Source organism: Bicyclus anynana, chromosome 15 (genome assembly GCF_947172395.1).
Source record: "Bicyclus anynana chromosome 15, ilBicAnyn1.1, whole genome shotgun sequence".
NCBI classification, from domain to species: domain Eukaryota; kingdom Metazoa; phylum Arthropoda; class Insecta; order Lepidoptera; family Nymphalidae; genus Bicyclus; species Bicyclus anynana.
In genome coordinates, this window is record NC_069097.1 from 10,868,323 (window position 1) to 11,008,048 (window position 139,726).

The window sequence follows — 139,726 nt, forward strand, 5'->3', positions numbered from 1 at the left end:
TGCCCGTTTATTCGGAACGGGCGTTCAATTCGAGTGACAATATAATCATCGATATTATTTATTATTTGACTTGGTTCGATATCGTAATAAAAAGACAAGGTGTAAAAAGGCCGCGGCCAAGTGGGTGTGCGCGTCAACACGTGTCGGCGTGGGAGCTGGACTCCAGCAGCAGGGCTCAAGAAGATCATCGAAAGGTAGGTGGTTTGTTAGAATTACCCTTCGTATCGGTGATAGAAGCCTGCCCATTAGAATAGAGGAAACCTTCGAATAAACTCCTTCCACCAGCACCCTACATTCGTTACGTAAAATACAGTCCACTAAAATCACTCCCCGGGGGAATCTCCCCCACAAACAACAAAGCACCAGGTGATGACGGAATCACAGCAGAACTCCTGAAAGCGGGTGGAAAACCGATACTTAAGGTCCTTCAGCGGTTGTTCAATTCCGTCATTCACGAGGGTACAACACCTAAGGCGTGGCACAGGAGCGTGGTGGTTCTGTTCTTCAAAAAAGGTGACAATACCTTGCTGAAGAACTACAGACCCATCTCGTTGTTGAGTCATGTCTACAAGTTGTTCTCAAGAGTCATTACGAATCGTCTCGCTCGTAGGTTTGACGACTTCCAGCCTCCCGAACAAGCCGGTTTCCGAGCAGGCTTTAGTACCATGGACCACATTCATACGCTGCGGCAGGTTATACAGAAGACCGAAGAGTATAACCAGCCACTTTGCTTAGCGTTTGTGGACTATGAGAAAGCCTTCGATTCGGTGGAAACTTGGGCTGTGCTGAGGTCTTTGCAGAGATGCCGGATCGACTACAGGTACATTCAAGCGTTGAAGTGTTTGTATGAAAGCGCCACCATGTCAGTCCGTATACAGGATCAGACTACGAGGCCAATCCAACTGCAGCGAGGAGTGCGGCAGGGAGATGTGATCTCCCCAAAGCTATTTACCGCTGCATTGGAAGATGTCTTTAAGCTTCTGGACTGGAACGGATTTGGCATCAACATCAATGGTGAGTACATCACTCAACTACGTTTTGCCGATGATGTAGTCATTATGGCAGAGACTCTGGAGGACCTTAGTACCATGCTCAACGACCTCAGCAGGGTTTCTCAACGTGTGGGCCTAAAAATGAACATGAGCAAGACGAAGATCATGACTAATACTCATGTACCGCTCCACCCAGTTATTGTTGAGGACTCTGCGCTCGAAATTGTAGACGAATATATATACCTAGGACACACAGTCCAGTTAGGTAGGTCCAATTTTGAGAAAGAGGTGAATCGCCGAATCCAGCTCGGCTGGGCAGCGTTCGGGAAACTCCGCGACATCTTTTCGTCCGAAATTCCTCAGTGCTTGAAGACGAAAGTCTTCGATCAGTGCGTGTTGCCAGTGATGACATACGGATCCGAGACTTGGTCGCTGACTATGGGCCTTATTAGAAGGCTCAAAGTCACTCAGCGGGCGATGGAGCGAGCTATGCTTGGAGTTTCTCTGCGTGATCGAATCAGGAATGAGGAGATCCGCAGACGAACCAAAGTCACTGACATAGCTCAGCGAGTCGCGAAGCTGAAGTGGCAATGGGCGGGCCACATAGTTCGAAGAGCCGATGGACGTTGGGGCCCCAAGGTGCTGGAATGGCGACCCCGCACCGGAAAGCGCAGTGTTGGGCGACCCCCCACTAGGTGGACCGAGGATATCAAGCGGGTTGCAGGGAGCCGCTGGATGCTGGCGGCTCGAGATCGTTGTGCTTGGAGGTCCATGCAAGAGGCCTATGTCCAGCAGTGGACGTCTATCGGCTGATAAGGTAAGGTAAGAATGGCTCTACAAAGACATGTCTCTATGATTGGTTAGTTGTGTATTACAGAGTTGGCCTTCCGAGAAGGGTGTTTTGGTCTGAATGTATCAGTCCGGGCACCCCGAGATCGTGAGTTTAAAAAATCTCACGTCTGGTCGACGTCAGATATGGGGGACCCCGCCTTCGCCGGCAAATTAAAAAAACAGCGGTTTAAACAATGTCAAGTGTTCCAGACAACGCCATTGAAAGTTGCAAAATATGGTGTCGGTACCAATAAATAATCCTATTTGTCGTTTTTAGTTCCGAAATAAAGTGAAAATATTATAATTAATATTATAATTATAATTAGAAAACGGAAGTCATCCCTCCTAGCAAGACTGCGGGCGAGCCCCAATAGGATCTTGAACATGTTAGCAAGCAAAACTGACTCGCCGATCCTGCAGAAATTTATTTTTGTTTTGGTGCGGTGAGATAGTTTATTATTAATTTTTATTTTCTTAAATGTAATTTGTGTACCTACTAACATAATTTTTAAGATTGTAACTAACCAATTGGGCCTTTGTAGCCATAAATAAAGAAATTATTATTGTTATTATATTATTATTATTTTAGAATGTCCCGGAACGCAAAGCGAGTCCTCGGTATGCGCCGGCTGTCCAAACCAGAATATTTGTGCTTCAGATATGCCAATGAGTTCAAGACAAAAGTTATAACAAAATTTGAAATAAGCTCATTTATTTCACTATCCTAACGTTCGTTATTCGTTATTCAATGATAAACTAATGCTTATCAAAGGCTGTGTAACTTGTGTTGGTGTTGCTTGGGAAGCATTGTCGTTGTATTGTATGTAATGTAACTGATGGGCAAATATGGGACGTGGAAGCTGTACGAGTATAAACAATTGGATAAAATTCGAATAAATTAACTGCGCTGAATAAGTTACTAGAAATTTATATTTCTATTTCTAAACAGATTTACTACTGACTTTACCGAGTTTTCTCTACAACTTTTACCTTTTGAAAGCTTTCCATTCTTGCTTTGGCATGGATTCGATTCTATTCAAATGCAAATGGAAGAGTTACATTTTACATTTCTGCGAATATACGCGGAAACTATTTATAATATTTATGTGGGTCGGTCTGTACCTGAATACGACTGAACCGGAAAAATGTGAAAAAGAGTGAAAATTTTGAATTTATAAATATTATATTGTGTAGAGACTACGACATTGTTCAACTTGTTTTGACGGCCTCCGTGGCGCAGTGGTATGCGGTGTGGACTTACAAGACATAAGTCCTATGTTCCCCGGCTAGGCCGATTGAAGTTTTTTTAATTGATCAGGCTGATGGGAGGTTTCGGCCGTGGCTAGTTACCACCCTACCGGGAAAGACGTACCGCCACGCGATATAGCGTTCCGGGACGATGTCGTGTAGAAACCGAAAGTGGTGTGAATTTTCATCCTAATCCTAACAAGTTAGCCCGTTTCCATCTTAGACTGCATCATCACTTTTACACTATTAGGTGAGATTGTAGTCAAGGACTAAAAAAAAAATTTCTAAAGTGAAAAACTCAGACCAATTATAGAAGGACCTGTATCGCACTCATAGTCACGAACAAAATAGTCTGTCATTTTCTGAGGAAAATGAGCTTAGATTTTGTATATATCTTATACTAAACTAAAAGATTTTGCCCGTTTTTTACACCATTCAATTACACAAAAAGGTAATTACGGAGCTCTTTAACCGACGATCAATTTTTATGGCTATTACAACTATTTAACATCGATACTATAGAGACAGTTTTTATAATCGCATTAGATCGTTGATCATATACTTTGACAGAAAAGTAACGTCTAGCGAGGCAGGTCCTATACAATAAATGGTCTGAGGTGAAAAAAGACTCGTTAGCTTTAGTGTTTTAAATGTTCTGTGGTACGACTACGACTTCTCTGGTGCAGTTGGTAGTGCTGTGGGTCTGGGTTCAATTACAAGTTCGGTAAGTTTATGATTTAAGATTTTATAAATTAGCTCCAAGTCTGGTCTGGTGGTAAGCATCAGCCCTGGTTAGTTACGACCTTACCAGCAGAAAAGTACCACCAAGTGATTTACCATTTCGTTTCGATGCCGTATCAAAACCGTCTAGAAGTGTGGGTAGAATAAAGTTAAACCTCTTCCAAATTAGCCCGCTTCTATCTTTGCATCGTAACTTAACATGAGATTGCTGTCAAAGGCTAACTTGTAATTGAATAAAAAAAGATACTTCTTTCTTGATCCATATATTATGAATTCTAATATAGATGTACTGGGTTTGACTCCTAGGTCGGGCTGTGAAAAAATCAAATGGAAAGTTGGAGGTGCCTACGATAGCATATTAAGCCATCGGTCCTGTTCATTGTCATTAACATAATTGATAGTGGTCGTTACACAATTTGAGAGCAAAAATGTGGAATGACCTTCTAGCTTCCGTTTTTTATCAACATCATCATATCAGCCGATAGATTTCCATAGGACATAGGCCTCTTAAAGGTACTTCCAAACATCACGAGCCGCCTGCATCTAACGAATCCCTGCGACTCGCTTGATATCGTCAGTCCATCTGGTAGGGGAGTGACCAACATTCCAGCACCTTACGACCCCAGACCCTTATGTCCCCAATTGCCATCCATCTGTTTTTACCGATCTTCAATATGGGTACCTTCAAGTGAGGAGTGTATAGGCACCTTCTAGGCAATCGCGTTCTACCCATAGGCTTTATTATCGCTTAACTTCTGGCGTGATTGCAGCTAAATTCTAAAAAGCCCTTCTAGTTCTTTGTTATTTCAAGATAGGGATGCAAATGTATGTGGTCAATACATTTACAGTAACGATTAAGAAAATAAAAATACATAATAAAACAATGCCTTTATTCTTTATATTGATAACAAATACTTCTACCAAGTATTTCTACAGTTCATATTCTACGTACATCGAAATTAGAGACTTTTCATTTTTATTTCCAATAAGAGAACAATACATATACTTTTATGTACATTAAAATACGTAATGTATGCTTATAGCTAATGATTTTTATGTACAATCAAAACGTCTTAAGAATACAGTATTACGTGAAATATTTTTGTTTCTTAAATAAACACTTAATTTCAAACTTCGAATTATAATGAAAGGAAAAATGAAGCCTTATTTTACAGCAATTGTGAATTTTAGAAGCAATTACAACAAAAAATCTACAGAAGGCAATGACTAGATAATCTATAAGTATCTATGACCAACATAGCCAGAACATAATATCACAATATACCACTTTGAAACAAAGTTGGGCTACTTTTGTATCCAGTACCTAATCACACTGCAGTCTGAGTAAAATACATTTAATTCATCAGTATAAAATTGATTCATGCTTCATTTCATTTTACCAATGGCGATGCTATGGATGGTTAACTGCGCTGTATTCAGAAGTCATATACGATACAGCAAGACGCAGTGACAAAACTGAAAGGCATAAACAAAGTAACCAAGCTCTGTCCAATTATCAAATACATAATAGGGGATATTTTTTTTACAATGACGTAATGTTTTCCTTTATTTAACAGTAGTATGGTTTAATGTTAACAATTGATGCACGTGGACAGACAGTCTATAATATTGTCAATATTTTGGACTTTAGGATTCTTCTTCTTTGTCGCTGCGCTCTTGACAGAGCGGTCGTGGTCTTTAGGACGTGTTGGAGGCAGATGTTATACGCCTCACGAGCATTCGCTACTTCTCCCTTTGTGTAGTGAGTCGCGTGCATTCATGCAAGGGACCGCCTACAGCAGATTTAATCTGGTCGGTCCATTTAGGATAAGATTGACTAAAATCAACGACGTAAATAGTATAGACTTCGCATGGCATGTACGTTTCATAAAAATGGCACACGAAAGTTCTTCCCAATGCTGATTTGCGAGGAACAGTTCAACAGTTGCTTTTTGACATTCAGAAAGATAGGTTGTGTCACAGCCAACGATGCCGTACAAAATAATATCGTTTTCTAAAATCACACCACGTTGTAAGTTGTACCTGAGTTTAATTTCCGTAAAGGACAACTTTACCTTATATTTTTTAACCATTATGTTTTAAATATAATTATTGATTGTATGTTGGACACGTTAAGACTATATTATCAACTCCCATGGGGCACTGAAGAAGTATGGTTTATCAATTTTTATGGTTTCTATTAATGCTATAGTAATAATAGTAATATTATACACGACGAAGTTTGAAATTGGGCTCAAAGTTTATTCAAGAAACACAATGTCCTTACTCTAAGTTAAACTTTGTTTTAAACAACATCTTAAATACTAGTTAAGTTAAAATTAAATAGTCCTTAAACAATAGGCCTCTTGGATACCTACTTGCGTTTTAACTACATACCTATGGTAATTTATTTTATTTATTTTAATAAATGAATATTTAATTAATATCTAATTAATATTATATACACATAAAACATTTTTAACTTTTAATCGATTTTTTGTTATAATACATCACACCAAGCAAAGCAAATAATTAAATATCTAATTTATTTAATTTTTATTAAAAGTTATTTACACATTTTTAGTCTTTCTTTCATTTAAGAAATCTTTAATATAGTTTAATATCTCGTTGAATATAACGAAATAAGCAAAATAATGAACAATTAAATTACTCCAAGACAATGAATTAACAAAGGTAATTAAAACAATTTTTTAATTACTAACAGTAAACATTCGATGATTCACTTTGTGCTAAGCAATATTTTAATTGGTAGCAGCAAATCTTTTTCAATTTAAAATTTTCATGTTATTATTGGAATTAGTAAAAATATAAATGTACCTACTTTAATTATGTTTATAGATACTTTAATAATCGTAATGCAGGAAACAGACAGAAGTGTCGTCATAGCAGAATCATGGTTGATCTTATAGCATTAATTAAATTATGTAAAGGAAGTGTTAAAAAACTGAACTGAGTGTAGTTAAAATTTCTGGCGTCAATGACGTCTGAAAACCACAATGATCATGGGTCCATCTTTCAAAGAAAAATCTCCTGATTGAAACTATCTTTGGCACGTTTGAGCACTCTACAAAAACGTGGCGCATATGCGAAAATGCGTTATAAGGTCGTAACTCATTAGAGCCAACCGGGACCAGACTCACACCGCCTCGCCTCGAGTGGTTAGTATTCTTCGTATGGATTTATATGGGTATGCGCTCACTACATCGACTCCGTACCATCACCAGATCGCCTCGCTCGCGAGATGTCCACGCGCGGACTGTGAGTGGACCACTCGATGATAGCTCGCTGTTGGCAGCTACTACTCGCGGTTAACTACTCGGAAATTCGTTGACCACGCGAGGTTCACTGGTGACAACCCGGCGTCCACCCGTGGTCCACCTGTCGACTACAAGTGGACGCCTAGCGACGAGGTGGTGCGGATCGAGTCCCGGGTGTTCATGAATGCCACAACTTTTCTTTATATCTATTATCCACAGAACAGCAAGACGTCGCGAACGGTGGCATGCATATATTGTTGCCGTCCAGGCACGAAACGTACGAAACGATTTGCGTCCACATTTCAAATAGGCACAGCAAATATTTGGAATGCCCTTCCGGCGTTTGTTTCCTGACACTTATACTTTAAACACCTTCAAAGCAAGAATGAATAGGCATCTTCTTAAGCGCGCTCCAACTTTGCTTTCCATTAGGCTTAATTGTAGTCAAGCGCAAGCCTATATTGCATAAAAAAAATATACAGTTTATACTTTGGTTGGTCATTTTGATCAGAGTTCATTCAAAATTACATGAGTTATTGTATAGTAATTTGTTAAGTTTTAGAAGTTGTGTTATAGTCAAGCGTTCAAAGCGATCGCTGCTATTTTTGCATCACTGTGACGCATTCCGTCAGTTTACAGCTTACAGTCACAAAGGGTTTAATCAAAAACATCTGCTCGAGTAATTTTCGTAATTAAGCTGTGAAAGTAGAACGTTGGTACTCGTTATGAGTGTAAATTTTGCGCTTTATATACCAATTTGTGGTGCTCTGTTTGTTATTGTCTCGGAACGTGATGGTAATGTCTGGAACAAAAGAGTTAAGATTAATCTTAAACACGTACGTGAATATACATATTTATATTTGGGAAAATATTTCATTTTTAGTAGGTTTTTTATGAGAGAGCTTAGAACATCATTTTATGACGGCTGAAAGTTTGGCAGCCAAATTCAAATTAATTTACTGTGGTAATGTACAGATATTAAATTACAGCAATATCATCATTAGCAACCCATTTTCTGCTCACTGTTGAGCACAAGTCTCCTCTCAGAATGAGTCAAGCCAATAGTCCTCCACGCTGGTCTAATGCAAAATCAGATTCATTTATTGCCAGTAGGTACGTGGTAATGTACATATATTAAATTACAGCATCATCATCATTAGTAACCTATTTTCGGCTCACTGTTGAGCAGGAGACTCCTCTCAGAATAAGAGGGGTTAGGCCAATAGTCCACGGTGGCCCTATGTGGATTGGCAGACTTCACACACGTAGAGAATTAAGAAAATTCTCTGCTATATAGGTTTCCTCGCGATGTTTTTCATTCACCGTTTGAGAAACGTGATATTTATTTTATTTAAATGCACATAACTATTAAGTTGAAGGTGCATGCCCCGGATCTGATTCGAATTTGCTGAAAAAATAATCTTTACTAAAAAGTAAAACAGAACCAAAAGTAAAAATCACTAAGATGGCGAACTAAGTAAGAATGGTAATTTGGAAAACGTTAATGATGTTTTTTTCTATGGAATTAACAAAATAAGACCCAATTGAATGCAAATTAGGCACGTAACAACCTAATAACTTATTGTTTAGCCGATAATCGTATGCCAATAAATGTAAATCTGCTAGCACCCAATTTAGTTAGCAAGTCCTCAAGGTATATTGCTATCAACAACATCGAGTCAAAATGGCTTAGGGGAGTTCCCTAACTTGTAGGTATTTGTGTAAGCTTGAATATTAATGGCATTAAGTTCGACATCATAGCAATTATGTTAGTTTTAACAGGGCGCGAAGAGTTTGAAGAGCTTACTTGCATTAGATAAATTTGAAAAAATAAAAATACTGTACTAGTTAAATAAGTTTTAAAATAAAAGACATGTAAATATTTTGCAATATTAATAACTATACCTCAATATTATTAAGAGGTAAGTTTGTGGTATTTTAGTGGTAATCCCTGGATCTATATACTTACTTAACCGATTTTTTTACTCCGAAAATATTCATTTTAGAACACATGTTCCTTGGACATTTTTAATTAATTTTCCCTAAAGAATATAACCCTAGAGTTATTTGGAAATACTCCCGAGAACCCTGTATAGTCTATGACACTCACAAATAACGTGGCTTTCTAATGGTGGAAAAAATTTCAGTATCATTCTCACATTTTTCGAAACCTAAAGTTGCCAGGAAAAAATAACTATATAGCGATAAGGCATATTGTAATACATAATATACATTTTGTATACTGCCTTCTTCCTTGTATTATATTGTTTGTTTTATGTTGTGGTCTACAAATCCTACTAATATTATAAACGCGAAAGTTTGTATGGATGTTTGTTACTCTTTAACACCGCTACTACTGAAGCGATTTGGCTGAAATTTGGAATGAAAATAGATGTTACTCTGGATTAACACTTTTTATCGCGAAAAAATCCATGGTTTCCCGAGATTTGAGAAAACTGATGATTTTGATAATATGAATGTTTGTTACTCTTTCACGCCTCGACTACTGAACCGAATTAGCTGAAATTTGGTATTGATATATATTATAGCGTAGATTAACACATAGGCTACTTTTTATCCCGGAAAAATCCATGGTTCCCGAGGGATATGTGAAAAATTAAATTCCAAGTGAACGAAGTCGCGGGCGTCCGCTAGTGCAGAATTTAAATAAATATCGGTTTAGTAGATTTAGAGATTCCTACAACCCTAAAAACTTTACCTCTTTTTAATATTATTAAGTATATATATGCTAGATAGTTAACCAAAGAGGAGAGGACCTCAAACATTCATAGTTAAGCCTGTAGTATTCAGTTCAGCCAAGTTTCCAATTACGCTTCCAACAGATCAGTTTGTCTTTCTAAATTAAAGTTCATTTACATAGAGCTTAAAGTTTCAGTAAATCGAGAACAATATCTACATTACGAGTATATTATGTACCTATTTTCTATACGACGATTATTATACACTACATAAAGAACATATAAAAGAGCCGTGATAGCCCAGTGGATATGATCTCTGCCTCCGATTTCGGAGGGTGTGGGTTCGAATCCGGTCCGGGGCATGCACCTCCAACTTTTCAGTTGTGTGCATTTTAAGAAATTGAATATCACGTGTCTCAATCGGTGAAGGAAAACATCGTGAGGAAACCTGCATACCAGAGAATTTCTTAATTCTCTGCGTGTGTGAAGTCTGCCAATCCGCGTTGGGCCAGCGTGGTGGACTATTGGCCTAACCCCTCTCATTCTGAGAGGAGACTTGAGCTCAGCAGTGAGCCGTATATGGGTTGATAACGACGAAAGAACATATCAAGCGTATAATACTTATTAGCTGGTATTGTATTGTATAATAGATGACGCCGCGCGGTTTTACCCGCGTATTTTCCGTTCCCGTAAGGATACGGAGATAATATATAGCCTATAGCCTTCGTCGATATATGGGCTATCTAACCCTGAAAGAATTTTTTAAATCAGACCAGTAGTTCGTGAGATTAGCGCGTTCAACCAAAGAAACAAACTCTTTAGCTTATAATATTAGTATAGATTTTAGTACTTAATATAGATTCACGTCTCATCCGACGCCTCGAATTTTACATACATCGTTAGTCAGAAGTAACAGACGAAGTATCATTTTTTTAATTGTTTACAAGTCCAATAGTTCCTGAGATTAGCGCGTTAAACCAAACAAACAAACTCTTTAGCTTTATAATATTAGTATAGTATAATTCACGTCTTATCCGACGCCTCAAATTTTACATACATCGTTAGTCAGAAGTACCAGACGAAGTATAATTTTTTTTTATTCTTTACAAGTTAGCCCTTGACTAAAATCTCAGAAGCTCCAAAAGTACCTACTGTGTAAAGGTATTCTCATAGAGGTCATATTTTTTAGACTGTCTACTGACACAAACTGATTGAGAAAGATCTTTAATATTAAAGTGAACGAACTCGGACGAACGAACGGAATTATGGTACCTCAATCAATAATCATAGTCAAAGTCCATCAAGATTAGGCTTTCGTTATAAATTAGTGAGGTGTACAGGCGCATTGGCGTATGAAACTGAAGGAAAAACCTACTCATAACATATGTTTGTAAATAGTTGATGCAACGGGTGTGTCATCGAGACCCGCTTACCAAACGGGTCTCGATGTCACACGCTGTATCACTCTAAATAATTCACTAATGCGTTTCTGCTGTGCTAACGTTCCTGTTGAACACACGAATGCGACTGTTCTGTAACTCCCATCCCAATCCATTTTCCTGAAATAGAATAACTATGGCCGTGATGGCCCAGTGGATTATGACCTCTGCCTCTGATTCCGGAGGGTCTAGGTGCGAATCCGGTCCGGGGCATGCACCTCCAACTTTTCAGTTGTGTTCTGTGTTCTCTAACGGCGAAAGAAAAAAAAATCGAAACCTACATACCAGTGAATTTTCTTAATTCTCTGCGTGTGTGAAGTCTGCCGTATTGGGCTATCGTGATGGGCTATTAGCCTAACCCTTCTCATTCTGAGAGGAGACTCGAGTTCAGCAGTGAGCCGAATATGGATTGATAATGATGTACGAAAGGAAAACTTACAAGACCCATTCTAATACATGCATTTCAGGTAATAAGCACAACCTAACCAGGAACTTTGAAACTTATCGACTTTAACGCCTCAAAATCTATTCACGAGTAGTTCAGAATTCCGGGTATTCAATAGAATTTGTGCTAGCTTTAGTACCGAGACAAGAGCTTATTAAGCGCTTAAATATATTCCAACTCAAATAGCAGTTCAATAAACTTTACGTAAACTTGTATATTTCAAATTTAAATAGAAGTTATTAACCGACTTCAAAAAGGAGGAGTTAGCTCTATACAGTTTGATTTTATTTACATTATCGTTGTTGTAAAATAAGTAAATGCTACTAATATTATAAACGCGAAAGTTTGTATGGATGTTTGTTACTCTTTAACGCCGCTACTACTGAAGCGATTTGGCTGAAATTTGGAATGGAAATAGATTTTACTCTGGATTAACACATAGGCTACTTTTTAACCTGTAAAAGTCCGTGGTTTCCCGAGATTTGCGAAAACTGATGATTTTGATAATATGAATGTTTGTTACTATTTCACGCCTCGACTACTGAACCGAATTAGCTGAAATTTGGTATTGAGATCTATTATAACCTGGATTAACACATAGGCTGCTTTTATCCCGGAAAAATCCACGGTTCCCGAGGGATTTAATGAAAAACTAAATTCCACGCGGACGAAGTCGCGGGCGTCTGCTACTGTTATAATATAACATTAAGTTATTTAACTTACAAATAATCAATGAGCACTCACTGATGGTTTTGTGAAATATAGCGTATGTTAAATGTTAAATATAAGAATAATATCGGTGTAGTGCCTCAGTCTTTATTTTAAAAGATTATTATCAAACGTATTTTTATAGTTTTTATGGTTTCGAATTCATGGAATTAGTCTAATATGACGGGTGGTTTAGTTTATATTTTTGTAAAGTACTATAAATAAGGTAACTTTTAGCTATCTATATCTTGGTTTAAGGTACTTTTATTAAACTGAGACAAGTGTTTTCAATATAGGTCGGTGTTGGTTTTGAATGAGCTTTTTTAAATAGCTATACTTACTTCTATACTGAAGGCTTAATTTCTTTGATATCGCTGATCTGTGATTCTTCGTCTATTAATTGTAAGTTCATATTTTCACCCTTTGTGTGATACGTCGCTGATATCGTTTTCTCTTCGAGCAAAATATTTTCAATTTCAACCCCACTGTCTTTCTTGTCATTCATTTCTAGCATTCGTTGTTTTATTGAGGGCCCTCTATTAAAGGAAGATGCTAACAAAGTTTCTTGTATAGTGTCATTGCCATTGCATATTTTATCAGCCTTATGTGTTGGCATTCGTCCTGAATGATAACTGTTCCTCACTCCTCCGGAGGTTTCGAAAAATGGTAGCACTTGTTTGAATTCTTTCCTAAAATTCTCATTCAGCCATGCGTACAGAAATGGATTGTAACAAGTCGATGCCATCGCCATAGAATGGGCGAGGAAAAAGGAAACGTAATAATAATTCCACTCAGTCATTTGTGCGTAGAAGTCGTTAAATATATTTATTAGATTCAAAGGCAGCCACGATATACCAAATATGGCTACCATTGATATAAGCATTCTATTAGTTCTTTTTTTCCTGTCCCTATCTGCTTCTTCTTTTCTAGTGTTTTTAGCACCTGGCTTCGACCGAGCGCGGTCGTTCAATCTTATACTAACACATGTATAACAAATTGCTATTACTAAAAATGGTATAAGAAATTGTAAAACAGTAGTGAAGACTCCAAATATTTTCCTCGACTTGTCTGACGGCCAACTCTCCTCGCAATAAGTTCTATTATTAGTTATCTGGATCCCCATGAATAAGCCATAGGGACAGGTCACTACTAAGGAAAACACCCATATGAAAATTACTATAAACACACATGTGTTGAGTTTCATTCTAGGATGAAAAGGGTATATGATGACGAAGAATCTGTCTATAGCTATTGATGTCAGCGTGAGGGTTGATATGTAAACACTCGTTCCTTGCGCATAGGGCATGAGGTGACAAAGGAGTCTCCCGAACACCCATCTTCCAAGAAATGTGTACATTGGTGTTAATGGTACAGCGAAGACGCATAGCAGTATATCCGATAAAGCCAAGTTTGTTATAAAAAGGTTTGTGACAGTTTGCATCGCCCGATTCCGGAAGACCACATAGCAGACCAATACGTTGCCAAACACTCCAAGGACGAAAATTATTGAGTAGAGAATACAGAAAGCCACTTGTACGATCTTCACGTCGATGATGTCAGTTGTCCTGTTTAATTTGGGTTCTTCTAGTAATTCTACAGTTTCTCCAGTCAATGTTTTGGTAAAGATCAAAACTCCTCCTACAAAGGATGAGCCGTTTAGATTCATAGTAGGAACATGTTTGCCAGTGCTCAAGAAGTCATCGTAAAAATCATCGTAGGACACCATCTTAGCTGTGCGTCTGGTGTTTCAAGTTTCGTTTCAAAATCACTCGCCAGTCCATCTGTAACAAAGAGAAACCTTTAGAGATTGGGATATCTTTAGACATAGGATATCAAGGTAGGAATGGGTACAATTTGGAATTCTATTACGGAAACAAAGTGTTATTGCTGACGCTACATCCACAGAATTCATAATGGAGGTAATCACGTAAATTGAATGGTACGCAAGAACTGTAGGCTCTCCATTAATATGCGACACCATTAATTTACTTTTTACGAGTCCAAATGTTTTCGTGTTGCCATTAAAAAGGGTGGTCACTGTTCAAGTTAGAAGCTTTAAGCTAATTCAATATATTTTTGTAATAATCAATGATGTCAATGTAATATTTATTTGAATTTTATTTAAATTCATTAAATCTATTTAGATTTCTTTAAATGTATTTAAATTAATATTTCTCTAAATTTATCTCATATTAAGAAAAATCGTTTGAAGTCATTAATTTAATTTAATAAAAGTCAAAATTTTTCATTCATTTTTACTTTTTTGTTTAAATTTGCAAATTTCTGAGTCAAAAAATATTTTTTTATTATAAAACATGGCTCAAACTCACGTGATACAATGTCAGAGAATGCCCGAATAGTTTCGAACCCATACGGGGCTCCTAGTCATAAGCTGGTTCTAAAAATATCGTTGCAGTAACAGCACTACAATATTTTTCAATTTATCCATAATATAATAATTATTAAAGTGCTAATTTAATCTACGAAACCCTACACTCCGCGTGACCGCACACACTTGGTCGGTTTTTTTTAATTATTTAACGCTATCTCTTAACAAAAGTCTATAAAATCACCTGCTAGTGAAAATGTACCGTTTTATGTCGATAATAAATTGCTTGAACCAATAAAATGCTTGTCAGACTTACAACCTTCCCCAATAGACTTATAGCCGGGCGTTTTTATTTCATCCTAGTATTTATAAATGATTACAAATGTTATTGAGATAATTACGAATTCAAATGAAAGAGATATTGTAAAGTAGGTGTTTAGTAAAAATTTTAAAATAAATGTTTAAACTGACTCAAATCATTTATTTATTTTCTTAACATAAACGTACCCACGAAACTAATACGCGAACATTATAATAACACTAGCTGATGCCGTGCGGTTTCACTCGCGTGGTTCCCGTTCCCGCAGGGATACGGAGATAATATTATTAAATTATATAGCCTTCCTCGATAAATGTGCTATCTAAAACTGAAAGAATTTTTCAAATCGGACCAGTAGTTTCTGAGATTAGCGCGTTCAACCAAACAAACAAACTTTCAGCTTTTTAATATTAGTATAGATTATAATATATGGTCTACCTACCGTACTTAGCCGGTGATGTATTACCTAATTTGAGTATGTATTCATTGATATACATCAATGTAATTTACTTTAAGTGGTAACTTGAAAGTTTTTTTTAAAGATAAATTAATGAATACGTACAATTCCAAATGTACACATTTTCTTGATTTACGAGCATACTTGTCAGAGAACGATTTTTCAAGTCAGTCGGGATTTCTTTTTTACCTGCCTCGCTTGGTTTTGAAACTTTTTACTTGAAGATTTTTCGTCCGAGATTTTTACAGGCATGTATTCATGCCCTAGTAATACCTAAAAAATAATTCGTCTATTATTTATTAGTTGTTACATTTTTTGTTCCGTTTCTTTGATAAGGTTTCACGCTGGCTGTCTTTAGTTTTAGAACTAAATTTGCGTGGATACAACTACCTAGCCAGCTATTTCTGAAGAAACGATTTCTTTTGTTTGAACTATAAAGCCCTGTTACTACACTTTGAAGAATCGAACAAAAGTAAATTAGTCGAAGAGTATTTTATTTTTTTATTTTATAGATTTATTTGTAATCAACAGCGTAACAGTAGGTACATAATTATTAGATTACATAAGCTTAAAACTAAGGCCACAAAGATTACAGAATATACATATTATACAAAGCTACAATACAATTTCGGGTACCTATATTAACATTAAAAGATAAAAGTGTTCTAAAAAATCTTAAAAAAAATTTGTAAGTGTGTGTGTAAGTTTGCGTGTTTGTGTGTGTGTGTGTGTGTGTGTGTGTGTAAGTGTAAATTATAAAGTTCTGTGTGACTTAATCACTTCTTTTTTAAGTTGTGTTTTAGATAGGTAAAATAAATCTAAATTGTAATAAACTTTATTATATGTTCGGGCCAGACGTAATACTATAGAATTTTGCGCATATATAGTATTACATTTGGGAACACTCAGTAACGCTGTGTGTCGACGTAGTGGTCTAAAAGATGAAGCGTTGATAGAAAAATTTGACAACAAGGAAGGGCAATCCAGTCTGCCTGTTAAAATTGCTTGAAGCAGTAACATATCACTCAAGTTTCTTCTCCTTTCTAGTGTGTCAATTTTGTAATGCCTGCAAGCATCCTCATAACTATTAAATATTTTAAATTCCTTGAATGCCAAATATTTAAGGAATTGTTTTTGGATGGACTCAAGCCGTTGTGTGTGTATGACATAGTAGGGCGACCAGATGTTGCTAGCGTATTCAAGGGTACTTCGGACATACGCGAAGTATAGTGTTTTTATGGCTTCAATATTATTAAAGTTGCGTGTTACTCGCTTTATGAAACCGAGTTGTTTGTACGCTTTGTCAAACAACTCGGTTTCATAAGTATACCTCAACCTTTTTGTATTTCCATTCATCATTTTTAAACAATAGAAATTTAAATCAGAATTCTGTTACCAGCTACGAGTATGTACTTTAAGATAAATCTCGTCGGGAAGCACTACCACCATATTTACTCCTTTCTCCAAGCTATGTTCCACTCTGAATGGTGTGGTGCCGATGGAATAGACACCACTAAGACTTTTACCTTAGGTTTTTTAGAAACGGAATGATGACTAGGTTGGATTGGACTATATTGATTTATATAAGACATTCGGGTAATTAAGATCGTTATAGTCAATATTAAGTAATTAATACAAAAAAGATTGTCTGGATGTTTGTAAAATCAATACGATTATGAAATTCCAAAATCAATTTAAAAACTTTTATCGTAGTTCGATGAAAAATCGTACATTTTTAGCTTTCTTACATAACATTCAATGTGACAATTTTCATTTTAATTAATTTAATATACATACATACATTTCATTTATATACATTAGAATACCCTTAATATACTTATATACAAACTACCATCACCCCTAATTTATGTAGTTAAAACCTACTGAGATTGGCCGTAATTTCTTATTTTTATTTGACATAAAGACTGCTTACTTAAAGAAACACGTTACGTTATATAAAACACAAACAAGCTTTTTTAAAAATGTTTGTATGTCTGGCTTTCTGTTTGATACGGCCGAAACGATTTTAACGAGACTTCCATTGAAAGATAGAGCAATATACTGTACAATAAGACTGATTTTTATCCCGACAAATACATGGTTCCTGCGGGATTAGTGAACAACTAAATTTCACGTGAACGAAGTCGTGGGCGTCTGCTCTTCAACACAAGTATACCTCGTGCGCATTAACTTGACACCTAGATACCAAACACAGTACGAACATCATTAGAGCCAGGTGTCAAGGTAATCCGCACGAGATGTAGTATGAATGCTGAATGTCGTACATAGATATTTACGATATTCAGCCTATTTCAGTTTAATTATGTCCCGACGTTATGATGTCACTCGCGTTGTCATGGCAACCGCACGTCAGTTACAACCATGCGTGACAATGACAAATTATAACTGCCATGCAAATTTGCCTTTTCTGACAATGTAATAAGATTCACGTTTACAATAATAACTATTTGATTTTCCATGATTTTCATATTATTTTCTAGATTCAGGTAAAGAAAAATTAGGTTTGCTAAGCTGGGATTAACGGATTTGTATCTTTTTCGTTTGACATATTTGATCTTTCTATATAATTTATTGTACTACCCTGATCGAGTTTGACTTTTTGTTAGTTCGTTACGACTTAACTCAAAAACTACTCGACCGATTTTAAAAATTCTTTCATTGATAAAAAGTTACATCTTTACCGTAACTTATGCTAATTTTTGTTCCCTTACTCCTACAGCTACGCTTTCAAAATATTCATCATCATCATCATTATCAACCCATATTCGGCTCACTGCTGAGCTCGAGTCTATTCTGAGAATGAGAGGGGTTAGGCCAATAGTCCAATACGGATTGGCAGACTTCACACACGCAGAGAATTAAGAAAAATCTCTGGTATGCATGTTTGCCTTCACCGTTTGAGACACGTGTTATTTAAATTCTTAAAGTGCACACAACTGAAAAGTTGGAGGTGCATGCCCCAGACCGGATTCGAACCCACACCCTCCGGAATCGGAGGCAGAGCTCATATCCACTGGGCTATCATGATTCAAAACATTAGGAGATAAGTAAGGTTAAAATGTTGTGAGAGTAAAGTTAAAATCAAAGTTACGAGAGCTCTACCGTAGGTATTACAAAATATGTTTTCGCATTTAATAGATGCATTATTATCATATGCTAGCTTTGGAAATATTACTCTTAGATAGTCGTGAAAAAAATTCATCATAAAATATTTAAGTTCTGATGCTACTAGCCGACAAGAAGAGATACGGATAAACAGTAACAACAATACAAGATCTCGCTTCTCTGTTGATAATTTCAATTTATATACTGGACAAATGGAAATAGTTCCACAAAGGAGTCGTGGGACTATGCCAGTAACGCTTCAGCACAAATGCGTTATACACGCTCCACACTCGCGGCGCGGACGCCGTGAGAGGTGTTTTTTTTCTTTTCTGATTGTGCAAGTGCCGTAGGCTCCTTATGGGACTTCAGCGGCGTCACTGGAGGGTTTCGGCGAGCGCAGAAGCACCGCCTGATGGGGCCCGAAGGCAGAAGCAGAGTAGATGGGTGGAACGACTCTCTAAGGGCGTCTCCTCTGAGACTCGGACCTCGGCTTAGAGGGCTGTTCGAGAAGGGTGTTTTGGCCTGAGTGTATTAGTCCGGGCGCCTTCGAGAATGTGAGTTAAAAAACCCACGTCTGGGTGACGTCACATATCGGGGTCGTGAGATGTGACTGTCGAGGCGTTCGCGGGTTTCGCGGAGTTATTAGTGTCGCCGCACAAGGCAGGTATGTCTTAATCACAATGCGCCGCAACCTAAAGCTAAAAGTGACGGCACTGGCCGTGTCCATGTACCTACATTGGTGGTAATTTACGTTAACTTCGATCGATAGCTTCGTTGGAATACACCCGGAATGATAAGATACGGGATAGGAAGGAACTCACGTGATCTTCGACCCGTTCTTTTGTCCAGGATGCGTCCACCATAAGACTTAAACAGCGGGTGCGTGGCAACACAAAACAAGCAAAATTGATTCACAGTCTATTATTTATAAGAAGCACTCAACTTGTTAGTTTTTAATGATTTATCCACAAAACACACGCGTACACGGCTTTTTGTGATGGCGGTAAAATATTTCTCAGCGTGCGCACGACCAGCTCTCAACGAATTAGCGGGGCGACTCCAACCATTGTCGATCGCAGCAGGCGAACGTGCGTAACGTGAGATGGAAGATAGGGGAAAGGATAAAATGAAGCAGGACAGCTATCGTAGCTACACTTTAATTTCTACCATTCCCCCGCCTGTGAGCTACTAAGCTCGCAATAAAAAAATAAAGAAAATAGCGAAAGTACATAATACAAATAAACAAATTATACGTATAAGTACTTAGAGACACATATTTATGAGTTATAAATATTAATAGCGATAAATAATATAGTTAATAATAAAATAATTCTGATAAATTAATAGATATTTAATACAATAAGACACTTACTTAAAATAACGTAAGACTAGTCTATTGCGCAGGCAAAGGACAAAGCTTCACCATAGGCCGAATGAAGAGTCCAGTTTTAGTCTTTACTTCAGCGACTCTAGTAATCCCATCCTTGCCAGGGAATATGCGTGTTATAATGCCCAATGGCCATTGCAAGGGCGGAGCGTTATCTACGTTAATAAGGACCACAGTCCCTGCCTTAACCGAAAGAGACGTAGTATTCCATTTTTCGCGTGTTTGGAGGGTGTGTAAGTACTCAACCCTGAAGCGTTTCCAAAATGATTGAATTAGCGAATCTAAAAGCATAAATCTACTAAGTAACCGTTCCTTTTCACCACTAAGATCGGGCGCAGGTAAATACTCTAAAGGCACTCTATATAAAAAGTGAGCTGGCGTTAGTGCAGAAGGCTCAGAAGGGTCCGTACTCGCAAGGTAAAGCGGCCTACTATTTAATATCGCTTCAATTTGTGTAACTACTGTAAGCATCTCTTCATACGTCAAAATCTGCTTACCTATCACTTTAAAAAGAAGGGATTTTGCACTTTTTATGTTGCTTTCCCATATGCCCCCAAAATGGCTCCCAGTGGGAGGATTTAGTTTCCAGATTATGCGGCGTTTAGCGAGTTCAGTACTAAAATCCTTATAATACTCATCACTTTTTAATAGCGAAAATAATTCATCAAAATATCCTTTCGATGAAACGAAATTAGTCCCATTATCACTATATATAAATTTACAATTTGCACCAGATCTAGAGATAAATCTCTTAAATAAATTTAAAAATGAAGCGGAACTAAGATCAGGTGCAAGTTCAAAGTGAACTGCTTTGGTAACCAGGCATATAAAGATACAAAGATAAGCTTTTTGCTTATGTATACCTCGGCCTCTACATAGAGTAATGTAGAGCGGACCTGTGAAGTCCACGCCTGTATAGGTATAAGCGTTAGCCTGCTCTATGCGACATGGCGGCAAATTAGCCATAAACGGGAATATTTGCTTAGGATTTAATCTATAGCATTTGATACATTTATGTATGCGTTGTTTTATGGCGCGCCTCGCGGATAAAATCCAATATTTTTGTCTAGTTATAGAAAGTAAAATCTGAGGACCTGCATGTAAATTTTCACGGTGGTAGTAATCAATTAACAAATCGATTATATGACCTTTTCTAGGTAATAAAATCGGATGTTTATGACAATAATCTAAAGAGGAATAAGTTAAGCGACCACCTACGTGAAGAATATTATCGCGAATAAACGGATTTAATTTTTGAATAGCACGCGAACACGAAATTCCTTTTTTTAGTTTTTGAATATCCTCATAGAAATTTGTATTTTGAACAACTTCAATGACTTTTGTTTCTGCGACATTTAAATCTTCCGCGGTAATATGAATTCCTTTAGGTAATTTCTTGAGAAATTTCAATAAAAAGACAACCGATCTCAGATACTTATGCCAAGAAGAAAACTTAGTACTTAACGTCAGTAAAGGATGTTCATCTACACTTCGCATGACAAGAGATATAGATTTCTGTTCTGGAAGCGCAGAGGCGTTAGGTGAGAATTTCTGAACGGGCCATTGATTAATAGGCGATGAAGCCCATGTTGGCCCATTGAACCAGAGTTCATGGGTTAATAATTGCGAAGGCAATAGTCCACGAGATATACAATCTGCAGGATTCTCTATACCAGAAATATGATAGAGATCATCGGTACACAATAGTTCCTGAAACTGCGATATTCTATTAGCAATGTAAGTTTGAAATCTGTGAGGTGAGGACTTTAACCAACACAGAGCGACAGTAGAGTCTGAAAATACAAAAATATTGTCTACAGGTTGTCGCGATATTAAAGTATCATATACGTTGCGAACTAATTTTGCAAGTAATACAAGAGCGTTTAACTCTAGTCTAGCCAGCGTAACTAAACTAGAGGGAGAAGACACACGTGATTTAGAGCAAACTAATGAAATGATAGGTTTATTATCTCCATTTGTCACGTGTGTATAAATTACACAACCATACGCCTTTTCACTGGCGTCGGCGAATGCGAGTAAAGATAAATTAGAGTTATTTTCTACACCAAGGTGTCGCGGAATTTTAAGCTTTGATAAAAGAGGCAGCTCATCTATAAATTGTAACCAAGCCTCTATAATATGAGAAGGGAGCGTTTCATCCCATGACAACTTTAAAATCCATAATTCCTTAATTATCAATTTGGCGTATAAAATCACAGGCCCAACGAGTCCTAAGACATCGTAGAGTTGAGCAGTTGCGGAGAGAATAGAGCGTTTCGTCCATTTGAGCGAGGGGGGAGATACAAAAAAACTTAAACTATCATGAACGGGAAACCAATGTAATCCTAAAATCTTAAAGGTGTGTTCGTCGTCAAACGATATTCCTTCAGACTGTCGGTGCGTTTGAGGTATGTTACGTAATAATTCAGGAGAGTTACTAGTCCATTTAATTAAATCGAACCCTCCGGACTTAAACATTTGGATCAACTGCTCAGCCTTCTCTACTGCTTCTGAAGGATCAGAGGCAGAGGAAGCGAGGTCGTCCATATAAACATCTCTTTCGATTATCGCTGCGGCCGCGGGCCATCTATCCTTCTCTCTTTTAGCCAATTCGCGTAACGTGCGAAGCGCTAAAAAAGGAGACGAACGCAATCCGAAAGTAACGCGATTAAACTCGTAGATTTCTAGTGGTTCATTATTAGAAAATCTAAATAAAATTCGCTGAAATTTACGATGAGCGGGGAGAACTTCAATACATAAATACATTTGTTTCACATCTGCGAAAAAAGCGATTTTAAAGAGGCGAACGTTTATTAAAATATTAAATATTTCAGCTTGCAAGTTGCAGCCTGTATGAAGTAAATCATTTAAAGATATATTAACATCAGTTTTCATAGAAGCGTCTAGAACAATTCTAAGTTTGGTAGTCGCTTTGTCGTCCCGTATAACAGGCCTATGAGGCAAGTAAAAACCAGGCATAATGCTTTCTTGAGGAGAAATCTTAGAAAGAATACCCTTATCTAAATAATCTTGAATAACTTCGTTATATTTTATTCTTAAATCAGGTGAGTTATTAAACTTCTTCTCAAGGTTGAGAAACCTTCTCTTAGCGGGTATATAAGAGTTACCCAAGCGAACCGGGTCTTCCTTAAAGGGAAGAGATACAATAAAACTGCCATCAGTTTTACGAGTAGTCGTTGTGACATATATTTTTTCACATTCCTGCTCTTCGGGACTCAAAAATTTCTGATGAGGAGCTTCTTCTACCTTCCAGAACCTCTCTAAGAGATTATCTAGAGGTTCACGACTGAAAGCGCAAAAGGCAGAAGTAGATATAAGCCCAGAAGCGATCGGCGCGTCGCCCATGATGACGTAACCGAGCGAGGTTTCTATAGCAGACGGTGAGCTATTCTCAGCGGTAATTTTATTAAAAAGCAAAATATCGCAATATAATTTAACACCAATTAATAAATCAACACAACCTGGTTCTGAAAAACTGTCATCGGCTAATGGAATGTTTTTTATCAAGCTTTCTAGTGCGGACAAGTTTACTTTAGCATCAGGCAATTGAGAAGTAATACCTTCTACCACCAGAGGGCGTATATCGTATACTTTGGTGTCATCGAAGCGTGAGGTGAATTTCAAATTAGAAATCCCAAGTATTTTTTGAGAAGTCCCACCTATGCCCTGTACTTCTGTAAAGCGATTTTGTGAATATACAGGAAGCGATAATTTTTTACAAGAAGCTATAGTAATATAATCACTCTGCGAGCCAGGGTCTACTAGACATCGCAGAAAGTGAGTGCGGCCATAGTTATCAATAACTTTTATTTTAGCGGTACCTAACAATGTAGTTGCGTTGCGTTCATGAAAATCACGAGAAATTGTACATAGCGATGTGTGTCCATTAGCGGACGAGTCATTATTCGACTCATTTTTAGCTTTTTGTGTAGCTACATCAGCGGGTATATTAGCGTAAGAATTAAAATTATTATGAGAGTTAGCGGTTTTATTAGCGGGTAGCGATATAGAATGAGAGTGCGTTGCGTTTTGTGCCGTGTTTATATTAACCAGATCACTATAATTAAATTTATTTGCGTGAGAAAAACATAACAGAGACGAATGTCTCTGGTTACAATGAGCGCAATTGTGAGTCGATAAGCAAGAGGCGGTTTTATGAAGAGTGCTTAAGCAGTTAGTACAATAAGAATTATTTTTTACTACTTGAAATCGTTTTTGCGGCGTTAATTTCATGAAATTCGGACATTTATATAAGTGATTATGCTTTTCATTTTTACATAAAATACATTTAGAGTCTTTAGAGTTTTGAATAGACTCCGTATTCACAAAAGATTTAGTAAATTTTGCGATAGGCGATTTTTTATTATGAGGTTTAGTTGAAACGTGCGAATCAGATGGTTTACTATTACATCCTCTAGAAAGAACCTTACTTTGTTCTTTGACAAATTCTACTAATTGTCCGTAAGAAGGAATTTTTTCTTTGCGATAAGTTATTTCAAAAAGTTTCACCGTTTCGGAATCAAGCTTCAGAAGTGCGAGATGCAATAGGAAAAAATCTGTTAAATTATCCAATTTTAATTGTTTAAGAGCGTCGACGGAGGAGTTGAAAGAATTTAAAAATAGTTCGAGACCAGAAGCGGTATTATTATTTAATGATTTAAAATTCAAAAGTTGATTTACATATGTACCAGCCAATGAACGAGGATCGTCATACTTGTCTATCAAATTTTTCCATATAATAGAATAATTTTCACCCGATACTGGCAACCCTGCGCACACGGATGCCGCAGAACCTTTCAATTTTCCAACTAAATAACACACTTTTTCACTGTCAGAAAGCGTTGGGTTATTATGTATTAAATTCTTGAATTGTTCATAGAATAGCTGCCAGTGAGACGAATCTCCCGAAAAGTCGGGTAATTCAATAGCAGGGAGACTGGATTTCATTGTGGGAAATTTAGAAAGACAAGGTTTTGTAGAATCATTTTTACTATGATAATAGGGTTCCAAAGATTTTTTAATAAAACAAAACATTTCCTCAAATGCGTTCCAACTTTGATAACTGATAACAGCGTTTGGATTTACTTTCATTTGCGCCATAGTATACTGATCCAAATTTAATTCAAACTCCTTACGCAAAACGTCTATATTGGCTGCCTGTACCAATAACGAAGGTAGTTTGCTACTGTCATCGCTAACTAGTAAGGTCAAGTCGTAAATACCTTGTAAGCGGCTAAACATCATTTCTTTCTTCGCTTCTAACAGCTTGAGATGGCATTCATCTGCGCTGTAGCTTGCGGGCAAGACTTCTTTTTTACTCATGATGAAATATTAATTTGTAAATTAATTAAATAAAAGAAAGTAAATACTTCTTCTTTAAATAAGTGTTAAAAAATATTAACAAATAGCGTTATACTAAGATGTCAACAAAAAGTTACTTGAAATCTATTATAAGTATCAAAAGATTTATGCTATAAAATGGAATACTTCGTTTCTCGTAACGAATGAATGAATGAATTCGGAATATGTACCGTTATGTACCTACCTACTAGTTATGACGCGGCGTAATAGTTTAGCGTAATTAGCGTATCGATTTTATTTATATAGCGGAACTAACCGAAGAAAACATCTTATTCTTCGATTATAATAAATATATATATGTGCGGAATAGTATATTATAACAATAATATAAAAATATAATACGAAATAAGAAATAGCGAACTTAGTACGTCACAACGGAGGTAGGTTAGACAACGAAATTATAGTACAAATCCGCTCGAATAGGACCAAAAAATGTTATGGTGGTAATTTACGTTAACTTCGATCGATAGCTTCGTTGGAATACACCCGGAATGATAAGATACGGGATAGGAAGGAACTCACGTGATCTTCGACCCGTTCTTTTGTCCAGGATGCGTCCACCATAAGACTTAAACAGCGGGTGCGTGGCAACACAAAACAAGCAAAATTGATTCACAGTCTATTATTTATAAGAAGCACTCAACTTGTTAGTTTTTAATGATTTATCCACAAAACACACGCGTACACGGCTTTTTGTGATGGCGGTAAAATATTTCTCAGCGTGCGCACGACCAGCTCTCAACGAATTAGCGGGGCGACTCCAACCATTGTCGATCGCAGCAGGCGAACGTGCGTAACGTGAGATGGAAGATAGGGGAAAGGATAAAATGAAGCAGGACAGCTATCGTAGCTACACTTTAATTTCTACCATACATTTTACATGAAAACTACAAATAAGAGGTCGGTAGCAGCGTTTTACAACTGTGACGTGGTTCCCGAGGACACTTTATTATCTTCTAAATATTTCAGATTATCTAATTTCATTATGTAGACCGTTCTGAGTTATTAGTCTCCGCACACGGTAAGCACGCTACAATCACAAATGCCACAACCTAAATTTAGGCCGTAAAATGTGTGAAATGTACAAAGAGGTCGGTGGCAGCGTTAACTATATACAATAACAATAACTTTGGCGTGGCTCCCGTGAACATTTAATTATCTTCAAAATCTTTTAATAAATCGTCCAATTTGAACATAATGCCTATTTTCGTTGGAAAGTGCAAACCAAACGGTGAAACTTTGCCAGTTTAGTAGACACGCCGCATTTGCGCCGTGAATTTACTGCTTGAATTCGTGCCGCGAGTGTAGAGCGCGCTTAACTTTTGCCACATAATTATTTATGCAGTACAATTTTCTCAACACTGTTAAATCTGGAGTGCTAGCCGTTATAATAGTAGAAGAAAGAAGTAGAAGAAGAAGTGGAATGCCCTTCCGGCGTCTGTGTTTCCTGACACGTATAATTTGTGCACCTTCAAGGCAAGAGTGAATAGGCATCTTCTAGGCAAGCGCGCTTCATCTTAGACCTCATTATTGCTTTCCATCAGGCTTGATTGTGGCCACGCGTAAGCCTATACTACATAAAAAAAAAAGAAAAATAGCGCCTAATTAGCTAGTGCTAGCTAACACCTCACGCACCTCCCTTTTCACTCGAGTAGCGAGATCCACAGCTGATCTCCGAGACGTCATAAAAATTACATCCGAATATAACTAATTTTTAATCTATTGATTGATAGCCCAGTGGCTACGGCTACGCTTTCAAAATGGTGATAAATAAAATTAGCTCAGTTAGTTAGCTCAGTGGATATGACCTCTGCCTCCGATTCTGGAGGGCGTAGGTTCTAATTCGGTCCGAGGCATGCGCCTCAAACTTTTCATGTGCATTTTAAGAAATAAATATCACGTGTCTCAAGAGATGAAGGAAAACCATCGTGAGGAAACCTGCATACCTGAGAATTTTCGTGTGTAAAGTCTGCCAATTGGCCCAGCGTGGTGGGCCAGCGTGGATGCCTAGCCCCTCTCATTTTGAGAGGAGACTCGTGCTTAGCAGTGAGCCGATTATGGATTGTTAATCATAATAGCTAATTTCACATGCTCCTAACGTACTTCCTAAGTCATAATCCAAACTTCACAGTTGCCTGAGGGACTTACTATCAATGCTAGGAACTGATAAACTGTCAGCTCTCAAAATGAGGAAGGTCAGTTCTCGTTCTTAAATTGATAAGGAAACTTATATTGAGAGGTATAAATGTCACGCTCTTGAAAAAAAAGGGCTTACTTAAAAGGTCAAAGATTCAATTTATGATTGAGAAGAACATTTTCATAATGAGACGATCAGACGGCATTAGAAATTATTTTTTGACATAAAATTAAGCGCTGAGTTTTTATTGATATAGAAGATGGTCCAAAATTGTATGGAGCCCAGGATCAGTCATTGTACCCTGGCGGAAATAAAAGAAAATATTTTTTTATACTATTTTGTGATTCTTCATTGATTTTTTGATTCATTCTCTTCCAAGAAATGCAACACTAATATGGGTAATAATGGCGTATTGATAACGATTTCAATGCAGTAGTCGATTTGACGTTTGCTGCCAAATGTCATGTCATAGTTGCTATTCGGGCGCCATCTTGATTTAACTCAAAAACTTGGGTTTTAATTTTATTTATTTCTTTTCATGTAGTTAGATTTATTCTCTTATTTAGATTAATTCACTTATTAAATTCTTATATTTTTTAAATTCTAATGATACGGGGTACAAGAGTGGACCTGAAATGGACCATCTCCTTTAATTTTGCCCTCTCTGTTGTAACCGTGAGGACCCATGTGTGATTTTCTTACTCAATGTAACAGTTCGTCAATAAAAAGTACCGTTTTTTTTATATTTGCCATAATATATTTTAAATATAACCAGTATTCCCGTTTCCCTCTAACTAGTCGAGAAATACTGTATTAGGAGTGGGAAAGACAATAAGCCAACGGGGCGGGTATCGAACCACCACCCCTCGGTGATGAGTCCAACCGATTTATCTTTAGCTATTGAGGCTCTCAATAAAACAGAGTAGAAAATAATATCTATTAGGCAGATATATTCATAAATTTAATTAATGCCTAGGTGGCGAGCACTGTTTTAGTTTAAAGTTGTTTATTTATTAAGCTAAAATTAGAACCTAGATAAAATAAATGCAATTATTATAAAAATTGTATGTAAAGCATTACTAAACTAGGTATCTATCAATCTATCGCCAAACAATTTAGAAAATTGTCATAGTGCATAGGCTCTCAACCTTGTTTTGCCTACTGTCCTTTGAGAGTATATTTCTTTACACAAAACCCCTAATTTCATATGCTTATTTAAAAATTATAAATGTTCATAGCATCTAACCTACTAACATTATAACGCGACAGTGTGTATGGATGTTTATAATTCTTTGACGCATTTGATTTGGCTGAAATTTGGAATGATAGAAATCATACAAGTACATAATAAAATGTTTTGGAAATCTTCTTTTGATAATTATATTATTTTAGTATTCCCTACTTTTTTTTTCGCTGGTAAATGCATTTACTCATCCCTGCCAAAGGTGTCACGGAAAGCACCCTCTGGAGGATATGTGGGACTCGCCGGGCTGAGGACCAGAATAACCACTAAAAGCCAGCGCAGCCCACTGCGTCTTAAATGAAGCAACATCAGATCGAATAAGACATTCCACACTGTCGCTTCAACGTTATACTTATGATCTAAAGAAAAGCAACTGAGAGAAGAAAACCAACCAAATCATAAGAAAAATATCGTAACCAAGAAAGAAGAGAAAATGTACTTCATAGGTTAACTAGGTAGACGAATCTCCTTGCCACCCGTAATATACCTACTTCCTGTGTCACCTTAATTCCTTTAATTTTCTGTGTTCTTGGCTTGCTCCTGAAAATTTCGGACCACAAGAGGGCAATATCATACACGTTGAGAACCTATGTCCTAGTGTATCTAATTTGAAGCTTCGATGTACCTACTACAATAATAATCCATGCATTAGCGTGCCAGCAATTTAGACTTGGCCAAAGATAGTGAAGCACTTTGATGTAATATTGGTGCTCAAATATTATTATCGTCAATTTTATCTAATCGGGACACCCATAAAACTTATCGTAGTTACTTAAAGTATTACATGACATGAGTGACACGAATTATTTCTAGTCCAAAATATTTTTCAGCACGCTATGATATCATTTACCGTCATCGTTTTTATAACAAAAACTATAGGAAAACTATTTATCTTAACATTAATGATGTTCTAAATATGTCGTTTTTAGAATTTTATCAGGTTAGCCGACGTCCCGCGGTTTTACATTAAATTTCATAAGAATAATATTCTATAACAAAAAGAGACCACTGTTGAAACTTTATAATGAGGAGCATGGGCTGACAAAATATTTTCATCCTCCATATTCGTTATCAACCTATATTCGGCTCACTGCTGAGCTCGAGTCTCCTCTCTGAGAGGGGTTAGGCCAATAGTCCACCACAGATTGGCAGACTTCACACACGCAGAGAATTAAGAAAAATATTTGGCATGCAGATTTCCTCACGATGTTTTCCTTCACCGTTTGAGACACGTAATATTTAATTTCTTAAAATACACACAACTGAAAAGTTGGAGGTGCATGCTCCGGACCGGATTTGAACCCACACTCTTCTGAATCGAAAGAAGAGGTCATATCCACTGGGCTATCACGCATCCATATTACGAGTACCTAAATATATATAACTCTAAGGTGTCCGACTGACTGACTGACTAACATAGTGATCTATCAACGCACAGCCCAAACCACTGGACGGATCGGGCTGAAATTTGGCATGCAGGTAGATGTTATAACGTAGACATCCGCTAAGAAAGAATTTTGATCAAGAAGAGGATAAAATATGGGATGAAACTTTGTCAAATTTGCGGCGTTTTGGCTGAAATTTGGAATGAAAATAAATTTTACTCTGGATTAACACATTACTTTTCATCCCGGAAAAATCCAAGGTTCCCGCGGGATTTGTGAAAAACTGAATTCCACGCTAGTAATGAAATATTATGTCCTATTAATGCAGGTTCTCTTTCTATTGTAGTTGTGAATGTCAAATTGTTTTATAGATATTATGACAGGCGGAAAACACACAATGGATAAGATAGTAAAATTTTGCATGTTTTGCTTGAATAAATCAATCAAATCAACTTGTAATATCTATTTATAGTTATCGTAAATGGCTCTTTCAATGATTTAAAATCCGTTCAGTACTCTGAGATTAGCGTTTAGACAGACAGACAGATTAGATTAAGGCTAGTGAATAGAGTCGCGGCGGGCTTGATAATGCTCTGATAAAGTTATTGACATTTTATATACTCAGAGGAACAATTATCCGCCGACTTTAATGTACTTACGTCATACTACTGTTTACTGTTGAACGTTGTGCTGCCATGTAAAGGTATACGAGTACTACAAGTATTGTTAAATTACTATTGTTAAATTGTAAACACCAGAATGATACAATCTTCATTTCAAATTGTTGATACGTGTTAAGGGTAATTAAGGGTCATTAGAGACAGACAGACTGAGAACAAAGTGATCTTTTGATCTACTGAACTGTACGGATTATGTTTTTCCTTTTGAGGTTCGAAATCCTAAAAAACGGGTGATTGAAAAAGCGATTTCAGGAAGACTGGTTACGATCATAACTACCACAAAAAATCTTTGATTAAAGCATTAAAGTCGAGCTGTTTTGAAGGAGTGCGGCAGGAGATTTTAATAAATTATGGAAGATTAAAATAGAATGTCTCGTATACGTAATGAAATTATACATGTATAGACGAGCAAGATATTTAGAGCATTTGCACAGATTTGTACTCGTAGGTAGTACTTGGACATGCATGGAATGAAATGCCTTATTTCCTCGGTTCTTGCATGCACTGTAAAGGTCTGGAATGCTTCGCCGTCTCTCTACGTAAAAAGCTTCAATAGCTCTCCCATTGAAGAACATTACTTGAATCAGAGGGTTCTTGGATTTAATTTCCATCTATTAGACTATTTTTCCAATGAATTTTCATCTGAATGTATATTTGCATAACATTTATTCAGTACTAGCTGACGCCACGTGGTTCCCATTCTCGTAAGAATACTGGGATAATCTATAGCCTATATAGTCTTCCTCTATAAATGGGCTATCTAATACTGAAAGAATTTTTCAAATCAGACCAGTAGTTTCTGAGATTAACGCGTAAAAACAAAAAGTTGTAATTTTTTAATGTTCATAAATAGTTCATTATCGTCCTACTAGATTTAAAATATATTTTTCATATTTTTTTGAGACGTGATTACATGAAAATTTTAGTTTTTAAATATATTTTTTGTCCATACGAGCCAAAACGCCTGTCGGCCATGATGGTCTATATTTCAACTGTTTCATGACGTGACTATAACAAATCCCTTACAAATGAAGCGTTTGGCAAAAATAATAGATAACAATTAGTTTGACCTTTAATACATCCAGTGTGTTAGTGACGTCACAAAATGGACGATAGCGTAATTGAGGTTTGGAAAATTTAAAAAAATACGTGATATTTCAATTAAGTTTTATAAGAAATCCTGAACTTTTATTAATTGATATCGATATATTTTGGACCCTTATATGGAATAAGGGTCCATACTACACGAAATTAATATTGTTTATATTAAATTTGATATGAGTCAACTACCCTATTGTCCAAATGAAAATTCTGTTTCAAACATTATCTAAACAGTAATCAGACGGCGTACTCATTATATTCCGTTTCAAAATTGTATTTTATTTGTTTAACATAATTAACTAAATTAGCATTGTTGTCCTGAAACTATTTCATTTACCAAATTCCATGTTAACAAGCCGTGTTTGTAAGCTAATTGGGAATATTTTGCTGGAGTTCTTTTGTTGAGTCTTCATCATGAGCCTTTTTTAACGACTCACTACAGGACAAGACTTTAAAGAAGAGGGGATATGAACTAAGGAGCTTAGACCCACCGCGCTGTTCCAATACAGGTTGGAGGGCTAAGGGAAACAATAATGTTGTATTAAGTGTTAATGATAATGACCAGGACCGACCACGGTGATGTAACATCACGATACTCCCATTCGGGCTGAGAATTTATAGAAGAAAGCTATAACTCAATCCAAGATTCGAACCTAGAACATTTAGATCCGAAGCCACATGTGTCGCTGCAGCGGCCTGCATATAAATATCAATGATATGCCAGACGGCGCGCTCCGGCGCCGCACTGCAAGCACATTTTCTGCCTCGGGGAAGCACTGCAAGCACACTTTCTGCCACGGCGAAGCACTGCAAGCACACTTTCTGCCTCGGCGACGTACTGCGGCGCCGCACACCGATATGTACAGCGATGCGGCAAAATGTCTCCGGCGCGGCGCCGCACTACACCGTGTGGTTTCACTCTTAGAGGCTCCGTTCACGTAACCCAATGTAGCCCAGTAGGTAGGGCTATGAAATATTTGAACTCTTCAAAAAATTCTTAGAAGCAGCCTGGAGTTGCTGTTGAAATATTCGATTATATAGACGTTTAATAAGTTAATGAGTGGGTGGTACGAATTTAATTCATCAAGTTCCAAGTTCGATCTTAAATTATGTCAAACACAAACAGTACTTGGTACATAAATATAAACCAGTTTAGACCGTGTCTCAATAAACCGATTATTCTTGTAAGCCTCGTCTGCGCTAAGCTAAGCATAAGTACCCTCAATCATGTCTAAATTTAGTTGAGTTCGTGAATTTCGTGTCTACATTTTAGCAAGCTAGATTATAGTAATAGACTAAGAGCCCGTGGACCCCAGACTTTTATAAAAGCTGAAAGTTTGTCAGCTCATGCTCCTACTATTCTCGTAAGTAAGTACGGTAACCATTTAAGGAGTTTGGACCGTGGTGGCAAAAAAAAATACAATTACAAAGAAAATAATATATCGGAGAAAGACTGAATCAAGGAGGAGAGAGAGAGAGGAGAGATACTCAATCTCACGCCTTGATATCGGGAATACTAACTCCTTCGAGCCGAATACCGGAATTTCGTATCCTATGTACTGATATCGTATACTGTGCACTATTATCGTGGTAGGTATGTTTCGACTAGGTTCTACACTTTACATCAGGGATGGCAAATACACATAGTAACACTATTAATCATCACCGAAATAATCACTTGACTGACTTCTACTGGTCTACCCTCTCATTACACTATTGATCAAGTATAGCGCTCATTTATTTGGTAGCTAAACGTTAAAAATAGCAGAATGCATGTGTTCTGTATTTTGTTTTTCTGTTTTAAGGGCTTATTGAAATATTTAGAAAACAATAGAATATATAAATAAATTAAACGGCCATAAAACACTCAGCTGTTTTATAATATGCCTGATAGCGTTTGTCCAGCCAAGAGCGTAGTTCTTATTGCCTATTGATTAATCATTTGTATGTTTGATTTGCGGTCGACAGAGACTGATTACGATCGTAATTTGTTTGGTTTGCGCAATAACAGTTCAGTAATTACTGTAAACCCGAGGGTTAATTGTGCAATGTAGTCGCAATTTATAAAGCTTCCGTTTTGACAGTTGAAATCATTCGCCGGTTTGTACAAAGCTTCAATAGCTTCTATTAATAAACATGGATTAAGAATTATTAAATCTCAACTTTCTTTCTATTTATTTAAAATATTAAAGATTTGTAATACTGATAAGATGTTGTTAGGTTAGCTAATTACGTAATAACTTGTAACAGAAGATCCCATAATTACGGAAGGAATAAAGTAATCGCCTGGGTATTACATGGATCTTACAACTTTTTATGGTAGAATATGTGATTGCGAAAATTGCTACATTCTACAAGTGTTGTTTTTATGACATTGTATGTTTTAGGAAACACAGACTCAGGAAGGGCATTCCACATCTTAGCAGTTCTCATTAGAAACTTAGTTGACTGGACGTCGACAACAAATTTTCAAGGCGTCTCGCTGTTCTGTGGTAAAATGGGGAATAAAACTAGATTTTAAAGTTCCTGTGCACTCTCCAAAGTATATCCGGTAACATACCAATAAACAGGCGACGTTGCCTCGGTGTAACTTTCCAGTTTCACTCAAGATAACATAAAAAAAAACAATTCGGTCAAATGATGCAAACAAGCCGAGCAAATATCGTATATTTTCAAAAGTCCCCAAATAGCATGAATGGCGTATTTCTCTTTTGATGAGTTTCCGTCGTAATATACGAACGACTGTAGGCGAATAATGATGATGATGTAGGCGAATAATCAGTGTCGCTTTCAGACTCAGTATTATTGTTGTACACATAATATTGTCGCGAAATTACCATTCATGTTTGTCAATAGTGCTAACATTCAAACAACGACATTTATATCGTGAAGGTTAATAGACAAATTTCAAAAAATAGCAACGCAATCGGAAATAACAATCACGATATTTTTTACTAGACTAGCTGACGCCGCGCGGTTTCACCCGCGTGGTTCTCGTTCCCGTAGAAATACGGGGATAATATATAGCCTATAGCCTTCCTCGATAAATGGGCTATCTAACGCTGAAATAATTTTTCAAATCGGACCTGTAGTTCCTGAGATTAGCGCGTTCAATCAAACAAACAAACACACAAACTATTCAGCTATACATATTAGTATAGATATAGGGCAAATCAAAACCATCAAAACTGAGGCGAACAAATGTCTTAACTTCATTCAGTCGATTATTAAACAACGATAATTTAAAACACATAATATGCACAATTTTGTATTTACTTTGATATCATCAGTTTTTACTTTCTCAGCTCAGTGTAGTCGCTAAAGGTCGACTTCTACGGTGATTTTGTAAGCACGTAATATATCTATATTATAAAATAATCATTGGCTATCTCTTTCATTACAGATATCAGATTTTTAATAACCAGTTCCGACCGCCGGATATCCAAGGCCGGTCATTAATTACACAAGCAGTCGCTAATTGTGATCGCGTAACTTTTCATTTGGGCCCGTCCGCTAATGGCATACTACGTGTTTATCTCTGCTATGATATATCGCCGTCATATTATATTTCCAAAGGCAATTTTCAGGGCGACACAACAGCCAACAACCTTCGTTATTCAGTAGTATTTTCTCGTAGGTAATAACTCTAATATTACGAAAGAGAATAATTGTCAAATAAAATAACTTAATGAAAATTAAGTCCAAAATATATAACTACCTATGAATCTAGTAAACAACAAAATACTCCTATATCTTCCATTGAAAATAATTGTTATTCGCAAACTAAGTATTCAATATTTATACCGTCTAATAATTAATAAAACTCCGCGACATCTTTTCGTCCAAAATTCCTCAGTGCCTGAAGACGAAAGTCTTCGAACAGTGCGTGTTGCAAGTGATGACTTACGGATCCGAGACTTGGTCCCTAAGTGTGCCCTCATAAAAAGGCTTAAGGTCACTTAGCGGGCGATGGAGCGAGCTATGTTTGGGGTTTCTCTGCGTGATCGAATCAGAAATGAGGAGATCCGTAAAAGACCCAAAGTCACTGATATAGCTCAGCAAGTCGCGAAGCTGAAGTGGCTATGGGCAGGTCACATAGTTCGAAGAGTCGATGGACATTGGAATCCCAAGGTGCTGGAATGGCGACCTCGCGTGGAAAGCGCAGTGTTGGTCGAATCCCCACTAGGTGGACCGAGGATATCAAGCGGGTTGCAGGGAGCTGCTGGATCCTCGCGGCTCAAGAACGTTTTGTTTGAAAGTCTATGGAAGAGGCCTATATCCAGCACTGGACGTCCATCGGCTGTTAATGATAAATTAATAAACAACTTGCAGTAATATATTTAAAAGATACTCCTAATCTATAAAAACTTATTAAGTGACTTATGTAAAGATGCTATCCTAACTTACACTTTTCCTCCTGTATTAATTATAAAGATTTAAGGATCACTAATTTTCTTTCCGTGATAGCCCAGTGGATATGACCCCTGCCTCCGATTCCGGAGGGTGTGGAATGGAACGACCAACATATCAGCCATGCAAAAGTATGCATAGCATATGCATCATCGTTACCAACCTATATTCGGCTCATTGCTGAGCTCGAATCTCCTCTCAGAATAAGAGGAGTTAGGCCAATGGTCCACCATGCTGGCCCAATGCGGATTGGCAGACCACACACACAGAAAATTGAGAAAATTAGCAGGTATGCAGGTTTCCTCAACAACTTGGAAGTGCATGATCCGGACCGGATTCAAACCTACACCCTCCGGAATCGAAAGCAGAGGTCATATCCACTTTGCTATCACGGCTCTTATAGCATATGCATAGTGTTGCCTAATCGCATCTCCCTTTTGTTTCTTCCCACATATAAGACGCGCTAATAAATTTCGGTTTCGAATCCGGTCCGGGGCATGCACCTCCAACTTTTCAGTTGTGTGCATTTTAAGAAATTAAATATCACGTGTCTCAATCGGTGAAGGAAAACATCGTGGGGAAACCTGCATACCAGAGAATTATCTTAATTCTCTGCGTGTGTGAAGTCTGCCAATCCGCATTGGGCCAGCGTGGTGGACTATTGGCCTAACCCCTCTCATTCTGAGAGGAGACTCGAGCTCAGCAGTGAGCTGAATATGGGTTGATGACGACGAATTTTCTACGGTAGTTTTGTCACCAAGTTTCGACTTATAAATTGAGTACTTCAACAAAGCAATGTAATAGTACCAAACTTTATTACAAACGGAGTGAGAAATTCTGAGAAATTGAAGAGTGAATCCTTCTTACTAATCCTTTGACGTGTTTAATAAATCCCAAGTGACATCAGCTGAAGATGAGTCCCTTTGAAGTTATAAATCTATTAAACTTGAATGAAGCCAATTAGTGTTAGTTTTAAATTAACAGGTTTTGAAGTATTCTTCGGTGCTTGAGACTGATTTGTGTAATACAAAGTTAGAAGATTTCCATACGTACTACCTATATACTGGAGGAGTTTAATACAGACTGTAGGAGCTTGAAAATTTTTAGTTAATAGATAATAATGAATTTCAGTACACTCAGAAAAATAAGCTACTTAAATGAGATACTTACGTAAGGAGCTTGCACATTACTATTTACTACAGGTGCAGCATACGTACAACTGGTGCCGTATACTTAGTGATGATGCAGCTTACTGTGAAGTATAAAAGCAACACCATGTTACTTAAGAAGCTTGTATCCTAACGTACGCTATTCCTTCTGTATTAATTGTAAAGATTTAAGGATCAATAATTTTCTTTCTGTGCCGTCATTACGCACGGTAGTTTTGTCTCCAAGTTTCGACCTATAAATTGAGCACTACTTACAACATAGTGCCGGCTTTAAGCGTAATAGTGTCTGGTTTACTACGTATTTTAAGTATGGCGCACTAGGTTTTTTTTTTCAGTGTACAAAGCTTTTATACTGTATATAATTAATATACAATTGAAATGGAAATAATGTGACAATTACAACGATGTAGATAGGTACTATGTACATTCAGTAGTAGCTATTATGATAATGAAAACAATGTATGGCGTGCGTCCCCACATTAATACAACTATTTTATGCATCACCTGACTGACCTACGAATAAATTACTATGCAAATTTTTAACTGCATACTGACACGTTTTTAAAATGTTATCGTACAAATATACAAACAAAACTACACAAACATACATATTTAGTTATTTTACTATATTATTTTTTACGCTCATAGATTAATAATAATTAAACTTCAATAATTAATTTATAAAAAAGTTGCATAAATGGCAAAGATTTTCAACAACAACCGTTTAGTTAATCGGCTGTTTATAGACTCGTGATAAATTCATAAAAATAGAGCAATTGTTTTTTTTAATTCTTACATTACATTATTTAAATAATTAATGAATTAATAAGAGTATGAAAATGTTCAACATCTTGGTTTTAACCTCTGGTGTCTATAATAAAAGACCGAAATTCGGTGCAAACGTTTCTTAATCTTCCATTCCTTTGAATATTGAGTGCTAAAATTAATATTTTAACTTATCTCAATATCTTTAATTAAAGACTTCGCTTTAATCGCAACGATTGAATATTCCTGAACTGAATAATTATTTTGCTCCGTCACCTGCAGATCATAAGGAAGTTCGTTTGATCTTATTCGGGATCATTTGATTCGCTATAGCTGCTCTGTCTTGAGTTCCTTCATGATAATACTCATCACTTCATAGCAAAAGAAAAAAAGGTAAATCTACAAAGAGATAATTTATTCGATTATTCGCTTTATTTTTTATTAGTTTGACTTTCGTTAAAAAGATAAAATGTATTTTATAGTAGGTACCTAACCTATCTAACTACCTATAAAATTACTAGCCGATCCGGCAAATAGATGTTGGCCGATTCTAATATACAAAATATCATAAAAATAAAAATTCACTCAATATAAACGGTTTTTAACGGTTTAAGGACGGTCTAAGGGTGGATGAAGTCTTAAGAGTCCGCTTGTAAAATATATGATTAAATAACTGAATGTTTAGTTCTTCGTACGTTCTTATTTATTTATATAATCTATACTTATAATAAAACTGGTCAAATTCTATACAATAATTTGCAATTTGAGATTTTACTTATACCATTTGTAACACCAAACGTTACCGTGGCATAACGGACGCCAACGCCATCTACGAATTCTGTACATTTTGTACATTCTGTACATTGAAGATATTTTGCAGCTAAAAATATTTTTTTTCGATTTTTTGTCTGTCTGTCTGTCCGTGTTTTTTTTGTTATTCGGACATCACGCTGAAACTACTGAATGAATTCAAATGAAACTTGGCACAGTTTAAGACCATAGTACGGAGAAAGTTATAGAATACTTTTTATTGCGAAAATAAAATAAGAAGTGGGTGAAATAGGGGTTGAAAGTTTGTATGGAAAGTCCTTAATTTTTAGAGTTATAGTTTTAAAAATTTGTTCATAAATCATTGAAAAAAATACAAAATATAATGGGATTCTAAAATTTTTAAACTTAAAAAATCTAAAGTGGTGAAAAAGGGCTTATAAGTTTACATTGATTTCCACGCGGACGAAGTCGCGGATGTCCGCTAGTATTTTATACAAGCTTTGTTTCAGCTTATGGAAATATACCTATATATTTTTTGACGTTAAGCTTTATTTACTTTTTAGTCATCTGTTAATATGGAAAAGTAAATTCGCTTTAAATCTAAAAACAACATCGACTGGACGTCCGCTCTTTGGACGACAGCGAAGGTCAGAAAGTATTTTTGTAATAAAAACATTTCAACACTAAACAAACACCATTTGAAGTCGGCGAATATTGAGTTACGACGTGCCGTTATAAATAAGTAGTTCTCAGAAGCTTTTGTTTTATCATAAAATTATTTTCATCCGTTTTGACAACTGCGATGAAATTATTTCCATCCATTTTAGTGGTTTTCCCTGACCTCGTGAAAGCCGCGAATGTTTCAGCCAATTACGTCAAAAGCTACAAAGGAACTTTTTATTGTGTTTTTTGTTTATCCATAAGAAGATTTAATTACCTATATTTTTTTTTTTATAAAAAAGAATATTTGCCATATATATTTTTTAATATGACCAATATTCCCATTCCCCTCCGACTAGTAGTTATATGCATTTATTACCTATATTACTATACTGCCTGTAAGATCCCTCGTCCTTACTATAAGATAAGCTAATCACTGGCTCATTCCTACACTGGTATAGCGTCCACCCCGGTCAAGCGTCGGTGATAGACTGTCCCATTGCCCCCACTACTAATTTACATCAAGTAGTGTATTAGTATTGTAGGTATCTATTTAGTACACACAAATACTACACTACTACACTGCCTAATACTATTATATATGTATACTAAAGTGACTCTTCTGTTAACGTGTTAATCGGGAACTAATTGATGCATTTAGTTTAGAGAAAGATGGTAAAAAAGTATTTTTGTTCGGTATGAAATAAGGAACAAAGATTTAAAAAAACTTTAAATGACTTCTTATTTTTTATAAAATAGCTGACACCTCACGGTTCCACCGTATATTTGTATATAACACAGTATATACAAATAACGTTATTAAAGGTAGTATTTTGTAATTTAAATAAATGAGGTTTGGGATTCGCTATCATAAATTTAATTTGAAATTGCTTTGAAATTCTCTGCGAAATTTCAACCTACATGTGATTTAGACACCCAAGTCCCAATATATTATTATGGTAGCACTTATCACCGTGGATCCAATCGTCCCTTATTACGGGCTATAAATCTAAAACAGCCGGCGACAGGGTTGAAGTTCGCAGACGAGCGATTTATACACCCATCAAGACATTATGCCATGCCAATAAAATAAAAGGAATGTCTCAAGACACTGAGTTGGAACTTATTATTAACTCGAGTTTATTCATCCCTATAAATACAAAATGTTAGGTGCAGTTCTTGACTGTATCTATCGTCATCATAACTATTAGCTTATTTATATGGCCTACTACTACATGGTAACCTCCATCCATCCTTATAGGAGAGGAATATGGAGCTTAGACCCATCATGCTGCTCCAATACGGACGCTACAACGGTATAATGACGTAAATGTTATGGGCGCTTAGTGTTGATATATTCTATATTTTGTTTATTGTTTATTATGACTGTGTATTTTTGGGGTACTACAAATAAATAAATTAATGAACCAGAGGGTTTCTTAGAGGAAAGGAAAGCTAAGACGATATTCTATATATTATATATACATATAGAATAACCAATCGAGACAGTTTATATCTATCAAGGTTTATCTCATGATGCTTATTAACGTGACAAAACAAAATATTTTTAATGAAACATTCAACATTTATGTATTTATGTAACTTATTCCTGTTGAATCCTATGCTTATGTAGCGTCTACAAAGCGAAAAATATGCACTGAAAATTGGCTAAAAATTATGCGTTTATTCACAGACAATTTCAAAGTGTGTAATGTGTTTGTGCTAGTTAGAATACTTGAGATATCGTAAGTCATCGAAAAGTGTCACAGCTTTGAGCTTTAGAGCTTTCCAAGTTTTGTAGTCTTCATATGAAGTAATGTGGTAATGGTATTTAATAGTAAGTAGTAAAAGGGGTTGAGGTATTTTTCGGTATGAGCTATGTTTTTTTTTAATTCTTTACAAATTAGCCCTTGACTACAATCTCACCTGATGGTAAGTGATGATGCAATATAAGATGCAAGCGTGCTAACTTGTTAGGAGGAGGATGAACATCCACAACCCTTTCGGTTTCTACACGACATCGTACCGGAACGCTAAGCGTTTAGCGGTGCATCTTTGCCGGTAGGGTAACTAGCCACGGCCGGAGTCTCCCACTAGCCAAAAAAAATGTACATGTATCTACTAGAATCATCATTTAAACTAATTAGCTGCTTCTCAAAACTCTATAGAGTCAAAAAATCATATTTTAACGTAATTGTATCGAAATACAATTTTTCATAAAAAGCTCCATATAATTGCAATAAAAATAATCTAATATTATATAGTAGAACATTTCCATTTATATTTGAAGCGTTCTTTTATTTCAAATCCACTTACACGAAATGAAATGAAAAAGTTCTGGCGCAATCTTCAATTGATCTGATTTTCATTTGATCAATCTAATATGGAACATGAGATGGCATAATAAATGTGACAATGATAAAAATTTTATTATAATATTTAGTTTTATCTATATATATATATGCAAGCTTCGCTTTGACAGTTCCGCAACCAATCAATAGTAAAAAGGACATCGGCGACAAACAGAGTTTTTACTCGCTTATATATACATATAAGCAAATAAAGGTGAGCAAGCTGTGATAGCCCAGTGGATATGACCTCTGCCTCCGATTTCGAAGGGTGTGAGTTTGAATCCGGTCTGGGGCATGCACCTCTAACTTCTCAGTTGTGTACATTTTAAGAAATTAAATATCACGTGTCTCAAACGGTGAAGGAAAACATCGTGAGGAAACCTGCATACCAGAGAATTATCTCAATTGTCTGTGTGTGTGAAGTTTGCCAATCCGCATTGGACCAGCGTGGTGGACTATTGGCCTAACCCCTCTCATTCTGAGAGGAGACTCGAGCTCAGCAGTGAGCCGAATATGGGTTGATAATGATGAAATAGAGGTGAACCACCGAATCCTCCTCGGCTGGGCAGCATTTGGAAAAAATCGCGATATTTTTTCGTCCGAAATTCCTCAGTGCCTGAAGACAAAAGTCTTTGAATAGTGCGTGTTGCCAATGGTGACCTTTGGTTCCGAGACTTGGTCGCTAAATATGAGCCTCTTATGAAGGCTCAGAGTTACACAGCGAGCGAAGACTGAACTCTGTTTTATTTTAATTACATTTTCACTTGTTTTGTTAATTTAATTGTCCTGCTAAAAGTGTTCAACATTGGTGTTCTTATTTTTCAATCCTCATTCCAAATCTAAAAGCCGTGATCTGCATGTATTTTCACTTATGTGCTGTGTGTTGTTTAATCCAAAATCTCCTGTATATTTGAAGGAGAAATTCACGTTTCTGGAAGTGCAGTCTGTTTCGTTTGCTAACTCTGTGTTTACCCGTGCATAAGACAAAATTTTATATACATTCATTCGTTGTGCAAGCCGTTAAGTTATGGAATGCTCTCCCTTTGAACATACGGCAATCAAAGTGACTGGACATTTTTAAAAATGCCGTAGACTCACTGTTGCAGTAAGGACGAGACAAAGATCTGTGTCTATTATTTCTCTTCAATATAACTTTATAATGTATTTATTTATATGTTTTGATATGTATTATATTCATTATTGTAGGTATTTATGTAATATTGTTTATGAATTAGGATGTAAATTATTTGTATGTATGTGTATTATTAATACTATGGGTAATTTTATTTTACGCCACCTGCTGGTGTCCTTAAGTTTTCCTAAGCCGAAGGTTGTCTGGAAGAAATCGCTACTTAGCGATAAGGCCGCCTTTTGTATGCTGATCTCTTAATATGTTTTATTTCACTTGTATTTGTCTTTGTGGTGTGCAAATAAAGTATATCTAAAAGTATTATTGAATATATTCGAGTAGAGTGTAAGAATAATTGTTTTTATACAAGATAGTTACTCCTGCCCTTTCAACCCAGGATCTTTTGTTTACAAGCATGCACTTGTTCTAGTGACGCCTGGAAAAAATTGCTAAGTCAAAATATATTTTTCAATAAATATAAATATACGATGAGTACTAAAAAGCTAAATAAAACTTTTGCTTTGAGCATAAGATGTCAACTTCGAAGTTATGAATATCTTAGTGCCTGAGTATTAAACAAAATTCAGTTTTATTTTGTGAGTTAAATTCACTACTTGTAGAGAAGATTTTATTATTATATCCTTCCATTTATCGACTAAATCTTCGCATGAAGAACTTTGACGCTTGCGTTTATTTTAAGAAAAAAAAATTGTATATTTTAACAGTGTGCCTAGGGGGAGTTATCAATATTTTCATACTGTTACTATCGCGTTAACGTAAACGCGAATTTATATGGAATTGAAACAGTTGTGCAGTATTGCCAATAGATAGTGCTCTTTCAATTCCTTAGAAATTCGCGTTTACGTCAACGTGATCGTCACAGTATCAAACAGCCACTAGGCCCTCAGATATCTTCCTTCTTTCATTCCCGTAGGAGTATAGAAATAAAATAAAGCCTTTGTATGTTACTCGGTGAAGATGTTCAAAAAATCTGTCAGGTCTGAGCTGAATCCTAACAAACAATTAAACCTTACCTCTTTATAATATCGAAAGTTTCAGAACGCTTTTCTCAGTTGTAAACCCAGAGAAAATACTGATCGACCGACAATTAGATTATAGAACAATAAACGTTTCTTCTACTCGTAACTTAGTGTTATACTTTCCTTTTAAAGTCCACGAGCAGTTGAAGCAGTCGAAATTGTCATCCAAATAAAAAGCTGACTGAATGCCACTGGATCTACAAAGGGAAATGGAATGTAGACATTTTGTACTTAGGAATGCTTGTTCTAAGTATCTCTGGACTGTGAAATAGTCAGTGAGATGTTATTGGATGAGGAATAGAAACTTTAAATATAGTGTTAATAAACGAAGGTATTATGGCAGACGTCCATAGATTCATTGGACGAATCGCAACAAACATATTTTTAATTTTACGTACGATGCGGTTCAGTGGACCCACTGCTGTAATATTGACGGCCGTGGCGCAGTGGTATGCGCGGTGGATTTACAAAACGGAGGTCCTGGATTCGATTCCCAGCTGGTCAGATTGAGATTTTCTTAATTGGTCCAGGTCTGGCTGGTGGGAGCCTTCGGCCGTGGCTAGTTTTAGCCAAGCGATTTAGCGTTCCGGTACGATGTCGTGTTGAAACCGAAAGGAGTGTGGATTTTCAATCTCCTCTTAACAAGTTAGCCCGCTTCCATCTTAGGCTGCATAATCACTTACCATCAGGTGAGATTGTAGTCAAGGGCTTGTCAAGAATAAAAAAAAAAAATATGTTACGTACGATACGGCCTGCCATTAATTGAACTGATAACATAACATTTCACTTATTTACGGTTTATTTTTTTTTAAATATGTAGGTAAAAATAAAGTAATTAAGCAAATACGGACATAAACATATTGTGTGGCTAAATGTTAATAATTCTACTGATAACTTTATCTTGCTAGTTTTATGCAAAGACTAATAAAATATATATCTGTTTTATTCCATATTTTTTTAATTGATACTACTCGTGAGCATCGCATCGCGGGACGCGTATCTATACTAATATTATAAAGCTGAAGAGTTTGTTTGTTTGTTTGTTTGTTTGATTGAACGCGCTAATCTCGGGAACTACTGGTCCGATTTGAAAAATTCTTTCAGTGTTAGATAGCCCATTTATCGCGAAAGGCTATAGGCTATATTTTATCCCCGTATTCCTACAGGAACGGGAACCACGCGGGTGAAACCGCGCGGCGTCTACTAGTACCTACTAAAAATACATTTATCTGTAAGGTACTTCTCTGCTTCCTTAGATCTGAGGCACAATTGTTATATATCACGTGCCAACAATTTTGAAACCAAGCGTTTTATTTCGACAATGATACTCTAGGTATCTTTACATCTCTCTGCAAATAATGCTGTAAAGTACAACTCAGCCGTGAACACATTCCGATGTCTCATAAACTCAAAGGAAAATATGTATTGTAATATATTTTTTATCGAAAATGTAAGAAAACACAAAGGAATGAACCGAGTGAAAACATTCGAATAAAAAAATACCAGAAGAATAATGTTGGCTTTAATTTTTTCGTGCCATAATACATACATTTTGGAGGTTCCTATGATTAGGATAACTCTCTGGCCTATTCACTAATTTGGTCTTTAAACAGCCTATTAAAATAAAGATCAAATCAACTGAAATATGTCATCTACCTACTGTAAATATCCACGAAGGACCGTCGGTAAGCACCGGATGACTTAGGTATGAAAAAAATAATAATCTCAATTTCGTATATGTCAATTAACATACGAATATGTCAAAGTTAGTGAATTCGCCTGCTGGAAAAGAGCGTTCTAGTGATAATGTCGCCTTTTGCGTATTATTTACTAGGTGATGCCGCCCGGTTTCACCTGCGTAGTTCCCGTTCCCGTAAAAATACGGGGATAATATATCGCCTATAGCCTTCCTCCATAAATGGGCTATCACTGAAAGAATTTTTCAAATCGGACCAGTAGTTCCTGAGATTTGCGCTTTCAATCAAACAATCAAACAAACAAACCAACTCTTCAGCTTTATAATATTAGTATAGATTTTTATTTTCTTAATTATTGGTACATTTTTTGTGTTCGTTCAATATGTGGTTAAAAACCACTAACTACACAATAAATAAAATCAATAATAGGTTTTAATAAATAAAATAATTAATAATACTTAACCCTGTCCACATCACAAAAGGTTAAAATAAATATTAGAAAATACCTCAAGGCATTAGATTTTGCCTTTGTGCAAAGTACAAATTTAAGTTAAGTTTGTTCATTTGCGCAGTAAAGTTTTTAAACAAACAATGGTTCTTATGTCGAACTAGTGGGCGCTCGTGACTTAGTCCATCATTAGACCTTCTTGATCCGGCCCTAACACAAAATCCATTCTTAGCGGACCTCAACTGTCTATAAACTATCTCCCTGCCAAATTTCATCTTTCGCATTTATATATTAAGATTAAAGATAGTAATTACTTTATTAAAGGTAAATGTCCAGCGCATTAAGCTCAGATACTGTTAAAGAGAAACTCAAATTGTGAACATAAACTCCGCAGTACCTAGTTGAGTGTGACACACCGGAAGACAAGGTGAACATTTAATATGTCACCTGGCTAGAGTTGCCAGCAAGTTAAGTGTTGGGAGTTAGCCTAAAATTGTGTACCATGTTAGCGAAGCAAGTAAAAGCAATGCAGCGCGCACTCCAGTTAGTATAAGAGACGGTGACCGAAACATGGTTATTACTGCAGCATTTTTGTAATATTCATAATTATCATCGTCATTGTCAACCCATATTTGGCTCACTGCTGAGGTCAAGTCTCCTCTCAGAATGAGAGGGGTGAGGCCAAATAGTCCACCACGCTGGCCCAATGCAGATTGGCAGACTTCACACACGCAGAGAATTAAGAAAATACTCTGATATGCAAATTTTCTCACGATTATCTTCCTTCACTGTTTAAGACACGTGATATTTAATTTCTTAAAATGCACATAACTGAAAAGTTGGAGGTGCATGCCCCGGACCGGATTCAAACCCTCCAGATTCGGAGGCAGAGATCATATCCACTGGGCTTTCACGGCTCTTTGTTATTTTAATTGTTAATAGGTTTGGCTCAAGTCTGGAGAGTTTTATTAGAATCTCGTTTTCAAATACTTGTATATTTTCATTGAAAATGCAATAGTAAATAATGGTTGCATGGTGTTGGTCAGATGGTGGAGGGGGAAAATGGCTGTAGGAGTCCTAAGTCAAACCTTCGTGCAGCATTTATTCATTAAATATATTTTAAAATACAAATTTATTTGAATATTTCATGCACTAGCGGACGGCCGCGACTTCGTCAGCGTGGAATTTAGTTTTTCACAAATTCCTCGGGAACCATGGATTTTTCCGTTATAAAAAATACTCTGTTTGTTAATCCAGGCTATAATATATCTTAATACCAAATTTCAGCTAATTATAATAATATAATTTTAATAAGCTAATTATAATAATATAATTAAATAATATATCTTAATACCAAATTAGTCGAGGCGTGAAAGAGTAACAAACATTCATATCATCAAAATCATCAGTTTTCGCAAATCTCGGGAAACCATGGACTTTTTTCGGGATAAAAAGTAGCCTATGTGTTAATCCAGAGTAAAATCTATTCCCATTCCAAATTTCAGCCAAATCGTTTCAGTAGTAGCAGCGTTAAGGAGTAACAAACATCCAAACAAACATCCATACAAATTTTCCCGTAACATTAGTAGGATATGTATTTACAAATGTTGTCTTGTTCACTTGGCTTGTGTTTAAACTGTAAATATTTGACAAAGGGTGGCGAAAGCTCTCTTAAACTAAAAGTATCTCTACGTGTATAGGTGTGTTAATTATCTAGTTGATACACAATAAACACATTCAAAAGTTGGATGCTGTGATAACGTCTGAAAAATGTTTACAATCTCTTGGTCTATACATTTGGCTCAAGTTGTGTAATGCAACACAACGGATATTCATAATGGGCGAGAAAATACGGTACTTTGGAAACTTTTTGGGATTTATAGGGCGTAATAGTTTTCGATGGCGGTTATTAGGAATCGGAAAATCCAGATGTAGCTAATATCAGTTAGGACTTGGGAAAGAAAAGGAAAAGCTAAAAGGGAAACATTTTTCCATTTCTTTTTATTTGACGAATGCTTTTAGGATAAGTTGAACTTGTATACAGCAGAAGCTTTTTAGAGCTTATTATTGTATATATTGTATAATTTTTAAGAGCTAATATATTTCTAAAAGTGCTTGTAAACTAATCCTAATTGAAGAAAATGAATTTTGAGTTTTTTTTTCATTCGCTATCAAAGATTTTATTCTATAAATACTGACATATTTAGCTAAAACTGACAGTGTGTTGATGCACATCGCAACCAACATGCGATCAGTTTTATCGGCTGTCAAGACGTTAGCGCTGCAGACATGTGAGTTTACTTAATCGTTGAGATTGCAGAGGCTGACATTAGATTGGTATGAACGTTCAACAAAATTACAAATATCTTTGTTATTTTGATGTTTATAGTTCGTTATATAGAAAAATGTCACGTTTTATATAAGGAAGCCAGAAATGTATGATTTTTCATCTAATTACGATAAAAAAAATTTAATAGATTTTAAAAGACAATCCAGACAATCTATGTTTTTTACGTATTAATTAATAATATTGACCTTTTTTACCGGAAATTTCAATATCAATACATTAAAACCTATTCCCATTATGAAAATGCGATTACGTATATCTATACCTTATTTTTGGTACATTATTTATTTTGTATACAATAACATTGTACTGTAAAATGAACTTACTGGCATACAATGTACTTAACTGTGTACCTGAGTCGGCCAAATGGTCTCATAAAAAGTTATAGAGTAGGAAAATGGGAACAGAAAAGTTTTTGCGACGTAATGTTATTGTATAAGAATGTGTGTTATTATTATGTGTTGTCATACGAATACGTACTTATTAAGATGATACTTTGATAGTTCTTTTTTCTATTCGTCCATAGTGTATTCAACATGAAATGGTACAAAAATAAAAATCTACGATCTATACTACAGCCTTTCTTGATGAGTAGAAAGAAAAGAAAGAAAGAAAAAATCTTTATTACAGCATTATGCCACACAACACAATATGCTCATAATATCATATAAATGCTATCAAATAATATTGTCATATTAAATAATATGACAGGACAATATCCTGCGATGTGTGGCATAACCCAATAAAGCGCCCCAACTCAGCATATGCTACATACTCTTTAAATAAAAAGAGCATGCAGCGCTGGTTTTCAGTTGGAACCGTTGACCAGGTGCCGCCACAAACACAGCACAGAACAACCTTATTAACTAAAATAAACAATACAAGTTAAACTTAAAATAATACATTATAACTAAAAATAAAAAGGGAAAAACAATATAACAGCATTCTAAAAATAACAACGTGTGAATCAAATAACTAAAAACAAAATTACATAGTTATATCATATATTATAGTCTTTACAAATATTTATTATATATTTTTACTGTACTGTACTGTTTACCATCAATCAAAATAGAAATGAAGGTAGAAAACGCATGCCATTTAATAACTTATTTATTTTAAATATTGTATTGTTGTAATATAAATTATGTTATGTTAACCAACGACATTATCCAATTTATTTTCATTAATTTAAGAACAATTTAATTATAATTATTACTAGGTGTGAAATGACTAGTGATATTACTCGTATACCCTCATTTTTAATTTGTTTGTTGGTAAACAGTACTCATCAAGAAAGGCTGTAGTATAGAAGCATAATTAATTTAAATTTAGATAATTTAACTTTAATCCCGCCTACCCGTATTAAATAACTGAACCGTAAATTCGAAGCTTAATTGATTGAGATAGCACTCGTCCTTTCGCGTGTGTTTCCCTTCTCTTTCTACGTGTCTATATGCCTCTCTTTCGCACATCCCCCTCACTTCACCTACCAGGCAGCTGGTCGAACAATGGTTCGAACATCTAGCTCATTGGCGTTCTTATTTTCGCTGTGTACGGTTCGTTCACGAACCATTAAATTTCCCTATTTATAAATTTAAATTCTTAATTTAAATTTGAATATAATTGTGTACTGTGTTCTCCTGAAGAAGCAGTGACCAACAGTATTTCACGTAAGTGTTTATTTTTTATAAACTTCTATATTTTCTCTAACAGTTTTACTGTTCGTTTATATTTATATGCCTATTTAAATTAAATTTATATAAATCGAGAGTGCGAGCAATCACTAATGATTTCTCCTTTGTACGTCTTTTGTATAATAATTCTACCCTGCAATAGAAATTATGTCAAACGATGGCATACGCATTTCTGCAAATTGCGGTCGCTATCGTAAAATGCAGGATATTATTATATTATTATTTTGCAAATCAAAAATAATGCGAGCAATCTATTTGTTTTATCTTAATCGGTCCGAGAGAGGCGACTGCAGACCAATCTCTTCGCAGATCGGATAGTAGCTCATTAAAGCAGCTTGAGTACCTCCTCAAGGTCTAGTGGGTCGAATAAATCGACGTGCCGCTAACCAAAACGTTAGCCCCGTCATAGGAAATCAAAGCGATCTCGACGATCAGATAATAGGTTTGATAAACTATAAAATATTTTTTGTAGCTACCCTCAAATATAAATATTTTATATAAAAAATATATATATATATATATATATATATATATATATATATTCTAAACGCCAAGTTTAAATAATACGTTTCTGTAAATGCAGTTTTCGAACATTTTTTGTGACAGGTCTGTCTGTCTGTGCCATCCGAAAGGGTAACTTACTTGCTTAAGTAATAATAGGTACACGAATTGACGTGTTTTCGGGACGATTTTTGTAATGAATGTTGTATTGATTTACATAATGTAAGTGTTAAGAATTGTTAGACTTAGTTAAGAACTACCAATTCTTGTTGACGATAGTATTGTTATATATATTATGATTACTTTCTTAGGATATGCATAATGTTAAGTAGGTTTAAGTTAATTAGTTATTTAAGTGTATTTCTTGTAGAGAATTACCTGTACGTATATTAGTTATAAGATTAATAGAGACCGTAGATACTAAGCAATTATTACATATAGATAAATAAACCGATTACCCAATAATGTTAACTATTAATATTATATTGTAATTATCTTTACTGCATTACATTGCCACATTTCCATAGTCTGTATTATTATCATGTTATGTATTGCTGTTTCACTCTTATTGTAATATTGTACTGTTCACACTATATAGTTATCTCACTCATACTATAATGCCATCTCGCTCATAAATGTAACTCTGTCTCTTTTCTATATATTTTTATACCTGGAATAAAGATAAGAGAATGCGAGCGCTTCTAATCCCATATAATTCAGCACCCCAATAATATTTCACACACTTCACTCCCGAAGCTTGAAGCGATCACATCTCTGCATTAACAAGAAATTACGTGTTTTATTTATACGCGTCTCCCTGTGGTTTGGACTCTCCAAAATCCTCCACAGTGCATGGTCCTTCGAGCCGGATTCACCGAGCCGGCAAACATCATTGAAGATAAGCTCAGGCAAGAGAGCGTCTCCGTGGAAGAACTGAAGAGGAATCAACCTATCGCCGCAGAACAGGGTTCCGCGGGCTTGGAAGATCGTTCAGTTGGACCACGGAACTGAAGTGACGTCATCGAAGTCTGCCTAGACCGAAGAAAAGGCATCGACCCTTCGCTGCGGGTGCATTGAGGCGAAGCTCAGTAGTAGCTGCCGAAGACCGCGAGGCTTGTGGGGAAGATCGTTTCATCGAGCTACAGACTAACCGAAGATCTACGACGCAACGACGAAAAGGAATCCACCTTCGCTGCGGGTGCGTTGAGGCGAAGCTCAGCAGTAGCTGCCGAAGACCGCGAGGCTGTTGGGAAGATCGTTTCGTCGCGCTGTAGAAAACCTTCAAAGGAGTCACACCTTCAACAAAACGAAGAGGAATCCACCTTCGCTGCGGGTGCATTGAGGCGAAGCTCCGAGTAGCTGCTGAAGACCGCGAGGCTGTTGGGAAGATCGCTTCGGCGCGTTGGAGAAGACTTCAAGGGTGTCAACTTCAACAAACCGAAGAGGAATCCACCTTCGCTGCGGGTGCATTGAGGCGAAGCTCGGAGTAGCTGCTGAAGACCGCGAGGCTGTTGGGAAGATCGCTTCGTCGCGTTGGAGAAGACTCTAAGCGGTTTACCGCGCCTCATCTGTTCACCACCTAACGGTGTCAAACGGTGAACAGTGAGTTAACGCCTAACGGCGGGAGCAGTATACCAGACGATACTGCCAGCTTGCCTTAACCGGCAGCTGTAACAGTCTGATCGCGCCGATACGGTTCACGTGAGATAGGGGTCCTCCTAGTAGGCACAGCCGAGGGTGTCGGGCGTTCCTCCCGATACCTGAGCACTCTAACCCTCACGTGTTACCCTCTGTCGGGCGATTCCCACCTCACCTTACCCATTACTCCATCCCTGGGAGAGTGTGTCTTTCGAGACCCTCAAACAGGACTGTTAGGGCATTAGGGCTGATAGGGCAGTTAGGGTATTAGGGAAGGTAGGTTTATTAGGGTATTTATTTATTTTATTTTTTAGGGTATATATGTATTTTATTTATATATTATTAGGGTATTTTTGTATTTTATTTTTATAATTTTAGGATATTTATAATTATTTTATTTAGGGTTAACGTTAGGATTATTAGGGTTTTAGGGACAGTAGGATTGGTACAGTCAATAAAACCTCAAAGACGGAGAGAACAGGTTAAATTTATTAACCAAATAGAAACAACGACGTACGCAAGACTATGGATAGTTTAATAAGCAATGAACTACTACTACAGCTATTCAATTACCTACAAGTAGAACGAGTATCACATGAAGACCCCTGCAAAAATAACAATCGAACACAAGCTATAGATGACGAACCACGCATGGATAAACGGACACGAGATTATACAAGAAAAAGAGCCATTTTAAAGGCACGTATAGATATCAAACAAGCTCAGTTAGAACGGGCCAATGCAGACTATGAAATAGCGAAACTAAAAATAGAGCTTAGGCAATTTACAGAGGAAAATAGTGTTAGTAAAGAAGAAGAAATCGTTAATACCAATACAGATAACCTCCATGATTTACCACAAGTAATTATAAATGAAAATAAAGACATTGACGCCGGATATATCATAGCAACAATTAATAACGATTATCATTCAGAGACAACCTGTAATAGTGATAGTGCTTCTGAAGATGAAGTTAAAATAGTTTTGGCCAACTCTATTACAGAAGAGAAAAATCTTTCATGCCAACCAGAGCAATGCAAATTAGAAATAACAAAAAACAACGCAAGTTATTTAGAAATAATTAACAGCAACCTTAACGATAGCACAGTATTTACATTAGTCACATCTACACTTAGTAAACAAAGTTTTACAAACAGACAAGAAAGTTACCATGTAACAAACCAGAAAGAACGCTTAAAGAAAAGTAAACTCAAAAGCTACATTAATAAAATACGTTACAAAATATGTAAAAATCATAGACCTGATAAGATTGTTATGAGAAAATTATATATAACATATTTTAAACTAATGCCAGTGAATTTCTACAAACAGTCTATAAATGCAACAACTATAACTTCACCCTCGAAAGAAAACCCTTATAATAAAGCTACTCCAGAATATCAAATGATTAATCAGAACACCACTCTTATCAATGTTTTTACAAGAAATGACACATCACAAATAAAAGAAAGTCATTATAGCTCAAGCTATGATAGTACTTCTAAAAAAGAAAGTAAACAGGCTGTAGTTATTTGTACAATTGACGAAGAACAAACAATTTTACGCCAATTAGATAAATACTGCGAAACGAATAATAAACACAGTTCAGCTAAAGCGAAGATAAAATACAACATCATTGATTAATGTAGCAAAGTTAAAATTGATTATAAACCACATCAGATCGACCTAATTAACAACTTAAATACAGTGAAACTTTATTTAAAATTAACGACAGAAGAACAGCGCAGATTGAACAGAAATACAAATACAAGATATTCATGGAATATATTAACTAAAACACTACGAAACAAACCATATATTACAGAAACTAAACGAAACAACTTGCAAACAAGAAAATACAATAATTATAATATTCAGACTAACAGAAAAAATATCAAATTGGTTGCAAGATATATAGCAAGCAAGGATGCCAAAGACTGTGTTTTAAAGTATCAAGAACACTTAATTAATCTTCAAAAAAAACAAACGAATAAAATATCACAATCATTTGCCGAAGAAGCAGTTAAACTCAGTGTATTACGACCACCTGTGAGTAATCAATTAATACGTTTGAACTTAAACCGCAACAACATTATTATAATACGCAAACCGCTTTGTTCAATAACAAGAAATATAATTAAAAAGCCGACAATAGAATAATAAGCCATAAGCCAGTAAGAACTTGGAAAAACAAAAAAGGCCAACAATTTGCCGAACAAACTACTAAGCCTAGTTTATTGATACCACCTGCAAATAATAAAATAAATCCCTCGAACTTACGTCGCCATAAAAATATCATAAAACAACTTATTCAAGAACGCCATTGTTTAAAACTAATAAATAAACTTAAAAAGCCAGTTGACGTTACCATAAAAGAAAATTTAACAAAAGAAAAAGACATCATAAAAAGTATTTCCAAAATACACGAACTTAGTTTATTGCTGTCGGCTGCTAACAAAGAAACAACGCCACTTAATGTAATCGCTAAAGACCTGTTTACCAAGACAATACTATGGCCTCGAAACAACAAAAGGATTACTAATAGCAATCACCATAAACAGAAACTAAAACAAATCGACAATGGAACACCCAAACTGGTCATAAAATCCAAGGTATTGAATGTTAAAGAAAAATATTATGAGCCACCTGAGTTTAAATTACTTACCGATGTCGGTGAAGTCAACTGTCTACACAATTGTACTTTTAAACATGGTATAAATCAAGTTGAAATACCTAATCAATACTTCACCAGTAAACTTTTAATAATTGATGACTTTACAGAAACGAAACTTAAAGGAAAGGAAGAAATAACTATTTTGGAAAATCGTTTATTGAAACCGCACAAAATTATAAACAACCTTACACGCATGATAATATCGAAGTCATCTCAATTAACTAAATATCAAGACGAGGGGGAGCCCTACGATGATATGTACAGTACTCTTAACTTACACCGAGCATATAGAAAACCCAGACTGAAGAACTGGAGAAAAGGGTTAGAAGATATGCATTTATGAATCAAATATTCAATGTTCCAGAATATCTCAAACCAAATTCCAATAATAAATGTTATGAAGACTTGATTTTTACAAAACTGCTAAATAATCCAGAAGAATTCATGTTAGAACACGGGCCACCGACCCAAAGAGTCCACAAGACATAGACAGTACGACAAATTTATAGATTTTACGTGCATTTAACGTGCTACGACATTAGAAATAATATGGTATAGAGTAAATCTTCATGAATACCTTCCAGTGGTACCATTACGTCCAATCACAAGAAATCTTTAAAATGATTAGATTCACCCAATAGGTACTATATTTTGTATTATATAAGCTGAAGGGATATAATCATATTATTATACATTATATTAACATTAACTACATATTTTAGATAACTTATGAAAGTCTTACAAATTCTTTGAACCAAAATTGAACACTATATAAAACCTAAGAAATATTAAATCTTGAATATTGTAACTAGTTGTATCGAATCTTACAGATCTTTTATTTAGCCTATATCGTCAACGCCTAGATTTAGTGCTGCAGATATCTTGACAGATCTTATCTTCGCACGAGGGGGAGACTGTTAAGAATTGTTAGACTTAGTTAAGAACTACCAATTCTTGTTGACGATAGTATTGTTATATATATTATGATTACTTTCTTAGGATATGCATAATGTTAAGTAGGTTTAAGTTAATTAGTTATTTAAGTGTATTTCTTGTAGAGAATTACCTGTACGTATATTAGTTATAAGATTAATAGAGACCGTAGATACTAAGCAATTATTACATATAGATAAATAAACCGATTACCCAATAATGTTAACTATTAATATTATATTGTAATTATCTTTACTGCATTACATTGCCACATTTCCATAGTCTGTATTATTATCATGTTATGTATTGCTGTTTCACTCTTATTGTAATATTGTACTGTTCACACTATATAGTTATCTCACTCATACTATAATGCCATCTCGCTCATAAATGTAACTCTGTCTCTTTTCTATATATTTTTATACCTGGAATAAAGATAAGAGAATGCGAGCGCTTCTAATCCCATATAATTCAGCACCCCAATAATATTTCACACACTTCACTCCCGAAGCTTGAAGCGATCACATCTCTGCATTAACAAGAAATTACGTGTTTTATTTATACGCGTCTCCCTGTGGTTTGGACTCTCCAAAATCCTCCACAGTAAGTCATGAATTATTTTATGATTATAACTGCGAGTAGTATTGCAAAAGATCCCTGCATTTGTTTTTCTATAGAAACCAAACTTAAAGGTCTATCAGTTTTTTCTTCTTCTTTTTTCTTTTTATAATCAAAAAGAAAAAAAAAAAAAACAAATTAATAAAAGTTTGTAGTTGTACCTATTATTTTTAAATAGTATTGTACCTACGTATAGTATCATCCGATCTTTTGCAACTATAATGCGGTCATAGAACTGAGATAATTCAAATGAGACGTAATGCTATAACGAAATTCACACGAGACCCACTTATAAAAACGTCTTTACGGTAGATGCTGAAATCTTTTTAAAGCTGATTCTTTTACCGTAGCTTTTATGAAAGTTGGTGGTGTTAAGAAAGTTCTTAACACTCGTCAACTGTCAGATCAGTTCCTAAAGCTGGATGTAGCAAAACTTAACTAATAATCGCCCTCCGCAGGGGGCAGTCACTTACAATTGCCCTTTACAGGGCATTTCATTGCTGGCATGCGCAAACTAAGCATCCAACACAGAATACTCCTCCGCAGGGGAGTAATTATTATCAATATCCTCAGGGATATGTGTACAATGTATTTAAATCGTCATCCCTTCATAGGGTACTTGCTGAAATACGTAAGCTACACATCCAGCACAGAATGCTCCTCCACAGGAAAGTCATTGTTATCAATATCCTCAGGGATATGTTTAGAATGTATGTTTTGTAACGAACATCCCTTCACTGGGTACTTGCTGGAATACGCAAGCTACACATCAAGCACAGGATGCTCCTCCGCAGGGGAGTCATTATTATCAATATCCTTAGGGATATGTTTACAATGTGTAGTAATCGACAATGCCTTCACAGGTGACTTGCTGGAATACGCAATTTACACATCCAGCACAGAATGCTCCCACGCAGGGGAGTCGTTATTATCAATATCCTCAGGGATATGTTTCCAATGTGTAGTAATGGACAATCCCTTCACAGGTTACTTGCTCAAATACGCAAGCGACACATCTAGCACAGGTTGCTCTTCCGCAGGGGAGGCATTATTATCAATATCCTCAGGGATATATTTACAATGTTTTGTAGTCGACAATACCTGCGCAGGGTACTTGCTGGCATACGCAATCTACATATCCTACACAAAATGCTCCTTCGCAGGGGAGTCATTATTATCAATATACTCAGGGATACGTTTTCTAATGTTTTCTAATCGAGCTTTTCCTGCAAAAGGTACTGCTGGTATACACATCCAGCACAGAAGGCTCCTCCGCAGAGGCATCGTCATTATCAATATCCTCAGGGATATGTTTACAATACTTTTCGATCTACAGTAACTGTACGACAAAGCCGATTAGTCAGACATCAGAGCGCATCCGTCGGTGCCTCTAGATGTGACAATACTAAAGCGAGCGGCAAGCTCAATAGGCCTCCTCTTGTTGTACTAAGTGCCTCAACACCCCAATTTCGCACAGTGTTCTCAAGCTTGCGGGTCCATCAGCAAGGTTTTTTGATAACAATGTTCATTGTGCCAGAAAGCGATGGTTCCTACCGTCCAATTTTCAATTTGAAAGGCCTAAACACGTTTGTTCACATAGATCAGTTCAAACTTATAATAACTTATAATCGGATACCAGATTTTCTGAAAGTATGAGATCGGCTATGCAAAATAGACCTTTTCCCAAGCTTACTTCCAATTGGCGATCCGCAAGTCCCTAACGTGGTTTTCTCCGTCTAATTTAAAATGGAGATATTTGACCAATGGGATCGCTCAGACCTTGCCGGAAGTCATTCGCATCGTTGTATATCTAGATGATTGTCTGCTGGCATCATCATCATCAAGATTTCAATATATCCGAAAGTCCGAGCACGTGCTGGAAGGAGAGACCCTTGGCTTAATAAAAAATATGACTTCCATCAGAGAAGTATCAGTTTTTTGACCTAGGTGTCAAGCATTTTAAAGGACAACAGAACTACTTTATAAAGCATCCGAAGTCTGATCGGTCTCCGGTCTAAATTTTGCCAGCTTTGCAGTCCCAAGGGACAGACTGAACTAAAAGTGCATGTCATACCAGCACATACAATACTACAAGATTAATCGATTGGCATCACACCACCAAGTCATTTCCTGACTACAGACACATCGGATCTAGCTCGGGCAAACAGCTAGACAGATAATTAATTTAATTATCTGTAATTTTTTAGGTAATTTTTTAGTTAATTTGCAATCAAAAATAAATGCTGGCAATATTAAAAGTCCTAAAAAAAAAAAAACTATTATCAGCTCTAGCGATGCAGTACCGTCCTACTACAGTGCGGTAACAAATCGGCAGTTGCTTACCTGCGTAACGACGATCGCAGTATCACGTATCAGTCTTTATTTTCAAGCTAGTTAAATATTGACTGTGAAATGACACCTGTTGCCTCATTGTACAGAAATCATATACAAGATATTCGGGGTACCCTGTGAACGATCTTTTCGCATTGTAGACAGACAGCACATATTGTTGCCAACTATATCATATTGTTATCAACAATATATCGATAAACTTGAACGACAAACAGGTGATTTGTCATGACGCATTTTCTATTTGCTGGTAGTACTCATTAGCGTAGATATTTCCACCACATTGTCTGGTACTAAGAGTCCTAAGTACACCTCAATAGAGCTTCTGGCATATTTCTTTTGGTGTTTCCTCGATGGGACCAAGTTTTTCTGGAAGGGGAACCTGAAAGCTTGAGCAATAAAGGCTCAGTTTACCATCAGAAATATCACTCTCTGACTCATTGGTGAACATGGCAACGGGCCTTCCACTTCCCAATAACAGAACTACTTAATAACAGATTTCTAAGGGTCAGAACATACCGTTAGAAGTCCGGAAATGTGTGGGGTGGCAAAACGGGTGGGATTTAAACCCTCTGAACAAGAATTTTGATCAAAATGATTTACTCAAATCATCTTGGCGACATTTAACCCACAACAACTTATATGGTTGCATAATCACCATGGATAGAATGGGCGGATATACCTACATAGAACAAACCCAAGAAATGGTTTTATTTTATGTACCTATAGCTTCAATAAAGGCAAGTTATATGTATACTTAGTTGACAAACTATCGTAGAATACTATAGTTCTACACATATCTGTAGTAGCCACATTCTGTAATGCAGATTCAACTGACCTTTTAAGTTCACATACCTACTTTAGTGAACATGTTTTTAAATCAATTTAATTGCTCTCAAACAACCGGTAGCAAGTAAACCACCTAACTGAAACATGGACGATCTTGTATCTTATTTAGCAAATAGTAAAATGGATTTAAACAACACTTTCGTAACATCCAGACATACTGTCGCAATATTCTCTTTTATCCTTTGTATGACAGAAGAATACACGATTTAACTCTTCTTTTTTCATTTTCGATTTCAGATCACTTGATAAATTCTAACGACTTCATAATTCTGTGATCTAAAACTGATTCTACATTTCGCTGTGATACATAGAAATCAGTTAGCTATATGTAATAAAGTATTTATTAGTAGTAGAGGTTAAGTCAGCCTGCTTCGCGGTCAGTAATTGCTGGTTGGCTATTTCTATTTTGTTAGAGGCTAATATTATTAGCGACTCTTGGTGGTTGTTAATATTGCTGGTAGCTTTCGGCCGCAGGTGATTTCAAATTTGGTCTCTAGATCTTCCGATTGGCTGATGCAATTGAAAGCTGAAAATACTTTCATAGATTTTTATAAGCGACAGTCTAGGCCAACTGTTTCCAAGTCTGATACTGTTGTTAATTTATTTGATCCTATAACTTGATTATTAATGATTATAAATTAAATTTTAGTATATTTAAAGTTGAAAGCTCCCAAAGTGGACTTATGTTTGGGTAAGGCGTATCTTATAATATGTAATTACTACTATAATTACTATTTGTTCCACCCTCTGATTTAATGTATATCAAATCAGAAGAAGTATTTAATTGTTGTTTAATTATTCTACTAATAAAAGATTATTATTTTCGCACATTAAATATAATAAATTGTATTTATAAAACATGTGCTGCCCCAATGTTACCTACACTTTTAAATTACATGATTTTTGAGATTCAAATTATTATTTTTATAAATACAATTAATTCTGTCTTTCTCACATTGACGTTCTTCACCACCAGGCGATAACAAACACGTCTCAATCAATTAAGCTTCGAATTTACGGTTCAGTTATTTAATAGCAGCGTTTTTCCTGAAATAAAACGCATATTAAATTACTAACCTAAATTCGAAGCTTAAGATAATTTCTGCCTGTTGATTTTCAACGCAATGAGCTAGATGTTCGAACCATTGTTCGACCAGCTGCCTGGTAGGTGAAGTGAGGGGGATGTGCGAAAGAGAGGCATATAGACACGTAGAAAGAGAAGGGAAACACACGCGAAAGGACGAGTGCTATCTCAATCAATTAAGCTTCGAATTTAGGTTAGTAATTTAATATGCGTTTTATTTCAGGAAAAACGCTGCTATTAAAAAGCGTGGGAGGTCTAAGCTCCATATCCCGTATCTTAAAAGGAGGGAGACCTGGTCCTTCAGTAGGTCGTAAAAAGGGGGGGAAATTAATGACCCTCATTTTACCACGGGAACGGGAAATACACGGTTAGAACGCTAGTTTTCCCATAAAATCGAAAAGGCATTCAAATATATTATTTCTGATGTTCCTATGTATTTTAACAGCCTCCGTGGCGCAGTGGATTTACAAGACGGAGGTCCTGGGTTCGATCCCCGGATGGGCTGATTGAGGTTTTCTTAATTAGTCCAGGCTTCGGCCGTGGCTAGTTACCAAGTGATTTTCCGTTCCGATACGACGTGGTCTAGAAACCGAAAGGGGTGTGGATTTTCATCCAACAATTTAGTTTGCTTGCATCTTAGATGCATCATAACGTACCATCAGTTAAGATTGTAGTAAAGAGCTAACTTGTACAGAATAAAGAAAGACCTATTCTGTGAATTCAGTGGAAGAAGAGTGCATTTTCATTTCATTTCATACAAAATGAATGTAAGTAAAAGTTGCACAGACTGACATTAAAACCCTTATGAAATACAGCTGCATTGCCCCTGGGCTTTTGAAAACTTTAGACGCTTTAGACGCTTTAAATCTGCCGACAAAATAGTCGTCAGATTTAAAGTTACTTTGTGAGTACTATTTTTAAATATTGGATAGAAGCAGGCGTTACTTTGCGGAAGTTCATCATGATTATATAATGATTTATTTATTTTGCTATCATCCGCGAAAATTCGGCGAACCCATGCGACAACGTCACCCAGGTCCGACTAAATACTCTCTACGTACGTTTCACCCCGAAGGCCAATAGTAAATGACGCTGGCCCAATGCGGATTGGCAGACTTCAAATACGCAGAGAATTAAGAAAATTACATATATTTACCAAGTTTTATTAATTGTTTTATCATGGTCGTAGAAAAAGTATTGTATGCCACTGCACATAATTAGAGATTGTAGCACTCGTGTTACAGACAGTGGGATAATAGTAGGTATATTATATATTGATTAGTACATTATAAAAATTTTACCCTACAAATATTATTCCTTTGATAAATTTTATGATACCTACGCGTAAGTGAATGTCATTTGACTGGACCGTTCTAGCGTTTCAGTTGAAAAACTCTGTCTCCGAGAGATGGATGAGGGTCATTCATCAACTATTGTGTCAGATTTCAGTTTCATGAAATATTATAATACTAGTGGATGTCTCTCAGTTTCACCCGGATATTTCCATTTTTCGTAGAAATATGAGAATAGTATATAGTTAATGTTATTCCTTATGACATCAGCTATATGCCAATTAACGTTCCGTCAAAGTTCGTTCATTCTTTTCATAGATAAACCGGAACAAACAGACAAACAAAATTTCTAAAATTTATTTTTTGAAATAACTACCCTATTACACCTACTTGTAGAAAAAATCTATTAAAAAAAGAATTTTCAATTTCATTTATTTGTACCTACAGATTTCCCGCATTCGGAGCTCGTCGACTGTACATAGTTGTTTATTTTTTTTTGTAGGACATGAAAAAGTAGATTTAGTTTTCGTACTTTTAAAAGCACTTCCTGGATTTAATTTACAATACGTGATACAAATGCAGCTAGTTTGCATTGAAAGCGGAACATGAAATAAAGATATGGAAATTTCATTGCAAATGTGCAGCTTTGTTTAAATTAAATTCATTTTCACAAACACGCTTCATTGACTTTTATTTATAAAGAAGAAAATGAAAAGGAAATATTAAAATAATATTTGGATTATTAAAGTAAATTAAAATATCGTACAGTTTTTAAAACAAACCAATTCTTGTATGTTCTTGCATACGTACCTATATTTTTATAGCTCGGAAATGGGACAGACGTTTTTGATAAATTTTGTATCTAAGTAAGTTTTAATTTATGAAAGTGTTTACATAGATTTTTCAGAAACCGTAATAAAAAAAGATTTTTTTTAAATAAATTCAAAGCAATATGTACTGCTCATTCCTACTCCAAGCACTGATTTTCCCCTTCATGTAAGAGGAAATGGGAATACTATAACATAGAAATAAAAGAGTATTTACCATGGTCAATATAATCCGCCGTCTTTGATAGCTCGCCATATTGGATTTTGAATGACGTCACTAAACAAACATTGCCACAAAAACTAAACATGTAAAATTACAGCTCAATCTAGTTTTCTGATCGGATTAGCTGTTTTTAAATTTAGTTGGTTTTAACATAAAACAAAAAGCGTAAAATTCTAATATATTAGAAACTGCTTTTTCAAGAATTGACCCCTTAAAATGGGTCAATTCTTAAAAAAACTGATAGTTTTTCTTTATATTTTTTCTGTCTACAAGATTTTGTTGTTCGTAGAATAGGGTCATGCTTTATGTCGCGTAAAACCGGACGAAATGTGTTTCAGAAGTGCTGAATCTTCGCACTTGTGTTTTATTACCTTTTTAGATATATGGGTCGAAGCTCATGAGGGCGCCCCGTCACACCAGCTCCGCGTCGTTTCGTGCCTTGTATATCTATGGACCTCACTATCTCAAGTTTATCAGCAAGGCGCGGCCCGAGTGGCTCTAGTGAGCTGTGACCTTAAAAGTGTACTCATATCGAGTGATCCATCAAAGCCCTTTCGAAGCACATCAAAATAACAGCTAAGGCCTTTTTTAACGACTGGCTATTTTCAATGTGTTTAGGTTTCAAATTGGATTTAAGGATTTTTATTTCTGTTTAGTTTTACGGCGTCTGTCAAGTGTTTATTGGTATTATTAAATAAGTAATCAGAAGGGTGGTACCAGTGGCGAAGTATAGAATTTAGATCAAGGTAAGCCGTCCCAAAGAAAAGGAAATTCATACAAAGTGATACAAACTCCGGTTTCCATATATCCATATATATGTAATAAATATTACAACAATGAATATGTATGGATTTTTAAAAGGTAACCCGCCGGGAATCGGTTTGCTTGGACTTTTCGCCACTGGTGTGTACATTTTTATATTGTTTAATTAGTTACTCACCACGCTGTTTTATTGTGGATTGGTGCGCTCAGGAGCTCATAACTCGTACATAGATAAAATAACACCACTCAGACTAGAAATTTTGATTGAAAAGAGAGAAGCTTAATCAAAAAGCCCGAGAACTCGAGCTATAGGACCTTCATAATCAATAATTCATTTTTAATTTTGTCATCATTATCAACCTTAATTCAGCTCACTGTTGAGCACGGGTCCACCACGGATTTGTGGATTGGCATACTTCACACGCGTAGAGAATTAAGACAATTCTCAGTTATAACTGTTTTCTCACGATGTTTTTCCTTCACCGTTTGATTTAATTTCTTAAAATAAACTTTTACTGAAAAGTTGTATGTGCATGCCCCGGACCGGATTCAAACCTAACCCTCCGAATCGAAGGCAGAGGTAAAGTCTTTTTTTTCTTTTTTTTTTATTCTTTACAAGTTAGCCCTTGACTACAGTCTCACCTGATGGTAAGATGCAGTCTAAGATGGAAGCGGGCTAACTTGTAAGGAGGAGGATGAAAATCCACACCCCTTTCTGTTTCTACACGGCATCGTACTGGAACGTTAAATCGCTTGGCGGTACGTCTTTGCCGGTAGGGTGGTAACTAGCTACGGCCGAATCCTCCCACCAGCCAAAGTCTACTGGGCTATCACGGCTATTATGTGTATACGAAAACCAATTTAAATATATTAAGTACCATATTTAATTACAGGCTCTATTAGATTTTAGCTAGCTCCTCTAGCATGTTGCTAAGAGCTTCTAAAAGAGACAAAGCTTATTATGTCCGTTACACAATCCGTGTACACGTCGCGTAAGCTTCCCTTTCTGTCCCATAACAAATAGAACAACGCCGGGATATTTCTGGATAACAACAAAGCTTCCATTACGCAAACCAATGTTACCGGCGCAGAACGAAGTACAATACTCCGCACAAAATGGCCTCGATTCAAAACAATGGATATCTATGGTTGTGTGTTTGCCTCGTTGATCCAGTGGTCCTCGGTTCGACACCTGGGTCAGCTGTAATATAGCTCTACAAGACGTGACGGGTAGCAACGGCAGTGATTGAAACATTATTTTGTCGTAGAGGAAACACCTCGAGCAGGTCCCAGGACTTGTGACCTTGGGTGTAGGGTTGAGGGATCCCTTTAGAATGCATAAACAATCACCTCCCCTGGCCAACATGTTGCATGTTGCACAAAATCATTAACGCGACTAGCAGTGTGACGGTGTCCACGCTGCCTAACAAACAACTGAGCTCATATCATCAATGTCCAACCGTCTGAGCTATGGCTACCATGTAAGCCCGATACCATCTTATACTGCATCGTCACTTAACATCAGGTGAGATCGTAGTCAAGGACTGAGTGAAAAATAAAATAATAAATAAATAAATAAATATAAAATAATTTCGTTTAGCTACTGTTATTCCAATTAATCAAAACGAAGACTGCCGACCTGACCTTGTCACTAATTATGAAAATGGCAGTAATTATTAATTTCGGCCTTCAAAATAGGTTAATCTTTTAAATGGTTACCAAAGGAGCCATAATGTGCAATTATTACGTGTCCCTCGACCTCAATAATTACCTGTCAACATGACTATGGAGCTTAAATGGCAAATTGCTCTGCATACTGTGACAATTATTGGAGGTTAATTATTCTGTAATAATATTATACAAAATTATTAAATGGCAATTTTAATATGAAAAGCTTGGAGAGTACAGGCTTGAATTTACCGTTATGTTTGTACTCGTACAATGATATTTAAATAAAAACATTCCTTTACAAAAACGAACGCTATGTTTTTATTGTTTGGACAATGGACATGATATGAATTTTATTTTTTTCTCCCCAACCGTATACTGAAAATATCTCGTTGTAGTAGCCTGTGTAGTTACGTAATAAGAAGTCCCAAGTTCAGGTCCTGGTTTGGCTTCTAAATATTTCTCAATTAACAAAGAACTTCTAAGTAGCAGTTTGGATTTGGGAGGTTTACGTTTAAGTTAATCCGTCGGTCTTGGTTATTATCATCAAAATTAGACCGTTAGTGTTAAACATAACCAACCCGCATTAAAACGTGGGGGTAAAGGTTCAATTTGGTCATGATAAAATAATCTTAGGAATTAGGTAGATTTTACTCAGTAAAATGTAACTTTAAAAGCTTTTAGGGATCGTTAATAATAATTTTTATCTGTTATGAGAGTAGATAACAGTAAGCTTTTCCAATTGTAATAGGTAGGGGAAGGTGAGGTATAATGATCCCCTTAAGGGAAAAACTCAACTGTGGCTAAAGTGTAAGGCAAAATCGCAAGATTTCTATTGTTGAAGGTAGTAAATTTACTTTACTTTGTAACTGTTTACTTATTTTTTATTATTTAATTAGTATTCTTTTGTATTAGAGTTTCTTGCAAAAGTTAAGTAAAGGATCATTTTATACACACCTATGTATAAAATGATCCCTGGGGTAGGGGTAAAATAATCCCAGGGATCATTTTATACCTCAAGTTGATAAATATCAACGAAATAAAACAGCTGTTTAATTTAGTCATAATTATGTATTGTGCATAACAATTTCAGTATGTAAGCAAGTTACACAAAACTTTTGCAGTCTTCTAGTTTCATTAGAGATCTTTTTTTTTGTAATTATCTACTACTCAGTCAACAAAACTTAACATTAAACATTGCAACAAACTTTTAAAAGGTTTAAACAATCAACAAAGTCAAGCAATAAGTAAACAAATAAACGTAGTCAAGCAATAAGTAAACAAATAAACTCTTCTGAATAAAAAAACAAATAGGCTTATTTCTATCAAAGGTGTTTTTATCAATGTCATAAATCAATAGAAAAATCAACTCTTTATTAAAAAATAATTATTTTCTTGTCAAGAATTTAGAAATAGACCTATAGCCTTAAATTTTTTTTCACATTATGAAATTGATTACTAGAAAGGCAAATATCGCAAGTAAAGTCGCCTTCATCGTCACTATCTATTCCCGCACAAGCTTCATGTCCCCATTTAAGACACATAACGCACCTAATCCACCCTTCGCCTTTGTTGTCTTTGGAGTAGCTTTCAGTACAGAAGAGGCATTCGGTATCACTCTCCTCTTCTGAAGAATCTGATCTGTTTTGCTTTTTTTTGCCTTTTCCCTTTCCGCTTCTTTTTCCTTTCCCGACTCCTTTTCCTTTCCCACCACATTTAAATTTATCGTTCTGTTTGTTGGTTACCGTTTTTTTATTTTTTTTTTGTTCTATAGCTGTTTTCTTTTTGACTTCCTCTTCAAGGTATTTTTTATAGGGTGTGCTGGTCAGTACTGACGTGTCTACTCTTATTCGTCTAGCAGTCGCCCTTTTTCCAACTATCTTTGGTATTGGCCGTACTTCCCTCGGTGTAACAACACCAAAAGATGTGGATGGAAGACCAACAGCCAAGGTTAGAGGTAATCTTTCAGAAGATGCAGATGCTGAGGTGTTTTCCGGGAAGGACGAAGGTTGCCGCAATGACAGTGGTGTTCGTGGAGATTTTTCAATTATTATTGGAGTCGAAGTTTCAATTGGAGACAGCTGAGGTGTTATATGAAGGGGTTCTTGGATATCAACTTGTAAAGATTGTAGTGTTTCAGTTTCTGGATTACTCGCTTGAGGAGAAGGTGCTTGCATGGTTTCTGCTAATGGAGGACTTGACGTCCCTGGGACCAGAATAGGTGGTTCTACCGTGTCATTGTCAACATCCATTTCAGTCGTTTCAGCAGCAATAAAGTCCACATTAGTGAAAATGTCTGGATTGAATGGATATATTCCTGTTTTGCTGAATCCATTCATACTATTCAGTGGTACTGCTGCTTTTAAATAGGCCTCTGTAAAAATTTTCGTTATTTGGAACACGGTTACGACTCTCCCAGGATTGTTATTCATCCACTTCTCTAACGCTTGGTTATGATAAACGCTTAGCGGATACATGACTCCAACGTCCAAGGGTTGGAGTTTATGGGTACAATGAGGCGGCAGGCATAGAATAGTGACGTGATTATCCCTGGCCTTTAATACCACATTCAAATTTTTTGTGTGAGATAAATGACCATCCAATATCAAAAGAGCCGGATCTTCTGCTGTCGGTTTGGCATGAATTAAGAAGTGATCGAACCACTGAGAAAACACATCTAATTTCATCCAACCCGATGGATTGCATGCAAATATAGCGCCTGGAGGTGCGCCATCCATTAGTTCTATTTTCATCCGGACTCTGCGGAAGATCAACATTGGAGGAACAAAAGTTCCAGAAGCTGAGGTACAAATCACTGCGGTTGTTGTTTCACCTCTCTCAGCTGAAGTCACTCGCGCTACTTGTTTACGGCCTGTTTGTGCAAATACTCTCGAATTTTTTGTTGGGACAGTGCATAAACTCGTCTCGTCAACATTAAATATCCGATGGGGTGGAAAATAATGTTTTTCTAGCACGTTTTTCAAAGTTGAAAAAAAAATATCCACTACAGGCTTATTAAAAGCTCGCGCTCGAGCAGAAGACGTTGATTCTGGGGCACGCATCGTAATGTCCGGATGCCTACGTCTAAATCCACGAAGCCATTCAAGTCCAGCTTTTCCTTTTGCTTCAGAAAATGGATGCGGTAAATTATTTCTCTCTGCCAGTTGGAAAGCTAAGGTTAAAACATCCTGTGTGGTCAGTCCGTACATTCTAGATTCCATGTCTTTAATGTAATCAACAAGTTCTTGTTCTTGTTCTAGGTTAAACACTGTTTTTTTGCCACCTAACTTTTTAACGGAGCCTACAGCAATTTTATTTTTTCCTTTGGCTCTTCTTTTTAATGCCATCACAGGGACCTTAAACTCTCTACTTGCAGTTTTGTAAGGCATACCATCTCTGACGGCATCTAATGCCTTTTGCATTTGTTCTTCAGGCCAATTTTGGCGATTAGTTTTGCGGATATAAATTCTCGGCATGATCTGTAAAACCAAAAAATTATAATGGGGTAAAATGATTCCAGGGATCATTTTAAACACGCAGAAAGGGATCATTTCGCCCCAAACATTGAATTCCAAAATATCGATCAAAACATTAACCTTCAAATGCCGCGTACGGCGATCAAATATCTTAAATATTAGCTGACTGCTATTAATACCCGTAAATAAAACAACATTTCAATAAATACGAACATGTAAAAAGTAATGAAAGTTCAAAAACAGGCTTACCTTAGATCAGAGCCACACTTTTTAATTATTTTTTGATAAAATCACGCCAAGCGCTTGCACCGCCATGACACTTGGGGAGGCAACTGGCAGAGGCTCGGGAAACATGTTTCATGCTCATTTGGATAGATGGCACTAGTTATCTTTGCTTTACGGAGGGGGATCATTTGACCTCCAGGGATCGTATTACCTCACCTTCCCCTACCTATTGCCGAATTTCTAACTGCAGTTTCAAAGTTTGAACGACTACTTCGCAAAGAACTGTTACTATCTAGAATATTAGATAGCGAGCTTATAACTTAAAAGAACTTTTTAGTTGATAATTTTAGCCTGCATTTAAAATACGAGTCATCATCATTATCAGCCGATGGACGTTCACTGCTGGATAAAGGCCTCTTTCATGGACTTCCAAAACACAACGGTCTCGAGCCGCCAGTATACACCGGCTCCCTGCAACCAGCATGATGTCCTCAGTCCACCTAGGGAAGGTCGACCAACGCTGCGCTCTCCGGTGCAGGGTCGCTTTTCTAGCACCTTGAGACCCCAACGTCCATCGGCTCTTCGAACGATGTGGCCTGCCCATTGCCACTTCGTCGTCGTCAGTGACTTTTGGTTCGTCTGCGGATTTTCTCATTTCGGATTGGAATCACGTAGATAAAGTCCAAGCATAACTCGCTCCATCATCCGCTGAGTGACTTTGATCCTCCTTATAAGGCTAGTTAGCGACCAAGTTTCGGGGCCGTACGTCATCACTGGCAACACGCACTGTTCAAAGACATTCGTCTTCAGGCACTGAGTAATTTAGGACGCAAAGGTGTCGCGGAGTTTCGCGAACCCTGCCCAGTCGAGCGTTATTCAGCGGTTCACCTCTTTCTCGAAATTGGATCTAATTTACTGGACTTGAACAATACGTGTATAATTATGTAATTATCAGCCATCATTATCAGCTGCAGGACGTCCACTGCTGGACATAGGCTTCCTGTAAGGGCTTTCAATGCCGCCAGCTGCTCACCATCGATCCACCTAGTGGGAGGGTTGACCGACCCTGCCACTTACAAGAATCAAACCAAGGACTTTGTAATCCTAAAACACGTAGGATAGGAACTACACCAAAGAGGCAAGAGATATTCACTTTACAATGGACAATTGCTTTCTCCTTATAGAAAATAGCCAAATAACTAATTTTATTTTCCACTATCCATGATGAACCTCCGCAAAGTAAAGCCACGTTGTATTCCACATTTTTATTATTTTTATGAAATCACAAAGAGTTTTCAAACCATTAAATTCATTGTGTGACTTTTCAATAGCGCTTGAAATACTGGTTTAAAACTGGAAATATCGTGTCAACAAAAGGTACATTACTCCGGTATTCCTCTATTGTGAAATCTCTTTTATTCGCCACGAGGGATGGAATCAAAGTAAATATTATTATAGCATCGGCTCCCCGCAGAGCATCACGTATAAAATGTAATAGCTGAGGTCTTTGAAGACACCTAACTCAATAAAATACTATTAAACGGCACTTGTCTTAAGCCACGGCGAGGTGAAATTTAATTTTCTGCGGTGAATTACTTAGCTTGGCACTTTTATAACTTGGCTATGCAATAAAACACAGCATTTCCAATGTAGTTAAGTCTCTTACGTGAATAGCAATAGGTATTTAAATAGAATATAATAGAAAACATTATTCAAATATATATAAAATTTAAATTAGTTTGGTCAAAAATTTTTGAAGGTCAAAATAATGATAAGTGGAGCTTGAGCCCAAGGAAAAAATATTTATTCGTAACCATTAATCATACTGATCAAACCATAAGCCTGGCTAAAGTGATTTATATTCTGTGGCTCAAACTTTGTGTATATGATATTCATGGTGAGTCGGAAAAACTATGAACGAAACGTAATGGTGACACGTTTTTCTTCCAAGCCACTTTCCAGACATCGGTGTATCCAATAACAAATATGCCCCTTCAAACTTAACTAACAGAGTTACCGCCTGACAACTTGATTAGTTACTACATTTAGGTACCTACCTACATACTAATATTATCCGAGACTTGGTCCCTAACTATGGGCCTCGTGAGAATGCTCAGAGTCACACATCGGGCGATGAAACGAGCTACGCTCGGAGTATCTCTGATTGATCGAACCAAAAATAAGGAGCGAAAGACCAAAGTCACCGACATAGCTCAACGAGCCTCAATGCTGAAGTGGCAATGAGCGGGGCTCATAGTCCGAAAAGCCGGTGGACGTTAGGTTCCCAAGGTGCTGGGATGGCGACCCTGCACTAGAAAGTGTTGGTCGACCAGGTGGACTGACGATTCGCTGCATGCAGGCAGCTCAGTATCATGATGTTTGGAAGTCCCTACAAAAGGCCTATGTCCTGCAGTGGACGTCCATCGGCTGATATGATGATGATGATAACTAATATTATAAAGAGGTAAAATTTGTGAGGTTGTAGCGGCTAATCTCTAGATGTACTAAACCGATTTTTAAAATTCATTTACCAATCTAAGCCACGTTATTTGTGAGCGTCATAGGCTATATTTTATACCCATATTCTCACGGGAACGGGAACTATGTGGATGAAACCGCGGGGCATCTGCTAGTTAAATAATGGTTAGGTGAGATTGTGTTTAAGGGCTAAATTGTAAAGAATAAAAGAAAGAAGCTAATTTTTCGTTAGTAGCTGTTTTTGTTACTGTTGCTTAATTATTAGTTAAACAACTTAACAGCCACAATGTCCTACAAATTGCCTGGTACATTATCTCGGTCCAACGCTCAGATATTTTCATTACCTGGTAACTCAGTTAGCTACCAGAATTAAGAATTTTCTTAAATAAAAAAGTTGAGCGTCTCATCAAGATGAAGCTACACACAGAAAATTAACTAGATATTAATCAATTGTAATAATTTTCTACGGATCCTAGGCTATTGTGAAGAAAGTTTTAGCAATATCGACGAGATCGTAGTACATTAGGCGTAATTACAAGGTTTAATGTACGGAAAATCATTTATTAACACAATTTATAATTGCTTGCCCTTATCAACGAGTGCTCGGTCTAACTCAGAGCCCTTTGAGACGTAAATGTCAAGGTTGGCATCCTAGTAATCCCCCATTTCAATAAAATAAGAACATTATGTAACGCTGCCTCGCTCTTGAGCATAATTAACTTCCAATATACGCGTGCTAATGTTAAGGACTTATTTTGTATGTAATATACAGGGTGATTCGGTCTTTAGTGCGGATATTTTTTTTCGTGGTTCTGTATCATTAATATAATATAAATCTACAAACAGTTCGATACATTTTATGTAATTTTTTTTTAATTTATGTCTCTAAAATAACAAAATAATGTACATATTATTACTAAACAAGATATATTCAGCTTAAAAGTGATCTGGTGACGTCCTTTAGGTATCAAACGAAAATAAAATAAACGCACAATAGGGTGACCCTAAAATTCTGTTCAAAAGTAAATAACTTTAGCTAACGATAATTTTGTTATTTTTGAGTTAAAAAAAAAAGAAAAAATACGTGATCATTAAATTTTGTTTATGTACAAAATATAAAAATATCCGCACTAAAAAAATTTTCTTCCTGTATACCGTTTACAATATACAGCCTGCCATTCAGTGAAGTATCAAAAATCATTTACAGTTAAAACAGTCAGCCTGTGGAATGAGCTACCGAGTGACATAAGACAGTCCGCTTCTCTAAGCATCTTCAAAGATCGTGTTAAAAAGTACTACTTATCTACTATACTATAATAATTATTATTTAAGTAGTTCTGTTTATTTATTATGTATAATTATGTATGTAGGTGTATTTATATATTATTTATGTATTTAGGTGTACTCATATTTTTTATTTTTTTATTTTTTTATTTATGCATATTTAGTATGTAGTTGTATATGTAGTTTAATTTAGTATATTATTTTTAATAGTTTAATTATTATAGGTATGTTATATTGCACTATCCGCTATCTTTTCTTTAATATTTCATTTAAGGTTGTCTGGATGAGATCGCTTTTAGCGATAAGACCGCCTTTGCGCATCTTACTTTCCTATTTTTTTTTCCTTCTCTTATTTTTATTGTATCTAATTTGTGTGCAATAAAGAATTAAAATAAATAAATAAATAAATATACCTACTAGCAGACGCCCGCGACTTCGTCCGAATGAAAAGTAGTGTAATCCAGAGTGAAATCTATTTCTATTCCAAACTTCAGCCAAATCGCTTCAGTACCCGCAGCGTAAAGGAGGAACAAACATAGGTACACACACAAATACACAAACTTTCCTAACACACACCTTTATAATATTAGTGTGATACCCGTGCGAAGCCGGGGCGTGTTTGTTTTATACAGAACATTCATAGTTTTCCTGTAGTGTATTTAATATTAACATTGTACCCGTGCGAAGTCGGGGCGGGTCGCTAGTCATACATATAAACCTTCTTCTTTGTTCACTCTATCTATCAAGTAACCGCGTCAAAATCCGTTTTAAAGATTTAAGCAGGATATAGGGACAGAGAAAACGACTTTGTTTTATACTATGTAGTGATATCCAACTACGAGTATCGAGTAAAAAGGCGAAAGTTTGTGTATATGTGTGTAAGTATGTTTGTTTCTCTTTTACGCTGCGGCTACTGAAGCGATTTGGCTGAAATTTGGAATAGAAATAGATGTTACTCTGGATTAATACATAGGCTACTTTTCATCTCGGAAAAATCCATGCTTCCCACGGGATTTGTGAAAAACTGAATTCCACGCAAACGAAGTCGCGGGCGTTTGCTAGTATTTTATAATAAGATCACAAAAAGTGATTTGAATTTAGCTATCCACACAGCCTACACATGCACAGTTTTGCGTTTACTCATTATCAACCCATATTCGGCTCACTGCTGAGCTCGGGTCTCCTCTCACAATGAGAGGGTGTAAGGTTAATTATAGTCTACCACGCTGGCCCAATGCGGATTGGCGGACTTCACTCACACAGATGATTAAGAAGAAACTTCTCTCGTATGCAGGTTTCTTCACTATGTCTTTCCTTCACCGTTTAATACCTAAACGTGATATTTAATTTCTGAAAATGCTAATAACTGACATGTTAGAGGTGCATTTCCCGGACTAGATTCGAACCTACGCCCTTCGAATCGAAGGCAGAGGTCTCTATATAGTATCTCCCCGTACATATCTCTATATAGTATCTCCCCGTACATAAGTATATATAAATAGGCTAAAGAAGACTTATTTATTTGTTTGTAACATACGGTCATATATCTCGTAGTCCGTTTCCCGAAGATTTACGAAGCTATGTCAAATCCCACTTTAAAAAAGATTAATGTTGACACGCGGACGATTGGGCTCTTGATAAAATATCTCTTCAGTAAATCATGTATGTGAGATCACGTCATACATTGGAAATTTGGGTCAATCTAAATATAATAGATTTCACCATTTCTGTTTCACCTCTGTAGCCCCCGTTTCCGTGAGAATACGGGAATAAAATATAGCCTATAACACTCGCAAATAACATAACTTTCTGGTGGTAAAAGAATTTTAAAAATCGGTTTAGTAGATCCAGAGATTATCCTCTACAACACTACAAACTTTACTTCTTTATATTAGTAGTATAGTTATATTGCAGCCCAAGAAAACAAAAATTTATTTCAACACAAAAGTATATTTAGTTAATACTAGCCAAAGCCCGCGGTTTCATACGAGTAGTTCCTGTTCCCGTGAGAATACGGGAATGCAATATACTCACACACTCACAAATAACGTGGCTTTCTAGTGGTAAAAGAATTGTCAAAATCGGTTTAGGTCCAGAGATTACCCCCTACAATATCATAAACTTTAGGTACCTCTTTACAATATTAGTGTAGATTTTACTGATTACAAGAGTTACTTACAGTTTTAGAAAAAAAAAAAGTTAAAATTTGTTGAATATGAAAACAAAAACTAAATAAAGAATTGTGTAGTGTAAGTACTGTTTAAATTTTCCACGAACGGGAAAAAATTACTTTGCTTTCTTAGTTTATTAAGTTTTTGAAAGTAGGTAGGTATACTTCTTCTTTCAATTTCACTTTATTTATCTAGGATCTTTATTTGACCCAAGTAAACATTGGTCGGCCCATTTAATCTGCAGCTTTTGGGGTAGTAGGTATTAAACATAGATACAAACCACACTCTGTATCTATGTTTAGGCATCTAAGGCTTTTTTAAAACCATTCTTAATTCTAGTAAATCGGAAAGTAATAATATCTTTAAACTGTCAAAATCCATTTTGAAAAAACATGAACAGTGTCCTAGATAATCATGATATTAGTTTTGAAAACTATTTTTAAAAGTTATCCAATGACACCCTTTTGTATGAGATATACATGTGAAAAAATCATCTCACCCTAAAAAATATAGTTCAAGATTACATTTTACGACTTTGTCGGCCTTCTATCATACATTACAGTTTTCCAGTAGTATTGCCCTGAGCTAAACTACGAACAGACGGACAGATGGGTAAGTATAGCGAAACTAAAAGTTTATTGACTACGGAACCTAAAAAATAAAAGATATTTTTTGCAATATTAATACTTTTTATGACATAAACAATTTTAGTGAAATGTCGTATAACGTATGCAATAAAAATAAAATAGGGTATATTCAATAAATGTACTGCCGTTTTATGGCAGTACATTTATTGAATATACCCTTTTGAAGCGACCAATAACATTAAGCACGTGTCGTAGAACATATTTGGTTACTCAAAGGGTATTCTGTCAACGAAGAACATCTGGGACTTAAAAGGGTTTTGGAAGGTACTGGCATAATGTCTACACGTTTTATTTTTGCTTATGCAGAGGACCTTTTAAGTCCTTATACAATACATCATATTTAAAATTTCTAAAACTTCTTATTCTTTCTTTACATATTTTTTATATAAACAATAAAAAAAAAATTATCATGTTAATTCTACATATAGATGTGAGAGTTTGTAATTTAAATGTTTTTGTATTTGTGTAATTAGATACTTTTACTTACTGATTTTCTACAATACATGGTTATTATTTACAATTTCTAAAACTTCTTATTCTTTCTTTACATATTTTTTATTTATACAATAAAATAGTATCATTTATTTATTATGTTAATGTTAATTCTACATAAAGTGTGACAGTTAGTAATTTAATGGTTTTTGTATTTGTGTGATTGGATACTTTTTGTTTACTGATTTTCTAAAAAGATTTGGATACCAAAACAGCCATATTTGGATGTACTCGTAGTCTGCAAAACTTAATCCTCCTGGATATTTTTAGTTTTTTTTTTAATTAATTTAATACTTTATATGTTTTTTTTTTATTATTTAGAAAGAATACAATAAGGAACGTAATCTAACTTATCCTAATAAGAATACAAATCATGCCCACGTGAAATGGTGGCAAGAGAGTTTTTTATTTTACATTTTAAGTAATATAGACGTGATAGCCCAGTGGATATGACTGCGTTCGATTCGGAGGACGTAGGTTCGAATCCGGTCCGGAGCATGCACCTCCAATTTTTCAGTTATCTGCATTTTAAGAAATTAAATATCACGTGTCTCAAACGGTGAAGGATAACATCGTGAAGAAACCTGTATACCTGAGATTTTTTTTAAGATTCCAATCCACATTGGGCAAGCGTGGTGGCCTTAAGACCTAACCCCTCCCATTCTGAGTTGGCTTGTTAAAGATAATGAATGATGGAATATAGGAATCTATCCATCTGTAGTATATCACTGTACCTTTATCCTTATCTATCCTAATATTATAAAGCTGAAGAGTTTGTTTGTTTGTTTGATTGAACGCGCTAATCTCGGGAACTACTGGTCCGATTTGTAAAACTCTTTCCTTGTTAGATAGCCCATTTATCAAGAAAAGCTATAGGTTATATATAATCACGCGGGTGAAACCGTGCGGCGTCAGCTAGTTAATAATAATATATTATAATTGTTCTTGCAATTTACAAGTCATAATAATTACGGTGTCTAGATAAAAGTGTAAAGAATTTTTATTATTCAAACATGAAAATTATTTCAACGCGCCTGAAGCTTTTTCGAAAGTCCCTGCAATAAAAATAGAAAAACAGAAATTGTATTCGGGAATACGTTTGGGATTTTTTATAAAGTTATTTAAGCTAGGTATTTCAATTTGTTTTTAAACTTTTACTGATTTTACTGACCGTGTGTTCTCTATCTACGTTTTTGTAAACTTTTAACCGTCAATAAACGTTGAAAGTGATTTAATTCGCCTGGCGAGCGCTTTTAACTATTTTAATGGCTCATCTGTCTTGAGAGAAAACTAGATTTATTATTCTGAAACAAAATTGATGTCCTGTGTATTTATCGAGAGTATTTATATAGCATTTTTAATTTTCCGATATCCATACTTAATATTATAAATGTACAATTACTGTGTGTGTCTAGTGTGATAGTTGAAAGGATGGAGAGTGACATAGGCTACTTTCTGTCTCCTTCTAACCCTCCACTTCCCTAAAATGGGCGGTGGATGTTTGTATGGAGAATTCCGCAATTTTCAAGAAGGAAAGCTAAAAATTGGTAAGCAGACTATTTGTGAGTAAGGGTAGGGGTAGGGTAGGGTGGTGTATGGTGGGAGTAGAATAGGATAGAGGTAGGAAATGAGTCAAAGCAAATTAAATAAATGTACCTACTTAAACAATATACACAACACTACTTAGCCCTAAGCCTGTGTTACGGGTAGGTACTAAGATAGCTGACTTTATCGTCAAAAAGTTGAAAAAAATTAGTAGTCACCATCACCTTTTTTGTAAAATACAAAAATTGATTAATAACCCCTCAAAAAGTTGCATATTCGAGTTAAAACAAAATATTTCACTGAGGACTCGATAAGCATTCGTATTTTATTTTATGCTAACTTTAAATATGTGTCCAATCGTAAATTTTAAGTGATATCTCGTGTCATTAAAATAAAAAATAAAATACTCTTATTACTTTTAATATTTAAAACATATTTTTTGTTTTTACAGCTCTAGCCTAGCCTATTATATTTGGGCTAATTTTGTTGGTAGATAAGATACGTTACATTGTTAAAATACTCTAATGTTTGTTTTTTGTTTAACCGATTTTATTAATGACTAGCCGACGCCTCTCGTAAGAGTACGAAGATAAAATAAAGCCTATAACACTCACAAATAACTTGGCATTCTAGTATTCTCAAACCTTGCTAAGTTTCATTTGAATTCATTCAGTAGGTTCGGCGTGATGCCCGGTCAACAAAAAATACGAACAGACAGACATACAGACAGACAGACAAGAAAACGAAAAAAAAATAATTTTGGCTTCTGTATCGATTGTATATTGCCCGCCAATAAAACAATTCTAAATAGGTATCTTCAATGTACAGAATTTGATCTGTTACAGTTTTATTATAAGTAAAGATAGATATAGATGAATGAAGAGTAAGGTACAATGTTTTAATATTGTATAAAAAAATCTTCAGCTTCAAGTTAAAGTCAAGCTCATTTCTATTTATTTGAACATAAATTCAGATGATCCCGTGAAAAAGCAATGAAGAAAGAATCCTGCCCAATGAAACCGTTTATAACTTTATAAACGACTTTTCTTTCTTTACCACGCTTTATATGTTTTTATTTTTTGTAAAAACAGAGGCAATACGCTGAGAGAGATATAGACGCCCATACATATCTCGCTCTCAGCGCCGACGTCATTCTTTCGTTCCATTTAGTATAGAGCGTTTTTCAGAGATCCGTGGGAACGCCGCAAAATTGACCCTTTAAATCCATATAGAACCTGAAGTAAAGATCGCAGATACCCCGTAATGCTAGCCACAAACGGTCAATTATTCTCACGTTTCTGTAGCACCCACGTCTATAATTGATCGTGTGTTGGTATGACTTGTATAGTATGCCGTGTGGGTACTGCCGTCAGAAACGTGAGAATAATTGACTGTCAATGGCGACCTTAAATTCCACAAAATATTACTACCTATATATACAACTAGCGGACGCCCACGACTTCGTCCGCGTGAAACTCGATGTAAACTTTTAACTACCCCTACCCAAACCCTACCTTAAACCTACGCTACCCCCTACCCTACCCTACCATACTCTACCCCTACCCTACCCTTTCTAATATTATTAATATGAACTTTATACAATAACAATAAAGCTCAAACTGACTACGTTTTAGTTAAAAAACATTTGTATGGGAAAAAGAAAAGGGCTATTTTTATGATTTTTCCGGCAATTATTCGAATTTTTCTCGCCGCAAAAACCATCCTAGAACACCAACGAATATTTTAAAAAAGAATTGGCCAAATTGGTCCAGGCGTTGTCGAGTTATGCGCTTACCAACGCATTTTGCGATTCATTTTTATATTATAGATTACAAAAACTGTCATCATCCCTATTGTAAGTTAGCATAGCACTAATATCAGATACTAACCTGAAATTCTTAATTGCTCTAATATTAACTAAGATACATTTTAGAAGATGTACCAAGAATTATTAATTAACCCTGATAAATGTTTAAGATACGAAACTTCTAACGATCTTATTAACAAGTTCTTGTGAATGTTTTGGGAGTTTTAGACGATTCAAAAGAATTTCTAAATATTCTTCCATGTAAACGAGTTTATACAACCTTTGAATGGTCACAAAGGAACCTGACTAAGATAAATGAAGAAGATATTATATTAAAGCATCAATTAACCCTCAATCATATTTCATAACGATGTCGATAATATTTAACCCTGTCGAAACCAAATTGCTGGTCACGTGATCCATAGCTATCATTTTTTATTATGAAACCAACCAAAACTCCATTAACCTAAATGGGCGAAAGTTTGCCCACTGAAATTAACCATTTGAACCTTGAATTTGAAACACGCGATAGGATTTTTTTTGCATACCTAAATATTATTTTACAAATCGAGATACTAAGAACTCATATTTCGTACAACAAATCTAAATATTCCTATATTTCTATATTCCTAGGAACGGGAACTCCGAGGGTGATAATGCAGCACGTTTGTTAGTTATTTCACAAAGCGAGGTATTAAAAATTAAAAGTTGTTATGAATAACTCATCTAAGGAATAATATTTGTATGTAGCCAACGATTTTATACTATTAGATATGCTACGTGCCAACAAAATCACTGCAAAAAGTGATCCAAATTGAGCTACTGCACACACCCACAATTATACTTACATAAGATATATATTTAAGTATATTATATTATAGTTTTTGCACTTTCTGAAGACACAACTCGACATTGTGGACAATATTTAGATTTTATTTGTTGTGTGTGTACTATAGTATAGTAAACAACGAAAGTTATTTAAACAAATAATACCTAAATATTGTCTACAAAGTCGAGTTGTGTTTAGGATGTGTAAAAACTGTATATACATAAATATGTAATGTAAGTAAACACAAAATTGTGCATGTGTGCTTTCAGTGGATAATAATCCAGATCACTTTTTGCGGTGATTTTCTAGGCACATAACATATCTATAGTAGAAAATCTTTGTATCTAATAATATAAATTGTCTGTAACTCTGTAAACATGCATAGGTAAATAGTTATAGTTTGTCTTTCATGCAAGCAAACTCTCTGTATACGTTCAGCATTTGCTTATTATGCAAAACCGTGTTTGAAAAGGCACGTTTGTGCTTAATAATCGTTTACCTGAATCCTAAACTAGTTTAAATAATATTAAATTTTATTACTTTTAGTGGGAATTACTGATTAATTCAAATAATTTTATTTATTAACTTCCGCTTAAATTTATTTATTAACGCCCGCGTATTTGACCGCCCTTAGACCTCTTTAATCCAGCCCTGACAGTAGTATCGCTGTAAAAATGAAGTAACTTCTCTCGTTTTCCCAAAATTTCCCTTCACTGCTCTGTTCCTATTGATCGTTGCGTGATGAAAAGTAACTATAGTTTCGTTAAAATCGGTCCTGTAGTTTTTGTTTCTATAACGAACATACAGACAGACAAAAAATTTACTGATTGCATTTTGGGCATCAGTATCGATGACTAATCACCCCCTGATAGTTATTTTAGAAAAATATTTCATGTACAGAATTTACCTCTCTACAGATTTATTCAATGTGTATATATCTACATAAACACTTACATCCCCAATTTCTCAACTGTCATGTTATAATTTGTGCAAGATATTACGTCTATAGTCGTAAATATAGTAGGTTATCATAGACAGTCAAGACAGTATAATATCATCCGATACACCCTTTCTTTTTAAGGGTTACAGACAGACATGCTGTCATAAGGATAGGGTACTGACTGTCTGTAACTTTTAGATTTGAATAAATTTATTTTCTTTCTTTCTTTCTTTCTTTCTTTCGATACACATAGTATAAAAATTGTAGACAACTCAGTGTTGCACCTGAGAATTTCAATAAAAATAATCGACTAATTTACTCGATTGATGGTAATCACTGTACGAGTAAAAAGAAAACCTCGGCGTTTATAAAGTACTATATTTTGAGAGTTAAGAATTTTAAGGGTACTAATTTTTCATTATGCACGTCAACTATCATAAATGTATGTTGTTAAAAATAGCGTAGAGATTGGTGAAAAAATCTCAATAATTTATAGCCAACGATAACACAGTATCCAACCTCCATAAAGTACAAAATAAAGTCACCTAACGTGATAAGAAGTAATCTTATAACTCCTATGATCTCGTCCTGTTATCAACATCTTAGCTAGGTGTTATTGGTCTTTAAGAGTAAACATAGAACTAAGATCGACTGTAATAAAGCTATTAAAAATTCTTAAAAATAAATGAATTCAAAAATTTTGTGAGATTGATGTTTGAGTTGTATTATAGGTTATTCATTAGTCATAATCATAAAAACCCATATTCGGCTAACTGTTGAGCACGAGTCTCCTCTCAGAATGAGAGGAGTTAGGCCTTAGTCCACCAGTGGTCAAATGTGGATTGGCAGACTTCACACACGTAGAGAATTAAGAAAATTCTCCGGAGTGCAGGTTTCCTCACGATGTTTTTCCTTCACCGTTTGAGACACGTGATATTTAATTTCTTAAAATGCACACAACTGAAAAGTTGAAGGTACATGCAACGGACCGGATTCGAACTTACACCCTCGGGAATCGGAGGCAGAGGTTATATCCGCTGGGTTATCGTTCACGTGCGCTACGTTAATAGGTAATTAATAAAATTTTTAATTCCAATATTTTGGAGTAAACGTGCCAGTAGTTGCCTTTCATGGCTAAATTATTGTTATCTGTGATTGTCTGGTTTTGTGTTATAAAAGAAAAAGTTGTTTGTAGTCTTTGGTTACAAGAAAATGATGTCGCAATGTAATATTAAGTAGTAAGAAATTGTAATAAATATAATTTACTCCGTATAAAGACAATATCCAATAACAGTTTGTAATATGGTAATAAATAAAAAATAAATAAACCTTGGCTGAGTTTGTTGTGGGCTTCGGACCAAGGCGCGTGTGGAGCCCTCGTAACTTTAATTTTAAGTTTTCGAATATAATTATCTTCATTAAATCACATGACATAACTTAACGTTTCGAAAGTGCTGGTAAAATAAGCCTAATCAAAAGAATAATAGGCTGGGTTCCGTAAAATATTCATTTTATTATACTTTTAAATGAAGTCCTCCATCCTACTCAAAAATTACATACATTTTACTAGAATCAATCACGCATTTATATGGGAAGAATAGCCCCACGCTAAGGGGTCTAAGTGTTGCCAACCTATAGTATAAATTTTATACTTATACTTACACCAAGAAAATATTAATAAATGTAGATTGCAAACGAAAAATAACGTTCAATATTACAATTTTAACCACTTCATGGTTAAGAGACCGAAGCAAATCAAGAAGCCTCGATAAAATTTGCTACGGCTCCCACGCTAGTCTAACCCAGCGATGATGAGGTATATAGGTTATAGGTTAAGTGTTGGTTAATAAATTTCCCACTGATATTCTCCCTTCCCAATTGAAAATTAGCTTATGTCACTCCTCATGGTTCTGGTCTTAGAAGAATTTTCTTTATTTTCTCAGAAGCTTTCTAATGATGTGCACACCACAGGCACACTGTAACAATCAAACTTAATAATTATCACCCCTTTTTGGCGCCGGAAGTTAAAAATATAATATTGTTTAAAGTCCGGACGCTCAGAGATTGCGTTTCTGACACCTGTCAATGTCACCTAATTTATCAAATATTTGTTAATTAATCGTCAGTAATTTTATCCCAAAATTATTACGTTTATTGTAAGTTGGCATAACTATTCATATTTTAATGTTATAACTCGTTAAGATTAGTTAAAAAATGTTTAAATTTCGCATTTTTCCACAAAAACAGCTATGCTATGTGTATAAAAATATATAACAAGTTGCTTCCAACCTTACGTCAACAACCTCTAAATCAATTTAAAAAAAATCTTTTCTCGTGGTTGTTAGATAAATGCTTTTATTCGGTGAATGAATTTTTATATTAATGTAAATGTAAATTGTTCTTAGACTAATTTAATTTAATTTGCATGCCAGAGATGGTCGAATGCATTGTATTATATTTGGATGTATTCAGCAAATAAAGAATTTGTATTTGTATTTGTAAAATTTTGCCGCCAGAACCGCCCATTCGATCACGACCTGTCCGAAACGCAATCTCTAAGCGGCCAGACTTTAGTATATTATAATAAGGCCACAATGTCAAAAACAAAGGACTAAAATAACAAAGCAAAGAACCTAAAAGTCAGAGTTCAAAATCATAAAAGCTTTACTCGGTGAAGGTACCTGTTTTACGAAACTTGTTATAATATAATAGTCAAAGTCGGTTCACTAATTATGTTCGTGATAAGTTTTCGACACTTCAGCGATATCGGTAACAAAATATAACAGCTTCGAGCTTATAGCAAAAGTAAAATATAAAGGTGAGTACAGATTGGTGCAATGCAACATGTAATGTAATATTCTGCCTTACATTGCATGTTCCCTGCTGCCTTGGACGTGTGGCGCGCGCGGTACGCGCATTGACTACGAATCAGTCGGCTCAGTCCTGCGCACACTGCGCGACCCTTTGTGTTCGTACCAAAAACCGACAAATCTCGGATCGAACCGCGCACGAGTTGTAACGTTCGGAGCGTGCGCGACCCAGGCGCAGTTCGTGCGCGCGAGGCGTCCAAACCACGAGCATTCGTGATACATTGCAGCAATGTGGACGTCAAATTCTTGTATTGCATGTTGCATTACATGTTGCATTGCACCAATCTGTACCCACCTTAACGAGTACAAAATTAGTGTCCATAAACTAAAAACTGTTTTCTGTGACACAGTTTTCAAAGGACTCGCCTGTGAAACATTTTAATTTACAATGTTTCTTGTGAATTTTATTTTCTACTAGCAGACCCGACAGACGTGCGGATCGTTGACTATATGATGCAATACAATGTAAGTTCTCGAGATATCAACAAACCCGTTCCAGACAAAACGTTCATGAAAATAGTTCGTCAACAATATATTTTTTTTTAAATCTCGATGGTTTTATTAATTAGGTATTCGTTTCGAGTGGTCGCACTCCATTAAAACGAGTTAATCGATTTTTTTTTATTCAATAGGTATGAGGTCATAAAGTGCTTATTCACCCTCCCCTTTCATTGACATGTAAATGATCGTATCGTCATCTATTCAGCCAATGGACGTCCACTGCAGGACAAAGGCCTTTTGTAGAGACTTCCAAACATCACGATACTGAGCCACCTGCATCCAGCGAATCCCTGCGACTCGCTTGATGTCGTCAGTCCACCTATAGGGGGTTGCCATTCCAGCACCTTGGGACCCCGACGTCCATCGGCTCTCCAAAACATGTGCCGCGTCTATTGCCACTTCAGCTTCGCGACTCGTTGAGCTATGTCGGTGAGTTTGGTTCTTCTGCGGAACTCCTAATTTCTGATACGATCACGCAGAGATACTCTTAGCATAGCTCGTTCAATCGCCCGCTGTGTGACTCTGAGCCTTTTTATGAGGCCCATAGTTAGCGACCAAGTCTCGGAACAATAGGTCATCACTGGCAACACGCACTATTCGAAGACTTTTGTCTTCAGGCACTGAGGGATTTCATGTAAATAATATTTATAAATAACCTTAGGAAACATTCTAATCTATGGTCATTACTTTTATATTTAAACGTATGTGGTCTAAATATAAAACTATAATCTTATCTGAATTATTATTAGGTTTTTTATCAATCCCTATCTTATTCATAAATATATTACATCACATTAATGGCTCGTAGATCCAGATGTTAACCTACTTACTTGTGTTGATCATGTGGTCCTGTTTGAATCCTGAATTTAGTCATGAATCTATCTTTCGCTATGTGTAGCTTTCTTTCTTAGAACCGGTTTTACAACCACATGTAATTGAAGTGTATGTTAAGCCTTCAGTCCTCCAATCATCATTAATATCTGATAGTGATCTTTACATAGTAACCCTACGCTGTCCAATAATTGTTCAGACCAATTACCTTCTATTACACCTTATAGCACTCAGATTCACCAACAAAATTGTCTGTAGTTTTAAGAGAGGAACGAGATATACTTACACATCGAAAATATTTAACATCAATAAATATATCCTGTGTCTTTACATTACACACAACTATACATTTTAAATCGTAATACACATACACGTGTTTTTTTTTATTCTGTACAAGTAAGCCTTCAACTACAATCTCACTTCATCGTAAGTGATGATGCAATTTAAGATGGAAGCGAGCTAACTTGTTAGGAGGAGGGTGAAAATCCACACGCCTTTCAGTTTCTACACGACATCGTACCGGAACACAAATCGCTTGGCGGTACGTTTTTGTTGGTAGGGTGGTAACTAGTTAGACCTGGACCATTTAAGAAACCTCAATCGGCCCAGCCGGGGCTCGAACCCAGGACCTCCGTTTTGTAAATCGCATACCACTGCCCCACTGAGGCCATCATTTCATTACAATGAAACATCGATTCTGTAGAGGCACCTTGTATGAACACGTGAGATCATGATCTTATAGTTTTACGTCTATCACAGGGGTAACCTCTAGCGAAGCGGGTCCTATAGAAGGCATTTGGTCTGAGCATAATTTGAGCAGCGTGGTAGATCTTAGCACCAAAATACCTCTCATATAGCCAAGTGGCCCGTCATTCTCTTTCTACGATCGCAAACGCTTCGAAAACTAGAAAAATGTATGGGGAATGACATTTGCTATCGACAGGTAACGTGATTAAGATCTGTCATTCCCATACATTTTTCTGGGACTGGCCGTATAGCAGACCATTCAAAAACACGATGACGGTGACATCACATTTAAGTAAATAATAATATTATTGTAGAATATTAAAGTTGTTACCACATGCAAAGGGCTGCTGTTTGTTAATCGGGTGAGTGGCTTGCGTGCACGACAAGTACTTTGAGGTAATATAAAAAACTTATTTCAAATGCTATTAAGTTTATGAGCTTACAGTCTATAAAAGTATCACTAGATATGGTCGTAGTCGTGTCTGCATCAACATGTGCCATCTTGGAATCGATATTTTTTTAATTAGTCTATACTAATATTATAAAAGAACAAATAGGAAAGAGAGGAGTTCATGAAGATCGTATACTTGGACCGTTCACAACTGGAAAACGGAACGATAATGGACAACGACTAATAAACTTTGTCTTGGAAAATAACCTACATATTATGAATAGCAACTACAAAAAAGCCCTAATCGAAAATGGACATGGGTGTCACCTAACGGGATGGTAAGAAATGAAATAGATTACATTGTTACAAACAGACCAAAGCAATTTTTGAATGTGGGCATTATAAGCCAACTTAACTTTAACACAAACCATAGACTACTTCGTGGAGAATTATACACAAGAGAACCTAAGAAATCAAGAAAAAACATACAAAATACAAAGGAATCAATACTTCTACCACTTCCGCAAAATATTCTTGAATCTTTAGACAAAAACCTAGAAAAAATAATTAATCTCACCAAAATCCAAGACAAATACGATGCTCTAGAAAAGGAATTAAAATTCCGCCAAAAAAACTAAAATAAATAAGGTCAAGAAAGACAAATTAGGTCCTGTAGCAAGAAAGTTAATAACACAAAGAAAATCACTGTTTACAAACAGGAAAACCAACAGACACAAGATAACAAAACTAAGTAAAGATATTAACTTAAACATCAGAAAACACAGACTAAATTCTAGAACAGACACACTTATTCACTACATAGAAAAATCAGGAGGAATCAAAAAAGCACAGAATGAATTAAAAGAGAGTTTAAATTGGATCGAAGGCATGAAGCATCATAGATACAAGAAAAGCAAAACAAACAGAACAGAGGAGACTTGATTTCAACAGTGAGCCAAATATGGGTTGATAGTGATGATGATAGTATTGATTTTTATTCTCCTTAATTCCCTATTCGATAAATTATTATTAGTCATAAAGACTAAATCTGAAAGGATTTTTTTATAGAAACAGGAAAGAGGTGATGTGGTACTTTATATGAAAGTCTGTCCTTTATAATTAAAAGGGTCAGAGGTTTCCACGCGGGTTTCTTTAAGTACAGAGTAATTAAATTTGCGGCGTACTTAAAAAAATACTGTAAAAGAAAAGATCGTCCTAATCTGATCACGACGCTAACTTTTAGCTAATTCCCCGTATTATAATTCAGTTTCTATTTTATGGTAAAGATAAAACCAATTGTTCTAAGACTGTTAATCATATTATCTTAATCTGTTTAAACATAGTTGAATCAAGACCTGAGGTTACTAAGGGAAATTTTATAAGACTAAACTACAGGTAGATGGAACTTGGAAGATTGGATGGTGTTTTACTTGTAGCACATTCAGTAACCAATCATAAATTAATTATTATGTAATTATGATTATGATCTAAACATGATCTTTAGCCCTCATTGCCACGAGATCTTTTTAACGAACGTTAACGTTCTAATATAGTATGACGTTAAATGAACGTCTATTTCTCAACAACATCTCCTTACCCTTATACCACTTAAGTGGGGTCGGAAAAATATGTCAATCTTTTCCATTCGTCTCTATTACTCGTCAACTCATCATCCACTCCTTTTACACACATGTCCTCTTTCACACAATCCAACCATCTCTTCTTTGGCCTTCCTCTACTCTTATGACCTTCCACTTGCACATTTCAACATTTTTCTAGTAATATGACTTTCCTCTCTACATGTCCATACCAAGCTTTTACTCCTCAATTTTTCTGTAAACTTGATAATACTTCTTTTTCTTGATTCTCGATTTCTTGTATTTAAACGCTTTTTTACCTTTCGTTAAAAACCGTCGAGCGAATGGGAGGAGGGAGCTAAGTCCGAAAATCAGCAGTGGAAGAGTGAGGTGGGTTTAGGCTTGTCATGATTCGTTTGTCTTGTTGTGTAAGTTTTTTTATTGTTGTTCTATGAACGGCTTTCGGAATTACTCTTTTATCTAAATGGAAGTGACTACTCTCATATCTCATAGGTATTGTATGATCTTGCCCAGCCTGTCAAGCTCAAATTATTCTTCTTTATCTGTAATAATGCCTCTTGATATAATCTTTAATAACGTTTTTCTCATTGTAATTTACTTAATATGGTCACGATATACTATTTTAAAATCCTCATTGATACCCATATTGTAGTATATAAAAAAGTCGCCTCGAGTCTATAGCGTCTCACAGTCGTCATGTTGTTGGTTATTTCATTTCACGTATATAAGAACGCTTGAGTTATTACGACAAATCCAACAACGTCTTAATTACGTGAATCCGTTCAGCGGTTTAGAAGATGAGATAATACAGAATATTACATAGATACATACATACAAGATACGCGCGAAAAACATAACCCTTCTTGGCAATCGGGTAAAAAAAGGCTTATCGTATATGATGCCTTGGGTCTACTTGGATAAGTTAAACCGTTACAAATTGATGTAATTGCATTTACTTTACAAATCATATATTAAAGTTAAAGTCCAACATGAAAATTCGTAGCAATCATTATGTGAAAAAGTCTCTTTTGTTAGAGTTCTAGCTGCAAACGAATGCTTTTCTTTCTATCTGACGCCTGCAAAGCGTTAGAGCAAGATTGCAGCCCCAGTTGCACAGTACGTCGTCTAGACAAAGAGGTTGGTAGGACTAAGTAACAATGGGACGGCTAATATTTACAAAAGTGATAAAGAATGTATACGGTTGGTTCAGAGCGGAAATATTAAAGCCAGGCTTGAAATGGGGACCATAGAAATCAGATAATCTTTAACTAATATTATAAAAAGCCGTGATAGCCTAGTGGATATGACCTCTGTCTCTGATAACTTCGTTCGTGTACTTTTCAGTTGTGTGCATGTTTAGAAATTAAATATCACGTGTCTCATACGGTGAAGGAAAAACATCGTGAGGAAATCTACCAGAGAATTTTCTTAATTCTCTGCGTGTGTAAAGTCTGCCAATCCACATTTGGCCCAGCGTGGTGGACTGTTTGGATAACCTCTCTCATTTTGAGAGGAGACTTGTAACGAACAGTGAGCCGAATATGGGTTTTTTAATTATGAAAGATTGTGGTGTAGTAGGGGTTATTTCTGGATCTATTGAATTGATTTTGAAAATTATTTTTACACTAGAAAGCCACGTTATTTGTGAGTGTCAAGGGATCTAAGAAATATTACCGATATCGTCATAAGTAGGTACACAAAATGATTTTAAATAAATGCCTAGTCGAATCTTAATAAAACGCGAAAGTTCATTCATAACGAAATCTCGAAAACCGCTTGATGTAGAAAGTTGAAATTAGGCAGGGAGGTCGTTTATAGTTAGTAGGTATCCACTAAGAACGGATTTTGTGATAGGGCCGGATTAAAGAGGTCTAAGGGCGAATGAAGTCGCGGGCGTCCGCTAGTAATCATATAATGCTTCTAATACTAGAATACTTCAGGTTATCGCCGCGTTGCAACGACTTGCGGTACGGACGGCTTCAGTGTGCTCGTGGCGTTCGAGCCGTCCATATCTCTTGTTGTGTAATTCTTTATAGGTTACTTGGGATAGGCGGAGAGAGTGACTTGAGTGAAAAAGGGGAGTGTTTGTCAACAGTCAAAGGATCCTTTAACCCTACATACATCGTTTACAAGTTCGTGACTTCACTCAAGGTCATTCTCTGCCATTCTAGGGTCTTATTTTGGTTACAGTTTGTTTTGTTAATTAAGATGTCCTGACAAATGTTGTGTGCCTTTGTTTGACATTAGTTTTCCTACTTTTGTAATCACTTTCGAGTCTGCTAAAATACATAGTACTCGAAGAAGTATCAACCCCTAATGCCTAGAAATAACATTAACCCTAATGTCCTAAACTTGCATGAAAGAGATCGCTACTGGGCGATAAGACCGTCTTTGTATTCTCTTTGTACTTCTTTGTACAATGTCTCCGTTTTCCGTACTAAGCTTATTGTGGCGAATGAAAATTAAGATTTTAATTTAAGATTTCCCCTTGGTTTCTCCTTCAAGATTTCTTCCTATTATTTCCTTCAATGCTCATACTTGTACTTATTCGACAGACTTCAGATATGATTCTGTACGTTCTAGGGTTCCGAACGTACGTAGTACAAAAACGGAACCCTTATAATATTATTTTCTTTTCCTTATGTCATTTATATAGTGTATCTGTATACTAATAATTTTATATACCTTTCTGAGAATTTCAATTAATAAAATATTATATAACAAAAAATAAAAAAAACAAACAGAAAAAAAACTACCTAAATACTATCTACATTTTATATTTAACATTTAGGGTAGGGTTAGGGGGTATGAAAAAAATGTACAAAACGAAGCTTGACCGGGTCTGCTAGTTTAAAATAAATATTAAGACTTAGGCGTCGAACAATTCCACAATTTCTCATCCTCAATCAAAGAACAGATTTCAATCGGTAAAGTGCCCAGAAGGCTGGCAGTATTGCCACGTTGTATGGCAATACTGATTCTTAACATGTTTTATTGACCCGATTGTAACATCAAACTAATAAGAAAGAAATGCTTAATTCTTCTTTGAGCCAATATTCAAACCCAGGACCTTAGGTCCACTAGGCCCACAAGACAGTATATCTTTTTTTTATTTCTGGGAGGAGAGTGGGGTTAACTCATACAAAGTTTCGTGACAAATTTGTACGTATACGATTTCTCTATTTCCGCAATAAGAAACTCTTGAATTACGGACAACTTTAGCCTTTGATAAATGACACGAACAGATTTCCTTCACGGAAATTAATATCTTTGGTTATTTTGTTTCCCGTCTGTCATCCGTTGGTGTAGTGGTTATTTATTTTTGGTCTAAGACCCGGCATTAGAAATATATACCCTCATATGTTATTCATTAGTGCTATGAAATAAATGATGTTCACAGTGACACATTGCAAATAGAATGCCAAGTAAAATTGTGGCCAAACACATTTTTCAAAATAGGTTCTGTAGAACCAGAATTCCACCTGTATAACCTTACAAACTTTGCTTTATTTATAGTATGAGATTTAGATGAGATATACGCAGGCGTCTGCTAATACATATTTAATATACAGGATAATGATTGAATGTCTTAATGAAAGAAAAATAGTTATTGCATTCAAAGCTTCTTCTACAAAACAAATAAAACACTAATTATATTAAACCCTTAAACCAAAAAAGAATTTTTAAAATCGGCCCATAAATGACGGATTTATCGCTGGACATACATAAAAAAAACATACATACAGCCGAACGTAGAACCTCCTCCTTTTTGGAAATCGGTTAAAAAGTAGTAGTATAATACATTGGTAATTTAATCCACAATGTATAAAAAAATAAAATCTTTTAAAATCTAAATTACAACAGCTACAGCATTGAAAAAACTGATTCAAGAAAGAAAAATTTGAAAAATCCGAAAAAGAAAATAACTTGGTCACCTAGGGGTTTTCGGAAAACTATTCAAATTAGTTTTAGATAATTAGGTGGTGTATTTACCATTTACGTATTATCCATGAATTACGGGACACCCTGTATATTATTCACTCAAGCAATATCCGTATTAACAATACCCCTATGAAATCCCCTTGAAACTTGGAGCATTTCGACGTTACGTAATCTATTATGCAAATTGTACGAAATGATCATTAAACTTTTATCATTAAGCGTCCCAAAATTAGTTTGAAATGTTAACACCAAATTCACAAAAGGTCGCTAGTGTATAATAACGACTAACTTTGAAAATAATTATCAGGTAGGTAATTGTATCATGTACACGGTCATAGTTAGACAACTTTAATAGAATAGGAAAGCAATTTTGGAATTCCTAATCTCTCGTAGATTTAAAAATAATAGTATATATTTAAATTAACGCCAATACAAAATCGAGGAGCCAACGCAACAAATAAATATTATTTACCAAGTTTTGTTAATTCTTTTATTTATTTTTGTCATGGTCGTAGAAAAAGTATTATATTATGCCACTACATGTAATTATATCCTCTTTATAATATTAGTATAGATAGATATTGAGTACAGTAAAAGTCCTTATTCACGCTTCCTTTATTCACGTTTTCACTTTTTCACTAATCGCGGAATAAAAAATTGCGTCATCTAAATATTTCGTTATTCTATTCGTTAAATATATCGACGAAACTGACGTAAAATCTGCAAATTTAAACTTGCAAATACCTATTGCCGAAATAGCAAATGGATGGTTTAAGAACGCCACTGCAAATCACTCTGAAATTGAAAAAAAATGTCAAGCAGGAAAAAATTTCAAAATTCTTCAAACCATTATCTAAGACTGAAAATAATAGTTAATCAATAACTTCAAATAGTTTTTTCTTTATATATTTGTTATTTATTTTGTTATCCAAGAACGTATCCCTTATAATCTAATATAAAATATCATTCGCTATTCGCGATACATTTCGAGAACGTATCCCCCGCGAATAATGAGCTTTTACTGTACCTATAAGTAAAGGTCAATGTCCCTTTAAGCGGGTATATAACAAGTACGTAAATAATAAAACGAACTAATCTGGTCTAAGCGGATATGAAAGAAGGGCTTGAGTTAAGTAAACGTGCCGACCCGTAAAACCGAGCATCAGGCAACGATTAGACAACCCTGGTTATCTAAGCACGGACTAATTGCGCCTGAAATAGAGGTCCAAAGGTTTCGAGGGTCAAAATTTCCGGTATAAGACTGACTTGGTTATATCCACTGAGACTGAGTAAGAAGATTTATATGGATGCTTGATTTTTTCGTGCAATGTCTTCAAAATACAGTTTGGTCCTCACTATTTTATTTCAAAATGTACAATTATTTACACCAATTAATCAATAATATTTATAATACCATTATTAATAAACCCTATCAAGCTTTGCTTTGACTTTCAACTTGTCAACTTCACTCAATTGGCTCCATTGACTCCATTAGCAGACAACCAATCTATCTAAATATTAAAAACCAAACTCTTCAGCTATATAATATCTATATTATATTATAAAGCTGAAGAGTTTGTTTATTTGATTGAACGCGCGAATCTCAGGAACTACTGGTCCGAACTAACACAGAATCTAACACAGAAAGATTTTTTTCAAATCGGACCAGTAGTTCCTGAGATTAGCGCGTTCAAGCAAAAAACAAACTCTTCAGCAGCTTTATAATAATAGTATAGATTAAAATAAGTTGAAATAAAAAAAAATTCGTCCAATTTAAACTATATTCTGTGACAGTACTGATATTACGTTATAATTATGCAACTTCGATAGTTCTGCGGTTTCATTAAGCTCGGCACGCGCTCTGCGAATTGTTTCAAGGGCTCGATCGCTTCGTCACGTGGACCGTTTATAATGGCTGGTCGGATACTTTGACGCAACTGTGCAATAACTACCCTCGAACTTCAGGAATCTACAGAGGATTGGTCTTCTTTGTTTTTAACCGACTTCTTCACGTGAAGCGTTTGCATAGCTTTTATCGCGGGCTTTCAGCGCGGCGACCGAATCAAGAAATTCCGTAACGAAAATAAACCTAACACCCAAGCTGTGCATCAAGTTAACACTTTTCGATGTTGTTATATCGATTCAACTGGACAAATGGTGTGAAACTAAAGGACAAAACTTATTAAACGAGAGTACGATCCAGCTCAACGTAATTCCATTTTTTTTTTATTTTTTTTTTAATTTTTATTATTTTCTAAAGAAAAAAAAAACTGCTTAAATAAGTAATTATAATTGCATAAATTGATAAAAAATGCTATGCTATATATTTTTTTTTATTATTATATACGTTACGTGCCTATACAAAATCACCGCAAAAAGTCAACTATTCTGCACACACATGCACAATTTTGAGTTTTTATTTTTATACAGATTTTACACTTGAACACACAACTCAGCAGTGTAGACAGTATTTGAAAGAAGAAAGAAAAAACGTTTAATCTAAAATTGTGCCACACACCACAATGCTTAAGCACTATTGTAGCGTCAACCTCAACCACCTAAGCAAGGCAAGACCAAAACTCAAGTAGCAGAAGCATCAAACATCACACTGTCATGTTTGGCACAACCTTGAAAAAGGTACCAGCTCAGCATTCTGCTGCAAGAACCAAGCAAATGCTGGAGCATACAGCAGTGATTTTCAACTGATATCCTGATCCACAGAGTCACTGACATTGCTCAGCGAGTCGCGAAGCTGAAGTGGCAATGGGCAGGCCACATAGTTCGAAGAGCCGATGGACGTTGGGGTCCCAAGGTGCTGGAATGGCGACCCCGCACCGGAAAGCGCAGTGATGTTCGTTGTCATTGTAATTTTTTATTTATATCTTCACTCAAAATAATTCACTTTGATGTACTTTGTTTGAATCCTGAGTTATGATAAAAAAATAATAAGCATAAATTCAATAAGGAAGCACAAGGACTCATCAGACTTTTCCAAGAAAACTCTAGGATAAATCGAATTTCTCGGAATAATATCTAAAATAACCTGAGGATGAATTACACGAGGAGAGTTCCTCGAATGCGAGCGACAGTTTTTTGCTAAACAGGGTCTGTAGCCATGTGGCACATTGTTTCTCTTTCTACCAACGCTGACGCTTCGAAAATTTAAAAATGTATGGACACTGACTGACATTTACTATCGACAGGTCACGTGATCAAGTTGTCGATCGAACCTGTCATTCCCATACATTTTGTTAGTTTTTGAAGCGTTTGTAGAAAGAGAATAGACGTGCCACATGGCTAATGCCCCAGTAATCTTATCGCCCTGTGTAAACAAATGGTTGAAGTTCAGCAACTCGAATGCCATTACTATGCCCAAAACTAGTCTTAGTGTCGCCACACACGGGCCACACGCGACAGCCACAAAAGCCGCTACAAGAAGCAGGAGGCCACAAAATTAGCTGAAGCGCGCGACAGTATATTGCGGCGGCGGTGCGGTTACGGTGCGGCGGCGGTGCGTGTGCGGCGTCGTCTACATACAGCCAAGGCTTTCTTACACAAAATTATTGTTCCTGTTGTTGTTATAAAACCCCGCCGCTTTTCATTACAGCGTTTTAAATTATATTTCTGCTCGAATAAATATCAATAGATGGTTAACTTTTTTTGTTTTTCCGTACACAGAGGACTTTAAGAAAGAAAAAATAATTAAAAAGAAAAATTATTACGAAAGCCAGGAAATTAATTAAATCAAAAGATAAAACAAAAGAATATATTTTATAAAAGTAAGTACCTACTACTTACAGTTTGTTACAATTTTAACCTTGCACGCGAAAAAGAAATTATTTTACTTCCTATCTTCGTTTTGGTTTGTTTTGTGATAAGCAAAAGTAGTTGTAAAACACGAGTGATTCCATTAGCGATTAAGATATCATTTTAACATTTACAGAACTTACTAAAACAGAAAATAATACAGAAATGAGTCCATGTTTATTACAGCTTAATCAATATTTTATAATATTAGTATAGATATGGTAAATATTTTCTTTTTTTTTTTTTTGAAAAATTAGTCCATGACTGCAATCACACCTGATGTTACGTGATGATGCAGTTTAAGATGGAAGCGAAAGAATGGCACCTAATTGTCACAATACAATACAAGCACTTAGTTTTAAATGAGGCTGGAACAAAGATAATAAGATTTATTTTTCAATTAATAAGAAAAACATTGATGAAAGATGAAGGAATTAATTCTGCAATACAACTCACTAATTTGGCCAAATTTCCCAAGGATACAAAGATAATGAAATTTCAGAATCCGGCCCATTTGTTACCGTCTATTAATATAATATTCTCGTATAAAGGGCCATTACTTCTGGCCATTATCACAGTTTACTGCCAGCAGCATTAGACCCCTCGTTTATCTAATCGCCGGATTCTGTGTGACTTAACAGTATCACGTACATGGGATTATTATATTATGACCTTATGTTATGAAATTTCACACTATACGGCTCTGTTAAAAGCAATATTTCTGAAATATTTTTTTTATTTTATTCAATAACAAATTGACCCTTGACTGTGTTAAATTGCAAACTTGCCATTGTGTTTATCAGAATGTTATGGGACGAGTTACAGTGGAATTCGTAGACGTTGCAGGGGCACCCTCAGGGAACCATTCACCTCCTGAGTATCGAATTCTTAAAGGAAAAAATTTCAAATTTGACACTCACTCGAACGATCCCCTGGAGCTCGCCCCCACAATGTCTATGAATTCCACTGTTAGTCTACAATGACAACAGAAACAGGTACAATTAGCTTTTCTCCCTATACCTTTAACGGTTCCTACGCAGCATCAAACCAGAACACTAAATCATTTGGCAGTACGTCTTTGCCTTTTGTCTTTGCGTATTCTTGAATAAAAGTGGCGTGATCGAAAATATTGCTCCCTGTTTAACATTGTCGCTATTGGTTGTTGGTAGCAATTTTCTATTGTATAAATATTATCTATGGTTTATTATTCTGTACTCGGTCTTATGTCTATGACTCCTATGTCTGTCTGTGGTGTTAAAATGAACAGATAAGCTTACTCTTTATTAAGATTGTTCTAAAATAATTAATTAAATTAAGTTGCGACACGGTTTATACTTGTGCAACTTCCATCACACTAATTATTTGGATACACATTTAAATATTTGGATGAACACATTTAAGTATACTTATATTAAATAAGCATGTACTTGTATATTGTATACTTAGTAGTAACTTTTAGTAATAAGGCTATTGTTTCATTTTATATGTGTATTTTTCTTATATAAAGATTATTATTATTATTATTAATATAAATAAAGTTCATATATAATTGCTCATGTCGTTACTTATTGCTCTACAAATCCAACACTTCCACTCTAATGAAGATTAATATTGGTCTAAAAATGTCTCTCTCGACACAAGATATCTCGAAGCACATCCTAGGCCCGCAGGAGTAAGTACAACAAAATGATAGACTATAGTTTGTACTATTGTTAAACTACCTCGCAAACATTTCCACCCCTAAACCATTAACCTGTTAAGACTTGTAACGAATACTTTACCAAAGTTACAGAAAACGGAAACAATTGCTGATAATAATTTGGGCCGAGGAAGCATAATTAACCTAGGAATTGAAAGCTCAAACAGAATTTCGCCCTGTATTTAAATGAGAGGAACAATAACGTGATCGTAAAGTAAATTTTACAATGGAATTAAATTTCCTTAGAGATTTTGCGACCCTGGAAGACATTAAAATAATCTTTGTGACGTGAACAAAAATATACTCTCTATCTTTTTGGTGTTTTTATTAATATTGTACTCCTTTATCTACCGATCTTGTATACTATAATATGTTGCTTATTATTATAGAGAGATATAATAATTGACTGGTAGCAGGCATTACTTTATTTTTGCTTAACTAAATATTCATTACTAGCTGATGCCGCGCGGTTATATATAGGTATAATAAGAATAATATATAGCATAGCCTTCCTCGATAAAAGGGCTATCTAACACTGAAAGAATTTTTCAAATCGGACCAGTAGTTCCTGAGATTAGCGCGTTCAATCAAACAAACAAACTCTTCAGCTTTATAATATTAGTATAGATGAACGGTGAATAATCGGATGCCCGTGACATTGTTTACGTGAAATTCAGTTTTTGTTATTTCCCGCGGTAACCATGGAGATTAAAAGTAGCCTATATTTTGCTCAATAACCTGCTCTATTTTTCAGTAAAATTCCTATTAAAATTGGTCCAGCCATTCCAAAGATGTCTTCTTTGTCGTTACACACTTGACAGAGTGGTCGTGGTCGTCATTTGGGTGTAGTGGCAAGCCTCACTATCCGTCGCCATTCCTCCCGTAGTGTGGCTCTCCTAGCACATTCGTGGAGCGATCCATGGAGAGCGGTTTTTACTTGGTTAGTTCACTGCATTGGCGACCCGCCACGTGCTCTTGTGCCCTCCACCTTTCCTTGCACCTTTGCATCCAAATATTAGCCCGGACAAATAAAAAGACAGACAAAAATTTAAAACACTTTGAATAAGTTTTAGTGTCGTGCAATTAGCTATATATACTCGTAAGAACTTTAAAAAACACAGTTACATTTAAATTACAGACAGACACTTCAATTTTATTTATATGTATTGATTGATGACATCGAAAACGAAATAAAAGCTAAACATTTAAATGCATTTCAAGATAAAGTGATGTATTTCAATGTAAAGTGATGTATCTAATGTACCTATTATAATGTACATCAGTTTGCTACTTCACACGCATAAAAGAAAGTGGTAAAATACTTGAATAGTCCGTCGTTCGCTAGTACTCTTTTATCCAGCAACGTGCCAACAAAAACCCTTGAGAAAAAGTGTTAAAGGAATTAAGGTAGTTCTACAAAGAGGAAATTACAGAATACAGTAAATTGCTACATCGGATTTTCATTAAATCGCCGATTAGCTCTTTTATCCAGTAAGTAGTAAATTCAACATAAAAGATTATTCTTAATTATTTTTCACAAAGATGTTACAAGAAAGACTAGTACTTGATAATAATATTATGTTATGTACGCCAAATTATCCTACTTCCTACTAATATTGTAAACGCGAAAGTTTGTATGGATGTTTGGATGTATGTTTGAATGTTTCTTACTCTTTAATGCCGCTACTGCTGAAGCTATTTGGCTGAAATTTAGAATGGAAATAGATTTTACTCTGGATTAAACTAAATTCCACGCGGACGAAGTCGCGGGCGTCCGCTAGTATAGGAATATAGGAAAATATGCCTCTTTTCATGATTCCAGGCTGTCGCTTAAGGTAAGGGTATAGTTTTTAATATTAGTGATCCATCAAAATAGGCTAATGATGATGTACGAGTATATAAATGATGTATGTAGTTAGAGGGATTTTAAATTATCTAAATATATAAGGCGGAAGGACCCATCACGAAATCTCGAAAACCACTTGATGTAAAAAATGATGGATAAAAAAATGGCAGAGAGGTAGACATCCGCTAAGAACGAATTTTGCGGCAGGGCCTGATTAAGGAGGTCTAAGGGTAGACGAAGTCTAGCTAGTGTCCGCTTGTGTACTATTTCTGCCCCAATTCGCACGAGAATTTTTTTAACAGACGTTAAAAATCGTTCAAATACAACAAATGCATTCCAAAGTATAATGTTCATACGTCAGCGTTTTTAAAACACGATGCTTTTTTTGAGCAGTGTTGCATTTTCAATTTTGGACGTTGGAAATAGACCTTCATTTAACTTCATACTATATTTGAACGCTTTTTTAACGTCCGATAAAAAAATCTTGTGCGAATGAGGGCTTAATATAAGACATACCAGCGACGTAGAAACGTCTCCACAAGAAAATTGTTGATAAATTCAATTTGGTATACGCCCCTTATTTTTCTATCATCACTATCGTAATTGGGGTCGGGACAAAATTGGTTTGTAATTTAGTTTCGTACCTCATAACCTTCCAACAAATTTGGGATGAAAAGAGTTGCCGAAATCCTATAAAATCAAAGCAATTACGATAATATCGATATTAATTTCTGTTTTGTTTTGTTGTTGTGTATTTAATTCAGAACTTTATAAGATGTCTCGCGTATGGATAGGCCGAAATCGTAAATCAATCCGAGCTGAAAATTAAATCAATTATAGATCCTAGCAAGTAAGTTGAAACATAATGGTGGTCATCTGCGCAAGTACTCTTATAAACCAAAGTGTTAAACGTGAGCTTCGTGGTTGTACAGTACAATAAAGATGTCAAATTATTGGAAATTTCTTAACGCGATTGTAATGACGTCAAGGTGTTATTGTTACTCGTCCGTACATCGCTAATTTACGAAAATGTGTTACGCATACGTCAAGTTATAGGCCACGTACTATACCTCCGTTTGTATTAAGCCAGGGCAAAAAAAGTCTTCATAATTTTATTTCTGAGCAAAATTTAAAAATCCGCTTTTTATATGCGACGCAAAGTAAAAAGATTTTCCTCTGCGTGTAGACTTTGAGAGATATTAAGGTTAATCCTACCCAGTGTCAGTGAGGGCATGGGCAGGTTACGCAAATCCCCACGTTGTTTTCCTAATGGATGGCGGTCCGTTGTGAATTTCAAAATGATTAATGACGTGAGAGCTTAGGCGTGTATGGAAACTTTAAGGCTCTAGTAACCTACGGACTTTGCGGACCTTAGAGAATACACACGCATTCTTTCTCTTAGAAACATTATGATTATTCGTCCCTGATTCGTCCGAAGACATGAAAGTCTCCGGCCACCAACATGTTTAAAATCACATATACACATGTGTAGGTAATTAGATACATACTCTATAATTTATTATCGATTAGAAAATAATTCTGTGTTATAAAGTTTAAATATTTAAGAATATAAATTACATCAAAAAATAATCATCATCATCATTATCAACCCATATTTCGCTCACTGCTGAGAACGAGCACACGCAGAGAATTATGAAAATTCTCTGGTATGCAAGTTTCCTCACGATGTTTTTCCTTCACCGTTTGAGACACGTGATATTTAATTTCTTAAAATGCACACAACTGAAAAGTTGGAGGTGCATGCCACGGATCGGTTTAGAACCACTGGGCTATTAACGCACTCCAAAAAAAAGTAATAATATAATTTAATCATTAAATTTTAATAATTAAAAAAAATATTTAATTGTCTTTTGATGTACTTATAATATATATTCTTAAATAGTAGAACTTTTTAACACATAATAATTTTCTAAGAAATTTGTCTCGCATATTCCAAAACAATTTAACTTTTATGTAATAAAAACTTACTTACCTTTTCATGCAGATTTCTTTTCTTATACTTGTTATAATTTTTTTCGGCTAAATATTCAGTTCAGCAAATTAAACAGGTACACGTAAAAAGTTCCAAGAAAAAAAAAACAAAGACGCACTATGCCGCGTTCGAATTTCAAACAAAAGTTCACTTTTTAAAGTTTTCTTTTTTTATTTCAGTTTTTTTTTTGTTGTGTATTAAGGCAAAAGCTGTTATGCATACAGCTTAAAATATACGCTAGGCATATAAATGGGTATACGTTTTAGGAACTTCGGATATGTTGAAGAGTTTTCGTATAAGTCGTAGATAGCGCGAATGGACGTTCGTGCCGCATGGCATCTGTATACAGACTGATAGCGGTGAGCTTCCGACGCCATGAGAATTTCAAAATCGCTCCTGAAATTAATAAAGTTGGAGCCGCACTTTGATTGCTTTTTGTATTTTGTTTGGAATCGAAATCAGTGTCGGTTTTTCCTTTTGTTTTGTTATTCGATGGTTGGTATTTTATCAGTTTTCTTTCTATCAAATATATATATGTATACGACACTGCGTAATGTTTGTATTGATATATTAGGTAGGTACCTATTACAATATTTTACATACTGTTACTTTTGTGTTTTTACATTTCGTAGATGTCAAAAGAAACGTACAAGATTACTTAAAATTAATTGTTTATTTTCAATATAACTGAAAGTTTTGAAATAATTTATCGGCCCAATGTGGCTATATTAGCGATTATCCATAACCAGTGTCTATAAGCTTTTGTAAAAAAAAAATTCTGTGTCTATAACCGTGCGCGACTATTTCATTAGTCCAATGGTTATAGCCTATGTGGCTTGAAATCTCGAGGGCTTGGGTTCGAGTCTGGATCAGGCTATAAAATACTTACTGGGCTTTCTTTTTTTAACTTTTACACGCCAACTATGGCAGGATATGTGTTTAAACATAGGTAATATAAAAGACCTATGTTGGTACATTTACATTTAATTTCATACATTCTGGCGAAAAAAAAATTGGTTGATTGATTGAATTGATTGATAGGAATTTTAAGTGCAAAGAATAAAGTATGTTATGAATGAGTTAAAGTTAATACACCAATAGTTCAATGCGTAAAATAAAAAAATCCAACTGAAACCTCTCGGTGTAGGTTGAAGGCTTAAATAAAAAAAAACAGGTTTCGTAGGTATAGGTTTCAAGTCGATTACGTAATTTCAGAATTTTTCCTATACTTATATGTAGTATAAGATGTTATTACTTGCTTCATAGCTGTAAGTCAATGGATTTTTTTGCGGAATTAGAAATATTTGCGGCACAAACGACCGTTTGACCATTTATACGTACCGGATTTTGCTATACCTAATTTTATAGTTTTAATTATATAAACTTGCCACGACTTACCTAGGGCAATAGGTCGTGATAGACAAACACAGACCGACAGTTATATAACATTGATCCTATAGGAGATTAGTTTTATATAATTTCAGGTACAGAACCCTAAAAACAAGATGAGTCCTAAAATACCACGGACTTATTACTCCTGGTAAATACACTGTATGATATGAAAAAAAGCTTTTCGCTTTGAAGGGTGAAATGAAACGTTTTGCGGTTTTAGTTCTCGAGAGATATAATAACCCTTTATCGTTTTAAAAACTCTTACGCTCTGTTATTTGAGTGCTTAATTATTTTTTAATTTTTCATGGTTAGTTTCTTTGAAGTCTGAGCTAAAATATTAGGATGTATGAACTACATTAAAACTTGTTTTTTGCTTGGCAAATTTATGTCCTTGGACTTTTACGTATAGGGAAATAATTGTAAATAATAATAATCATTAACCATAGATAGGTTAACTTATGAAAATGCTGTAAGCACATAGTGTTATTTAAAATCTAAAATCAAAGACCCATCGTGAAAAAGTAACGTTCGTTGAGTTTTAAAGTAACAATGTTTTTCGAAGGAGTGTCATGAAGCTATGTGATTGGCGACTTGGGTTATATTTCTCAGTTTATTTACAATTAACAGACACCGTGTGATTACCGTTATCATATGACATACGTGAATAAAATACAGCTTACACTACTTGGGGACAGTGTAGCTTCCTCAGTGAAAGAATTTTTCAAATCGGTTCAGTAGTTTCAGAGCCTATTCAATGCAAACAAACTATTGAATCTGTCCTCTTTATAATATTAGTTTAGTCTATACTCGTATTAGATAAGGTATGCTATTCTTGAATATCAGCACATTTTAATAGTATACTGAGCCAGTAATATTGGTGAAGGAAAACATCGTGAAGAAACCTGCATACCAGAGAGTTTTCTTAGTTCTCTGCGTGTGTGAAATCTGCCAATACGCATTGGGCCAGCGTGGTGGACTATTGGCCCAACCCCTCTTATTCTGGGAGGAGACTTGAGCTCAGCAGTGAGCCGAATATTGGTTCATAATGATGATGATGAATATTTCCATTTACGAGAGGTGATTTGTAGCCTAAACTTCTTGTACCATTCGTATCAGAGGGGTGATGTCAATGAAAAAAAAAAGACTGACTCAATCACAAAAATGTTAACAATGATATAACTTAACTTTGAGACGTTAATTTTGTCGGATAAAAAAAAGTACAACGTATTACGCCCAATATAGGACTCGAGTTCAAAACACATGAGCAATCACTCGTATTATGTCTCATACTAGCTGCCACCTACGACTTCGACCTCCTTTGACCCTTTGACCTCCTTAATCCAGCCCTATTGCAAATTCCTTTTTTACCACCTTCTAACTTTCTACTAGCTAAGCTAAGCTAAGCAACCTTCCTGTCAAATTTCATCTTTGTACGTCGTCGACGAGATTTCGTGATCATTTATATATTAAGAAGGTTCGTATGTCATCATCATCATTGTTTATCTCTCTAAAGTGGGGTCGGCACAATGTGTTTCCCCCTACCATTTACATCTGTCATACATTATCACACAAAATATCTTCCTTCACGCAATCCAACAATATCCCATGGCCTTTCTTTCTTGATGTACTTTCATTGTATTCGTGCCTATTTTTCAATCATTACCCATTTTCTTTGTGACTGAAATCTACTATATTTTATAGTCAATTTTATGTTGGTACTTAGACAGAAAATTGGGGAACTCTATAGCCAGAAAACTTCAACGTGAAAGCAAAGAAAGCGTCGTAAATGTGCGCATACATATTATTTTTACGGTCAACATTTTATGTTAATTGCGTTTCTTTGCCAAAGGTATTGTTATTGCTCAGGTTTCTTTTTGTTGTTCCGTTGAAATTGAATTAATAACTAACGCCTTTTCTCCCTTTTGCCCTTTCCCTTTTTTTCGCCTTTTCGAAATATAAGTCAGACGTTGATCTGCATTTACATGTTTCTTTGACCAAAGAATATAATACAAAAATAAGCAAAAAACTATTTTTAGGTTAGACGATTTTGTGCTTGTCCCATCTAAGTGAATTCTGCAAAATATGTCAATCTCTTCCAGCCGTGATAGCCCAGTGGATATGACCTCTGCCTCCGATTCCGGAAGTTTTGGGAGAAAATTCTCTGGTATGCAGGTTTCCGCAAGATGTTATTCCGTCTATTTCTAAAATGCACTGAAAAGTTGGCCCAGAATATCATTCTATATTAATGAATTATAGAACGCATGCAATAATTTGTTTTTCTAATATACGCTTACTGTGTACCTATGTATTATGAATTTATATCCTTACCGCATTCGTTCCTATACAAATACAATTTTAAAATTAAATATCAAGATATTAAGTAGGTACTTGCGTCTACGTTACTGAATATTACGAGTACTACTAAAACATTCTAGTGACATTTAAACTTATAGCTACGTAATCAATGAAAAGTTCTGTAACATTATCATAATCTTTGACACCAAACCTTTCGCCCTAGGCGAAAATAGAAAAACTTGAAGCACGACCTTTGGAAAGTAGTATATAAGTTGTATAAAGTGAGCCACAACTTTCCATCTCGTGCTAAAAGTTTGACTGTAAGTGCTGGAGTTAATGTGTTTGCAAGTCGCAAACTGAAGCCATTCCTCGAATATTGAAACTCGATACAAGTGTTCTTCGAGATCCTTGCATCATCGATTAAACTAATAGTAGGGGAGCCCGAGATGCTAAATTTGCAGTTACTCGACCAAGATGGACACTTATTGGCTTCTAAAGTTTATGTACTGAAAAAAAGTATATATGGTAGGGGTACATTACAGATTTCTCCCCATATGATTTTCTGACACGCTCTAGTAACTTCAAAAATTCCCGCTTGGGCTCCCCTACTAAAACGAACGTTGAAGGCTGTTAGGTTATTTTTTTTTTAATATTATGCTGATAGTTCGAAACACATTACAGAGACAGCAAGTATGCGGAGGTTCCTAACAAGGCCTGACCTTTGCTTTGTCCCGCAAAATGTCCCGCAAAGGTTTGGTGTTTTTATGAGTCGATGATAATCTTTTGTACTTTATAAACAGTGTTAAAAAAAAAATTAATAAATGAGAATTCAGTTGACGATAAAAGTTAATGTGACTGAAAAACGCAGCGATGGATTTGTAATTTATTAGTCGACGCCCCGCAATTTCACCTGCGTAGTTCCTGTTCTTGTGCAAATACGGGCATGAAATATAGTCTATAGCACTTACAAATAAGGTGATTTTCTAGTGGTAAAAGAATTTTCAAAAGCATTTCCGCCAAGCGATTTAGCGTTCCGGTACGATGCCCTGTAGAAACCGAAAGGGGTGTGGATTTTCATCCTCCTCCTAACAAGTTAGCCCGCTTCCATCTTAGACTGCATCATCACTTATCATCAGATGAGATTGTAGTCAAGGGCTATCTTGTAAAGAATAAAAAAAAAGATCAAGAGATTACACATACAAAACCACAAACTTTACCTCTTTATAATATCAGTATGTATAAATAGATGTAAGTAGTTATAATAATTTACTAGTCGTATTAAATAATCCAGCAGCCTGATAGTTTATAGTGGAATTCTGGACTATGTATAAATAATGCAAAAATAATACTTGCTTATGAGCGGGGGGCACACGACGCGTTGCGGAGCGATGTCGCTGCGTGGTCTTGCATAGAAATATCTTTTTTTTTGACAAGTTAGCCCTTGACTACAATCTCACCTAATGATAAGTGATGATGCAATCAAGATGGAAGCGGACTAACTTGTTAGGAAGAGGATGAAAATCCACACTCCTATTCGGTTTTTACATGGCATCGTACCGGAACGCTAAATCGTTTGGCGGTAGGTCTTTGCTGGTAGGGTGGTAACTAGCCACGGCCGAAGCCTCCCACCAGCCAGACCAAGATTAAGAAAACCTCAATCGGCCCATCCGGGGATTGCACCCAGGAGGCCGCATCTGTGGCATGTCATGATGCGCTCCAGCGTCGTACCTGACCTGATACTTTGATACGGTGAAATCTTTGCGATGCCACGCTGCAAAGCATTGTGTGCCCTCGCTCTAAGTCATTATTTACAACAAAAATTTTACACTCATTCGAAAATCTATGCCAGGCCTTGTTTTATCGTAAGTTTCTCATTTTTCTACTTTATGTTGCTAGAAGAATTCGAGTACAGTAATTCCTTTAACATGCTTGTAAATGTTTTCAAACCCTAACGCAAAAAGGTTATAGCTATAAGTTTGTCGCGTGTGTTACCTATTAATGAAGAGATTGGAATGAAATGGAGCTTAGAGCCAGGAGACGGACATAGGATACTTAGGGTAGGGGTAGGGTAGGGGTAGAGAGGCTGTATGGTAGGGGTAGCATAGGGGTTGGGATAGGGGCAGGATTGGTTAGGGGTAGGGTAGGGTAGGTGTATCTAGGGTAGGGAATGAGTCAAAGCGAAGCGTGATTGATTGAGTCGCTAGATAAGTAATAATTTTGACAAACCTGTATCAATAGTAAACCTTAACCAAACGGAGCGGTTAAGGTTTACTGTTTACGTGACGTCATGAACATTTAAAATATAGGCCGACAGTGTTTTGGCTTGTATTGTCAAAAAACTATTTAATAATTGTTTATGTTTTCATGTCTCAAAAAAAATTTTTTTTTTTCAATCTAGTGCTACGAATTATTTAAGACCCTTTTAAAAAAAGTGTCAACTAGCCTATTATAGTTGTAGCTATAAATTATACTTAAACTAATGGACCGATATGAATTTGGTTTTATCCAGAAAGTAAGACTTCCTACAATGTTTATAGAATAGACATTTTAAAAAGTCGATACGGACGATTTAGTTTTCAATTTAAGAGCTACAATTTAAAGTAACAAGACTTGTAAGAAACGAGCCAATGAATTACGCGAATTTCCCGATATAAATATATTGAAATACTATAAATCAGTCCATATTTTATTGATAAACGCTTACAAATACTTCAATATGTAAAACATAGATTATTATTTTAAGAGGAAATTGTTTTAGATCGTTACGAGAATTTATAGTTTCATGAATTTATCTTAGACGTCGGAAAAAGCTTAAATATTTTCAAATGTTTACATTAGATCTAAAAATTGTTCACTAAAATTATACTTATCTATATCAATACATACAAGAATAAGAGGCAGACCGATTAGTAGATGGAAAGACTATCTGATTGCCTTTGAAGGTACATACTGGATCCGATCAGCTATGGAAAGGGCACAATGGAAGAGGAAGGGGGAAGCCTTTGCCCAGCAGTGGGATGAAATTTAACTATATAATTAGCATGTAATAAATATTATGTAATTTAGATTGTAAAAGGCTTAAAAAAAATTGTTGCAGATATTTTAAAATACAATTATTCAGCCGGTTGTAGTTTTGTATATAAAGAAATAAATAAAATTGAAGTTTTTGTAATTTAAAAATTAAAAGCTTCTCCCAAATATATGCAAAATTGTCTATCTTTCTGACTGTTTGTTTTCTGACTCTGATAGGCTTGATATAAGCCCTTGCACTTTCTGATAGTAGTATTTACGAGGATGGATGCAGTCTTTATCTGACTTTGTATCTACCGTATATTAAAAACTGGCACTCTTTTTCTTTTTTCTTTAAAAATAATATTTGCCATTTTTTTTTTATAATATGACCATAATTCCCCGTTCCATTCCATGGGAAAGACTGTGTTAGGAGTAGGTACGACAATAGACCAGCGGTGTGGGGATCGAACCACCACCCTTCGATGATGAGCCCAACCGCTCTAACCGTTGAGCTGTTGATATTAGTATAGATTTGGTTAATAGTTTGACCCATTGACCTTTTGAATTTCTTTTAGGTCTAGTTGATCTATAAAACTCTGTGTAATATGAGATGTTTCTAATCCCACATATGAAATGTGGGATTAGAAACATCTACACCAATAACAACAGCTCAGTATGAGCGTTATGATCATATAGACCACCCACAGGCTTCTTATGAGCCGAGGAATTGCGTATAGCATTTACCCGCTAATTACGATTTTGATTCTCTGTTTACGGTCAGTACGCCTATAAACTGCTGGGATCTTCCCTAATCATTAAACCTACTATATATTTAAGTGTAGATATTTTTGTATTGAATAGCTCACCAAGCCGCATTGGAGCAGCGTGGTGGGTCTAATGCCCATAATATCCCTCCTATAAGGACGAAGGCCCAGTGGATATGACCTCTGCCTCCGATTCCGGATGGTGTGGGTTCGAATCCGGTCCGGGGCATGCACCTCCAACTTTTCAGTTGTGTGCATTTTAAGAAATTAAATATCACGTGTCTCAATCGGTGAAGGAAAACATCGTGAGGAAACCTGCATACCAGAGAATTTTCTTAATTCTCTGCGTGTGTGAAGTCTGCCAATCCGCATTGGGCCAGCGTGGTGGACTATTGGCCTAATCCCTCTCATTCTGAGAGGAGACTCGAGCTCAGCAGTGAGCCGAATATGGGTTGACGACGACGAAGGACGAAGTCCTACGGCCTTATTATGTACTAGCTGACCGCGCGCGGTTTCACCCGCGTGGTTCCCGTTCCCTTAGGAATGCGAGGATAAAATATATAGCCTATAGCCTTCCTCGATAAATGGGCTATCTAACAATGAAAGAATTTTTCAAATCGGACTAGTAGTTCCTGAGATTAGCGCGTTCAATCAAACAAACGAACAAACATATAAAAAAACTTTTCAGCTTTATAATATTAGTATAGATATCGGTGTACCATTCAAACAATGAGTCACTATATCGATTTTCGTTTATGTGATAATCTAACAGTTCTTTCTACGAAATGACCTTTACTACGCCATTTTACAACCAATGACAGTGATTTTTTGTTTTAACAATCATCTAACATGAATATTTCAACAAAATTACGTAAATACTAGTAATAATAATAATAATAATAATAATTTATTTGCCAAATTGTGGGTTACAAATAGATCTTACAATAATGGTATGATTTCCAACACAATTTACCGAGTAAATCAGCGTGCAAATTTTTAGCAATATTTTACAATAGTACTTATATTATACACATTAATTAAAAATTATTCACAAGAAAAAATATTTAATTCAAAAATTAGATATAAAGAATGAAAATAGCGACTGAGGAAAATATGAAATAAATGTCAAAATGTCAATAAGTCAATTTGCAGTAGTAATTATTATCCATAATACATTGAAGAACATATGTAATTTGATTTATCAGTAATTCAGCTAAAATTAAAAAAATCTTTCGTAGAGTAAAAACAATGAAATAATAACCACTCATGTAATTTACGTTTAAATGCAGGAAAAGTCAATTCTGTGATCGAACTTGGAACTTTATTATATATTTGAATTGCCATACAAAAGGCATTTCTTTTAAACAGAACGAGTCTATTCTTGGCGCAAGTAGTCTATTTTTGTGTCTTGGTTCAGTATGAGATATTAATTGACCACGAGTTCTAAAATATTCAGGATTTTTTTTCACAAATATACAAATCTCTTTAATGTATATACAAGGTAGCGGTAGCAACTTAAGCTTCTTAAACAGTGGTTTACAGCTATCTAAAAAATGTGCTTTACATATTGCTCGAATGCATTTTTTTTGAATTCTGAAAATTCTATCTAATAAGTATAATGTTAAGATAACGTTAATACTTGCTACTTCCACTATTATACTAAATACGTAAAATGACGATAATTATGTAAAAAACAATTTTAGATACTTGCAAAAACGAAAATACGATGAAAAACGATGTAGTGACTGATTACTTGAATGGCACACCGAGTTATATAATAACCCTGCAGGCCTGTAGTGGACTGTTAAAATAGGCTGATAATGATGATGATTAAGTAGCTGCGTCTTGCAGTTTCACCCGCAGTTTCCGTGAGAGGGGGATAAAATATAGCCTATGTAACATAGGCTATATCGTATATCGTATATCGTTGATAAAATACCTGTCCATTGAAATTAAAAGAAAGTAAAAGAACTGTTGAAATCGATTAAGTCGTGAAACTCATTTAATTACAGGCGTCCACACTCCACAGATCCGCATCGGTCTCATCGCATCAAACGGATTTTTAATTGAACGGTAGATAAAATCCGTTCGATGCGTTCCTACGATGCGGATCAGTGGATACACTTTTATGACTTTCTATAAAAAGAATACTAAAATTCGTTTGATGCGACGCGTCCGATACGTACGATGCGGATAAGTGGACGCCTGCCGTAATACAGCGATATGTCGTACGAACTATATGTGGCAATTTTAGATGTCACTATTTCACAATTTCTTTTTAACGCTTCCCCTGTGTCCACACCACAGGAGTTCCATTACCCTTAAAAAAATCTCTACATTTGTTCCATCTTTATTAGATGCCATCAATAACGTTCGATTAACAACGTGTAATAAACAGGACACTACGTTGGTTCTCGGTAAAAGAACAATCTTAGTTTTTTTTTTTATTCTTTACAAGTTAGTCATTGACCACAATCTGACCTGTAAGTGATGATGCAATCTAAGATGGAAGCGGGCTAACTTGTTAGGAGGAGGATGAAAATCCACACCCTTTTCAGTTTCTACACGACATTGTACCGGAACGCTAAATCGCTTGGCGGTACGCCTTTGCTGGTAGGGTGGTAACTAGCCACGGGCGAAGCCTCCCACCAGCCAGACCTGGACCAATTAAGAAAACCTTAATCGGCCCAACCAGAAATCGAACCCAGGACCTTCGTCTTGTAAATCTACCGCGCATACTACTGCGCCACGGAGGTCGTCAAGTTTGGTTGATACTGTAAAGTTAGTAAAATCTATTCTGTAAAATCGTGTAGTATTTTCTTACATTCGTTTGTTAATTACTGTTGTGTGGTTTTCACAAAGATTTCGAGTGGCTTGAGTTTCCACGCTCTAAACTTTTATTAAAATCGATTCAGCCACTTCAGAGATTAGCCTGTTCGAACAGACAGACATAAAAGGTTGTTTATGTTTTAGTATCCTGTAAATATTTTTTTTAATTTATTTCAAATAGGCTTAGTTTACAAGCTCTTTCGAAACGTCAGGTAATAATATTAAACTTAAGATAATAGTGATAATAATTATTCGAAAACTTAAAATTAAAGTTACGATGTTTCCAAACACGCCTTGGTCCGAGATGAGCCCACAACAAACTCAGCTAGGTTTATCCTTTTTTAGTTTATCACCATTTAACAATAGGTATATAATTACCCAGTCATGTAATACATTTCATTTCCAAGCAATTTTGTCGTTTACGTAATCATTAACACTATAATACGACTTTTCTATAAGCTTACGTTTATTAAAGACATGCCAGTAGTTTAATGTGGCAGTTTATTATAAAAAAAAGTATGCAATTGCCCTTAAAAGAATTACTAATTAACGGCCAGTTTCTTCATCGCAAGCAACAGTCAAACTAACGTCTAAATCAAAAGTGACGCTCTTGTTCACTGAAAAATAAAGTCTTCTTTACTACTTACTACTTTTACTGATACTTTAGGTTTACATGAAGAAACTAGCTGTTAGAAAAAAAAAATATTCGAAAAATACTAATTCCACGCAAACGAAGTCACGGACAACAGCTAGCAAGTTTGAAGATGTAAAACGGTAAACACGATTTAAATTTGTCCCCGTACACAGGCAGGAGTATCCCTTTGAGTTACAAATGTGATTACAACTCCCTTTAGCTCCCCATTTGCGATCCTTCAAAGAGCACGCTACGTCGCTACCTGACGCTGTCAATTGCACGACGCGTCGATTGCACATCCCTTTGTATCTACTTCCACTTAGCACGCAATTAGATTTCAACTTTTTACTGTTAGCTTTGATCGTAGAACCTTTTCCGCTATGACAGCCAGCATCATCTTTTATAGCCAGACTCTGTGTCATTGCCAATATGGCGTCCGCTGCCATATTGGCGGTTCATAGTCATTGTTCAACCGTGTTCATTACATTCATTTTATTAAAATAGGTAAACATGAATAATATTGATGTTTAAACTATTATTAACAATTGCTAGCCAATAGCTAACACCCTTACAATTCAGAAAATACATGGGATTTTATGACAAACTAGAGTTAATAAATCGAACTAAATAATAAGATAAAAATCTAAGATACCGAGGTAAGTACACTACTGTAAAATGGCATAAATATTTATAATTAAATTAGAATTCGTAGATTTTAATAATCAAAAATAGATTAATATTTTATGTTCTTTTATTTCAGCCGTTGTACACAGACCCGGGCTCCATAAAAATTTAAACCTTTTACAGACAATGCTGTGGCCGACAACTTTTTTTTTATTCTTTACAAGTTAGCCCTTGACTACAATGTCACCTGATGGTAAGTAGTGATGCAGTCTAAGATGGAAGCGGGCTAACTTGTTAGGAGAAGGATGAAAATCCACACCCCTTTTGGTTTCTACACGGCATCGTACCGGAACGCTAAATCGCTTGGCTGTACGCCTTTGCCGGTAGGGTGGTAACTAGCCACGGCCGAAGCTTCTCATCAACCAGACTTGGACTAATTAAGAAAATCTCAATCTGCCCAGCCAGGGATCGAACCCAGGACCTCCGTTTTGTAAATCCACCGCGCATACCACTGCGCCACGGAGGCCGTCTAAACTTGAGGCATACGTGTAAATAAAAGGGCTATACTTACCCTTCATGTAGGTACACAGCAATGCTGTTAGTAACAGATAAGAGTTAATGAAAGTGGAATAACAAAAGAGAAAAGGAACGCTAAAGAAGAAGTAGCCTGAAGTGTACAAAAGTGGACATGCAATATTCGAATTTCCGATTATATCTGCCGAATTTCGCAACAATTTGGTCCTAAGGTAAAATATAAATTAGAGAACTATGTCGTTATGAATAAAATTTAATTTACAATTTAACTAAGTATATAAAAACCTATAAAACTCTAGCATACAGATTAAATTATAAACTTTTAAATCGCGCAAAGCATTTCTACGACACTTTTGTATCGGGGCGCCAACATTATGACATCACGTAGCGATAATTTACCTTTTACGTGTCTTTTCTCTAGGTTGTGTGACTGAACTAACGTTTCCTGTTCATTCAAACACTGAATGAATAAACCTGTGAAATAATTGAGTTTTACGTTTACTCAATACAGTTCGAATGAGAATTATTCTACTCAAAAAAAATGTTTGTGAGATCTACTAGTTATAACATGCGACCAAATGAATTATCATGTGAAGAGTCGTTAGTACCGGAAAAGTCGTCAGAAATATCTCTTACGTTGCGTTGGGATGAAAGGCTAACTTGCTAGCAATAGGATGAAAATCCACACCCCTTTCGGCTTCTACACGACGTCGTGTCCGAACGCTAAATCTCTTGGCGGTATGTTTTTGTCGGTAGGGTGGTAACTAGCCACGGCCGAAGCCTTTCACCAGTCAGACCTGGCCCAATTAAGAAAACCTTAATAAGGTAGTGGGAACGTAGACCCGCAGGAGGTATGGGATCTTACCGGGATCATGATCTTTAGAAATGAGGGAACGACTGCAGAGAGAAAGATATCGGACTACTTTTTTGCTGGCAAGCAAAGTATCGCTTTCCTGAAGTCTATAACTGCCGGTGCATCGTTTTTTCAATACAAGTATAGTTCTTTTCATGAAAGAAGTCCCCCAGACGCGGCATCTTAATGGCGCTCATTGTCATTTAGTAATGGCGGTCTTACTGTCAGTTGTGTAAGGCGCTGTCAATTTTAGTTCAGGTTTTAGCCGCGGGACTTCTTTTGTGAAAAGGACTCTAGGTGTATGCGCTGTCAATTGAAATACATTCATTCTTATCTACACTCTCCGTTACTTGTGAGTGTCATAGCCAATGACAGTCACAAATAACGTGGCTTTCTATAAGTAAAAAAATTTTAAAAATCGGTTTCGTAGATCCAGAGATAACCATAAACTTCAGTATACATTAAAAAAATATATGAAGGAAAAAGAAAATAATTTTCTATGAAAATTTCTGAAGCAACGCCACTCAGGGCCTGTAGCCATGTGGCATGTCGATTCTCTTTCTACAAACGCTAACGCTTCGAAAACTAACAAAAGGTATCGCAATGACAGATCCGATCGGTAACTTGATCACTTGATCTGTCGACAGTGAATATCATTCCCATTCATTTTTAACCGACTTCAAAAAGGAGGAGGTTCTCAATTCGGTTGGTATTTTTTTTTATGTATGTACACCGATTACTCAAAGAAATATAATGGATTTAGATTTTGCAGACAGTGTTGTTTCATGTGATCCTTTCAGAAATGGCTTAAATTAAGACAACACCGGCTTAGCACCGCCTTCATACTGATCAGCAGGTAGAACATATTATGATGTTATTTTCGCTTTTTAGTTTAGTGGGTAGGTACGTTTTTAGGTTTTGAGTCGGTTGTATTTTTTTTTATTAAAATTTTTATTTAGTTTACAAAGCGTTAGCGATTGTAGAAAGAGAATCGACGTGCCACATGGCTAAGGCCCCAGGACAGTCAAAAAACTTACTTATTCAACGTACGTTTTACTCAATACATCGAGAGTGTTTTGTATGATCCGGATCATCCTCAGGTAAATATTGATTTGATAATATTAAATTGCCAAGTCGTGCATTTTGACGGAAAATAGCAAAATATTTTTTCGTTTCGCTTTGAAAAAGTTACCTTTGCTCAGCGTATAGCCGTGATAGCCCTGTGGATGTGTATTTTAAGAAATTAAATATCACGTGTCTCAAACGGTAAAGAAAAACATCGTGAGGAAACCTGCATACCAGAGAATTTTCTTAATTCTCTGTATGTGTGAAGTCTGCCAATCCGCACAGGGCCAGCGTGGTGGACTATTGGCCAAACCCCTCTCACTCTTAGAGGAGACTCGAACTCAGCAGTGAGCCGGATATGGGTTGGCAATGATGAATTATCATCCGCAATATAATTAATACGATAGAATACAAGTAAACTCTCAATGCACATTGCACGTGTCGATGTCAGTAGAGCATCTTCAAGAGATGTTCATAGCAAATTGTACACGCTTGTCGGTGACGCTTTGAGTTGCAGAGGGTCGTGAAACTGGCAATCATTGCCGTTTGACATTTACTTCTATACGATATAACTTTAATTCTCAGTTATAAAACAATTCATTCAGCGTTAAATTAACTTGCTAATATTACTACGCGTCTATCAGCATGAAATTATTAACGCTCTATAAACAATGCAGCGGCTGGGCTGCATTCGGGAAACTTCGCGATATCTTTTCGTCCGAAATCCCTCAGTGCCTGAAGACAAAAGTCTTCGAACAGTGCGTGTTGCCAGTGATGACCTATGGTTCCGAGACTTGGTCGCTAACTATGGGCCTCATAAAAAGGCTCAGAGTCACACAGCGGGCGATGGAACGAGCTATGTTAGGAGTATCTCTGCGTGATCGAATCAGAAATGAGGAGATCCGCAGAAGAACCAAAGTCACTGACATAGCTCAACGAGTTGCGAAGCTGAAGTGGCAATGGGCGGGGCACATAGTGCGAAGAGCCGATGGACGTTGGGGTCCCAAAGTGCTAGAATGGCGACCCCGCACTAGTAAGCGCAGTGTTGGCCGACCCCCCACCAGGTGGACTGACGACATCAAGCGAGTCGCAGGGATTCGCTGGATGCAGGTGGCTCAGTATCGTGATGTTTGGAAGTCCCTACAAAAGGCCTATGTCCTGCAGTGGACGTCCATCGGCTGATATGATGATGATGATAAACAATGTAGGATTAAATAGACCTCAAACAAAATGGTTGCAACTCATATTCATATGTTTTTTAATCCTCATCCAAGGGTGGCTTGTTCCCATTACCTTCTAACTAAAGGAAAGGCTTGTGTTAAGAGTAAGTACGATTATAAGATTTCAGTCCAATAAACATGGAGTAAACTTCTGTGAGAGATAATGCCTTAATTCTCAAGGTCATCTCAGGTCTCTCTATTCTTTCACTCTTAAACGCCGTACAGACTACTTTATTACCGTACCGTACTACCGTATTTTAGTCGAGTACGAACAGTTTTTGGATTTCCCGCCCAAAAATTGTTCGTACTCGACTAAAATACTAAAGTAGTGCGAATTAGGCCTTACAGTCCGATGGCACGGCTCACGACCGGAGAAAGTGTAGACACAACAGGGACGGCTTTACGTGCTCTCCAAGGCACGGGGTGTAATAACGCCGGTCTTCCGTTTTTACATCTCCAAGTTGATTCTGAACTGAACAGATTATACTTGAAAGAAAAGTCAAATCACTATTCTTTGCCTAAACAGTAATATTATACAGTACTTCTATATAAATTATATTATTATCGCCAAACGGTTCGGGTCACCTCACGTTAAGTAATGTATAAACTACATAGCAACACTAGATGTACCTTTGATTATCATCATCATCATCATCTCAGCCAATGGATGACCACTGCAGGACATAGGCCTTTTGTAGGCCTTCCATACATCACGATTCTGAGCCGTCTACATCTAGCGAATCTCTTCGACTAGCTTGATGTTGAGCACCTGGTGGGGGGTCGACCAACACGTAATATAGGCACATAAGTGCATACAGTACCAATTATGGAGTTCCAACCATTATGGCTTCGATATATTGCAGGTTTAAAGGGTGCAGATCCTCATATGTCCAAGTATAAAAGGAATAGTTTTTTATTTTTCGGTCTAGTAACTCATAATACGACCCATATTCAAATTTTGACGGCCTCCGTGACGTAGTTGTGTGCGCGGTGGATTTACAAGACAGAGGTCCTGGGTTTAATCCCCGGCTGGTCCGATTGAGGTTTCCTTAATCGGTTCAGGTCTAGCTTCGGCAAAGACCACCAAGCGATTTAGCGTTCCAGTACGATGTAGTGTAGACACCGAAAGGGGTGTGGATTTTTATCTTACACCTAACAAGCTAGCTTCGCTACGCTTCCATCTTAGGTTGCATCATCACTGACCATCAGGTGAGATTGTAGTCAAGGGAATATAGAGAATAAAAAAATACACAAATATCTATGTACACGTAGTGACGCAGTCACATAGCGGAGCTATTCAGCCTCCAACACTCAGGGCTCCCGAAACACAATATCCTGTAAATATTTGTTGTTTGTTTTTCTGAGATCAGTCTCTTGGAAGCTTTGCTTCATTGCGTATACAATGGTATTAGGGAACAGTAATATCGGGATAATAACGGTCGGCGACGCTAATAAATGTTACAGAATAATTTACGATGCTCACTAAGCAGACCATCTTAGGCCGTCGTAAAAACATAATTACGAAGATCCCGTTGATATTTGCGAGGAAATAATCTGGCCTATAATATGTTTTGTCTCGTAACTCATTAGTGTTAAGTGAATCATTATTATGTGATAATAACTTTTCTTTTTCTTTTCACATGATACTAGAAAATTCGTCAATCAATAATTTCTGTGTAATGTAAGTTTTTCGCGGCATAAACGGAAGTATCTTTATCGTTACATTAGAAGTATGGCAGATTCAAGAGTGGTAGAGCAGTAAATCTGTAGTCCTGAGTGTATGATTTTAATTTCCATTTACACATACATACAGACTCGCATTCATCCAACGGCTTCCTATCCCCGCTTGATGCCATCGGTCACAAAATGGTGGGTCGACCAACACTGCATTTTCCTGTACGAGGTCGCCATTCCAGCACCTCGGGATCCCAACGTCCATCCGCTTCATTTCTGATTCGATCACTCAGAGTTACTCCGAGCATAGCTTGCTTTATCTATAATTGTTTCCTGCCTCATAACGATGAAGTGTCGGATCTGTAGGTCAACACTTTTGGAAGAGCTTAGTCTTAGTTAGTAATGCCAGCCTAACACGGTCAAATATACTGTTAAATCTATAGCGCGCTTATGAATGAATGAATGGATGAATGAATGAATGGATGAATGAATGAATGAATGAATGAATGAATGAATGAATGAATGAATGAATGAATGAATGAATGAATGAATGAATGAATGAATGAATGAATGAATAAATGAATGAATGATATTTTATTCATGAAAATGTAGGTTTAGCATGATGGTACATATTATAGAATTGAGCCTTTATACATTTTACCATAACTGGTGTATGAATTAGGGCTTAAGGATGTGGGCAGTGATAGAAATATGATAATGGGTGTGGTTTCGATTTTTTCACTGCCTACATCCTTATGCGCGCTGCAAACTTAGTATACTTGGCCGTGTGTGGCATGTATAGAAAATGTCTCAGATTTAAAAAACGGAGGCTCAGCGGCTAGCGGGCCTTTCGTTTCGTCCCGGTTGGCAGCGGTCCTGTAGTAAGAATAGACTAATCATGATATTATTATTATTAATAACTCTCACACTGCTTAACAGTACCTACATTGCACCTGTGCAAAACCGGGGCGGGTCACTAGTAAAGGAATAAATAAAAAAATCAACATGGCGCCATGTTCGTCGCACTCCATTACACGGTGCGGACGATTTCGCTCGCGATGCATTTGCGTCATTGTTTGCATTAATTAATGACTTCGTTTGAATGTCTGCCAGAGCTTTTAGAAAAATGTTTATTTTTTTCTCTTGTTTTCTTTTATTATTTTTAATAACAGCTTGTCTAACAGTGATTAGGTGATTATTGTTTTGTGGTGTTAACTATTAACATCATTTTATGTTTTGTTTGCTTTAGTCGGAATTTGTTGTTAATGCTTTTATTTTTGGCAGAAATCGTCATGTGACGCAAAAGCTTCAAATAATACTACAGTAACAGAGAATTTCATTGTTAACGGGGGTCCCCGTCCCCACAATTCTTTTTTTTAGTAAGTTGTTTTTTTTTAATTTATTATTCTTTACAAGTTAGCCCTTGACTACAGTCTCACCTGATGGTAAGTGCTTGGGTGTATTTTAATTGCGCTATATTTATACATAGCTAGATTAATTAGAAAATTCCAATCACAATATTAAAGTCGTTTATCTCTAACTAATCTTAATTTCTTACTAAATTCTGGGTTTTCAATTTTAAAACCCTCTTCTTCGGTAACAACACTAGATTCTGGTGAGATTGTAGTCAAATCATACTCCAAACCATCTTCGAGTATAGCATTAGAAGAAGAAGAAAGAAGAAAGAAAATAAATTTATTCAAATCTAAAAGTTACAGACATTCAGTACCCTATCCTTATGACAGCATGTCTGTCTGTCATTAGGGGCCTCCTCTATACCACGACATTAGTTACTGGTGCTATAACATCTTTTGCAGTTCATCTTGATTTACTGCAAAAACTAACACTTATAGCCGTTGTACCCAAATTGGCACACCAATATTTTACATGTAAGTAATAACGACTTAGGTTCACATATTGTTTCAGGAACTGCAAAACTGTTTACACACTTTGTTATTTATTGTATAAAGAGATATATATAAAGAGATATAGATAACTTTTTATATGGAAATCTATAACGCATATAATAATAAAAATGACAAGCAGGTACTAACTTCCACTAGTCGATTGATAATGATTTTCTATTGAGTTTTATCCAAAAACACTGCAGTTATATGAAATAGATCAATATTTTATTTATTCAAAATTCTTTTGATTACTAACTAACATAAACATATATTGACTAACTTCAGTATGTTATCTACCTACCCTCATTAACTAAGTGTACCTAAATTGGCACAGTGGTCAAGAATGGGTAGAATTTCCAATTTTCTACAATTACGATAGAATTAAATAAAAAGGCGAAACGTAGACCGATCGTAAAATAACTACAGTACACACTAGCTACTAGTATCTTGGCCTTATGGGAAACAAACCTAATCGCGAAAATGGTATTAATAAGTAAACACCTATCCCCAACGGTTCGTGGTCCGTTGCATCGCGGTTAAATAAATAATTCTTTCGCATTGTTCGGATAATAAAATAAACCTGCGACTTGGACATGATATACGGAGCGTCCGATACGATGAATGGTTTATTTGTCAGGCCCTCATTCACACAAGAGTTTTATTAACGGACGTTAAAAAAGCGTTCTTATACAGTATGAAGTTAAATGAAGTTTCAACGCCCAAAATTGAATATACAACACTGCTCGAAAATAGCGTCATGTTTTAAAAACGCTGTCGTGTGAACATATACTTTGGAATGCATTTGTTGTATTTAAACGTTTCTTTAATTTAACGTTCGTTAAAAAAGCTCGTGCGAATGAGGTTTTACAGTTCTACATGTATTTCGAATGAAAATTCTGTTTTTAATTTTTTGAAGCGAGTATTTATCTTCCTGCCTATAAATTGGCTTAATAAATCACTACATGTTTATCACTGTGGAATAAATCATAGTAATATTTAGGTATTATGGACGGAAAGTGTGCGAAACCCAGACATTCCTCATTTTAGCAAGGCTATTTTTTTTATTTACAAGTTAGCCGTTGACTACAATGTCATCATTCTGATGGTGATGCAATCTAAGATGGAAGCGGGCTAACTTGTTTGTAAGGATAAAAATCCTCTCTTCCTCCTCCGACCTCTTTCGATTTCTTCACGACATTGTACCGAAATGCTTAATAGCATGGCGGTACGTCTATGTCGGTAGGCTAGCCACGGCCAAAGCCTCCAGAATCAGTCAGACCTGGACCAATTAAGAAAACCCAGGACCTCCGTTTTTTTTATTTTGTATAAGGAAGCGCTTAGCTGCAATCACGTCTGATGGTAAGCGATGATGCAGCCTATGGTGAAACGCGCTTGCCTAGAAGATGCGTATTCACTCTTGACTTGTAGATACCCATATTGTAGGTGGTGGGGAAAAGTGAAGCTGGGAGAGCATTCCACATCTTTGCAGTGCGTAAGTAAGGCCAACTTTCTGAAAATTGAATGCTGGACTTTTTGGGGACTGCTGGACATGGGGTTTGGGGGGGGGGGGGTCAAGGTTATACATAAAAATATAAAACTTAGGTACAAAAGTCAAATGTATATCACACTAATTTTATAAATTAAAACAATTCAATCACTCCCGCTCTTACGCCTCAGAGAGAGAAAGAGAGAACGAAATCACGCGCAATAGTGCGCGCGTGTGGGTGTTGTGTATGCGTGTGTCGTGTGGTAGATAATGCGGGATATGCGGGACGCATCCAAGGTTTTACGGGACTATTTTATTAATTATTTCAAAGCGGGATTACATCTAGCTTTACGGGACGGTTGGCCGCCTTAGTCTAAGGAAAGAGGAACTTAACCGCTTAGTACACGTACGAGGAATTTCGGTGCAGATCTCTGCGATGCCTAGCAATCCTGTGGTACAACGGTCCTGTGGACGGGTCCGTCTTGTAAATCCACCGCGCACACCACTGCGCCATGGAGGCCTGTATAAAAAGTCTGTTGTCGGCATGGGACTCAAACAAGCTAATTGACTCAAACGCGTACCGGACAAGTGATGCACGTCGTTGCTTCCGGATCACTTGAATTTCAATTTCCAACTGCAGTCTCAAACGCCGCAAACTTCTCCACGGGCGATAGCTCATACCAAAGGAAATTATACTCCATTAAGCATCAAACTTTAACCACATACACAGCTATTGCCTTGGGCTATGCCTTCGTGATATGTCAAGCGTTTATACAACATATTAGATTTTATGTGATCTATAATATGATAAAAATAATTAAACCGCGTTGCGTCTGCTAGTAACTCATAAAAATGGTCCAGTAAGTATTTTACATAAAGTACCTTGGAAATCTAGTTATCTTACTTAGTAATAAATTTTTATGGGTTCATGATTTGTTTAACAATAAGATTTTATAGATCGCAATCAAGTTAAGTAAAACACTGCACTTTAATCACCTTATGTGTTCGGCGTCCATCTGACGGGGGCAGAGCATTGCAAGACATGTTCCTCACGCTTTGTGAGGAACGTGTCTTGCAATGCGGACGACGTTACATATATATATATTTGTTGTATATAACAAATATATATATATCTTTACAATAGTACAATATATATAATCTTTGCCTTTCGGCAGTCGTGGATAATATAGGAAATAGGACTAGTTGAAGAAGTTTGTATGCTAGCGTGATGATCCTAAGATCACGTCCACATTATATACAGATTGTTAATGATACTATTGTTCCATTGCATAGCCTATTTACCCTTTGTCCTCAATTTTCCCTCAATAATAACATTGTCTGGCGTGTTGTACTCGTAACACAATCAATCAATCAATTGCTTATTAACCGTAACACGAGATAAAAGGGATCATATTAACAATTTATTACAAGAGCGATTAAGGCGAACTAATTAATGTAATCCGAAATTAATAAGAGAGTGTTATTTACTAGTTTTAGATGTTTTGCTCAAACATATCGTAGCCACGCCTTACAAAAGTTTGTTATAGTAAGATTTTTTGAAACGAAATTGCTCTACTTGGAGTAGAGTGAACTGAAAAACATCTTCACGTAAGAAAAAAGCGTTACATAATGGTATTGATAAAAAACGTCACGTAACGCACTTCCTCAGATGATACGTGCCTACAAAATCACCGCAAAAAGTGATACGAATTTAGCTACTCTATACTAACCGCACACATGCACTATTTGTGATTACTTATATTATGTATACTTACTTATTTATATATATATATATATATATATATATATATATATATATATATATATATATATATATATACCTTTTAGTACTCCCTGAACACACAACTCGACATTGTAGACAATTTTTGAGTATTATTTGTTTAAATAACTTTCATTCTTTACAATGCGACTAAATTAAATTAAGATAATTAGCTACTTTTGTTCGCCTCGGTTTCGAGTAACTAGTATAAAATCATTGACACATCTATAGTATAAAATCATTGGAAATTCGTATGGGACGACAAAGATAGCATTATGTACTGTGTTTTATCTATGCGTAAAACCACCGTGGACAATTACCTATTTAATAACAATTATTTGACATCTTTACTAAACCGGGCAACTACGCACTTTTGTTTATAATTGTATCTAAACAGACAACAGTCATTGTCAATTTACTTGCTGGGATCTATACGTACACTTAAGCTACTGTTACACATGCTCATTTCAAACACCACAGCATGCTACTATTGAGCAGTTGCTGCTTATTAGCATGTGTATCACAACATTGCTAATAATGAGCATGCTTATTTCGAGCTTGCTCAAGAATCAACAGTCGTGCGATTTATGAGCATGCTACTTGCTGCGCGGGTGGAAGGGGCGTGCTTTTAGCGCGTCTGAATAGGTTTGCTTATTGCGTATGCTAGTCGATCAGCATTGCTATTCTGTATTCTCTTCACCTTCATCTCTCCCTGTCTAACACGATACTATAGACATAGAGCGATAAATACAAATAAGCATGTGTAATTGGAATGTTTGCTTTGAGCATGCTTATTTAGGAGCATTCTTAAAAATAACATGCTTGTTGCTAGCAAATGTAAACTGATGATAAGCATGCCCGTATGGAGCATACTAAACGTTTTTAGCATGCTTTTTTAGAGCATGTGTAACAGTACCTTTACAATTAGAACAACATTAATTTATGCTCTAGTTAATGTAGATGCTTTGCTTAAGTCAACACGCCTACTATTACCAGTAGGAAAATGTCTTGGATGTCAAAACAAACGTATTGTATAAACACAGATGTTTACTTAGTACCGAGTATTAATGGATAGGCTCGAACATAGCAATATTGAGAATTTTAAAACAACCATTAATTTGTATTGAAATGGAAAAGCAATCGTTATTATCGTTAACATCATCAGCCTATTTAAACGGCCTACTATTGGGCTAGGCTTCGTTTCTTTAAGAAAGGAGATATGGGGGAATTCTCCTGTAGCAATCAAGCTTTTTGCTAGCTCTACTGAATTATTGTAGACTCCTTTAGACGCTGTAGCCATTGAGCCGGGAGAGTTAAGCGCTGATCCTCTTCTGACTGAAGTAAGGTTGTGCCGAAGTACCTACTGCAGTCATCTCTTTTATAGTCAGTTCCAATTGGCTACTATAAATACTGGCCAGTGAGACGGGAGACATAAAGGCCATGGTCCACTTCTCGCTCAAGTAAGGTGGTGTAGGTATGATAATAGAGAATTGGTGAGATCACTTGAGGATGTGACATTAATAAAACATGCAATTGGCATGGTGTGAGCACTGCTTCATTCCTTTTACCTACGAAGATTTAATTAATACGCCACTGGTTTGGCACCTCCTCCAAGTAATCAGAAGGTAGCACATACGATGTTATTTTTCGCTTTTTAGTTTATTCTTGTGATTTTGAAGTTGGTTGAATCATTGTTAAAAAAGATTTTCTTTTTTATTGTTTTTTTATTAATAACATATATTGGATCAGAAGACAAATTTTCCTTCTTTAAAACAGCGCCATCTCTCGACGATCATGGATACTACGTTGTACACAGAGAGAAAATGGTTCTGACAGAAACGTTAACACATCAAGCTCTTATCAAGACTCAGCTGTTATTTTTTTAATTATGTACATGAGGTCGCTGTGTGTTTTAATTTAATCAGAAATGAAAATAAAACTGTAGGTAATTTTATTTAAATTTGGTACATTAAAGCGACCTTATTAATGATTTGTACTAGATGATTTTATTTATTTACGCGATGTCATAAGATCTCACGATTCATAGACCAAGAGCTAGTTTCTAGCGTAGGCCAACCGCTGAAAAATGTATTTTTTTTCAAAAAGATTTTTAAAGCGAATTTTGGTAGGAAAAATGCGCGTGACTGATATGCTGATATTTTCAGCAGTGAACATTTTTTAGGTAGGTAGATTTATTCATTAATTTAATTAAAGAAATATACTTATTTAAATGTAAAAAAATAAATTAAAATCCAGAGCTTACTTCTTACAACCTCACAAAGTTTACCCCTTTATTATAGATATACGTTCATTTTTTACATTTATACCTTTATCTTTAAAGGAAAGAGGATATGGAGTTTAAATTTACAACACTAGTTTCATGTGAGACAATGGACTTAGGGCGACTGTTTGGTTCTTGCAAAGACTGCTATCTTTGACTAGACATTATATTATGTAGGATTAGGATTCAAAAACTCATAAGCTACCGAAGCCTCATTGACTAAAATCTGGACCAACGAGACATTAACCTGTGAAAATTCACGGCTGATAGCTCTTAGCCTATAAGCTTTCAGAATGATGTACGACTCGCACACACGATTTATTTATGTTGTCAGATATCATCCCTGAAGCGAATCGAAAGAGTATATTATTAACTGTAGGTATTCGTATATCCAAGGTATATCCCGATGTTTACCACTTTATTCAAGGATAAGTAAATAAGGTAGTTTAACTAGAATCGAGATTATAAATAGGTACCGTGTACGTAGTTTTATTTTGATACTAGCTGACGCTGCGCGGTTTTCTCACGTGGTTCCCGTTTCAGTTGGAGTACGGGGATAATATATAGCCTATAGCCTTCCTCGATAAATGGGCTATCTAACACTGAAATATTTTTTTAAATCGGACTAGTAGTTCCTGAGATTAGCGCGTTTAATCAAACAAACAAACAAACGAACTCTTCAGCTTTATAATATTAGTATAGATGCCATATAAAAATAATAAAATCGTAATGTATATATGTATTTTGGTAGTAGAGCTCATCTGAGGATTACTACCACCATGCTTTAATTAACTGCAACTGTATTAGTATCTGACATTAATTTACGTCTGTCTGTATGTCTCTCTGTATCGCAAAACTAAACTGATATTCATGCGGTGTTCACCAATAGATAGAGCGATTTATGAGGAATTGGTATTATACCAAGTTGGTTAAGATTTTTTATGAATTGATAAAAATATGACGATAATAAATTCTTGGAAATGTCGGAAAAAGTCAAACCGCTTGGGAACTTTCGTCTAAAACGCTGCCTAAATTCTTGGAGATATAACAAAGCATGGTGGAATATTTGTTAATTATACAAAACAGTTCGGAATAGCCTATCATGGATAACTTAATAGTACCCATTTTCTTATAAATAATGGTCTCGTATAATGAGAGTTTTTATCGCTTTCCTGGGAAATGAAGTCGCGGGCGACCGCTAGTATATAGTAATTAAACATTCCATTTAGAGTACGCAAGTGTATCTATAAGAAACACGATTTCAATTATCTACATACCATCTAAATCTCTCGAGCGGGCACTTGAATGTAGTGTAGCTTTGGTAGAGACATTTAGGTAAATCAAAATGTAAATCTAGAAATGTTTACTTTAACTTGTTAATCATACTAATATTATAAACGTGAAAGTTTGTATGGATGTTTGTGTGTTTGTTACTCTTTAACGCCGCAACTACTGAACCGATTTGGCTGAAATTTAAAATGGAAAAGGATTTTACTCTGGATTAACACAAAGGCTACTTTTTATTCCGGAATAATCCATGATTCCCGAGGGATTTGTGAAAAACTAAATTTCACGCAGAAGAAGTCGCAGGCGTCTGCTAGTTTTCTAATATTTTTTTGCTTCTGATACTTAAATTATATATTTTTTGACTTTATATATTATTTAACCAAGAAGAACCAAAAGAAGCATCATATGTGTAAGTCGCGCGATTGAGCGATTATACTCAAAGTATCTTTGCGTGAGCGAATCATTGATGGCATGAGGATAGAAGTCAGGGCTCGCGTAAAGTCTGAAGAGCTAATGAACGTTGGGACACAAGGTGCTTAAACGGTGACCCCGTACCGGAAAGCGTAATGTTGGGTTAACCAACACAACGTTTTCCAATACGGGGTCACCAGGTGGACCGACAACACTAAGCCAATAGATGTGGTCGGTTCTAGACCGTATTGTTTGGGAAGTCTATAGAAGAGGCATAATACAGTAAAAGCTCCGTATTCACGCTTCCTTTATTCACGTTTTCACTATTCGCGGATTAAAAAATTGCGTCCCAATTCCTATATTCGCGGCTAAATATTTCGCGGATCTGACTGACGAAACTGACGTGAAATCTGCAAATTTAAACTTTAACTTGCAAATACTATTGCCGAAATTGCGAATGGATGGTTTAAGAATGCCACTGCTTAAAATCATTCTGAATAAAAATTTAAAAAATGTCAAGCAAGAAAAAATTTCAAAATTCTTCAAACCATTGTCTAAGACTGGAGATAATAATTAATCAATAACTTAAATTAATTGTTTTTTCTTTATATATTTCTTATTTATTTTGTCACCCAAGAACGTATCCCTTATAATCCCATATAAAATACCATTCCATATTCACAATTTATGTATTCGCTACACATTTAGAGAACGTATTCCCCGCGAATAATGAGCTTTTTCTGTATATCTAGCAGTAGATGAACATCGTCTGATAATGATGATGATGCTGATGAAGCATTTCATCATATCTTTTAAAGCAATACACTGTACATCGATATAAATCGTTAGATGGGTCTCAATCGTTGCGGAATTGGTTTCGCACATTGAGTCGTCACTCTTAACACATTGCTTTTTATTCATGTAGTGGCTTGTGTTTTTACACTTCCAAAATGAACACGTAGGCATAACTAAGGGATTAAAATAAGAAAAAAACAGTAAATATTTTATTTAAGTCCACGACCACTCGCAGCATGTGCTTGTTACATTTATAAGATGTGCGTGCACGTCTTTGGGTAATGACATAAAATTGTGCGTTCTTTAGTATGAAGGGGCCCATCTAACGATCTACGATCGATGACACTGTAGTACTGTATGGCGGCAAAAATAACAAAGGCGAACGAGGGAGCTTAATTTGTTATATCCCGGACAAGTATAAAAACTGTTTCGTATTAAGTTTATGCTCCCATCCATAATAAACGGGTCGTGTTCCACTCAGCGTAAAACAACCTTATATACTCATAATATTTTCTATTTTTTTTTTTTCTGTTCTCTTTTTTTGTATCTTATTTGTGTGCAATAAAGAATTAAAATAAAATAAATAAATAAATAAATATTTTTATTTTATTACGCTACCAGGTTTAAAAGCACCGATAATTTAATGGTGTGTTTAAAAATTTGCGCTGACTCTAAATTGCTGAGTAATAGCTCGGCGGAACAGAAAGCAGGTGGCAGAGTGCGTAATCACGTTTTAATACTACGCGTACTTTCCATTTTAATTTATGAAATTATAGAAAATCTCGTGTTAAATATGCATTTAAACGGTGATTAAAGATATTGTTTCTTTTATTTTATCTTGTGATTAATAACTTCTATTAGATAACGGTATCTCAAACGGTGAAGGAAAAACATCGTTAGGAAACCTGCATACCTGAGAGTTTTCCTAACTCTATACGTGTGTGAAGCCTGCCGATCAATTGACAAGATGTCATCTACACTGTATGATACTCCAGTAAGTACCGGATGACATTTAATACATAGAATCTCAATCTATACTAATATTATAAAACTGAAGAGTTTGTTTGTTTGTTTGATTGAACGCGCTAATCTCTGGAAGTACTGGTCCGATTTGAAAAATTCTTTTAATGTTAGATAGCCCATTTATCGAGGAAGGCTATAGGCTATATATTATCCCTGTATTCCTACAGGAACGGGAACCACGCGGGTGAAACCGCGCGGCGTCAGCTAGTTTCGTATAATATGTCAACTAATATACGTCAAAGATAGTAAATTAGCCCGCAGGACGCCATTGACCCAAAGCCATATAGGCTAGCCACTGTACCAACAAGGCGCATATTGTATTATGCTTCTCGAAATTTACCACTGCAAAGCATAAATCGAAGGAGTTTTATTATTTAGAGGAATAGAGACATTTAGTATTTACCACTTAACCCGCTATATTTGTACTAGTTGGTGGTGTCTATATTATTTACAAGGCAGAAACTAGCAGTAGTGTTAGAAAAGGCTTATAGCCTTATATAAGGCTATAAGGTGTTTTTTTTTATTCTTATTACAAGTTTGCCCTTGACTACAATCTCGCCTGTTAAGTAAGTAGGTAAGTAATAATCCTACTAATATTATAAACGCGAAAGTTTGTATGGATGTTTGGATGTATGTTTGTTTGGATGTTTGTTACTTTTTAACGCCGCTACTACTGAAGTATTTGGCTGAAATTTGGAATGGAAATAGATTTTACTCTGGATTATCACAAAGGCGAATCAGCTGACTTTTGGTATTGAGATATATTATAGCCTGGATTACATACACACAATACAACACATAGGCTACTTTTTATCCCGGAAAATTCATGGTTCCCGAGGAAAACTAAATTCGCGGGCGTCCGCTTGTATAAAAATAAATAAAGGGTAATAAGTGATGCATTCAAAGATGGAAGTGGGCTAACTTGTTAGGAGGAGGATGAAAATCCACACTCCCTTTGGTTTCTACACGACATCGTACCGGAACGCTAAATCGCTTGGCGGTACGTCTTTGACGGTAGTCGCATTAAAGAACTTCGTTCTGAAAACTTTTTTTTTTATTCTTAACAAGTTAGCCCTTGACTACAATCTCACCTGATGGTAAGTGATGGGGCAATCTAAGATGGAAGCAGGCTAACTTGTTAGGAGGAGGATGAAAATCCACACCCCTTTCGGTTACTACACGATATTGTACCGGAACGGTAAATCGCTTAGCGGTACGTCTTTGCCGGTTGTCGCATTAAAGAACTTCGTTCTGAAAACTCAGGAAGACTTAATTTTCCAACAGTTTAATATAATTTAAGAATTAATCCGAGTTTAAAAGACACTTTCCTAAAAAAGAGGTTTCATTGTCGGCGTTTTTATTTGATGCAATTACGTAAATCCGAGTATTAGTTACGGCCGGTCCGCCCGTGGAATTAAGACTCGCCTGTTTATTCTAATTTAATTTTCAGTTACATTTTAAGTGACGGGTTAAACCCTGGTACCTTAGATCCTGTTGAGTGAAATAAATGTACCCATTTTTTTATGGTTTAATTAATTAACATGAGGATTTTAAAATTTTATAATCCTATTTATTTTACAAAAATCCAGACTTTGCCTTTTACGTATTAATTATTAATTTTACATTTATAGATATACTACTAAATACAATAATATTTAAATTACTTGTAACTAACCTAACCTAAACTTATTATAAAAATAAAATAAAAGGAAATGATGAGGATAATATTACAAATCACAATCCGATTCTCGCAGTTTCACCCGCGTGGTTCTCGTTCCCGTAAGAATGCGGGAATAATATATACTCAATAGCCTTCCCCGATAAATGGGCTATCTAACACTGAAAGAACTTTTTAAATCGGACCAGTAGTTCCTGAGATTAGCGCAAACTCTTTAGCTTTATAATATTAGTAGAGATGACATTCACAAATAACGTGACTTTCTAGTGGTAGAACAATTTCAAAATCGGTTCAATAGATCCAGAGATTACCCCTACAATACTACAAACTGTACTACTTTATTATATTAGTTTGACAGATGGCGATGCAGGCGCAAGTTCGTTTGCGTTAAAGGATTTTCATACTAACTTTTGTGCGTTTATTATTTACGGGTTAAAGATTTTCCTTTCTTAGTGAAAATCTACCAACCGTAGAATGGATAGAGCCTCTCCGAATGATTGTGTATTACCACCTACCTCCAAACGCAGCTGAGAATTTCTGGGAAGAAAGAAAATTCGTAATTGACCCAGTAGGCACAGCTTGCGTCAACGACGTAAAACCTCGTGAAGAAAAAAAAACATATTGTCGACCAATAGCGGCGGGGCTGAAATATTGCAAACGAAAGAGAGATAGTGCCGCAATTGGTCGATATTTGTTTTTATCTTGTTTCGAAATATCGTGTGCACCTCTTAGGCTCGACTCTACTGGACTCGAAGCCAGGTTCGTTTGCATAGGCTAACCAATTGACCAAAAGAATTGTGCACAATATTTCTAGCCTCAATAGCTCAGTGGTGGTGGTGGTGGTGGGGTGGTGGTAAGATTCCTGCCCGCTGATCTATTGTCGTACCCACTCCTAACAATATTATTTTTGAAAAAAGACGTAATAAAAAGCTAACAAGTACATTTACAAACAAACACTGTAATACATTCTTACTTCTAAGTCGATGACATTCAAACTGAATCTTTATTCTGATGATACAGCAAAGAGAGACTTTATTCAAATAGGGAAAACAAAATGGCAACCACCAAACAGTGCTGCGTACACATTTTCTAAGCTTATGTATTTCCTTTCTTAGGGCCGTTGCATACCGGCGAACGACTTTGCCGTTGTATATACAGGGTGCTTGGGAGTTTTACCCATAACTTCAAAGGGTCAACAAGACCACGAATACGAGCCGAACTGCTTAATAATTTTTTTTAATTAATTTTTTTTTATGTTTTACCCGACTCCGTCAGAAAGAGGGCTAAAGGCGGGGACAAGCAATACTTTCTTATCTACTACTATATATATATCATAAACTATGTTTGTCACCGCATGCGGCAACATAAAGTATTTAGTTAGAATTTTATATAGATAATTGTTTTACTTGTTTTTCTCTTTTTAGTTCATTACGCTTTAGGAGTCGGGTTTTTTTGTTTTTATAATAAGATTTTTTAACAAAGCAATTCAAATAATTCCGTCTATCCATGTAACGTACGCCTTAATTTATCCTTGCACTTTAAAATACTTAATCATAGTGGTAAGACTGTCGATATCGACGAGATATTGCAACTGGCACTCCGCACTAGTAAGCTACGTCATGATATGAATAAGTTTGGTTAGGTCATAATATAAGGATGCGATATAAGGGACACAATTGAAGATCTATTTACTGAAGATATATTTTCTACTCCAAAAATATTCATTTCAGAACACACGTTCCTCAGACAATTTTAATTAATTTTCCATAAAGAATATAACATTCCTTAGAGTTACGGGAAATACTCCCGATCACCCTGTATAAATAAAAATTAAATCGCTAAAAATTTGCTAAGCGCAGTAGACGGAGATGACTCAAACATTTATTGTTTTTATAGTTTTCTAGTTATACCTTTTTTCATGTTTTCTGATACCTTGTTCTGATGGAACGAAAAGTTAAAGAACTTGCGCTAAATTTAGGCACATTTCAGAAACTTTCAGAAATATTCTATGAATATTTGTTACTCTGTCTTGGATCAACGGCTGAGCGCATATGGATGTAAGGTGCAAAGATAGATTATAGGGTGATTAAACATATAAGTTACTTATTATTCCAATATTCGTATATAAATGTCATTTATGCGTGAGTAAACTTGGGTCACAACAAGTTAACACACAACATTAGTTGAGTTAGAAATTTGCCAGTGTTTTTTTTTATTCTTTACAAGTTAACCCTTGACTACAATCTTACCTGACCTGAAATGTTAGGAAAACCTTTTTAAATAGATGCCACTTTGAGTACTGTTTCCAGCCTCGACAATATAGAGCCAGGTATTGGTCGAAGACACTCGTGTCTATACACCCTACACCCTTCTAGTACACCCTTGTTATTAAGGTTATTAAAAATTTTAACTTATAGTTTTATACGTAATACCATAACCACACAAGTATTGAATTTTCCGTATGCTACGGACAACTAGTCGTTTAAAAGGAAAATTCTCGCAATGTACACTCTGAAACATGTATTTTTTCAGCTTGATGAAACAAGTTTGTTTGTTGTTGCTATTAAATGCGCATATAGTACGGCACTTTTGCCAGATTTTTATATGATATCACTGAGACTTATAAAAGAAAATAGATGAAATAAAGTTATTTAACTTGTCGTTTGTAGTCTGTAGAATACAGAAGTTTGCAATTGCTCGTTGCAGAGTCAACATCTTCTGAGGATGCTCCAGTTTCGGGGTAAAACGTACGTAGAGAGTATTTTGTCGGACCTGGTTGACGTTGTGGCATGGGTTCGTCGGCTTTTCGCGGAGGATATCAAAATAAATAAATCATTATATATAGTTTACGAAAACCAAATTTTTAGGATTTATTCTGACTATTTAGTATATGGTTTATGTGAAGTTTGCACAAAATCGGTCGAACTGTTATTTGTCCTATTTTTTGTAACAAACGTACGACTAGCGTAGTCTTTATTTAATCTTTACAAAGTGTTACCATTGCACCTCTGCTTTTTTCATTGTCTCCACTAGGTTTGCGTAAAAATATATATTCTGGCGCTGACCTTGTTATCCTTCTATCTTTTCTCTTAGTCTAAGTATCTACACAATGATTCAGCTGCATTTCCTCCCACTCCTCGTAAACGTCAACGAAAAACGAAACCTGTGTATTTTTCAAATTCTCGCCGTATAATTATAATGTGTAAGTGTTGACAGTATATCTGTTTGTTTTTTGCACAAAAAATTAATGCAATCTTTTCTTCTGTTACTCTGACTGGCTGTAATGCGACAAGCGAAAATATTCAGGGTGATGGAAAAGTTCATCATTATATAACCATTTATCATTATCATAAAAATTTAAAAACCGACTTCAAACACATATTTCAGTTATTTTTATTTTAACACAAAATTAGTAAACCGATTTTAAAGAAAATTAAATGGGACCAGTTTGGAAGTTATACTCTTTCAAACAAAAAAAAAATTCAAAATTAGTCAAGAGGCAAGTTAGAAAGTTATGAGGCAATCAATATTAAGAAAAATAACATACGTATATTTTTGTCCTCCTTTTTTAAGTAGTTTAAAAACTTATAATTAATAGTATATAAAAAGGCCTAAAAGTTACCGTGTAGTTGCGTTCTTAATTTCACTTTCTGTATAACATACAAGCTTCCTTTATATTAACACATAAAATATACCCAATTACACCAGCGCTGGTTGTCAAAACCACAATCGTATTTGTTTGGTTACGAAGTTTAACCGATTCTCGCTCTACCAATTTGTTCAACACAACTAGGTACATAAAGTTTACAATTAGATAGTTTCTTCCAGTGTAAGAGCTATGCTTGCATTGTTACTCAGATATCCTATAACAGTCTTGAGTCTCTAGACTCTAGAGACTCATATAGTCTTGAGTCTCTAGACTCTAAAAACTCTAGACTCTAGAGGGTGTTCTTCAACAACCGGCCCCATTACCGTGAAGCTAAAAAGCTTCCATTTTATTAGATTTTTTCTGTGGTTTTATAGCCATACAAGTAATCAGCAATGCAGAAATAAATTATTAAATTACCACCTTCCTGTTTGTGTTTGCTCAGCAACAGTTTTTTGATAAATGGGTTTTGATGTCGCACTGTATCGTCAGTGTTAGATTGGGTGTCCTAAGCAATCTTTCCCGGTAGGCCCCACAAATCCTTAACAGTGTATGATAGGTAAGATATAAAGAAATTATTTTAAAAAATTTTAATAGTAATTTAAAAGCACATGGAATGGCTTTAAGTTTTGTGTGCTTGTTTTTTTTCTTAGTTGGCACTGGTGGCCCCCTAGGCGTTATGCCGTGATTAATTGAATGAATGAATGAAATATACTTTATTGTACACCAAAAATAATAATAACAGGCAAGAAATTAACTTAAAAACTAATGTACAATTGGCGGCCTTATCGCTAATGAGCGATCTCTTCCAGACAACTAATCGAAAAAGAGAAAATAAATACAAGAAATAATGAATAATGACGGGTGTCACACATAAAAAGAAAAGTAGAAGATACATTACACTTGGATAATAATATATTAAATCAAAATCAATATATTTATATATACAGGAAGAAAATTTTTTTAGTGCGGATATTTTTATATTTTGTACATAAACAAAATTTAATGATCACGTATCTTTTCTTTTTTTTTTAACTCAAAAATAACAAAATTATCGTTAGCTAAAGTTATTTACTTTTGAACAGAATTTTAGGGTCACCCTATTGTGCGTTTATTTTATTTTCGTTTGATACCTAAAGGACGTCACCAGATCACTTTTAAGCTGAATATAACTTGTTTAGTAATAATATGTACATTATTTTGTTATTTTAGAGACATAAATTTAAAAAAAAATTACATAAAATGTATCGAACTGTTTGTAGATTTATATTCTATTATTGATACAGAACCACGAAAAAAAATATCCGCACTAAAGACCGAATCACCCTGTATATGAACACATACGAATATACATACATACCTACCAATAATTATAATTTTTAAAGCCCACACAGTTTTGTTACCATACAATATTAACCAAAGCCCTCATCATAAAATAGAACATGTAATATGTAACAATGCACTAAAATAATAGAAATGAACTAACAATAAAAAAGCTGGAAACTCGATTCCTACTGTTAATTATGCTAACGCTATCTGGCGGGTCTTAGAACAGCCTTCCTTCTCTTCGTAGGTCAAGATCCAACAATTGAGTCAGCTGACAGCTACAAACCACAAAGATCAAACCATTCGGTTCATTGAAGGCAAGCTCTTCGAGTACAAGTCGCTTGCAGTAGTTAACAAAATTTGCGGTTACAGTTGTTTATGTAAAGCTAAATTTGGTCTTCGTAATACAATATCGTAAGTTTGCGTTTATTTCTTGGTCAGTTGTTTTTTTTTTATTTTTTATTCTACTTATTCATTTAATTATCTTTTTAAATAAAATTATTCAATATTCCTCCATTATATCCGTACTTTAAACGTTATCATAATCCTTAATGAGGTTTTGAAAGACATTTATCGGCTCAAATTAATTTTCCCTCTTTAATTAACGTGCTAAAAGGCTTTTGAGGTCCCTTTTCAGGAGAGTTTATTATTAGATTTATTCCAGACAGTTTTCAGTTTTTCTATATGAGCACCCCACTGAAGTTTACAGTTTCCTATATTATACCTGTTACTACTAGTTATTTTGATTTAAAAGATAACAAGAAAAGGGACAAGATGTATTTATATAGGTAGATTTATGACATATTCTGGTAACACTCGTATTTCAGGCGAATAAACTATGGTTATTTGTTATGCAAGGCATCAAAATTATTGTTTGCTACGAGTGCTCAATATTCCAGCACCTTGGGACAACAATTTATATCGGCTCGTGTCGAATATGTTCCTCGTCATTGGCACTTCAGCCTTGATTCGTAGTGCTATGTATTGACCTCTGAATGTCATGAAATTACTTAATTACACTCTCGATCAAGTCATCAATATTCTCTTTCAGTGCGCTTCCATTTCAGACCCCACTCGAGTATATTTGCAGACGTTCGGTTATTTTTCCCCACTTTCACCCCCCACAACTTTTAAACGGCTCATGGCCAACCAGGCGAGCCCAACACAACTGTTGGCATTGAAATGGTATTATAGTTAAAAACTATGGCATAGCTCTTCACCGTCTTCGTTTGACTAGAGACCACGTACCAGCAAGCGTATTGTAGATAGCACGCCTTCTAATCTTGTACACTGACCTAGATAAGTGGCTGGATGAAGAAGGCGGAAGATAGTGTGACGCGCTTTCAGAAAGGCCTACGTGACGCAGATGGCGAGCTTTCTTAAAAGGCCACATTACGTAACTAGCATAAACCAATCGCGTAGAATGCGCAGCAAATGGCCTAATGCGTAGGCCCAGCTGACTAATGATTGAAATAAATATTACAGAAAAAGATGTTTATTTTTTCATCTAATCAAATGGTGCCCATGTGTCTAAATTTATTGCATCGGTGAGAGTTAATTTTATCGCTGTTTATAGTAATTGTGTTAATCGTAGACACCACGGATATAAAAACAGCATAAGTGCTTTTGATATGTTTAGTGCTAGAAACCAAGCGACTGGGTGCCTATATTCAATTAAATTACTGAAGATTTAGATTTTATTGCTATTTAATAGGCAGTACAGCCGAGTGATTTAATAATTATTTACTCACCTGATAAATATAGAGTGTAACTTTCGCTTAGTTAAAGAAATTCTAAAAATGTTTTTAAAAAAGATGTATCATTTAGGTACTTATTTATCAGCAGCTGCTAATTTTAAGAACCTACTAAGCGGTCATTCAGTTTCCTTAAAGGGATTTGGAGCTTAAGCACACTACGCTGCTTCAATGCAGATTGGTGGGCTCAGGTGATAATATTAGACTCTGTAACGACCACTATCAGATGCTAATAAATAAATGATTAGAACCGACCGCTTAAACTACTCACCGATAGTGACCATAGAGTCATAGTGACCGACCGACACCGAAGACTTTCCGGAGTGATGCTGCTCTTGGAAAATGAAGATTTAATATTTCACTGTTCGATCCAGGAATCCATCTCAAGACCCCACGAAAGACTTAATGAAGCTACATAGACTAATAACTGGACCAACGATGATTTATTATTCATCACACTAATATTGTTGTGTGTGTGTGTTTGGCTGAAATTTGCAAAGGAAATAGATTTTACTTTGGATTAACTCATAGGTATTTCTCCTATTTTTCTGAAAAATCCATGGTTTCCGCGGGATGTGTGAAAAACTGAATTCCATGCAAACTAAAACGTGGGCGTCCGCTAGTTTTAAAATACATTATACCGTACCGTACGGGTCCCGTACATTCTGAACATCACAAAATCGAACTACTAAAATGAGCATAACATAGCATACCCAAAACGAGAAAAGTCCCAAAGAGACGAGCTCTAACTGCTACTATAATATATTAGAGTTTTATATAAAAACTTCAATTTGGTATAAGATCGTCAAATCGGTTGTTTTGTGAGAGAAATTGACGACTAGAATAGGTGCTCCCTACATTTTTACGTCCACCGTTACGACTCCAAGCGGCATATAAAATATTATCTGTATTGAAACATTTTGATGGTCATGTCAGAGCCACGGAAAGGTCACAGGTGCAAACATTTATTGTTAAGTTAAGTAAGGTATTATATCAAGGTCTGAGGAGTCCGAGTACTAAGTTAGGTCAGAGAATCAGTATTGCCATACAATGTCTTTAGATATCATCATCATCATCATCATCATATCCGCCGATGGACGTTTACTGCAGGACATAGGCCTTTTGTAGGGACTTCTAAACATCACGATACTGAGCCACCTGGTGGGGGGTCTACCTGCGCTTTCCAGTGCGGGGTCGCCATTCCAGCACTAGTCTTTATATATAAATAATTTTATATTTTTGTTTTTATTTTTATAATAATTAAGTTAAAATATTAATTGTTTTAGTTAGTGTAAATAATCCTTACATTACATTACCTTATCAGCCGATAGACATCCACTGCTGGACTTAGGCCTCTTTCATGGACCTCCAAGTACAACGGTCTCGGGCCGCCAGCATCCAGAGGCAACCCGCTTGATATCATCGGTTCACCTAGTGGGGGGTCGATCAACTCTGCGCTTTTCGGTGCAGGGTCGCTATTCCAGCACCTTGGGACCCCAAAGGACATC

At 35.8% G+C, this 139,726-nt stretch overlaps 3 protein-coding genes across 3 annotated transcripts; all 3 read right to left on the reverse strand.

Moving 5' to 3' along the window:
* Positions 1-4,693: 4,693 nt before the first annotated feature.
* LOC112043181 (prolactin-releasing peptide receptor-like) lies at positions 4,694-102,285 on the reverse strand. The gene is made up of 3 exons (XM_052885894.1): positions 101,949-102,285; positions 12,723-14,162; positions 4,694-7,892 (listed from the first exon to the last, which is right to left on the reverse strand). Exon 2 carries the CDS (start codon positions 14,105-14,107, stop codon positions 12,725-12,727), a length of 1,383 nt encoding a protein of 460 aa, XP_052741854.1. The 5' UTR covers positions 14,108-14,162; positions 101,949-102,285; the 3' UTR covers positions 4,694-7,892; positions 12,723-12,724.
* Positions 19,356-26,243, reverse strand: LOC128198806 (uncharacterized). Its single transcript, XM_052885890.1, has one exon. It carries the CDS (start codon positions 25,340-25,342, stop codon positions 20,006-20,008), a length of 5,337 nt encoding a protein of 1,778 aa, XP_052741850.1. The 5' UTR covers positions 25,343-26,243; the 3' UTR covers positions 19,356-20,005.
* LOC128198807 (uncharacterized) lies at positions 66,591-69,750 on the reverse strand. Its single transcript, XM_052885891.1, has 2 exons — positions 69,555-69,750; positions 66,591-69,308 (listed from the first exon to the last, which is right to left on the reverse strand). Exon 2 carries the CDS (start codon positions 69,303-69,305, stop codon positions 67,248-67,250), a length of 2,058 nt encoding a protein of 685 aa, XP_052741851.1. The 5' UTR covers positions 69,306-69,308; positions 69,555-69,750; the 3' UTR covers positions 66,591-67,247.
* Positions 102,286-139,726: the final 37,441 nt, after the last annotated feature.

What these genes read in the sequence shown, in the direction of transcription:
- LOC112043181 (XM_052885894.1), bottom strand. Translation starts at nt 14,107, where the DNA reads ATGGTGTCCTACGATGATTTTTACGATGACTTCTTGAGCACTGGCAAA.
- LOC128198806 (XM_052885890.1), bottom strand. Translation starts at nt 25,342, where the DNA reads ATGAGTAAAAAAGAAGTCTTGCCCGCAAGCTACAGCGCAGATGAATGC.
- LOC128198807 (XM_052885891.1), bottom strand. Translation starts at nt 69,305, where the DNA reads ATGCCGAGAATTTATATCCGCAAAACTAATCGCCAAAATTGGCCTGAA.